Raw genomic sequence first — 144,179 nt, forward strand, 5'->3', positions numbered from 1 at the left:
TGATGTGGGAGATCTACAATGCCGATTTGTGGGTGCAGGAAGCAGAGTTTAAGTCAAGGAGGATACAAACTGGAGCCATACCCTTCAGCTCTACACCTCCACCATACACTAAAGAAGATGGAGCCAACACAAAATGCCGATGGATTGTCCAGGCAGGAGGAGCCCTGAGTCAGGTCCGCCATGTTTACGTGTACTTAACAAGCGACCTGTTGAGGTCACTAGTCCGTACACAAATTGAGGGGGGAAGGGGTTGGAGCAGCGTGTCCCTCCCCTGCCTGTGGTCATGGTGTAATAGTCTGTCCCTCCTTGACTGTCCTGTATGTACTACGTCTGGTGGGATATCGTTTGTTCTTCTCAGCATGGGACTCATCCAATCCAAAACTTGGTAGACGGAATAGAGCCAGTACGTCTAGAATCCTTTCAGGTATCAAATGTCCAGGGGGAGGTGTGCGCTTCTGCCCACCAAAGGGGCTGATCCCAGGAGAAGAGAACAATGAGACCCATGTTACTTAGTTGTTGGATCTCGGCTGGAGAAGGACTAGGATCTATAGCAGAGTCTAGATCCTAGTGCCTGTGTATGGACACTTACAGATTGGAGGTCAGAGGCCACATGGGATTGTGTTTTGTTGTTCACCCTATTGGACTCAAGAAACTCCTATAAGGACCATTGCCATATTTTCCCTGGCGTCGGAATATCGGGAGGCGCCCCCGGATCTGTTGTTTTGTTGTGGACTCCTTGCAAACTTTAAGGATTTATATTCATGTTTGGTGCTTTATCTTTGTGGTTCCAATAAAGCCCTTTAGATTGTTCCTCGGCCTAGCGTCCCTCACTGCTCTGCTGCATACCCCGTCACACACCCGAGCATGGTAGTGCCCGCTCATCACTAATTACCAGTACTGAGCACCCGAGCATGGTAGTGCTCGCTCATCACTAGTTACCAGTACAGAGCACCTGAGCATGGTAGTGCCCGCTAATCACTAGTTACCAGTACTGAGCACCTGAGCATGGTAGTGCTCGCTCATCACTAGTTACCAGTACTGAGCACCCGAGCATGGTAGTGCCCGCTCATCACTAGTTACCAGTACAGAGCACCCGAGCATGGTAGTGTCCGCTCATCACAAACTGTGACTAAACCTTTTAAAGTATGTCATTCAGCTCATGGATGAAGTAGGCATGATTCAACCACCCCACAGGTGGATTATGGGGTTCTTTTAACTTTTCATTCTTTAATTTTTTTTAATTTTTTTTTTTTTTTTACAGACATATAATTTTTGCACCAAGCAGCCATAACAAATACGCTGGAGAATCGTTCCCTGGTATTTACGACGCCTTATTCGACATAGAAAACAAAGAAGATCAGAGAGCGGCCTGGGAAGAAGTGAAAAGGCAAATAGCCATTGCCACATTTATAGTAGAATCGGCCGCAAAGACCCTGAAGGAAGTATAGCCCCCACTATTACAGAGACATGGACAATTTACTCACAACTGGCTTGACAAAAAAAAGTACACGTTAGTCAGTAGCCAGTTCCTTGATCCAAGCTTTTGGAAAAGTTTGAAAAAACCACATTAGATATTAAAATTTGCTGCCTGTTCTGAACCCTATTCTCTGCTATAGGTGGCAGTATTACGGTGTATGGCCCCAATTCATCATGACTGGCAGTTTGGATATCAATCTTGAGGAGCAATGTGGTTTGCAAAAATGGGCAAGGCTGGTGAGAAAAGTGCAAAAAGCTGCAAAACTTTTGGTAACTCCCAGTTACACAAAAATTGTGCAACTTTTTGAATTTTTACACAAGAAAACTAAAGACTGGAGACACTGCGCCTGTCGGTCAGGACAATGTCTGATTTACCAGGAAAAATGGGTACTACTGATTGTTCTGTACTTTTATATAAACCATTTATTTGTACCAAGTGAATGACTCCGCAGGGGCCGGCCATCAACACAGGACAAAGCTCCTCCCAGGAAGAACAAGAGGAAAAACAATTCTAGGGAAAAAAAAAAAGATTTAACAGAATCTTTCTTATGATAATTCTTGAAAATATATATTTTTCATTTTATAAGACGCGCTGGATTATAAGACGCACCCCAAATTTAGAGAAAAAGAAAGGTAAAAACAAAATATGGTGTCTGTTTTATAATCCAGTGGTGTCTTAGGCTACTTTCACACTTCAGTCTTTTTCCATCAGTCACAATCCCTCGCTTTCAGAAAATACGGTATCCTGCAAAATATTTTGCAGGATTTAGTTTTTTCCCCATAGACTTGTATTAACGACAGATTGATCCGATGCAACGCAAGGCCATCAGTTGCAGTCGGGGAATGACTGACTGTCAGGCGGAAGGAACGGACATTGTAACGTTTTTTTGGAGCGTCAAAAAAACACGCTCCGCAGGATTCCATCGCAATCCGTCAAGAGGTATAATGGATGTCTATGGTGCAGGATTCCGCCGTAATCCGTCACACAACGAAATCCACTGCTGGATTCTGTCATGCTCTACTGAGCATGCCCAGCATATCTGTTTTTGGGACAGCCTAATGGGAGTGCCAAATGGATCATGACGGATCTGTCAGAAAACGAACGCACAACGGACGTAATGGATGCGACGGATCAGCTTTTTCACAGGATTCTAGTGAACGGAATCCTGTGAAATAACACATCCGTTGCGTCCGTTGACAGCTAAAAAACGATGGATCCGTCGTTTAGTCGCAACGATAGACCAGGCTGATTTGAAACGACTAAAGAGTGAAAGTAGCCTACCTGGCAGGAGTTTTGGAGTTAGTGGGGTCACAGGAGGCAGGGACGGTACTGGAGGTGGTGATGAGGGGGGCCCAGATACTTAATGCGGACCGCAGGTGCTGCACTGTGCTGGGGCTGCGGGCGGTGAGGCACAGGCCATTGTGAAGAGTTCAGCAGTGCTGGCTTTAAAGAAATGTTGGGCGGAGTTGGCGCGTGCGCAGATTGAGTTATCAGCTCAATGACAAGCCGAAATCTTATCTGCACAAACGTGTCACCTCCGAGCGCCATTTTCCTCAAGTGTGCTGCTGCTGGGACATCGATGAGATCTTAAGCCGAGAGCTCCATCTGCGCATGCGCGGACTCTGGGCACCATTACTTGAGGCCCGCACCGCCGACATCTTCAGAATGGCCTGTGCCTCACAGCCCACCAAACAGAGCAGAGCTGCCCGCCACACAAAGCAGCGCCCCTGCCTCCTGTGACCCCTCTTCACCACCCCTTGGTAAGCTACATTTGCACCCCTCATTTTCTTCCCAAATTTTTGAGAGGAAAAGTGCGTCTTATAATCCGAAAAATATGGTAATTTGAGAATCATTATGGCTCTGTGACTAGAATTATTGATAGAAAATGGAGGTGCCCTTTCAATGTATTTATTCTGTTTATTGCTCACACATTGCTTTTAAAATGAAGCTTTTATACAGGTCATATTTCATATTATACTAAAGTCTATATTATAATTATCAACAATGATTCCCGATCTACCCTAGCAGCCTTCTGTACACACACTTTCCTATCATTAAGTAGGACCCCCCCCCCCAGTATAAGCGGTGAATAGGACCGCCCACCGGACTCCTAACCCCTGAATAAGCAGTGAATAGGACCGCCCACCAGACTCCTAACCCCGGCATGAGCAGTGAATTGGATCGCCCACTGGATTCCTAACCCCGGGATAAGCAGTGAATAGGACCGCCCACTGGACTCCTAACCCCGGGATGAGCAGTGATTTCCTACATAAGTTATACTGATCTTTTTTTCACAAGACTATAGAAGGGAATTCATCACTTTTTTTTACAACAATAAATATGCACATGTGAGTAGAAATTTTGTGTCTCATTTTTAAGCCTCCACTTTGCCTTTAAAAAAAAAAATGAAAAAAATGTGTGTGGCCTAATGAGGGGTGTGGGCAACATTGCCCCATCAGATTCACTGTAATTTACCCCAGAAACCAGTGCAAATTGGAGCAGAAAACTACTCTGATTATGACACATGCACCTACTTCATTAAGAAAAATAAGGATAAAAAGTGAAAAAAACGTCCGCGCTGCTGTGCCAATAAAGAGTTAATTCCAAATAAGAGCAATGCAGGGTGGTTTATTCTACGCGTTTCGGAGAGAACACTTCGCCTTCATCAGGAAATCCACCAAAATGGTGGATTGTTGGATTTCCTGATGGAGAAGGGTCATCTCCGAAACACGTAGGTGGATTTCCTAATGGAGAGGGCTCATTTCCGAAACGCGTAGAATAAACCACCCTACATTGCTCTTATTTGGAATTTACTTTATTGGCACAGCAGCGCGGACGTTTTTCCACTTTCTATACTTTTTTTTTTCTTGCTTCCGCCTTTGGCACGTGGAGTCTGCAGCTGCCGATACATGCTTTAAAGGGAACCTGTCAGCAGAAATTTCGCCCAAAACCTAAAAGATTCCCCCTCTGCAGCTCCTGGGCTGCAATCTAGAAAGGTCCCTGTTATTATTGTGCCCCATGTGAGACCAAAATAAAGGCTTTATAAAGTGGTACCTTTTTGTATTCAGATACTGTAAATGTGACACGGGGGCGGGCTCTCTGGCGTCCGTTATTCTGCCTCCTGGTCCTGTATGCCGCCCCCATCGCTCCTTTCCATAGCTGATGCACCGCCCACTGCTCCAGCCATCCCCGTGCATGCCCAGTGCCAGTCTCACGGGACTGAGCAGTGTGACCGCTGGTGACGTGTGCGCAGACAAGTAATTATGGGCGGGGCTGTGATTGTTATCAGCAAGTACCCGCCCATAATCTCGTGAGCGCGCAAACCTCTCCAGCGGTCACACTGCTCAGGGTAGTGCTAGACTGTATGGGCTGCTTCCAGGGATGACGTCCCTTTTGTCACGTGATGGGGCGTGTTCAAAATACTATCACGTGACAAAAGGGACGTCATCCCTGGAAGCATCCTTTGCATAAGTTTTTCCATGTGGCCCGTTCGTTTTTTTCCGGTTGCGGCATGTTACTGAGCATGCGCAGTGGAAGAAACCGCATGCGGCGGCCGGATGCGGTTTGTGCCGCATCGCGCCGCATCCGGCGTCCATAGGCATGCATTGAAAAATGCGCCGCAGCGGCCGGATGCGGCGCAATGCGTTTTTTTTTGCCGGAGCAAAAAACGTGCCAGGGAACGTTCCATCCGGCCGCCGCATCGGCTAAATCTGCCGCATGTGGCAAAAACCGGACGGAACGCAAGCCCAAGCGGCACAATGCGGCACCAATGGAAGTCAATGCTGGAAAAAACGAAACCAGCGGCAAAAAAAAAACGGTTTTGTTTTTTCAGCAGAGCGCCGGATTGTGCCGCATTGCTACAGCCGGATGTGTGAAAGTAGCCTTAACAGATCGTGGTAATCATCACTGTAGGAAGAGTCGGCCGCGCATCAACAGGATTTTTTTTTTCTTTTACTTACAGTGCCTACAAGTAGTCTTCAACCCCCTGCAGATTTAGCAGGTTTGATAAGATGCAAATAAGTTAGAGCCTGCAAACTTCAAACAAGAGCAGGATTTATTAACAGATGCATAAATCTTACAAACCAACAAGTTATGTTGCTCAGTTAAATTTTAAGAAATTTTCAACATTAAAGTGTGGGTCAATTATTATTCAACCCCTAGGTTTAATATTTTGTGGAATAACCCTTGTTTGCAATTACAGCTAATAATCGTCTTTTATAAGACCTGATCAGGCCGGCACAGGTCTCTGGAGTTATCTTGGCCCACTCCTCCATGCAGATCTTCTCCAAGTTATCTAGGTTCTTTGGGTGTCTCATGTGGACTTTAATCTTGAGCTCCTTCCACAAGTTTTCAATTGGGTTAAGGTCAGGAGACTGACTAGGCCACTGCAACACCTTGATTTTTTCCCTCTTGAACCAGGCCTTGGTTTTCTTGGCTGTGTGCTTTGGGTCGTTGTCTTGTTGGAAGATGAAATGATGACCCATCTTAAGATCCTTGATGGAGGAGCGGAGGTTCTTGGCCAAAATCTCCAGGTAGGCCGTGCTATCCATCTTCCCATGGATGCGGACCAGATGGCCAGGCCCCTTGGCTGAAAAACAGCCCCACAGCATGATGCTGCCACCACCATGCTTGACTGTAGGGATGGTATTCTTGGGGTCGTATGCAGTGCCATCCAGTCTCCAAACGTCACGTGTGTGGTTGGCACCAAAGATCTCGATCTTGGTCTCATCAGACCAGAGAACCTTGAACCAGTCTGTCTCAGAGTCCTCCAAGTGATCATGAGCAAACTGTAGACGAGCCTTGACATGACGCTTTGAAAGTAAAGGTACCTTACGGGCTCATCTGGAACGGAGACCATTGCGGTGAAGTACGTTTACTTATGGTATTGACTGAAACCAATGTCCCCACTGCCATGAGATCTTCCCGGAGCTCCTTCCTTGTTGTCCTTGGGTTAGCCTTGACTCTTCGGACAAGCCTGGCCTCGGCACGGGTGGAAACTTTCAAAGGCTGTCCAGGCCGTGGAAGGCTAACAGTAGTTCCATAATCCTTCCACTTCCGGATGATGCTCCCAACAGTGGAGACAGGTAGGCCCAACTCCTTGGAAAGGGTTTTGTACCCCTTGCCAGCCTTGTGACCCTCCACGATCTTGTCTCTGATGGCCTTGGAATGCTCCTTTGTCTTTCCCATGTTGACCAAGTATGAGTGCTGTTCACAAGTTTGGGGAGGGTCTTAATTAGTCAGAAAAGGCTGGAAAAAGAGATAATTAATCCAAACATGTGAAGCTCATTGTTCTTTGTGCCTGAAATACTTCTTAATACTTTAGCGGAACCAAACAGAATTCTTGTGGTTTGAGAGGTTGAATAATAAATGACCCTCTGAATAAACTTTTCACAATTTAAAAAAAAAATAAAAAAAGAAATAACATTCTTTTTTGCTGCAGTGCATTTCACACTTCCAGGCTGATCTACAGTCCAAATGTCACAATGCCAAGTTAATTCCGAATGTGTAAACCTGCTAAATCTGCAGGGGGTTGAATACTACTTGTAGGCACTGTACATATATTTTGGGCTAAAAATAAAGTTTGCAATGAAGTTTCATTAAAAAAAAATGTAACAGAGCGCACCGAAGAGTTCAGAGAAAGAGAAAACTGTTACAAACTCCCTATAAGAACGAGCTCCCTGACTGATTCCTGCACATTGCTGGAATGAGAATCTAAAATCCCTGGAAAAAGGGAAATGGGGCAACATTTTGTTAATGAAAATCAATTGCAAAAATTATTTTAGCCCAACCTACATGCATTCAGGTGTTTAAAAAAAATGTCCGAAAATTCCCAGGTGTTTGGGTTTCATTGCCGTTCAGATACTTGAGCAAAGTCACTAGTCTGTGAGACCCTGGCAGGTGAGCAGGAAGGTCAGAGACTACCGAAATGGACCCTTCTACCTTCCATACCTGTGGAAATATGACAAAAAAGAGAATTTTGTTACTTACCGAGTAAGAACCGGAACAACCGGAGACTCTGTCCACGACAACAGCCGGTGATAATACACGGAACAAGAAAATTGCCAACAGGCAACAGGGAGGGAGCTGGGTCTCCCAATACGGAACTATAAGTAAAAGAATTTACGGTAAGTAACAAAATTCTCTTTTTCTTTATCGTTCCTTTGGGAGACCCAGACCATGGGACGTTCCAAAGCTGTCCCTGGGTGGGAATAAACAGAAAAAACTAAGTAGGCGGAGCCTAACTTCACAAGTGGGCGACAGCCGCCTGAAGGATGCGTCTGCCCAAGCTCGCATCTGCCGAAGCATGAGCATGCACTTGGTAGTGCTTCGAAAAGGTATGCAGGCTAGTCCAAGTGGCAGCCTGACAGACTTGTTGAGCCGTAGCCTGGTGCCTAAAAGCCCAAGAGGCTCCGACAGCTCTGGTCGAGTGTGCTTTGATCCCCGGCGGGGGAGGCACCTGAGTACTCTGGTAGGCATCCGAAATGGTCGATCTAAACCAACGGGCCAAGGTCGGCTTAGAAGCAGAGAGACCCTTGCGCCGCCCTGTGGTTAGCACAAAAAGAGAGGTGCACTGCCTAAGCGCAGCGGTGGGAGACACAGATCCGGAGAGCACGCACCAGATCTAGAGTATGCAGCGCTTTCTCAAAGCGATGAACAGGGGCCAGACAGAAGGAAGGCAAGGAAATATCCTGGTTAAGGTGGAAGGGAGAGACCACCTTAGGAAGAAAGTCCGGGGTCGGACGGAGAACTACCTTGTCTTGGTGAAAAACCAAAAAAGGTGACTCCGAGGTGAGCGCAGCCAAATCAGAGACTCTCCTGAGAGAAGTTATGGCAACTAGAAAGGCCACCTTTTGAGAAAGACAATACAAAGAAACCTCCCTAAGGGGCTCGAAAGGGGGTTTCTGCAATACCGTGAGGACCAAGTTAAGGTCCCAGGGATCCAAGGGCCGCCGATAAGGCGGAATGAAGTGAGACGCACCTTGCATGAAGGTGCGGACCTGAGCCAGCCGGGCGAGACGCCGCTGGAACAGCACTGATAGAGCTGAGACTTGTCCCTTGAGAGAGTTGAGGGACAGTCCTAGCTGCAGACCGGACTGTAAAAAAGACAGAAGGGTCGGCAACGAGAATGGCCAAGGAGAATGGCCGGAAGAGCGACACCAGGACAGGAAAATTTTCCAAGTCCTGTGATAGATCTTGACGGAGGAAGACTTACGGGCCCGAGTCATAGTGGAGATGACTTCAGTAGGAATACCAGAAGCCGTCAAAATCCAGGACTCAAGAGCCACGCCGTTAATTTGAGTGCCGCAGAATTCGGGCGGAAAAACGGACCTTGCGAGAGCAGGTCTGGACGGTCCGGAAGATGCCACGGCATCTCCACGGACAGTTGGAGCAGGTCCGGATACCAAGCTCGCCTGGGCCAGTCCGGTGCAATGAGGATGACTCGACGGCCCTCCAATCTGATCTTGCGCAGGACTCTGGGCAAGAGAGCTAGAGGGGGAAACACGTAGGACAGACGAAACTGGGACCAGTCTTGAACCAGAGCGTCCGCGGCGAAGGCCTGAGGATCGTGAGAGCGAGCCACGTAAACCGGAACCTTGTTGTTGTGACGGGATGCCATTAGGTCCACGTCCGGAGTGCCCCACTTGCGGCAGATTGACTGAAACACTGCCGGGTGCAGGGACCACTCGCCACCGTCCACGGATTGACGGCTGAGATAATCTGCCTCCCAGTTTTCTACGCCAGGGATGTGGACTGCGGATATGGTGGACTTGGAGTCCTCCGCCCATTGAAGAATGCGTTGGACCTCCAACATTGCCAGGCGGCTGCATGTCCCGCCTTGGTGATTGATGTAGGCAACCGCTGTCGCGTTGTCTGACTGGACTCGAATGTGCCTGCCCGCCAACAGGTGGTGAAAGGCTAGGAGAGCTAGAAGCACAGCTCTGGTTTCCAGCACATTGATTGAAAGGGCTGACTCGGACGGAGTCCAAGTGCCCTGGGCTCTGTGGTGGAGATGTACCGCTCCCCAGCCGGATAGGCTGGCATCCGTGGTGAGAATCACCCAGGACGGAGTCAGGAAGGAGCGTCCCTGGGACAGGGAGAGGGGTCGAAGCCACCACTGAAGAGAGCTCCTGGTCCGTGGCGACAGAGCTACTAACCTCTGCAAGGAGGAAGGCCGCTTGTCCCAACAGCAGAGAATGTCCAGCTGCAGAGGACGCAGATGGAACTGGGCAAAGGGAACAGCCTCCATTGACGCCACCATTTGACCCAGCACCTGCATCAGGCGCCTGAGGGAATAACGGCGGGGCCTCAGGAGAGAGCGCACCGCTAGCCGGAGAGACTGCTGTTTGATTAAGGGCAACTTCACAAGTGCCGGCAAAGTCTCGAACTGCATCCCTAGGTACGTGAGACTCTGGGTCGGAGTCAGAGTGGATTTGGGAAGATTGACAATCCACCCGAATTGGGCTAGGGTGGCGAGAGTGAGCGAAACACTCCGCTGACAGTCTGCGCTGGATGTACCCTTGACCAGAAGGTCGTCCAGATAAGGAAGCACTGCTAACCCCTGGAGGTGCAGGACCGCAATCACTGCCGCCATGACCTTGGTGAATACCCGAGGGGCCGTGGCTAACCCGAAGGGGAGAGCCATGAATTGGAAATGATCCTCTCCTATTGCAAAACGTAACCAACGCTGATGTGACACTGCGATTGGCACATGTAGATAGGCATCTCTGATGTCGATGGACGCCAGGAACTCCCCTTGGGTCATAGAGGCAATGACTGATCGCAGAGACTCCATGCGAAAATGCCGCACACGGACATGCTTGTTGAGAAGCTTGAGATCCAGGATGGGCTGGAAGGTACCGTCCTTTTTTTGGAACTAGGAAGAGATTTGAGTAAAAACCTCTGAACCGTTCCTGAGCGGGAACTGGGACAATCACTCCGTTTGCTTGCAAGGACGCCACGGCCTGCGAGAAGGCGGCGGCCTTGGAGCAGGGGGGAGTTGAGAGAAAAAATCTGTTTGGAGGGCTGGAAGAGAATTTTATCCTGTAGCCGTGAGATATGATGTCTCTCACCCACTGATCGGAGACTTGCTTTAACCAAGCGTCGCCAAAGTGGGAGAGCCTGCCACCGACTAAGGACGTGGCTGGAACGGGCCGAGAGTCATGAGGAAGCTGCCTTAGTGGCAGAACCTCCTGCGGTCTTCTGCGGACGCGCTTTTGGGCGCCAGTTGGATTTCTGATCCTTGGCTGAGTTAGCGGACGAGGCGAAAGGCTTAGAGGATGACCAGTTGGTGGAACGAAAGGAACGAAACCTCGATTGATTCCGACCCTGGGCGGGTTTCCTGGTTTTGGTTTGTGGCATGGAAGTACTCTTCCCGCCAGTAGATTCTTTAATGATTTCATCCAGCTGTTCACCAAACAGCCGTGAACCAGCAAAAGGGAGCCCAGCAAGAAACTTCTTGGAAGAAGCATCTGCCTTCCACTCTCGAAGCCACAAAATCCTGCGGATAACAAGAGAATTAGCTGAAGCCACCGCAGTGCGGTGAGCAGCCTCTAGCATGGCAGACATGGCATAGGATGAAAAAGCTGAAGCCTGAGCAGTTAAGGTAACCATCTCAGGCATAGATTCCTAGGTGAGGGAATGCATCTCCTCTAGAGAAGCAGAGATGGCTTTGAGAGCCCACACTGCTGCAAAAGTCGGGGAAAACGCGGCCCCCGCAGCTTCATACACAGATTTGGCCAGAAGGTCAATCTGACGGTCAGTGGAATCCTTAAGTGAGGTGCCGTCAGCCACCGACACAACGGTTCGGGCTGATAGCCTAGAGACTGGAGGGTCTACCTTTGGGGAGTGAGACCACTCCTTGACCACCTCAGGTGGAAATGGAAACCGGTCATCAGAACCACGCTTTGGAAAGCGTTTGTCAGGACAGGCCCTGGGCTTGGTCACAGCGGTCTGAAAACTGGAGTGGTTAAAAGAACACACTCTTCACTCTCTTAGGCGAGGTAAACTGATGTTTTTCTGCCAAAGAGAGTTGCTCCTCTGACACTGGCGGATTGAGATCCAGCACAGAATTAATAGAAGCAATCAAATCACTAAGATCTGAGTCACCCTCAGAGAAATCGATGGGATACATAGCCTCCGAGCCCCCAGTGAGGGCATCCTCCTCATCTTGAGAGTCAGCTCTTGAGACAGAGCCGTGGGATGGGGAGGGGGAGGAAACCCTGCGCCTTCTCTTAGAAGGACGGGGTCTGGGATCAGATGATGAATCCTCCGTGAGCTCCGATGGACGGAGGTCAGAGGATAGGAGTCCTCTGTCAAGAGTATTAGAGGCACCCTGTGAGGGGGGCTGATGCATATTCATCAAAGTCCTGGACAAAAGCCCCATGGACTCAGCAAATGACTGGGATATGGACCTAGAAAAGGACTCTACCCAGGCCGGGGGTTCAATCACAGGTGCAGCAGCAGCAGCCTGAGAGACCACTGGGGGAGACTCCAGGCTGTGGCACCGCCAAGTTAGAGCAGACATCACAATGTGGATAGGTGCTCGGCTCAAGCAGCAGGAGCTTATATGCAGTGTGTCACAAACCACCGGGGGGGTCACTCAGAAATCCCCCGCGCTGGCTACCAGTACGTCACAATCGGGGGGTAACAAGTGGGGTCACCCCTCCTTTATACCTCCCGACCGACAGACAGAGCACGTGACGCGCTCTCTAGCGCCCCTCTTATAGTCAGGCCAATTATGGAATTGCCCGACAATAAGCAAGGAGGCCGCTATACTACTTATGCCGATTATTGAAGGGTCCCCGGTGAGAGTAGGGTATATATTCCCCCGACCTCCGCGGGCGGAATATATAATATCTTCCCGAATCTCACTGGCCTCCCCACAATAATCCTTGGCACAACTCGCTGCCACCAACCGATTTACGGTAACTATTAGCCGAACACACAGACGTGGGATTCAAGATCGAGATAACAGAACAGCCCAAGATTAATTATATAATTTAATCAGCCTAAAGCACACTAGAAACTACAATATATACAATAGGGAATCTACAGAATATACATATGTCAGAGTACAGTTACAATCAAAGCATGGGTTACAAACAGGCATACACAGTTCCAGCAGTTACCTTGTTGCGTCTGGCCACAGGGGGGCGCTGTAGACCAGGTTTCCAGGAACTCCCTCACAGGTCTTTCCCAACCAGGCCCCCGAGCAGAAGAACACTGGAAAATGGCCGAAGTAGGGTTATCAACCTGGGCAATCCAGGTCCCCTCCTACCTTAGTGACCTCACAGGGAAGCACTGCTCCACCCCTGGCTTGAGTTATGGACAATATCCCAACATGGAATATGGGCCATAACTTTGCCTGGGAGCGTCGTAGGCGGACGCCAACGCTCTCATTGTGACAGTTATGAATTTAGCCACAGAACGAGGGGACTCATGACCTGTCTGCCAGTTCCCCATTGGCTGATATCACGCCTGGGGCATTTCCCAATGTCCTGCTCCCATAAAAAGGGGGTGCCGGCATCGTCCACATGCGGAGACACCATTTTTATGGTTGCCATATTTATCGGAAATATGGCTTGCGAGATATGAACCATTTTTTACTGGAGTCGTTCTGTCTGGCTATTTCCATAGCCTTGCTAATGAGATACAACTCTTGTTACAGGGTGACGGCAGGGAGTCATCCTGTGTCCATTGTTCCCACACCACCTCATTTCCATATCACAGGACATGGCCATGAAGGTGTAAGTGGAACACTGAGAACAAGAAGGGAGGGGGGCACTGCCAGGGAGTGATGAGGGATTATGACTGGAGTCATAATTCATCTTCATATCCCGGGATTTGCCTCACACAGTGCATGCAGAATAAAGCTTTGGAGCCTTGCTCCTTGTGTGAGACATGCTGCTGGAGTGGGGGCTTTGCAGAGAATGAACCGCAGGGAGAATATACAGAGGTCCACAACCGGAGACCGGCTGTGGCTTACCAGATCGCTGAGCGCGATGTTGTGTGCCCTCCAGATCCCGAAGCCCGGTCCCCCAGTCGCAGCACCTCAGCAGAGATGCAGAATGCAGGATGTCCCAGAGCAGAGTGAACTCTGCCTGAGAAGAGGGCGTTCCTATAAAAGAGCGGGAACTGGAGGGCTATAGAGACCTGCAGGGAAGGAGGGACGCCCCAGCAGTGGGGAGTGTCCCTCCCCTGTGTAGAACGGCCGCCGGGAGGAGCCGAACCTGTCCCTCTGCATGAGTGACATGCGAGGGCAGGAAAATGAAACTAGGCCTCCGGCGAAGCCGGGGCCTAAATTTAAGCGGCGAGGCCGACAAGCAGGCACCATCGGCGCAGTTCTCAGGCAAAAGCTAGAGAACCCGCCGGAAAAGTTAAAACAATCACATACAGCATACTCTCCCCATACAATAAAGAACCGGGACCCCCAACAAACGTCTCAGGTACTTAGCTGCTGAGACGCAGGGCCATGTTCCTGGGGATGAGTGCTCCGGTCCAACAGAATCCTCAAGGGGCTGTGGATGGAGACCGGACTCCTGCCAGGCATGGAGACCTTGCTGGCTCCCACTTCAAGCCAGAGCCCAGAAGGGATGGTGAAGGAGCGCGGCATGTAAGGCTGCAGCCTTGTAAATCAACCTTAACAACACCGCCGACACAGTGGGGTGAGAAGGGACATGCCGGGAGTCCAGACATGGACCCGCTTTTCTTCAAACTCTTTCCAAAAGTCAAACAAATCAGATGAGAATGCATGTGTGGATGTATGCAAAGCAATAAACTGGCTGGGTCTGCTCACCAGGGGGTGTATAAGCTCAGAGGGAGGAGCTAGACTTTTAAGTGTAGTACTTTGTGTGTCCTCCGGAGGCAGAAGCTAAACACCCATGGTCTGGGTCTCCCAAAGGAACGATAAAGAAAACAATCTTGTCCAATTGACCCCACACAACTACTTAAAGGTGCTCTTGCACCATTTGCCTTAGTCTATTGTTGGATGCACAATGAGTTAACTGAGAACATATCAGTCAGCCTTCGATGATTGTATTATAGTGATTTGTAACCCTTAAGTTTTTTTTCTCTGTGCTCCTCTCAGCTGACTTATGACCACATCAAAGTTGTGCATGTTGTTAAAGGACATTCTTACCAGAAAAAGAGGGTATTGTCAGTGCGCAAAGAAAGTGACAGTGGTGAGTCAGGAGAGCTTACTGAGCATGTCAGCATAGCAGAATAGCCCAGCAGCTGAACAGCTCCTCCATAATGACTGTTCTTGTCAGGGTAGGGACAGCAGCTGAAGCAGCAACCGCGGCTCCCTAATGTCTCGTTTGAGAATACCAATGTTGGAAGAGAAATATCCCCCCGAATGGTTCGGCCAGAGGCGATACAGCCAGTACCAGGATTAACCATTGAATTGGCTGGAGGACAAAGGAGAAATATCCAAAAAGCAAGTGTAGAAATGGACTTTGGCTTTGGGGGTCAAGCAATGTGTGGTTGGGGTGATGAGCGGCCTTCCTACAGATATTCTCCTAGGCAATGATGTGGGAGATATACAATGCCGATTTGTGGGTGCAGGAAGCAGAGTTTGTCAAGGAGGATACAAACTGGAGCCAACACCCAAAATGCAGATGCATTGTCCAGGCAGGAGGAGCCCTGAATCAGGTCCGGCATGTTTACGTGTACTTGACAAGCGACCTGTTGAGGTCACTAGTCCGTACACAAATTGAGGGGGGAACAGCGTGTCCCTCCCCCGCCTGTGCTCATGGTGTAATAGTCTGTCTCTCCTTTGTACTGCTTCTGCTGGGAGATTGTTTGTTCTTCTCAGCATGGGACTTCTCCAATCCACATAGTCTTGAGTCCTTTCATGTATCAAATGTCCAGGGGAAGGTGGGCCCTTCTGCCCACCTAAGGGGCTGATCCCAGGAGAGGACAACCCATGTTAGTCAGTAGTTGGCTCTCGGCTGGAGAAGGACTAGGATCTATAGCTGACGCTGGATCCTAGTGCCGGTGTATGGACTGTTACAGGCTGGAGACCAGTGGCCACGTGGGATTGTGTTTTGTTGTTCACTCATATAAGGACCATTGCCATATTTTCCCTGGCGTCGGAATACCGGATTTGTTGTGGACTCCTTGCAGACTTTAAGGATTTATATTTATGTTTGGCGCTTTATCTTTGTGGTTCCAATAAAGCCCTTTGGATTGTTCCTCGGCCTGGCGTCCCTTACTGCTCTGCCGCATACCCAGTCACACAAGATAAGACGCACTTTTATCCACCAAAATTAGGGGAGGGTGGAATGCAGCTTTCGGTGAGTCACCCAGGCAGTGGAGTGTGATCACAGGAATCTGGTGGAGGCATGAGTGGTGCGATGCTGCAGGACGGGTGTACTGTTGGCGCAAGATTGGCACCATTGATACCCCCCAGTGATGGACTTCAGGAAAATGGTGCCAAATTGAGATCTTAGCTCTGAGAGGTCTCAATGTCCCCCGGTGCGATTTTCCTGAAATCCATCGCATCAGTCAATGGGAGATCAGTGGCATCTGTCTCCCTCCGCTGCGACATCATCTCCTCCCAGCATCGCCGCTAGTGGTTTCCTGTGACCCCCCCGCGCCACCCCCTCCTCGGGAAACTACATTCGGCTTAAAGACTACAAGACGCCTCCCATTTTGACATTAAAATTCTTTTTCCCTATTTTCCTTTTCTAAATTTGGGATGCATTTTATATTCTGAGAAATACAGTACATGCCAAGAGAGGAGTTAACTCTTAACATCCCAGTCAGCCATCTCTAACCCATTATAAGGCAGGCAGCTACTTACCTCCCTCCCACTCAGCTGTTCACAGGGCTCCTTTCACTCCTGTAGAATCAGAATCCCCACCCTCCAGAGCAGTTCTCCTAATCAGGGCTCTCACTTTCCTGAGCAGCCTGCTTTATTTTCAAATGTACTAATCACTATATTTACATATACAGAGGATAACAGTGCAGACAGTACAAAGGACAAACTCCTGACCAGAACTGTCAAAAAGGAGATCACGCCCTCAGTCAAGCAACCAGGAAGTAAAGAGTCTGCAGAGCGGTGAGCTGCTCAAGGGACAACTTGAGAATACCCCTTTAAGGAAAACCGTAAAACTTATGGGTGGTTCATAAATGATTTGATTGGAACCAGCACTAGTATATTTCCATGGACATGTCAGTTATTACAGCATCCCATTAATGTAAAATTGTACACGAGTAGACACGGCGCACAGACAAGATGTAAATAATGGAATAAAAAAAAATATATAAATCCACATTATTTATTACCAGCAGCCAAGAAGTTCTGCAGGAGCAGTACATGGAATTGGTTCTTAATAAAATGTCATTCCTACACGGACAATCCGAAACATGGAACGGAGCAGTCAGATCAATAATTTACAGGCAATAAAGAAAAAATTAATACACATTTCTTTCTCCAGTCAGTGCGGTGTCCACATCCAAACTTAGCTCTGCCTTTGTAAAATGTACAGCCATAGATCAAAACCGGGGCTACGTAGATATGGCGCAGACTCCTGCACGTAAAGACCTGGGACATGGCGGCTTAGTGACCGGCTACGTGACACCATCGGAAGATAAGCAGTCAATGTTCCTGACATGTCTGATTTATACTATAATAGTATATCAGGGGTCCCCGACTCCAGTCCTCAAGGACCACCAACAGTGCATGTTTTCAGGGTATCCTTAGTATTGCACAGATGATGATTCCAACGCCCATGAAATATGCTAAGGAAATCCTGAAAACATGCACTGTTGGTGGCCCTTGAGGACTGGAGTTGGAGACCCCTGTAGTACATGTTAGGCTATGTGCCCACGGGACATTGAACCTGCGGATATATCCGCAGGTTTCCCGGAATCTGTAGCTATCCATATCTGCGGGATTGCAGCGAAATAGCTGCGGTAAACCTGCGGACATTCATGCGACTTATGCCGGCGTCACACGGGACGATCTATCGTGCGGTCGCACCCGCCCCCGTCGTTTGTGCGGCACGGGCAATTAGTTTTAAGTCGTTAATCCCCGTCACACGCACTTACCTCCCGGACGACCTCACTGTGGGCGGCGAACATCCTTTTCCTGAAGGGGGAGGGACGTTCGGCGTCACAGCGACGTCACACAGCCGCCGGCCAATAGAAACGGAGGGGCGGAGATGAGCGGAACGTAACATCCCGCCCACCTCCTTCCTTCCGCATTGCCGGTGGACGCAGGTAAGCAGTTCGTCATTCCCGGGGTGTCACACGAAGCGATGTGTGCTGCCTCAGGAACGATGAACAACCGGCGCGCAGAAGGAGGAACGACATGTCAACGATAAGGTGAGTATTTTTGCTCGTTCGGAGGTGTCACACGCTACGATATGTCATACGATGCCGGATGTGCGTCACTAACGACGTGACCCTGCCGACATATCGTACCGTGTGACGCCGGCATTACCTGCGGAACTCCCGCCCCGTATCTCCATAGTGGAGCGCCGGGAATTCCGCAGGAATAATTGACATGAAGTTATGTGTGGCTGCGGGAAATCCGCAGCATGGACACAGCACTCCCCATGTCCCATAGGATAACATGGGGAGTGTCTGTACTTGCTAAAACCTGCGGATTTATCTAGAAAATCCAGATAAATCCGCAGGTTTTCCGCTGCAAAATCCGCTGGTACAGAGTCCCATGGGCACATAGCCTTATGCTTCCTGGAAGTGTCTAAACCGGGCATTACTTCATGTAATCAACACACAGGGCCCGATTCTTCATTGACTGTTTTCTTAACATCTCTTTTTCCCCTTCTCGACTGTTTTATGCCCAAATTCTTTAAAATGTGGTTCATGAATATTATGCAAAATAAAAAAAATGCCCTTTAGGCCCTGTGCGCACTAGAAAATGGAAAGATTACCGCACCTGCGGTAAAAAACCGCAGCAAAACGCTCTTGAAAACCGCATGCGGTTGCGATTTTTGACCATTATCTATAGCAAAAACCTCAGGGACCTGCGGAAAAGAAGTGACATGCACATTCTTTTTGCTGCAGAAAACATGCTACGAAACCTGTTGGTGAAAAAAACCGCACTGTGCGCATAGCATTTTTTTTTTTTTTACTAGAGGTTTTGCTGGGGAAAGACTGCAGAAAGGTTATGAACATTTTCTGCAGCAAAACCGCAGCGTGCGCACAGGGCCTTAAACCTTTTTTGCAATTTTGGTTTCCTGTTCAACTCAAATGTTGCCAAATTTGCAGACATAAAAGAAAAGCAAAAAAACAAAAAAAAAAAACAATCAAGGAGGGGACGGCAGTAAATTTGCATTAAAATTTTGCTACTTTTTAAAAGCTTGCAATTGGAAGAAAAAGTCTCTAAAACAAAAAAAAAGGACTAAAAAAGGTGCAAATGAAAAACACCAAAAATGAGGCAAAGGCACGAATGGGCAAGTCATTAAAGCATATGGTCAAAATGGTGAATTTATAAGTGATCGCGGCAGGGAGCTCATGAAATCATTTGGAAATACAAAGACTCATCACCTGAATATGATGAGCCCCAGAAGTAAATGCTCGAGCCCATAATTTCCTTCCAGCATCGGTTACTTCTGCTCTTTATAGATGGAAGTGGTTTTATAGAGCTTGTAAATACAAACACTTTTGCAATTTACGGCTTGTTAACTTGTTTACAGCTCGTTGCCTAGGAGACCGACCGCGCTTGTAAACATTCCACAGCTGTTGTCGGGGATTCAAAAGTAATAGTGAAACAAGTGCTTACAAGATCAATAGAAAAGAGCTTGTAAGCGCTGTGCACGGTGTTCTGCTGGCTGGTAGCGGTCGGTCTCCGAGGCAGCGGGTTGTACACAAAATTTGAACAAATAGTAAATTGCGAAATTGCTTTGTTTTTACCGGCGTTATCCGATAATGGTCATCTGTGAAGATGGGAAAAATTTCATCCAGAACCTCATCACCGCGCGGAAATTGACAGTTTGGAGATTTCCATTGAGATAAACCTTGCTGATATTGATAATTCCAGAAATCGGTGTGACCACATGTGCGATGCGCTAGAATCGGCATCATCAACGGAAACATTAGAGGGGGTGTCCAGGATATGAAACGGGTCTGTGTATCGTGGGGTTTTTTGCAGCGTGACTGCAATACCTCACTCATCCACAGAGTGGCGCCTTCTCTAGAACCAAATGTAATATATATATATTATATATATATATATATATATATATATACACACATATATACACACATATACATATACACACACACATACATTATATATATATATATATATATATATATATATATATATATATATATATATATATATATATATATATATATATATATATATATAATGTATGTGTGTGTGTATATGTATATGTGTGTATATATATGTGTGTATATATATATATGAAAAATTGACTCTTATTGGACGCGCGTTACATTTTCTCCAGCGTCCACCCCCCGTGTGTCGTATTTTTGGTCGTGGTCACATAGGAATAGAAAGCCTCCTTCAATGAATGTGTGTTGGGCTGACCCAGCTGATATAAATGGCGTATGTGAAACGCGTCTTTACTTTTGGAACCGATCCCTTTAAAATAAGTAAAGCTACAGGGGCAGGTTTTTCCCGTCCGGTCGGGGTCACTCCTGTTCCTCCGGGCTGTTCTGCTTTGGAGGGACGGGCTGAGGTAGATCTAGCCGGGCCCACGTCATCGGCTCGGCCTTTCTCATGAACACCTCCACTTTGGTTGCCGTTAGGTTCACGTAACTTTTCTGCACGTCGATAACCTGGAAATAGACAACAGACTCATCAGACACGGGAGAAAACAAACTGGAGCTAAATATATAGGTTTACAGCTGGGCAGGGAAAAAAATCTTTGTCCCACTGCAAACAAGGCAGAGGGGAGAGGCTCCTGCTGCAGCCACACAAAATAGAGAGAAGGACACGACTGACCTCCTGAGAGACAGATTTATTTTTACATTTCTCAGTTATACAGTGTGTCCACCCATATCCTGTCCACTGCCATTAACTTGAGAACAGCAGCAACTATAGTTATAGAAGTGGTGTCTAGGTATAGTAAAGTAGCCATGTGCTGCGCAATGAAACCACCTATAGCGCCACCTGGTGGAAAACAACGGACTTAGCATTTTTATCTCGAAAACGGAACGAGATATAGAAAAAAGTGAATTACCAAGTTGTAGGGCATCATCAATTCAATACGAATCGACACCTTGCATACAGAAATGCTATGATTAGAACGTGTAACACTCACAAGGCTGCGGACGTGAAGCGATACCTCATGGAGACCTTCCTACAAGTCATTAGGTATGGTGGCTGCGTGGAGTGGCCTCCGCTCACCTGACCTGACCCCATTGGACTTCTTTCTGTGAGGTCACATCAAACAGCAGGTGTATGCGACCCCTCCCCCAACATTGCAGGACCTACGACCACGTATCACAGATGCTTGTGCAAACGTGTCCCCTACCATATTGCACAACGTGCAGCAAGATACAGTATGCTGTGCAGAGGCCAGATGTGCATTGCAGCTGACGGGGGCCACTAATAAGCGCCATATGCGTGACCAGCATTCAATGTTTTGTGGGGGGGGGGGGGGGGTCATGGGGTTCATATCATAACATTTCTGTATGCAAGGTGTTGATTCGTATTGAATTGATGATGCCCTACAATATTTTAATTCACTTTTTTTCTCTCTATCTCGTTCCGTTTTCAAGATAACAATGGTAACTCTGTTGTTTTCCACCAAGTGGCGCTATAGGTGGTTTCATTGCATAGCGCATGGCTACTTTACTATACCTAGACACCACTTCTATGCCTATAGCTGCCGCCGTTCTCAAGTTAATGGCGGTTGACACATTGTATAGCTTTATAGCTGGGCAGGGAAAAATCTTTGTCCCACTGCAAACAAGGCAAAGGGGAGAGGCTCCTGCTGCAGCCAGCTATCCTACAACTACACAAAGAAGGGAATTTTGTTACTTACCGTAAATTCCTTTTCTTCTAGCTCTTATTGGGAGACCCAGACGATTGGGGTATAGCTACTGGCCTCCGGAGGCCACACAAAGCACTACACTAAAAAGTGCAAGGCCCCTCCCCTTCTGGCTATACCCCCCCGTGGTATCACGGGTTCTCCAGTTTTAGTGCCAAAGCAAGAAGGAGGAAGCCAATAACTGGTTTAAACAAATTAACTCCGAATAACGTCGGAGAACTGAAAAAACCGTTCAACATGAACAACATGTGTACCCGCAAACAACAAAAAAATCCCGAAGGACAACAGGGCGGGTGCTGGGTCTCCCAATAAGAGCTAGAAGAAAAGGAATTTACGGTAAGTAACAAAATTCCCTTCTTCTTCAGCGCTCTATTGGGAGACCCAGACGATTGGGACGTCCAAAAGCTGTCCCTGGGTGGGTAAAGAGATACCTCATGTTAGAGCTGCAAAACAGCCCTCCCCTATGGGGATGTCACTGCCGCCTGCAGGACTCTTCTACCTAAGCTGGCATCCGCCGAAGCATAGGTATGCACCTGATAATGTTTGGTGAAAGTGTGCAGACTCGACCAGGTAGCTGCCTGGCACACCTGTTGAGCCGAAGCCTGGTGTCGCAAAGCCCAGGACGCACCCACAGCTCTGGTTGAGTGGGCTTTCAGCCCTGAAGGAACCGGAAGCCCAGCAGAACGGTAGGCTTCCAGAATTGGTTCTTTGATCCATCGAGCCAGGGTGGCTTTAGAAGCCTGCGACCCCTTGCGCTGGCCAGCGACAAGGACAAAAAGTGCATCTGAACGGCGGATAGGCGCCGTGCGAGAAATATAGATTCTGAGTGCTCTCACCAGATCTAGCAAACGTAAGTCTTTCTCATACCGGTGAACCGGCTGAGGACAAAAGGAAGGCAAGGATATATCCTGATTAAGATGAAACGAGGATACGACCTTAGGGAGAAACTCCGGAATGGGGCGCAGCACTACCTTGTCCTGGTGGAACACCAGGAAGGGAGCCTTGGATGACAGAGCTGCCAGCTCAGACACACGCCGAAGCGATGTGATCGCTACGAGAAACGCCACTTTCTGTGACAGGCGAGAAAAGGAAACGTCCTTTAGAGGCTCGAAGGGCGGCTTTTGCAGAGCAACTAGTACTCTGTTCAGATCCCATGGATCTAACGGCCGCTTGTACGGGGGCACAATATGACAGACCCCCTGTAGGAACGTGCGCACCTTAGGAAGACGTGCTAGACGCTTCTGAAAAAACACAGATAGTGCCGAGACTTGCCCTTTAAGGGAGCTGAGCGACAAGCCCTTTTCCAACCCCGATTGCAGGAAGGAAAGAAAGGTGGGCAATGCAAATGGCCAAGGGGATACTCTCTGTGCAGAGCACCAAGATAAGAAAATCTTCCACGTTCTGTGGTAGATCTTAGCAGACGTTGACTTCCTAGCTTGTCTCATTGTGGCTACGACTCCTTGAGATAATCCTGCGGAGGCTAGGATCCAGGACTCAATGGCCACACAGTCAGGTTCAGGGCCGCAGAATTCTGATGGAAAAACGGCCCTTGGGACAGTAAGTCTGGTCGGTCTGGCAGTGACCACGGTCGACCGACCGTGAGATGCCACAGATCCGGATACCACGATCTCCTCGGCCAGTCTGGGGCGACGAGTATGACGCGGCTGCAATCGGGTCTGATCTTGCGTAACACTCTGGGCAAGAGTGCCAGAGGTGGGAAGACGTATGGGAGCCGGAACTGCGACCAATCTTGAACTAATGCGTCTGCCGCCAGAGCTCTTTGATCGCGCGACCTCGCCATGAATGCCGGGACCTTGTTGTTGTGCCGGGACGCCATTAGGTCGACGTCCGGCACTCCCCATCGGCGACAGATTTCCTGAAACACGTCCGGGTGAAGGGACCACTCCCCTGCGTCCATGCCCTGGCGACTGAGGAAGTCTGCTTCCCAATTTTCTACGCCTGGGATGTGAACCGCGGATATGGTGGATGCTGTGTCCTCCACCCACATTAGAATGCGCCGGACTTCTTGGAATGCTTGCCGACTGCGCGTCCCTCCTTGGTGGTTGATGTATGCCACCGCTGTGGAGTTGTCCGACTGGATTCGGATCTGCTTTCCTTCCAGCCACTGTTGGAAGGCCAGTAGGGCAAGATACACTGCCCTGATTTCCAGAACATTGATCTGAAGGGTGGACTCCTGCGGAGTCCACGTCCCCTGGGCCCTGTGGTGGAGAAACACTGCTCCCCACCCTGACAGACTCGCATCTGTCGTGACCACTGCCCAGGATGGGGGCAGGAAGGATCTTCCCTGAGACAATGAGGTGGGAAGGAGCCACCATTGTAGAGAGTCCTTGGCCGTCTGGGAAAGAGAGACTTTCCTGTCCAGGGACGTTGACTTCCCGTCCCATTGGCGGAGAATGTCCCATTGAAGTGGGCGCAGATGAAACTGCGCAAAGGGAACTGCTTCCATGGCTGCCACCATCTTCCCGAGGAAGTGCATGAGGCGCCGTAAGGGGTGCGACTGGCCTTGAAGGAGGGATTGCACCCCTGTCTGTAGGGACCGCTGCTTGTTCAGCGGAAGCTTCACTCTCGCTGCTCGAGTATGAAACTCCATGCCAAGATACGTTAGCGACTGTGACGGTGACAGATTCGACTTTGGAAAGTTGATGATCCATCCGAACGTCTGTAGAGTCTCCAGCGTAGCATGTAGACTGAGTTGGCATGCCTCTTGAGAGGGTGCCTTGACAAGTAGATCGTCTAGGTAAGGGATCACCGAGTGTCCCTGAGAGTGCAAGACTGCTACCACCGCCGCCATGACCTTGGTGAAGACCCGGGGGGCTGTCGCCAGACCGAATGGCAGAGCTACGAACTGAAGATGATCGTTTCCTATCACAAAACGTAGAAAACGTTGATGTTCTGTAGCAATTGGCACGTGGAGATAAGCATCTTTGATGTCTATTGAGGCAAGGAAGTCTCCTTGAGACATTGAGGCAACGACAGAGCGGAGGGTTTCCATCCGGAACCGTCTGGCGTGCACATGTTTGTTGAGCAGCTTTAGATCCAGAACAGGACGGAACGAGCCGTCCTTTTTTGGAACCACAAAGAGATTGGAGTAAAACCCTCGCCCTTGTTCCTGAGGCGGTACAGGAACCACTACTCCTTCCGCTCTTAGGGAGTCCACCGCCTGCAGCAGGGCATCTGCTCGGTCTGGATGTGGGGAGGTTCTGAAGAACCGAGCTGGAGGACGAGAACTGAACTCGATTCTGTACCCGCGAGACAAAATGTTTGTCACCCACCGGTCTTTGACCTGTGACATCCAAATGTCGGAAAAGCGGGAGAGCCTGCCCCCAACCGGAGATGCGGAGGGGGGGGGCTGGAAGTCATGAGGTAGCCGCTTTGGAAGCGGTTCCTCCATTTGCTTTCTTGGGGCGTGCGTGAGCCCGCCAGGCATCTGAGACTCTTTGCGTCCTCTGAGTCCCTTTGGACGAGGAGAATTGTGTCTTGCCCGAACCTCGAAAGGACTGAAACCTCTGCTGCTCTTTTTTCTGCTGAGGTTTGCTTGATCTGGGCTGGGGTAAGGAAGAGTCTTTACCCTTGGACTGTTTAATGATGTCAGCCAATGGCTCGCCAAACAGTCTATCTCTAGATAAAGGCAAGCTGGTTAAACATTTTTTGGAACCAGCATCTGCTTTCCAGTCCTTTAACCACAAGGCTCTGCGCAAAACTACCGAATTGGCGGACGCCATTGAGGTGCGGCTGGTAGATTCTAGGACCGCATTGATAGCGTAAGACGCAAACGCAGACATCTGCGAGGTAAGGAACGCCACTTGCGGCGCCGCTGGATGTATGATAGCATCCACTTTTGCTAAACCAGCTGAAATAGCTTGGAGTGCCCATACGGCTGCGAATGCTGGAGCAAACGACGCGCCGATAGCTTCATAGACAGATTTTAACCAAAGGTCCATCTGTCTGTCATTGGCATCCTTAAGTGAAGCGCCATCCTCCACTGCAACTATGGATCTAGCTGCAAGTTTGGAAATCGGGGGGTCTACTTTTGGACACTGGGTCCAGCGCTTGACCACATCAGGGGGGAAAGGAAAACGTGTATCCTTAGAACGTTTAGAGAAACGCCTTTCTGGATGAGCGTCGTGTTTCTGGATTGACTCTCTGAAGTCAGAGTGATCCAAGAAAGCACTCAATTTACGCTTGGGATAGAGGAAACGAAACATCTCTTGCTCTGCAGCTGCCTCCTCTGCAGAAGGAGCTGGGGGAGAAATATCCAACAGTCTATTGATGGCTGAGATAAGATCGTTTACCATGGCGTCCCCATCCGGGGTATCCAGATTGAGAGGGGTTCCAGGATAAGACTCCTGATCACTCTCTTCAGACGCATCACAGGGCGACTGATTGCGCTGAGACCCTGAGCAGTGTGATGACGTTGAGGGTCTTTCCCAGCGAGCTCGCTTAGGGTGGCTGGGGCTATCATCTGAGTCATAATACTCAGCCTGAGAAGCCGGGGACCCCCTTGTAGTCTGGATTAATTCCAACTGAGGGGGATTAGAGGACAGAGACCTCGCCGTGTCCATAGACTGAGCCCCAGTCATGGATTGCAAAGTTTCAAGGATTTTTGCCATAGTCACAGACATTCCATCAGCAAAAACTGCAAAGTCTGTCCCTGACACCGGGGCAGGACTTACAAGCGTCTCAGCCTGGGTCACTACCCCTCCGGACTCCGGCTGGCGAAGCAGCACCGGATCTGAGCATTGCACACAATGGGGGTCTTTGGAACCTGCTGGTAGAGCAGCCCCACATGCAGCACACGCAGTGTACACAGCCCTAGCCTTGGCAGCCTTGCGTTTTGTGGATGACATGTTGCTGCCTCCTCAGAGCGATCTGGGGTATCCAGCCAGGAAGCAACCTCACAGTGCAAGAAATAAATAAATATATATATCTGGTGACACAGTACACCAATACACACTGAGGCACTAGAGGGGCCAGCTGAAATGCCGCTTACCGCCCGCTTAAGAGCGGGTGTGTGGTCTCCAAAAGCCCCCTAGTCCAGGTCTCCCAGAGCCCTGCGTCCTTCCTCTAGCCAGACTGCATGTAATGGCTGCCGGCGTCCTGGGAGAGGAGGGGGGGCGGGCCCTGGGCGTTCCTGGCTAAGAGCGGGAAGCCTGCTTCCCTCTGTGCCTAGTGAGAGGGCTGGAGCATGTAAATCAGGCTCCAGCCCTCGTCGCTGCTGCGAAACAGCGTCTCTCCCCTACCCTGATTGACAGGGTGGAGGCGGGAACGAAGCGGAGCTAGGCCGCAAAAGCCGGGGACTGGATTTATAAACGCCGCCGCCGTAAAAGCGCGGTCGGCGTGTCCCCGGCGCACCACAAGTCACAGCAGCGCCGCCCGGTCCAGTGGGGGTCGGCGCTGCGTTCCCACAACACAAAGTCCCCCAGTAAACTGTAGGAACACTAACTCCAACGTTACGGTCCCCGGCGCACTACAACACCCAGCCAGCCCGGAGTGTGTCTGTGCCTGCCGGGGACACAGAGTACCTGTATGATGCAGGGCCTTGTCCCTGATTGTACTCCTGCTCCATATCCATCAGGTGCTATGGGTCTGTGGATGGAGCCCGGCGTCAGAGCTTAGAGGCCGGCAGGATCCCACTTCCACAGAGCCCTACAAGGGGATGTGGAAGGAAAACAGCATGTGGGGCTCCAGCCCCTGTACCAGCAATAGGTACCTCAACCTTACAACACCATCCACGGGTGAGAAGGGAGCATGCTGGGGGCCCTATATGGGCCCTCTTTTCTTCCATCCGAAATAGTCAGCAGCTACTGCTGACTAAAATCTGTGGAGCTATGCGTGGATGTCTGACCTCCTTCGCACAAAGCTTGAAAACTGGAGAACCCGTGATACCACGGGGGGGTATAGCCAGAAGGGGAGGGGCCTTGCACTTTTTAGTGTAGTGCTTTGTGTGGCCTCCGGAGGCCAGTAGCTATACCCCAATCGTCTGGGTCTCCCAATAGAGCGCTGAAGAAATAGATTTATTTTTACATTTCTTATATACGAGATTAGAACGGATGAGAGAAAATGTGGGGATTAGGGACAGTCACAACATTTCCTAGAATGGTCTCCGTTTTGTTCCCCTACTAAAAGGTGAGCAGTGCCCACATATCTGCCAATCCGGTCAGACCTGTCCGTCCACATACACCTGAAGCACTGAGGGTATCACCGGCAGGGACATCTCATTATTGGGGTTTCTGCCCCCGGAGTTGGTGGTATGGGGGTTCCCCATTTACTACATTTTAATCATTAGACGCCACTCACCCCCCACAACTGCAGGTTCTGCTGAAATTCCTTCTCGCCATCAAAGATTATCCGGATATTAACCTACGGTGAAAAACCAATGACAGATGAGGTGTATACACTGCGTGTAAAATGCATCATTTATTAACTCCTTAATGACTGGGTTTTTTTTGTGTTGTTTAAGGAGCCTTATTCCTGCAGCGCCGTACCTTTATACCACTGGGTAATAAGCCTAATACGTATGCGAGCTGTTGTCCTGAAGGAGCCCATATAGTAGCTCAGGTAAGCTGAGTGCCTGCTCTACCACCGGTGTTGGATTTGGAAGGCTGGCCAGCGCCCTAACTTACGCATCATGACATGAGTCCAATTGACGCCGATCAGATCCCGCATACCCGCCAGAATGTGTTCACGGTGGCAGCTTTCATAAGACTAGGATGTGCACAATCATCAGCCAACTATGGAGGGATGTGGGAATGCAATGTACTCAGCTCGTTGGGGGGGAGACCTCTAGGGGGGGGGGGGGGTCTCTCAGGGTCTTGGAGGAGGATTCCAGATTAGAACTGCGCAGATGTATGTATGAGGAAAAATGGCCACACAGAGACGTATCTCTATGGTTATACAGATTATCTTATTATTTTGGACAATGGATTCATATCCTGGACCTTCACACGCTCACTGACCTGTCCTCTGTCAACTCCCGATGTGAAAGTGCACGGCTCCTACACCACCTGTAACTTCTACATGATGAGAGATACCTGTCCAATCATGTAACCAGGTAACCCAGTGATATAACAGATAAGCGGACCACTGTGCAATCAGGCCCCGGCCCAGTGAAAGGATCCCAGATATGGGATTAAACTGCAGATCAATATTGTTCCAAACCGCTGCCGGGAGGAAATGAACTTTATTCCTCCCAGCAGCACTCGGCTTCCTGTCATAAGAGCACGGCTGTCGTGGGTTCAGTCTCCACTCTGTGTATAGAGAGTGACAGCTGTAACCAACAAGCCCCCGACGTGAACTTATAGCCGGGTCTAATACGGAGTCTACTGTCAGTCAGTGCAGGTGGTACATTATAGCTGCAGCTCACAATACACTGAGGGGTGATTGAACCTGCGCCGCCCCTGTGACAGGAAACCAAATGCTTCCGGGAGGAATAAGATTCATTTCCTCCTGGCAGCAGTGCTCCAAGTGCCGGCACCGGGCAGGTTTGGAACAATATTAAAGGGAACCTGTCAGCAGATTTGGGGCCTAGATTTGCCGGCTAGTGTGTATGACATAGGACATGTCATGCACCCAGGCTTCAGAAGAAGGAGGACAAAAAAGGCTGAAAGAGGAGGCTCCGGCACCGGAGAACGGAGACGCCCATGTGACCCAATTCCACCGCACCACCCCCTTAGGTGAGAATTATAAAGTGATTTTTACATTCTGCCTGGGCTCTTATATACAGCATTCTAACATGCTGTATATAAGAGTCCGGTGGTGGTGGCCGCAGCTTATAGTCACCAAATCTGGACTGTTTTTTTTCTTTTTTCTATATGACAGGTCCCTTTAAGACGCCTTTCATTAAATCCCCTTGAAAACGCGACTATTTGTCCTTTTTTTCTCCATCGTTACCTTTCAAGCGCAATTTTTTTTCTTTTATTTTATGGTTGATAAATTGGAGGAAGGTTTTTTTTTTTAATTCCATTTTGGTGTCCTTATTTTTCTAAATTTCATATTAAATAGAATAAAAATATATTAAATTTATTAAATAAAATGAAAGGATAGAATAATATTCTGCGGTTTTGATTTTTTTCTCTCGTTTCTGAGTTCACTATTTTTATTTTTTTTTTATAATTTTTAATAGTTTGGACGGTTACACACGCAAGACACCAAATAGGTTACATTTTTTATTATTATTTTTTTTTTTTTTAGACCTCAATATTTGCATTTTGGGAAAACCGGGGCAGACTTAAAATGTTTTACCATCTTTTATTAGGAGGTTTGTATTGTAGTGGTGCAATCTCCTATGAAGCCCGGCCTCCTTGGCTCCACACTTACCACCGTGCTGTTGGCCTCCACGTGGCTCAGGTCTGGAATGGAGTTCTTGGCATAGATGGAGATGGTGACGCCGCTGCCGGTCTGGTGCCAGTCGTGTCTGCAGGGAACAACTTTCTTACCCTGCAATATATAATAATAATAATAAAATAATAAAAATAATAATAAAATAATAAAAATAATAATAAAATAAAAATAATAATAAAATAAAAATAATAATAAAATAAAAATAATAAAATAATAATAAAAATAATAATACAAATAATAATAAAAATAATAATAATATTTATTCACTTATATAGCGCTATTAATTCCATAGGGCTTTACATACAATGGCAACACTGTCCCCATTGGGGCTCACAATCTAAATTCCCTATCAGTATGTTTTTTGGAGTGTGGGAGAAAACCAGAGACCCCGGAGGAAACCCACGCAAACACGGGGAGAACATACAAACTCCTTGCAGATGTTGTCGTGACTGGGACTAAAACCCAGGACCCCAGCACTGCAAGGCTGCAGTGCTAACCACTGAGCCACCACAAGACTGGAGTGCTAACCACCGAGCCACCGTGCTGCCCATATATAACCATACGGATCACACAATGTGCTTTACGACGCAGATATTGACTCATCAACATTGAAATTGTAACACCAAAGAGGAAAAGACGCGGAATTATAGGAATCACAGGATGGAGATGTTATTGATAAGTGAATATGTTGGCGCTATATAAATAAAATGTATTATTATTTGCAAATTATGAAGAACTGGTTGGCGGCCGCCGAGGCTGGAAGTGCCGGGACTTCTGCATGTGGCTCATACTCCAGATGTTATGAAAATGTCTCCATTTCTTCATCATTTGCAGATCAGCGAGGTCTCCGTCCTGTGATTTCTAAAACTTTACAAATTTCCCTTCTTTACACTTACGTCGTCTTTCTTCATCCACAAATGTGTTCCTTTAAAACATCCCTCCTGGGACAAAAATGTATTGAAATCGGAGGTTTTCCTCTTACAGCAGCTCCAATATTTCATCCTAAAAATATAGCAAAAAAGGTTAATAGGTAAAGAAATGGGGACAGAACACAGAGACCGGCTTGTGTGTGATCCAAATTAAAGGAGACCCATCACTTGACTGTCGCTGCCTGAACCAAGGGCGGCATACATCCGAGTCCGGCTGCGATATTGAAGCCGTGTAAAGTGATCAGTGATAGAGAAATATATTATAAAAAGCCGGCCAAGGACTAGTCAGCCCACCACCACGCGGAGATGCCGCCCCACCGCCGTGCAGAGCTGCCGCCGCCCCACCGCCGTGCAGAGCTGCCGCCGCCCCACCGCCGTGCAGAGCTGCCGCCGCCCCACCGCCGTGCAGAGCTGCCGCCGCCCCACCGCCGTGCAGAGCTGCCGCCCCACCACCACCGTGCGGAGCTGCCGCCCCACCACCGTGCGGAGCTGCCGCCCAATCTACACCCTACCTACTGTCTCCTCCCCTAAATCCTTTAGATTGTAAGCCCGCAAGGGCAGGGCCCTCCTCCCTCTGTACTAGTCTGTCTACTGTAACTTGTATATGTATTCTGTATGTAACCCCTTCTCATGTACAGCACCATGGAATCAATAGTGCTCTATAAATATTATTATTATTATTATTATTATTATTAATAAAAAAGAAGGGAATTTTGTTACTTACCGTAAATTCCTTTTCTTCTAGCTCTTATTGGGAGACCCAGACGATTGGGGTATAGCTACTGCCCTCTGGAGGCCACACAAAGCACTACATTAAAAGTGCAAGGCCCCTCCCCCTCTGGCTATACCCCCCCCGTGGTATCACGGGTTCTCCAGTTTTAGTGCCAAAGCAAGAAGGAGGAAGCCAATAACTGGTTTAAACAAATTAACTCCGAATAACATCGGAGAACTGAAAAACCGTTCAACATGAACAACATGTGTACCCGCAAACAACAAAAAAACATCCCGAAGGACAACAGGGCGGGTGCTGGGTCTCCCAATAAGAGCTAGAAGAAAAGGAATTTACGGTAAGTAACAAAATTCCCTTCTTCTTCAGCGCTCTATTGGGAGACCCAGACGATTGGGACGTCCAAAAGCTGTCCCTGGGTGGGTAAAGAAATACCTCATGTTAGAGCTGCAAAACAGCCCTCCCCTACGGGGGTGTCACTGCCGCCTGCAGGACTCTTCTACCTAAGCTGGCATCCGCCGAAGCATAGGTATGCACCTGATAATGCTTGGTGAAAGTGTGCAGACTGGACCAGGTAGCTGCCTGGCACACCTGTTGAGCCGAAGCCTGGTGACGTAATGCCCAGGACGCACCCACGGCTCTGGTTGAGTGGGCTTTTAGCCCTGAAGGAACCGGAAGCCCCGCAGAACGGTAGGCCTCTAGAATTGGTTCTTTGATCCATCGAGCCAGGGTGGCTTTAGAAGCCTGCAACCCCTTGCGCGGACCAGCGACAAGGACAAAAAGTGCATCGGCACGGCGCATGGGCGCCGTGCGGGAAATGTAGATTCTGAGTGCTCTCACCAGATCTAGCAAACGTAAGTCCTTTTCATACCGGTGAACCGGATGAGGACAAAAAGAAGGCAAGGATATATCCTGATTAAGATGAAAAGAGGATACGACCTTAGGGAGAAACTCCGGAATAGGGCGCAGCACTACCTTGTCCTGGTGGAACACCAGGAAGGGAGCCTTGGATGACAGAGCTGCCAGCTCAGACACTCGCCGAAGCGATGTGATCGCAACAAGAAACGCCACTTTCTGTGACAGCCGAGAAAAGGAAACTTCCTTCAGAGGCTCGAAGGGCGGCTTCTGAAGAGCAACTAGTACCCTGTTCAGATCCCATGGATCTAACGGCCGCTTGTACGGGGGCACAATATGACAGACCCCCTGCAGGAACGTGCGCACCTTAGAAAGACGTGCTAGACGCTTCTGAAAAAACACGGATAGTGCCGAAACTTGCCCTTTAAGGGAGCTGAGCGACAAGCCCTTTTCTAACCCCGATTGCAGGAAGGAAAGAAACTTGGGCAATGCAAATGGCCAGGGAGACACTCCCTGAGCAGAGCACCAGGATAAGAAAATCTTCCATGTTCTGTGGTAGATCTTAGCCAAATTCGACTTTCTAGCTTGTCTCATTGTGGCAACGACTCCTTGAGATAATCCTGCAGATGCTAGGATCCAGGACTCAATGGCCACACAGTCAGGTTCAGGGCCGCAGAATTCTGATGGAAAAACGGCCCTTGGGACAGTAAGTCTGGTCGGTCTGGCAGTGACCACGGTCGACCGATCGTGAGATGCCACAGATCCGGATACCACGACCTCCTCGGCCAGTCTGGAGCGACGAGTATGATGCGGCTGCACTCGGATCTGATCTTACGTAGCACTCTGGGCAAGAGCGCCAGAGGCGGAAACACGTATGGGAGCTGAAACTGCGACCAATCTTGAACCAAGGCATCTGCCGCCAGAGCTCTTTGATCGCGCGACCTCGCCATGAATGCCGGGACCTTGTTGTTGTGCCGGGATGCCATTAGGTCGACGTCCGGCACTCCCCAGCGGCGACAGATTTCCTGAAACACGTCCGGGTGAAGGGACCATTCCCCTGCGTCCATGCCCTGGCGACTGAGGAAGTCTGCTTCCCAGTTTTCTACGCCTGGGATGTGAACCGCGGATATGGTGGATGCTCTGTCCTCCACCCACATTAGAATGCGCCTGACTTCTTGGAAGGCTTGCCGACTGCGCGTCCCTCCTTGGTGGTTGATGTATGCCACCGCTGTGGAGTTGTCCGATTGGATTCGGATCTGCTTTCCTTCCAGCCACTGTTGGAAGGCCAGTAGAGCAAGATACACTGCTCTGATCTCCAGAACATTGATCTGAAGGGTGGACTCCTGCGGAGTCCACGTCCCCTGAGCCCTGTGGTGGAGAAATACTGCTCCCCACCCTGACAGACTCGCATCTGTCGTGACTACTGCCCAGGATGGGGGCAGGAAGGATCTTCCTTGAGACAATGAGGTGGGAAGGAGCCACCATTGTAGGGAGTCCTTGGCCGTCTGGGAAAGCGAGACTTTCCTGTCCAGGGACGTTGACTTCCCGTCCCATTGGCGGAGAATGTCCCATTGAAGTGGGCGCAGATGAAACTGCGCAAAGGGAACTGCTTCCATGGCTGCCACCATCTTCCCTAGGAAATGCATGAGGCGCCGCAAGGGATGCAACTGGCCCTGCAGAAGAGATTGCACCCCTGTCTGTAGTGACCGCTGCTTGTTCAGCGGAAGCTTCACTATCGCTGCTAGAGTATGAAACTCCATGCCAAGATACGTTATTGATTGAGTCGGTGATAGGATCGACTTTGGAAAGTTGATGATCCATCCGAAAGACTGTAGGGTCTCCAGCGTAGCATTCAGGCTGTGCTGACATGCCTCTTGAGAGGGCGCTTTGACCAATAAATCGTCTAGGTAAGGGATCACCGAGTGTCCCTGAGAGTGCAAGACTGCTACCACCGCCGCCATGACCTTGGTGAAGACCCGTGGGGCTGTCGCCAGACCAAATGGCAGAGCTACGAACTGAAAATGGTCGTCTCCTATCACAAAACGTAGAAAACGTTGATGTTCTGTAGCAATTGGCACGTGGAGATAAGCATCTTTGATGTCTATTGAGGCAAGGAAGTCTCCTCTGGACATTGAGGCAATGACAGAACGCAGGGTTTCCATCCGGAACTTCCTGGCGTGCACATGTTTGTTGAGCCGTTTTAGGTCCAGAACAGGACGGAACGAGCCGTCCTTTTTTGGAACCACAAACAGATTGGAGTAAAACCCTAGCCCTTGTTCCTGAGGAGGGACTGGGATCACCACTCCTTCCGCTCTTAGGGAGTCCACCGCCTGCAGCAGAGCATCTGCTCGGTCTGGATGTGGGGAGGTTCTGAAGAACCGAGCTGGAGGACGAGAATTGAACTCGATTCTGTACCCGCGAGACAAAATGTCCGTCACCCACCGGTCTTTGACCTGTGACATCCAAATGCCGGAAAAGCGGGAGAGCCTGCCCCCGACCGGCGATGCGGAGGGAGGGGGCTGGAAGTCATGAGGTAGCCGCTTTGGAAGCGGTACCTCCATTTGCTTTCTTGGGGCGCGTGTGAGCCCGCCACGAATCTGAGTTTCTTTGCGTCCTCTGAGTCCCTTTGGACGAGGTAAATGGTGTCTTGCCCGAACCTCGAAAGGACTGAAACCTCTGCTGCCACTTTTTCTGCTGAGGTTTGGTTGTTCTGGGTTGTGGTAAAGAGGAGTCTTTACCCTTGGACTGCTTAATGATATCAGCCAATGGCTCGCCAAACAGTCTATCTCTAGATAAAGGCAAACTGGTTAAACATTTTTTGGAACCAGCATCTGCTTTCCAGTCCTTTAACCACAAGGCTCTGCGCAAAACTACCGAATTGGCGGACGCCATTGAGGTGCGACTGGTAGATTCTAGGACCGCATTGATAGCGTAAGACGCAAACGCCGACATCTGCGTGGTAAGGTGCGCCACTTGCGGCACTGCTGGATGTATGATAGCATCCACTTTTGCTAAGCCAGCTGAAATAGCCTGGAGTGCCCATACGGCTGCGAATGCCGGAGCAAACGACGCGCCGATAGCTTCATAGACAGATTTTAACCAAAGGTCCATCTGTCTGTCATTGGCATCTTTAAGTGAAGCGCCATCCTCCACTGCAACTATGGACCTAGCTGCGAGTTTGGAAATCGGGGGGTCTACCTTTGGACACTGTGTCCAGCGCTTGACCACCTCAGGGGGGAAAGGGAAACGCGTATCTTTAGATCGTTTAGAGAAACGCCTTTCTGGGTGAGCGTCGTGCTTCTGGATTGATTCTCTGAAGTCAGCGTGATCCAACAAAGCACTCAATTTACGCTTGGGATAAAGGAAACGAAACTTCTCCTGCTCCGCAGCCGCCTCTTCTGCTGAAGGGGCTGGGGGAGAAATATCCAACAGCCTATTGATGGCTGAGATAAGGTCGTTTACCATGGCATCCCCATCAGGGGTATCCAGGTTGAGAGGGGTTCCAGGAATGGATTCCTGATCACTCTCATCAGACACATCACAGAGAGACTGACTGCGCTGAGACCCTGAGCAGTGTGATGACGTCGAGGGTCTTTCCCAGCGAGCTCGTTTAGGGTGGCTGGGGCTATCATCTGAGTCATAATCCTCGGCCTGTGAAGCCGGGGACCCCCCTGTGGGCTGGATTAATTCCAAGTGAGGGGGACCTGAGGACAGAGGCCTCGCCGTGCCCAAAGACTGAGCCCCATGCATAGATTGCAAGGTTTCAAGGATTTTTGCCATAGACACAGACATATTATCCGCAAAAACTGCAAAGTCTGTCCCTGTCACCGGGGCAGAACTTACAAGCGTCTCAGCCTGGGTCACTACCTCTCCTGACTCCGGCTGGCGAAGCAGCACCGGGTCGGAGCATTGCACACAATGGGGGTCATCGGAGCCTGCTGGTAGATTAGCCCCACATGCAGCACACGCAGTATACACAGCCCTAGCCTTGGCAGCCTTGCGTTTTGAGTATGGCATGTTGTTGCTTCCACAGAGGGATCTGGGAGATGCAGCCAGAAGCGACCTCACAGTGCAAGAAATACAATATCTCTATATCCTACACAGTACACCAATACACCGTGAGGCACTAGAGGGACCAGCACAGAAAAATCGCTTACCGCCCGCTTAAAAAGCGGGTGTGTGGTCGCCAGATAGCCCCTAGTCCAGGTCTCCCAGAGCCTTGCGTCCTTCCTCCAGCCAGACTGCATGTAATGGCTGCCGGCGTCTGAGAGAGAAGGGGGGCGGGCCCTGGGCGTTCCTGGCTAAGAGCGGGAAGCCTGCTTCCCTCTGTGCCTAGTGTGAGGGCTGGAGCATGTAAATCAGGCTCCAGCCCTCGTCGCTGCTAGCGAACAGCGTCTCTCCCCTACCCTGAATGACAGGGTGGGGGCGGGAACGAATCGGAGCTGCCGGCGTCCTAGGCCCAAAAAGCCGGGGACTCAATTTATAACCGCCGCCGCCGTAAAAGCGCGGACGGCGGATCCCCGGCGCACCACAAGTCACAGCAGCGCCGCCCGGTCCAGAGGGGGTCGGCGCTGCGTTCCCATACACAAAAAATCCCCCAGTAATCTGTAGGGACACTAACTCCAACGTTGCGGTCCCCGGCGCACTACAACACCCAGCCAGCCCGGAGTGTGTCTGTGCCTGCCGGGGACACAGAGTACCTGTATGATGCAGGGCCTGTCCCTGATCGTACTCCTGCTCCGTCTCCATCAGGTTCTAATGGGTCTGTGGATGGAGCCCGGCGTCAGAGCTGAGAGGCCGGCAGGATCCCACTTCCACAGAGCCCTACAAGGGGATGTGGAAGGAAAACAGCATGTCAGGCTCCAGCCCTGTACCAGCAATAGGTACCTCAACCTTACAACACCATCCAGGGGTGAGAAGGGAGCATGCTGGGGACACTATATGTGTCCTCTTTTCTTCCATCCGAAATAGTCAGCAGCTACTGCTGACTAAAATCTGTGGAGCTATGCATGGAATGTCTGACCTCCTTCGCACACAAAGCTAAAACTGGAGAACCCGTGATACCACGGGGGGGGTATAGCCAGAGGGGGAGGGGCCTTGCACTTTTAATGTAGTGCTTTGTGTGGCCTCCAGAGGGCAGTAGCTATACCCCAATCGTCTGGGTCTCCCAATAGAGCGCTGAAGAAAAGTAACTTCCCTCCGCATGGCATCTCTAGATGGACAGGTCTCCCTATGTGTCTGGAGGAGCCTCCAGTGAATGGAGTCCGCCAATTCAGAGACGTATAGTCCTTAATATAATTGAAGAAGTAAGAGAGTTTTAAAGTGCAAAAAAGGTACAAAAGTTTATTAAAAGACACAAGGTGGACATCCATGTTAAATAAAACCATATTAAAATACCTCTCCCCTGATGAAGAATTTTTACTAAAAAAATTGAAACGTACGTTGGGCAACCTTCCTGAGGTCTTTCCAGGGACCTGGAAATGCACCACTGTTTATGGTAGATATGTTGTTGTAACCCTTGCATGTGCTACTGACTTTGTATAATGGGATCCTGTGACGCTATATATTTAGCTTGAATATACTCCAATATGGGGTTCTCTACATGTTGAGATTTCAATCACCTTGTTAATGCTGATTAAATATGTATTATCATGGATCACCATTGATCTATATGGGTGGGGGGGGGCCTGATCCTGGCATTTTAATATGGTTTTATTTAACATGGATGTCCACCTTGTGTCTTTTAATAAACTTTTGTACCTTTTTGCACTTTAAATACTCTCTGCCTTCTTCAATTATATTATGTTTTTGAGTTTGTGCCATATGTGGGGCTGCCGTCTTTACGCAGCCGCTGCGCTCACTGGTTATTTTGCACAAATCCGGAACATGGTGAACTGCGCAGCTACCGGGAATAAAGGGACAAAGATTGTCCCAAGCGGAAAATGCCTCTAATAGGATTTTTTTTATTTAGTCAATTGATAGCCATATCTCAGAGGTAATCCCCAGCCCTCCCGCTGAAGAGCCTGGCGCACCCACAAATCCTATAGATATTGTCTGAGCACCAGGAATAATTCGGACCCCCCCCACTGTTTTTACCGGCTCACTGCCGTCGTTCGTCACCAGACAACCCCTTACTGGTCAGGAAAATGTTCACATCAGCAAACCCAAATATTTTACTAACATACACACCTGGTACACGGGGGAAATGTCACTGACATTTAAGGTCTTGTGCCCACAGCGCTTTTTTTTCATGCTTTTTAATCAATAAAAAGCAAGGAAAAAGCATCCCAGCAAAGTCTATGAGAATCGTGACTCACTGTGCACACGTCGCTTCTTTTTTCTCCCTATCTCAATAGATAAGGAGCGCAAAAAAAGAGCGCAAAAAAAAGCGCAAAAAAAGAGCGCAAAAAAAGAGCGCAAAAAAAGAGCGCAAAAAAAGAGCGCAAAAAAAGAGCGCAAAAAAAGAGCGCAAAAAAAGAGCGCAAAAAAAGCACAAAGCATGAAAAAAAAAGCACAAAAAGAGCATGAAAAAAAGCACAAAAAGAGCATGAAAAAAAGCACAAAAAGATCATGAAAAAAAGCATGAAAGAAGCACAAAGAGCATGAAAAAAGCACAAAAAGAGCATGAAAAAAATCACAAAGCATGAAAAAAGCACAAAAAGCATGAAAAAAGCACAAAAAGCATGAAAAAAGCACAAAAAGCATGAAAATAGAAAAAGAGCACAAAAAAGCATGAAAAAAGCACAAAAAGAGCATGAAAAAAAGCACAAAAAGAGCATGAAAAAAGCACAAAGCATGAAAAAAGCACAAAGAGCATGAAAAAAAGCACAAAAAAGCATGAAAAAAAGCACAAAAAGCATGAAAAAAGCACAAAAAGCATGAAAAAAGCACAAAAAGCATGAAAAGAAGGGAATTTTGTTACTTACCGTAAATTCCTTTTCTTCTAGCTCTTATTGGGAGACCCAGACGATTGGGGTATAGCTACTGCCTCCGGAGGCCACACAAAGCACTACACTAAAAAGTGCAAGGCCCCTCCCCTTCTGGCTATACCCCCCCGTGGTGTCACGGGTTCTCCAGTTTTAGTGCCAAAGCAAGAAGGAGGAAAGCCAATAACTGGTTTAAACAAATTAACTCCGAGTAACATCGGAGAACTGAAAAACCGTTCAACATGAACAACATGTGTACCCGCAAACAACAAAAAAATCCCGAAGGACAACAGGGCGGGTGCTGGGTCTCCCAATAAGAGCTAGAAGAAAAGGAATTTACGGTAAGTAACAAAATTCCCTTCTTCTTCAGCGCTCTATTGGGAGACCCAGACGATTGGGACGTCCAAAAGCTGTCCCTGGGTGGGTAAATAAATACCTCATGTTAGAGCTGCAAAACAGCCCTCCCCTACGGGGAAATCACTGCCGCCTGCAGGACTCTTCTACCTAAGCTGGCATCCGCCGAAGCATAGGTATGCACCTGAGAATGTTTGGTGAAAGTGTGCAGACTCAACCAGGTAGCTGCCTGGCACACCTGTTGAGCCGAAGCCTGGTGTCGTAGTGCCCAGGACGCACCCACGGCTCTGGTTGAATGGGCTTTCAGCCCTGAAATAACCGGAAGCCCTGCAGAACGGTATGCTTCCAGAATTGGTTCTTTGATCCATCGAGCCAGGGTGGCTTTAGAAGCCTGCAACCTCTTGCGCGTACCAGCGACAAGGGCATCGGAACGGCGTATGGGCGCCGTGCGGGAAATGTAGATTCTGAGTGCTCTCACCAGATCTAGCAAACGTAAATCATTCTCATACCGGTGAACCGGATGAGTGCAAAAGGACGGTAAGGAGATATCCTGATTAAGATGAAACGAGGATACGACCTTAGGGAGAAACTCCGGAATGGGGCGCAGCACTACCTTGTCCTGGTGAAACACCAGGAAGGGAGCCTTGGATGACAGAGCTGCCAGCTCAGACACTCGCCGAAGCGATGTGATCGCAACGAGAAACGCCACCTTCTGTGACAGGCGAGAAAAGGAAACTTCCTTCAGAGGCTCGAAAAACGGCTTCTGGAGAGCAACTAGAACCCTGTTCAGATCCCATGGATCTAACGGCCGCTTGTACGGGGGTACGATATGACAAACCCCCTGCGGGAACGTGCGCACCTTAGAAAGACGTGCTAGACGCTTCTGAAAAAACACGGATAGTGCTGAGACTTGCCCTTTGAGGGAGTCGAGCGACAAGCCCTTTTCTAACTCCTATTGTAGGAAGGAAAGAAAAGTAGGCAATGCAAATGGCCAGGGAGACACTCCCTGAGTAGAGCACCAGATTAAGAAAATCTTCCACGTTCTGTGGTAGATCTTAGCAGACGTGGGCTTCCTAGCCTGTCTCATGGTGGCAACGACCCCTTGGGATAATCCTGAAGACGCTAGGATCCAGGACACAAAGGCCACACAGTCAGGTTCAGGGCCGCAGAATTCCGATGGAGAAAACGGCCCTTGGGACAGTAAGTCTGGTCGGTCTGGTAGTGACCACGGTCGGCCGACCGTGAGATGCCACAGATCCGGGTACCACGATCTCCTCGGCCAGTCTGGTGCGACGAGTATGACGCGGCTGCAATCGGATCTGATTTTTGCGCAGTACTCTGGGCAAGAGTGCCAGAGGTGGAAACACATATGTGAGCCGGAACTGCGACCAATCTTGCACTAAGGCGTCTGCCGCCAGAGCTCTGTGATCGCGCGATCGTGCCATAAATGCCGGGACCTTGTTGGTGTGCCGAGACGCCATTAGGTCGACGTCCGGCACCCCCCAGCGGCAACAGATTTCCTGAAACACGTCCGGGTGAAGGGACCATTCCCCCGCGTCCATACCCTGGCGACTGAGGAAGTCTGCTTCCCAGTTTTCTGCGCCCGGGATGTGAACTGCGGATATGGTGGATGCTGCGTCCTCCACCCACATGAGGATTCGCCGGACTTCCTGGAAGGCTTGCTGACTGCGCGTCCCTTCTTGGTGGTTGATGTATGCCACCGCTGTGGAGATGTCCGACTGGGTTCGGATCTGCTCTCCTTCTAGCCACTTCTGGAAAGCTAATAGGGTAAGATACCCTGCCCCGATGTCCAGAACATCGATCTGAAGGGTGGACTCCTGCTGAGTCCACGTCCCCTGAGCCATGTGGCGGAGACAAACTGCTCCCCACCCTGACAGACTCGTATCTGTCGTGACCACTGCCCAGGATGGGGGCTATGACAATGAGGTGGGAATAAGCCACTATTGCAGAGAGTCCTCGGCCGTCAGGGAAAGGGAGACTTCCCTGTCCAGGGAGGTTGACTGCCCGTCCCATTGGCGGAGAATGTCCCATTGCCGTTGGCGCAGATGAAACTGCGCAAAGAGAACAGCCTCGATGGCTACCACCATCTTCCTTAGGAAGTGCATGAGGCGCCTTAAGGGGTGCGACTGGCCTTGAAGGAGAGACTGCACCTCTGTCTGCAGTGAACGCTGCTTGTTCAGCGGAAGCTTCACTATTGCTGATAGAGTATGAAACTCCATGCCGAGATACGTTAGTGATTGAGTCGGAGACAGATGTGACCTTGCCAAATTGATGATCCACCCGAAAGTCTGGAGAGTCTCCAGCGTAACATTCAGGCTGCGTTGGCATGCCTCGAGGGAGGGTGCTTTGACGAGTAGATCGTCCAAGTACGGGATCACCGGGTGTCCCTGAGAGTGCAAGACTGCTACCACTGCTGCCATGACCTTGGTGAACACCCGTGGGGCTGTCGCCAGACTGAATGGCAGAGCTACGGACTGAAGATGTTAGTCTCCTATCACAAAACGTAGAAAACGTTGGTGCTCCGTAGCAATTGGCACGTGGAGATAGGCACCTTTGATGTCTGTTGAGGCAAGGAAGTCTCCTCGAGACATTGAGGCAATGACGGATCGGAGGGATCCCATCCGGAACCGCCTGGCGTTCGCATGCTCGTTGAGCAGTTTCAGGACCAGAACAGGACGGAAGGAACCGTCCTTTTTTGGAGCCACAAAGAGATTGGAGTACAAACCCTCGCCCTCGTTCCTGAGGGGGGACCGGGATCACCACTCCTTGTGCTCTTAGAGCGTCCACCGCCTGCAGCAGGGCATCTGCTCGGTGGGGGGTGGGGCCGTTCTGAAGAATGGAGTCGGAGGACGAGAACAGAACACTGTCCTGTGCACGTGCGCACAATGTCCGTCACCCACCGGTCCGTGACCTGTGGCAGCTAAATGTCGCCAAAGGCGGAGGAGTCTGCCATCAACCGCGGATGCGGAGAGAGAGAGAGAGAGCTGAGAGTCCTGAGGAGACCGCCTTGGTAGCGGTTCCTCCGACTGCCTTCCTTGGGCGTGATTGAGCCCGGCCGGAATCTGAGCCCGTCTGAGGTTTTGTAGCCCTTTTGCACGAGGACAATTGGGACCTGCCGGAGCTTGGGAAGGACCGAAACCTCGACTGTACTTTTAGGACAGTATTAACAGGGTAAGTCGCAGTGCAGACATTGCGGGGTTACGGACGCCTCTGCGGTACAGATGTCCCTGTGCTCAAGGCCAGCTGCGCAAGAACAGCTGAAAAGGTTAGGTTGCCTATACGGCTGTGGATGCCGGAGCAACCGACACGCCGATAGCTTCCTAGACAGATTTCAACCAGAGTCCATCTGTCTGTGAATGGCATCTTTAAGTGAAGCCCCATCTCCAGTGCAACTATGGCTCTAGATCCTTTGGACCCTGGGTCCAGCGCTGACCACGTCAGGGGAAAAGGGATAACGTGTATCCTAAAAACGTTTGGAGAAGACGCTTATCTGGTAAGCGTGGTGTTCCTGGACTGCTTCTCTGAAGTCAGCGTGGCCAGAAAAATACTCAATATCTGTGTGAGATACTGAAAAGGAACTTCTCCTGTTCGTCTCCTATCTCCACTGGGGGAGCTGAGGGAGAAAGATCCAACCTTCCATTGATGGACGCTATAGGATCATTCCGTATGGCGTTACCACCCGGTGTATCCGGATTGAGAGCGATGTCAGTATCAAAGCCCTGAAGAGCTGCCTTTTGGTCAAGTAGATTGCCCATGGCCTGTCTGGACTGCAAGTCTCTATATTATGACTACTCCGTCCCTGTCCATGGACAGGGTTGACAGGTGGTTTCTTTGGCCACAACTAGTAGAGACCCCGGCAGACGAAGTGCTAGAGACCCCGGCAGACGACGTGCTACAGGGGAGCATGCACACAATGGGACGGTGTCATGAACAGCATCCCATGTAGTAAAAACAGCACTGAAAATCTGTGTTGCTTTTTTGCCGCTGCCGACTAGCTATCTAGAAGTATATAGCCAAGATTGGTGACCGTACAGTGCAATGTATAGCATACAGGCATAAAGTACAAATGACCACTGCAGCACAAGCAATACAAGCAGCATAGAAGCCTGTGCCCTGGCACCCCTGCTCTTCTGCTGCTGTATACTAGTCATCTAGGGGAATATAGCCCAGAAGAGTGACCCTACAGTGCAATGTATAGCATACAAGCACAAGTACAAATGAACACTGCAGCACATGCAATACAAGCAGCATAGAAGCCTGTGCCCCAGCACCCCAGCTCTCCTGCTGCTGTAGACTAGTCATCTAGGGGAATATGGCCCAGAAGAGTGACCAGACAGTGCAATGTATAGCATACAAGCACAAGTACAAACGCACCCTGCAGCCCATGCAATACAAGCAGCATAGAAAAAAACCTGTGCCCCAGCACCCTTGGTTTTCTGCTGCTGTAGTCTAGCCATTCCAGGAGAATATAGCTAAGACTAGCGACTGTACAGTGCAATGTATAGCATATAAGCATAAACACAAATGAACACCTCAGTCGTGCAATACAAGCAGCCTAGAAAGCCTGTGCCTTAGCACACCTGCTTTCCTGCTGCTGATGTGTCGCTCCCCCTGCGGGCATATAGCGACCTATGCAGTTAAAAACAACACATGTACACACTGCAGTTATATTGTGGTCGGCACTATGTGTGCCGCTTACCGCCCGCCTATAAGCGGGTGTATGATCGCCACCGTCCTGCCTTGGTGCCGAAAGTCCGAGCTCGGACTGCAGTAATGGCTGCCGGCTTCTTCCCCAGCTCATGTGAGGAGGGGCGGGCCGTGGGCGTGCCCCCAAGGCAGAGCGGGAATCCGGCGTCCGACAGAGTGCAGTGAGAGGGCTGGAGCATGTAAAAAGGCTCCAGCCCTCGGCGCTGCTGATTGCTCAGCGCCTGTCCCCTTCCCTGAGTGACAGGGAGGGGGCGGGAACGAAGCGGCACTAGGCCGCAGAAGCCGGGGACTGGATTTATAAGCGCCGCCGCCGTAAAAGCGCGGTCGGCGCCCAGTCCCCGGCGAACTACAAGTCCCAGCCGCGCCGCCGCTCCCGGAGCGTCCGGCGCGGTAGTTCCCAAAACACAAAGTCACTCAGCAAAGCTGCAGTGACTGTAACCCATTACTGTCCCCGGCGCACTAGCACACCCAGCAAGTCTGGAGTGTGCTGTGCCTGTGTGTACGGGGACACAGAGTACCTGTAATGGTGCAGGGCCATGTCCCTGAACGGTACTCCAGCTCCGTATCCAGCAGGTTCAAATGGGTCTGTGGATGGAGCCCGGCGTCAGAGCTTTGAGGCCGGCAGGATCCCACTTCCACAGAGCCCCTCAGGGGGATGTGGAAGGAAAGCAGCATGTGGGCTCCAGCCTCCGTACCAGCAATAGGTACCTCAACCTTACAACACCATCAACGGGTGAGAAGGGAGCATGCTGGGGGCCCTATATGGGCCCTCTTTTCTTCCATCCGAAATAGTCAGCAGCTACTGCTGACTAAAATCTGTGGAGCTATGCATGGATGTCTGACCTCCTTCGCACAAAGCTTGAAAACTGGAGAACCCGTGACACCACGGGGGGGTATAGCCAGAAGGGGAGGGGCCTTGCACTTTTTAGTGTAGTGCTTTGTGTGGCCTCCGGAGGCAGTAGCTATACCCCAATCGTCTGGGTCTCCCAATAGAGCGCTGAAGAAAAGCAGCTCTTTTCCTTTTTTCGAGCCAAGACATGCTTTTTTGGTGCTGAAATACACAGTACGTGTGCAAATTTTTCTTTAACCCTTTGGAGATGGCCATTACCCCCCTCCCCCATCCTCGACCTATTTTTCAGCCATATAAGAGCTTGTTTTTTTGCAGGGTGAGTTGTAGCTTTTAATGACACCAAATAACGTGCTGAATAATGGAGGAATTACGAGTGGGCGGGAGTTGACGGAAAATAAAAATAAAAAACAAAACTCAGTTTTTCTTTGTTTTTTTTTTTTTTACTTTTTTGTTCTACAAAAAATTAAAAAATGGCAAAAGCCAGCAAGTGGAGGACAAGTTTAGTGTATTTACTGATAGCAGGTAGAGTCCATTTTACACAATGATAAAAGGGGCATTTCTCTTATTTCAGCCTCACAAGATCGTTGCCTCAGAGTAACCCTCGACTCTGCTCTATCCTTCAAGCCACACATCCAAGCCCTCTTCACCTCATGCAGACTACAACTCAAAAATATCTCCCGGATCCGTGCTTTCCTTAACCAAGAATCAGCAAAAACATTAGTGCATGCCCTCATCATCTCCCGCCTCGACTACTGCAACCTCCTGCTCTCTGGCCTCCTTTCCAACACTCTTGCACCCCTCCAATCTATCCTAAACTCTGCGACCCGCTTAATCCACCTCTCCCCTCGCTACTCCCCAGCCTCGCCACTCTGCCAATCCCTTCACTGGCTTCCCATCGCCTAACGACTTCAGTCAAAACATTAACCATGACATACAAAGCCATCCACAACCTGTCTGCTCCCTGCATCTGTGACCTAGTCTCCCAATACCTACCTGCACGCAACCTCAGATCCTCACAAGATCTCCTTCTCTGCTCCCCTCTCATCTCCTCTTCCCACAATCACGTACAAGATTTCTCCCGTGCATCCCCCATACTCTGGAACGCTCTACCTCAGCACATCAGACTCTCCCCTACCGTGGAAAGCTTCAAGAGGAACCTCAAGACCCATCTCTTCCAAAAAGCCTACAACCTACAATAGCCCTCAGTCCAGTACACCACTGCGCAACCAGCTCTGTCCTCACCTACTGTACCATCACCCATTCCCTGTAGACTGTGAACCCTCGCGGGCAGGGTCCTCTCTCCTCCTTTATCCTCACCCATTCCCTGTAGACTGAGCCCTCACGGGCAGGGTCCTCTCTCCTCCTTTATCCTCACCCATCCCCTGTAGACTGTGAGCCCTCGTGGGCAGGGTCCTCTCTACTCCTGTATCCTCACCTATCCCCTGTATACTGTGATCCCTCGTGGGCAGGGTCCTATCTCGTCCTGTACCCTCACCCATCCCCTGTAGACAGTGAGCCCTCGCGGGCAGGGTCCTCTCTCCCTCTTTATCCTCACCCATCCCCTGTAGACTGTGAGCCCTCGTGGGTAGGGTCCTCTCTCCTCCTGTATCATCACCCATCCCCTGTAGACTGTGAGCCCTCGTGGGTAGGGTCCTCTCTCCTCCTGTATCCTCACCCATTCCCTGTAGACTGTGAGCCCTCGTGGGCAGGGTCTTCTCTCCTCCTGTATCCTCACCCATTCCCTGTAGACTGTGAGCCCTCGTGGGCAGGGTCCTCTCTCCTCCTGTACCAGTCTGTTTTGTACGGTTAATGATTGTTGTACTAGTTTTTATGTGCACCCTTTTCACATGTAAAGCGCCATGGAATAAATGGCGCTATAATAATAATAATAATAATAAAAATAATAATAATTTCCTATATACCCTTCATGGAAGATGGGCACCCCGGTGTGGTACTGGCAGACGTCTTCATTACTCTGAGCTCCTGCAAAGGTCTGTGGAGAAAGACAATGAGAGAGATACATGAGGTCTATGGCAGATGCGTGCAACCAGGAATCTATATAACTGCGTCATCAATCTGTCAAGGAAGCTGGAAAAAAACGAGAAAGAGGGGAAAATAAAAAGATAAACCATCAACCTTCCTTCTCAGCCGGGTAAACAGTATGTGCTGCCGAGAACAACGGGAGATTAAAGGGGTGGTTCACCCATTTTTTTTATTTTCTGTATGAGCTCTACTTACCTTTCTAGGCGTCTTCTCCATTGGCTTCTGTTTCCAGTTCTGGCACTGAGCGGCGCTATCCTGCACGCTCAGTGCCGGTCACATGACCCCCTGGAGCTGTGGCCGCCGGCATCCTCTGACGTCCCGGCATTTCCGGGCTCTCAAACAAGACGGGTACGTCACAGGATGCCGGCGCCACTCAGATTGAGTGACAGGGCTGTGGGCGGTGACTACCGCACGTCACAGCTCAGCATCGAGGGGAGGATCCGGAGGACGTTTGTGTGGAGCCGCGTCCGGCAGATGGTGAGACACGGGGCGCCAGTGTGCAGTACAGGGGGGGGTCTTCAGCTGAATCCCCCCCTGCACGTAAGTATGTGCTCACACTGTCCACCCGCCCGCTCTGCTGCGATGTCAGGAGAGCGGCCGGTGTCGGGCAGTGTGATCATCTGCTCCTCCCAGCAGCAAGACACTGACAGGCATGTCACCGCTGTGCTCTGCCATCTGTCCTGCTGCATGGGACCAACTGTCTGCACTCTGTCACCTGCACCACAAGTCACAGAGTGGAGACAGAGCACCTCTGCCCCCCCCCTGTTCTTTCCCCACTCTCTTCTCTCCCCCCACTCTTCTCCCCCTCCCCTCTTCCCCCCCCCCCCTGTTCTTTCCCCACTCTCTTCTCTCCCCCCACTCTTCTCCCCCTCCCCTCTTCCCCCCCCCCTGTTCTTTCCCCACTCTCTTCTCTCCCCCCACTCTTCTCCCCCTCCCCTCTTCCCCCTCTTCTCTGCCCCCCTCTTCTCCCTCTCTCCTCTCCCCTCTTTTCCCTCGCTCTCTTCCCCCCTCGCTCCCTTTTCCTCCCCTGCGCTCTCTTTTCCTCCCCCCCGCGCTCTCTTTTCCTCCCCCCGCGCTCTTTTCCTCCCCCCGCTCTCTTTTCCTCCCCCCGCACTCTCTTTTCCTCCCCCCCTCGCTCTCTTTTCCTCCCCCCCTCGCTCTCTTTTCCTCCCCCCCTCGCTCTCTTTTCCTCCCCCCCTCGCTCTCTTTTCCTCCCCCCCTCGCTCTCTTTTCCTCCCCCTCGCTTTCTTTTCCTCCCCCCCTCGCTCTCTTTTCCTCCCCCCTCGCTTTCTTTTCCTCCCCCCCCTTTTCCTCCCCCCTCGCTCTCTTTTCCTCCCCCCTCGCTCTCTTTTCCTCCCCCTCGCTCTCTTTTCCTCCCCCTCGCTCTCTTCTCCCCCCCGCTCGCTCTCTTTCCCCCCCGCTCGCTCTCTTTTCCTCCCCCCCGCTCGCTTTCTTTTCCTCCCCCCCCCTCGCTCTCTCCTGGCATGGTCAGTACAGAAATCTCTCCATCGTGGAGGGGTGAGAGGGAGTAATAAACATGGAGTCCCTACTGTGTCTGTGTATTTATTTCTAATAAAGTATTTTTCTCTGTGTGGTCTTTTTTTTTTAAACCCTTTATTGGAGATTCTTAATGGCCAGGTCAACCTTGGCCTGACATTAAGAATCTCGGGCTTTATACCAGCGGGTAAAACATAGCTGGTATTAACCCCTTATTACCCAGCGTGCCACCTGCCACCAGGGCCACTGGAAGAATTGGATACAGCGCCAGAAGATGGCGCTTCTATGAAAGCGCCATTTTCTGGGGCGGCTGTGGACTGCAATTCGCAGCGGGGGGCCCAGAAAGTTTGGGCACCCTTCACTGCGGATTCCAATCCCCAGCTGCCTAGTTGTACCTGGCTGGACTCAAAAATTCGGCGAAGCCCATGTCATTTTTTTTTTAATTATTTCATGAAATTCATGAAATAAAAAAAAAAAAAAGGGCTTCTCTATATTTTTGGTTCCCAGCCGGGTACAACTAGGCAGCTGGGGGTTGGGGGCAGCCCGTAGCTGCCTGCCGTACCTGGCTAGCATACAAAAATATGGCGAAGCCCACGTCATTTTCTTAAAAACGTTTTCAGGGAAAAATCTTTATAAAAAAAAAATGCTTCCCTGCATTTCTATTGCCAGTGAAAGTAACACCAAGCAGCGGGGGCTAGCAGCCAGTAGCTGCTTTGGTTACCCTTAGCAACAGAAAATGCAGCGGGAGCCCACAAACAATGTGATTTTTTTGTTTTTTTATTTTTAATGAATTTTTTTTTTTAAAAATCGGCATGGGCTTCGCCCATCGAGCACCAGAGCATTTTACTGCTCAATTCATCCCAAGTAATCAGATGACTCCAGTGTCGGACGATTACTTGTTCTGTGTCCCCCTGCATCCATCGCAGCGTGTACGGGCTCTGAGGTCAGCGGAGTGGAGACAGTGACATGCTCTGCTCTGACACATAGTGTGCTGCATGTCACTATCTTTCTCCACTCTGGCACTTGTAGTGCAGGTGACCGGATGCTACATGTCACTAACTGTCTCCACTATGGGACTTGTTGTGCAGGTGAGAGTGTATACGTACTATGCAGCAGAAATCACAGAGTGGGGCAGTTAGTGACATGTATCATCCGGTCACCTGCACAAAAAGTCCCAGAGTGGATACAGTGACATGCAGCACACTATGTGTCAGAGCAGAGCATGTCACCAACTTGCTCTGCTCTGTCACCTGCGGTGCTGCATGTCACGTTTTTGCCGCGATTTGGTGCCTTTTTTGCTGCGTTTTTGCTCACTGCGTTTTTAATCAGTGCACAATGCCATTAAAGATTGTTGATGAAAAAAATAAAAAAGGTCTGATGTCATTTCCTTATTCAAAATGTTCATTGTATGCAGGAGAGCAGACAGCAGCTGCAGAACTACAAGGCTCAGCATCCTCCATCCAGGACTGTATGCAGTTTTTTACCCAAAAAGAAAAAAAAAATGACGTGGGCTTCGCCATATTTTTGTATGCTAGCCGGGTACAGCAGGCAGGTACGGGCTTGCCCCCAACCCCCAGCTGCCTAGTTGTACCCGGCTGGGAACCAAAAGAAGGGAATTTTGTTTACTTACCGTAAATTCCTTTTCTTCTAGCTCCTATTGGGAGACCCAGACAATTATATAGAGAAGCCCTTTTTTTTTTTTTTATTTCATGAAATAATTTAAAAAAAAAAAATGACGTGAGCTTCGCCTAATTTTGGTGTCCAGCCGGGTACAACTAGGGAGCTGGGGATTGGAATCCACAGTGAAGGGTGCCCAAGCTTTCTGGGCACCCCCACTGCGAATTGCAGTCCGCAGCCACCCCAGAAAATGGCGCTTTCATAGAAGCGCCATCTTCTGGCGCTGTATCCAACTCTTCCAGCTGCCCTGATGCCGGGTGGCTAGCCGGGTAATAATGGAGTTAGGGCTAGCTGTATATTATCAGCTAGCCCTAAGCCCGAAATTCATGGTGTCACGCCAATATTAGACATGGCCACCATGAATTTCTAGTAATGATAAAAAAAAAAAAAAAACACAACACACAGAAAAATATTTTTATTAGAAATAAAACACAACACAATTAGTGACTCCATCTTTATTGAAATAAACCCCCCTCCGCAGTAATCCTGGGTTAGGGTCCCGCGACGTCCAATCCGGATCCAAAATCATCTGATCGGTTTGCTGGAAGGCAAAGAGATCAGATGATGTGTCAGGATCAAGTGCCTGAATCCCATCACACATCAGCTGATTGTATAAAAGCCGATTATACAATCAGCTGAAGCATCAGTGCAAAAAAAAAAAATAAAAAAAAATAAATACTCACGTCTGTGCTGATTACCGGCAGCTCCTGCAGCGGAGTCTGATCCTGGCCCATCACTGCAGGAGCTGCCGGTAATCAGCTGATGAAGTCCCCTGACGGCAGGATCAGCTGATAGCCGGCCGGGCGCGAAAAAGCCGGCGAGACTACGATCAGCTGATGCGTCAGGTGACTGCATCAGGTGATCCACGGCCAGGTCCTGCAAGCTTCGTGCGTGCCCCGGGGAGACTGCACACTGCCAGAGCGGCGGGTACCGAGACAGGGGCTGGAAGCAGGCATGGCACCGGGACCCTGCAGACAGGTGAGTATGACATACACACACACATACACACTCACACACTGTATATATGCACACACACACTGTATATACGCGCACACACACTGTATATACGCGCACACACACTGTATATACGCGCACACACACTTTCTTCCCCTGGCTGTGTAGAGCTGCTGCTGTCTCTGTGTAATTGATCTCAGTGCATCCACTGGGAAGAGGCAGGGAGGAGGGTTTGGGTGGGAGCAGAGTGGGTGTATTAGACACAATGGGTGTGTTAGATAAGCCAGACACCGCCCTAGAGCCACAAAGAATTCTGGGACTTGTAGGAACTGAACACAGGAAGTCAGAGGAGAGATTAACCCCATCAGAGCTGGAGCCAGCAATGACCGTGTGCTGCTAGTGTACAATGAAAGGTAATTTTGCTGAAAAAACATAATAGATGTGTTGAGGGGCACATATTAGCAAGATTTATCAGAAAAAAAAAAATCAGTTTTGGTAACTGGACAACTTCTTTAAACACTCTGAAGGTCAGTCTGCCGGGTCGCCACATATCGTGCGCTGTAAGTGCGCCCTACGGTTTTCTTCACATGCCCTGTTATTTATTCTACATAGAACAAAAGAATGAAACAGAAAAGTTTTCTTTCTGTGAGATCACGTGTCCGTTCCCTTGAGATCATTGGGGTCTGTCGGCTTTCCTTGTTTTTTTTAAAACTGGGTTGATGAGGGAAAATGGTTGTTCTAAAAACAAACGGAAACCAGACAGATCCCATGTAAATCGATGGGCCACTCTGCTTCTATTTGGCACATGAATCTAATTAATTTGTCAATACACTGGGCAGTCTCCTCCCAGTCTGTGATTCCCCAAATGGAAACCACACAAATTCCATATTAAATCGATGGGACACTCTTCATCCATTTGGCACATGAATCTAATAAAATTGTCAGCACCATGAGCAGTCTCCTCCCCGTCTGTGATTCCCCATCCCTTCCACCTCCCTACTCGGTTTGGAGAAGAGGTGTGAAGCAGAGGAGGATGGTCACTGAAACACACATTGGCTTGTCATTCAAAGACTGAAGGCAGGCAGCGGGGCTGGGGAATCACAGACGGGGAGGAGACCCAGTGCACAGACCGGCTTCTGTGCATCGAGATCTAATTAGCAGAAAACTACACACGGCGATTAAAGGAGAGCAACTAGGCACCAATGTAAAATCGGTATTACTGCAGCAGCACAGCCTTGTCTTTGCTTAATGACAACCCCTTAATTTTTTTTCTTCACGTGGCACATACACCGTTACAACAAAAGACCTAGGTCCATCTAGTGCAACCTTCCACTACTTTTACGGCTGTATATCACTCCTGGATTTCACTAAAACTAGGGAAAAAAACCTCTTCAGTTTTCATGGGTGGTAAAGAGGACTTGTTGTTTCTCAAGACCGAACCTTTATATTCCTCTCAAGGCATACGGGCCCTCATTTCTCTTTTTAGAGGATTTTACACAGAACATGTTTCCACCAAATATTACCTGATTCCAGAGATATGTCACTTAGTTTACTGAGTGCATCATTTGTGATACAATCCCTGTTTTCTCTGCTGTAGATCCAGCAGAGCTCAGGATGCGGAGCTGTGTATAACCCCGACCACACCACCGATTGCCAGCTGTGTACAAGGTATATTGAAAGAAAGCTGCTAATCTGTGCTGGGGGTGTGGTTGGACTAGGATGCACAAGTCACCTAGTCCTGTAGTGATAATCTCCTGCTGATAAAACACTGATTTTATTAAAAGAGCAAAACGCAGCCCAGTAAGTGACATCACAGGAATCAGGGTTTCTGCCCCTACATTATGCTGCTCTCAAATTACATAGGAAAAACCTGGGGACAGATTCTCTTTAAAAGACTTGCCCCATCTTATGAAGCAGGCGTGCCTTCCTCTAAGTAATTCTTTTCATCTTTACTCATAACTAAGATCCTCCAGCTTAAGCTTTGACGAGTGGGAATTTCTGACCGAGCCGTTAACCCCTAAAGGACCAGGCGATTTTTTTTTTGCGCTTTTGTTTTTCTTTCCTTTATTCGAAGAGCAATAACTTTACAATTAAGAATTACATTTTCTGTCCATATAGTCATATGAGGACTATTTTGCAGGGTGAGTTGTACTTTTAAGTGATGCCATCCATTGTATATTATGTGACGGTAATCAGGAAAAAAAAAAAAAAGCCAAGTGTGGCAAAATAGCAAAAGAAAACAAGTAAAATTCTGTACATTTTTTTTATTTTATTTTTTATTTAAAAAGTTTATTTTACCATAAAACCGACCTGGTAGCACGATTCTCCAGGTCTGTATGATTTTGTAGATACCGAACATGTATATTTTTTGTTTTATTTAAGTGGTGGGCAAAAAAAAAAATTCTTACATTTTGGAGAAAGAAGAAAAAAAAAAAAGAAAATCCTGCTTGTGTCGCGGCTTTCTGAGAAAAGTTTACAATTTTTGGAATATGTAGCTGTGCGATAGGTTATTTTTGGTGCCCTCAGCTGAAGATTTTTTTCATATTATTTTGGGTTATATATGATGCTTTGATCGTCTCTTACATTTTTTTCTGTTGTTGCGGCGGCCGAAAAAACTGCAATTCTGGCATTTTGATTTTTTTTTTTCTGTTACGCTGTTTAATTGATCCCCAATTCCCTTATTTTGTACATTGATAGGTTGGACTTTTACAAAAGCAGCAGCACCAAATGTGTATTTTTTTATTTTTTAATATGGTAAAAAAAAAGGGAATTTTGTTTACTTACCGTAAATTCCTTTTCTTCAGCGCTCTATTGGGAGACCCAGACGATTGGGGTATAGCTACTGCCCTCTGGAGGCCACACAAAGCACTACATTAAAAGTGCAAGGCCCCTCCCCCTCTGGCTATACCCCCCCCCGTGGTATCACGGGTTCTCCAGTTTTAGCTTTGTGTGCGAAGGAGGTCAGACATTCCATGCATAGCTCCACAGATTTTAGTCAGCAGTAGCTGCTGACTATTTCGGATGGAAGAAAAGAGGACACATATAGTGTCCCCAGCATGCTCCCTTCTCACCCCTGGATGGTGTTGTAAGGTTGAGGTACCTATTGCTGGTACAGGGCTGGAGCCTGACATGCTGTTTTCCTTCCACATCCCCTGGTAGGGCTCTGTGGAAGTGGGATCCTGCCGGCCTCTCAGCTCTGACGCCGGGCTCCATCCACAGACCCATTAGAACCTGATGGAGACGGAGCAGGAGTACGATCAGGGACAGGCCCTGCATCATACAGGTACTCTGTGTCCCCGGCAGGCACAGACACACTCCGGGCTGGCTGGGTGTTGTAGTGCGCCGGGGACCGCAACGTTGGAGTTAGTGTCCCTACAGATTACTGGGGGATTGTTTGTGTATGGGAACGCAGCGCCGACCCCCTCTGGACCGGGCGGCGCTGCTGTGACTTGTGGTGCGCCGGGGATCCGCCGTCCGCGCTTTTACGGCGGCGGCGGTTATAAATTGAGTCCCCGGCTTTTTGGGCCTAGGACGCCGGCAGCTCCGATTTGTTCCCGCCCCCACCCTGTCATTCAGGGTAGGGGAGAGACGCTGTTCGCTAGCAGCGACGAGGGCTGGAGCCTGATTTACATGCTCCAGCCCTCACACTAGGCACAGAGGGAAGCAGGCTTCCCGCTCTTAGCCAGGAACGCCCAGGGCCCGCCCCCCTTCTCTCTCAGGACGCCGGCAGCCATTACATGCAGTCTGGCTGGAGGAAGGACGCAAGGCTCTGGGAGACCTGGACTAGGGGCTATCTGGCGACCACACACCCGCTTTTTAAGCGGGCGGTAAGCGATTTTTCTGTGCTGGTCCCTCTAGTGCCTCACGGTGTATCGGTGTACTGTGTAGGATATAGAGATATTGTATTTCTTGCACTGTGAGGTCGCTTCTGGCTGCATCTCCCAGATCACTCTGTGGAAGCAACAACATGCCATCCTCAAAACGCAAGGCTGCCAAGGCTAGGGCTGTGTATACTGCGGGTGCTGCATGTGGGGCTAATCTACCAGCAGGCTCCGATGACCCCCATTGTGTGCAATGCTCCGACCCGGTGCTGCTTCGCCAGCCGGAGTCAGGAGGGAGAGTGACCCAGGCTGAGACGCCTGTAAGTCCTGCCCCGGTGACAGGGACAGACTTTGCAGTTTTTGCTGATAATATGTCTGTCTCTATGGCAAAAATCCTTGAAACCTTGCAATCTATGCATGGGGCTCAGTCTTTGGGCACGGCGAGGCCTCTGTCCTCAGGTCCCCCTCACTTGGAATTAATCCAGCCCACAGGGGGGTCCCCGGCTTCACAGGCCGAGGATTATGACTCAGATGATAGCCCCAGCCACCCTAAGCGAGCTCGCTGGGAAAGACCCTCGACGTCATCACACTGCTCAGGGTCTCAGCGCAATCAGTCTCCCTGTGATGTGTCTGATGAGAGTGATCAGGAATCCATTCCTGGAACCCATCTCAACCTGGATACCCCTGATGGGGATGCCATGGTAAACGACCTTATCTCAGCCATCAATAGGCTGTTGGATATTTCTCCCCCAGCCCCTTCAGCAGAAGAGGCGGCTGCGGAGCAGGAGAAGTTTCGTTTCCTTTATCCCAAGCGTAAATTGAGTGCTTTGTTGGATCACGCTGACTTCAGAGAATCAATCCAGAAGCACGACGCTCACCCAGAAAGGCGTTTCTCTAAACGATCTAAAGATACGCGTTTCCCTTTCCCCCCTGAGGTGGTCAAGCGCTGGACACAGTGTCCAAAGGTAGACCCCCCGATTTCCAAACTCGCAGCTAGGTCCATAGTTGCAGTGGAGGATGGCGCTTCACTTAAAGATGCCAATGACAGACAGATGGACCTTTGGTTAAAATCTGTCTATGAAGCTATCGGCGCGTCGTTTGCTCCGGCATTCGCAGCCGTATGGGCACTCCAGGCTATTTCAGCTGGCTTAGCAAAAGTGGATGCTATCATACATCCAGCAGTGCCGCAAGTGGCGCACCTTACCACGCAGATGTCGGCGTTTGCGTCTTACGCTATCAATGCGGTCCTAGAATCTACCAGTCGCACCTCAATGGCGTCCGCCAATTCGGTAGTTTTGCGCAGAGCCTTGTGGTTAAAGGACTGGAAAGCAGATGCTGGTTCCAAAAAATGTTTAACCAGTTTGCCTTTATCTAGAGATAGACTGTTTGGCGAGCCATTGGCTGATATCATTAAGCAGTCTAAGGGTAAAGACTCCTCTTTACCACAACCCAGAACAACCAAACCTCAGCAGAAAAAGTGGCAGCAGAGGTTTCAGTCCTTTCGAGGTTCGGGCAAGACACCATTTACCTCGTCCAAAGGGACTCAGAGGACGCAAAGAAACTCAGATTCGTGGCAGGCTCACACGCGCCCCAAGAAAGCAAATGGAGGTACCGCTTCCAAAGCGGCTACCTCATGACTTCCAGCCCCCTCCCTCCGCATCGCCGGTCGGGGGCAGGCTCTCCCGCTTTTCCGGCATTTGGATGTCACAGGTCAAAGACCGGTGGGTGACGGACATTTTGTCTCGCGGGTACAGAATCGAGTTCAATTCTCGTCCTCCAGCTCGGTTCTTCAGAACCTCCCCACATCCAGACCGAGCAGATGCTCTGCTGCAGGCGGTGGGCTCCCTAAGAGCGGAAGGAGTGGTGATCCCAGTCCCTCCTCAGGAACAAGGGCAAGGGTTTTACTCCAATCTCTTTGTGGTTCCAAAAAAGGACGGCTCGTTCCGTCCTGTTCTGGACCTAAAACGGCTCAACAAACATGTGCACGCCAGGAAGTTCCGGATGGAAACCCTGCGTTCTGTCATTGCCTCAATTTCCAGAGGAGACTTCCTTGCCTCAATAGACATCAAAGATGCTTATCTCCACGTGCCAATTGCTACAGAACATCAACGTTTTCTACGTTTTGTGATAGGAGACGACCATTTTCAGTTCGTAGCTCTGCCATTTGGTCTGGCAACAGCCCCACGGGTCTTCACCAAGGTCATGGCGGCGGTGGTAGCAGTCTTGCACTCTCAGGGACACTCGGTGATCCCTTACCTAGACGATTTATTGGTCAAAGCTCCCTCTCAAGAGGCATGTCAGCACAGCCTGAATACTACGCTGGAGACCCTACAGTCTTTCGGATGGATCATCAACTTTCCAAAGTCGATCCTATCACCGACTCAATCACTAACGTATCTTGGCATGGAGTTTCATACTCTAGCAGCGATAGTGAAGCTTCCGCTGAACAAGCAGCGGTCACTACAGACAGGGGTGCACTCTCTTCTGCAGGGCCAGTTGCATCCCTTGCGGCGCCTCATGCATTTCCTAGGGAAGATGGTGGCAGCCATGGAAGCAGTTCCCTTTGCGCAGTTTCATCTGCGCCCACTTCAATGGGACATTCTCCGCCAATGGGACGGGAAGTCAACGTCCCTGGACAGGAAAGTCTCGCTTTCCCAGATGGCCAAGGACTCCCTACAATGGTGGCTCCTTCCCACCTCATTGTCTCAGGGAAGATCCTTCCTGCCCCCATCCTGGGCAGTAGTCACGACAGATGCGAGTCTGTCAGGGTGGGGAGCAGTATTTCTCCACCACAGGGCTCAGGGGACGTGGACTCCGCAGGAGTCCACCCTTCAGATCAATGTTCTGGAGATCAGAGCAGTGTATCTTGCTCTACTGGCCTTCCAACAGTGGCTGGAAGGAAAGCAGATCCGAATCCAATCGGACAACTCCACAGCGGTGGCATACATCAACCACCAAGGAGGGACGCGCAGTCGGCAAGCCTTCCAAGAAGTCCGGCGCATTCTAATGTGGGTGGAGGACAGAGCATCCACCATATCCGCGGTTCACATCCCAGGCGTAGAAAACTGGGAAGCAGACTTCCTCAGTCGCCAGGGCATGGACGCAGGGGAATGGTCCCTTCACCCGGACGTGTTTCAGGAAATCTGTCGCCGCTGGGGAGTGCCGGACGTCGACCTAATGGCATCCCGGCACAACAACAAGGTCCCGGCATTCATGGCGAGGTCGCGCGATCAAAGAGCTCTGGCGGCAGACGCCTTGGTTCAAGATTGGTCGCAGTTTCAGCTCCCATACGTGTTTCCGCCTCTGGCGCTCTTGCCCAGAGTGCTACGCAAGATCAGATCCGAGTGCAGCCGCATCATACTCGTCGCTCCAGACTGGCCGAGGAGGTCGTGGTATCCGGATCTGTGGCATCTCACGATCGGTCGACCGTGGTCACTACCAGACCGACCAGACTTACTGTCCCAAGGGCCGTTTTTCCATCAGAATTCTGCGGCCCTGAACCTGACTGTGTGGCCATTGAGTCCTGGATCCTAGCATCTGCAGGATTATCTCAAGGAGTCGTTGCCACAATGAGACAAGCTAGAAAGTCGAATTCGGCTAAGATCTACCACAGGACGTGGAAGATTTTCTTATCCTGGTGCTCTGCTCAGGGAGTGTCTCCCTGGCCATTTGCATTGCCCAAGTTTCTTTCCTTCCTGCAATCGGGGTTAGAAAAGGGCTTGTCGCTCAGCTCCCTTAAAGGGCAAGTTTCGGCACTATCCGTGTTTTTTCAGAAGCGTCTAGCACGTCTTTCTAAGGTGCGCACGTTCCTGCAGGGGGTCTGTCATATTGTGCCCCCGTACAAGCGGCCGTTAGATCCATGGGATCTGAACAGGGTACTAGTTGCTCTCCAGAAGCCGCCCTTCGAGCCTCTGAAGGAAGTTTCCTTTTCTCGGCTGTCACAGAAAGTGGCGTTTCTTGTTGCGATCACATCGCTTCGGCGAGTGTCTGAGCTGGCAGCTCTGTCATCCAAGGCTCCCTTCCTGGTGTTCCACCAGGACAAGGTAGTGCTGCGCTCTATTCCGGAGTTTCTCCCTAAGGTCGTATCCTCTTTTCATCTTAATCAGGATATATCCTTGCCTTCGTTTTGTCCTCATCCGGTTCACCGGTATGAAAAGGACTTACGTTTGCTAGATCTGGTGAGAGCACTCAGAATCTACATTTCCCGCACGGCGCCCATGCGCCGTGCCGATGCACTTTTTGTCCTTGTCGCTGGTCCGCGCAAGGGGTTGCAGGCTTCTAAAGCCACCCTGGCTCGATGGATCAAAGAACCAATTCTAGAGGCCTACCGTTCTGCGGGGCTTCCGGTTCCTTCAGGGCTAAAAGCCCACTCAACCAGAGCCGTGGGTGCGTCCTGGGCATTACGTCACCAGGCTTCGGCTCAACAGGTGTGCCAGGCAGCTACCTGGTCCAGTCTGCACACTTTCACCAAGCATTATCAGGTGCATACCTATGCTTCGGCGGATGCCAGCTTAGGTGGAAGAGTCCTGCAGGCGGCAGTGACACCCCCGTAGGGGAGGGCTGTTTTGCAGCTCTAACATGAGGTATTTCTTTACCCACCCAGGGACAGCTTTTGGACGTCCCAATCGTCTGGGTCTCCCAATAGAGCGCTGAAGAAGGGAATTTTGTTACTTACCGTAAATTCCTTTTCTTCTAGCTCTTATTGGGAGACCCAGCACCCGCCCTGTTGTCCTTCGGGATGTTTTTTTGTTGTTTGCGGGTACACATGTTGTTCATGTTGAACGGTTTTTCAGTTCTCCGATGTTATTCGGAGTTAATTTGTTTAAACCAGTTATTGGCTTCCTCCTTCTTGCTTTGGCACTAAAACTGGAGAACCCGTGATACCACGGGGGGGGTATAGCCAGAGGGGGAGGGGCCTTGCACTTTTAATGTAGTGCTTTGTGTGGCCTCCAGAGGGCAGTAGCTATACCCCAATCGTCTGGGTCTCCCAATAAGAGCTAGAAGAAAAGGAATTTACGGTAAGTAACAAAATTCCCTTCTTTCTTCTAGCTCCTATTGGGAGACCCAGACAATTGGGTGTATAGCTTCTGCCTCCGGAGGCCACACAAAGTATTACACTTTTAAAAAAGTGTAACCCCTCCCCTCTGCCTATACACCCCCCCGTGCATCACGGGCTCCTCAGTTTTGGTGCAAAAGCAGGAAGGAGAAAACTTATAAATTGGTCTAGGGTAAATTCAATCCGAAGGATGTTCGGAGAACTGAAGACCATGAACCATAAGAACAATTCAACATGAACAACATGTGTACACAAAAGAACAACCAGCCCGAAGGGAACAGGGGCGGGTGCTGGGTCTCCCAATAGGAGCTAGAAGAAAAGGAATTTACGGTAAGTAAACAAAGAAGGGAATTTTGTTTACTTACCGTAAATTCCTTTTCTTCTAGCTCCAATTGGGAGACCCAGACAATTGGGTGTATAGCTACTGCCTCCGGAGGACACACAAAGTATTACACTTAAAAGTGTAAAGCCCCTCCCCTCTGCTATACACCCTCCCGTGCATCACGGGCTCCTCAGTTTTGGTGCAAAAGCAGGAAGGAGGAAACTTATAAATTGGTCTAAGGTAAATTCAATCCGAAGGATGTTCGGAGAACTGAAACCATAACCAAGAACAATTCAATCTGAACAACATGTGTACACAAAGAAATAACAGCCCGAAGGGCACAGGGGCGGGTGCTGGGTCTCCCAATTGGAGCTAGAAGAAAAGGAATTTACGGTAAGTAAACAAAATTCCCTTCTTCTTTGTCGCTCCATTGGGAGACCCAGACAATTGGGATGTCCAAAAGCAGTCCCTGGGTGGGTAAAAGAATACCTCGATAAAAGAGCCGTAAAACGGCTCCTTCCTACAGGTGGACCACCGCCGCCTGAAAGACCCGACTCCCTCAGCTGGCATCTGCCGAAGCGTAGGTATGCACTAGATAGTGCTTCGTGAAAGTGTGCAGACTCGACCAGGTAGTCGCCTGACACACCTGCCGAGCCGTAGCCTGGTGCAGCAATGCCCAGGACGCACCCATGGCTCTGGCGGAATGGGCCTCCAGCCTGAAGGGACCGGAAGCCCAGCAGAACGGTAGGCTTCAAGAATTGGTTCCTTGATCCACTGAGCCAAGTTGACTTGAAGGCCTGCGACCCTTTACGCTGGCCAGCGACAAGGACAAAGAGCGCATCCGAGCGGCGCAGGGGCGCCGTACGAGAAATGTAGAGTCTGAGTGCTCTCACCAGACCTAACAAGAGCAAATCCTTTTCACATCGGTGAACTGGATGAGGACACAACGAGGGTAAGGAGATGTCCTGATTGAGATGAAAAGGGAATACCACCTTATGGAGGAATTCCGGAACCGGACGCGGAACCACCTTGTCATGGTGAAACACCAGGAAAGGAGCTTTGCATGATAACGCTGCCAACTCAGACACTCTCCGAAGTGAGGTGACTGCTACTAGAAAAACCACTTTCTGCGAAAGACATGTGAGCGAAATATCCCTCACGACAAACCCTTTTCCAATCCGGATTGAAGAAGGACAGAAAAGTGGGCAAGGCAAATGGCCAGGGAGAAAAACCCCTGAGCAGAGCACCACGACAGGAATATTTTCCACGTCCTGTGGTTGATCTTGGCGGCGTTGTTTTCCTAGCCTGTCTCATAGTGGCAATGACCTCTTGAGATAATCCTGAAGACGCTAGGATCCAGGACTCAATGGCCACACAGTCAGGTTGAGGGCCGCAGAATTCAGATAGAAAAAACGGCCCTTGAGACAGCAAATCTTGTCGGTCTGGCAGTGCCCACGGTTGGCCGACCGTGAGATGCCACAGATCCGGGTACCACGACCTCCTCGGCCAGTCTGGAGCGACGAGGAGGCGCGGCGGCAGTCGGCCCTTATCTTGCGTAACACTCTGGGCAACAGTGCCAGAGGAGGAAACACATAAGGAAGCCGAAACTGCGACCAATCCTGAACTAAGGCGTCTGCCGCCAGAGCTCTGTGATCTTGAGATCGAGCCATGAATGTTGGGACCTTGTCGTTGTGCCGTGACGCCATTAGGTCGACGTCCGGCATCCCCCAGCGGCAACAGATCTCCTGAAACACGTCCGGGTGAAGGGACCATTCCCCTGCGTCCATGCCCTGGCGACTGAGAAAATCTGCTTCCCAGTCTTCTACGCCCGGGATGTGAACTGCGGATATGGTGGATGCTGTGGTTTCCACCCACTGCAGAATCCGCCGGACTTCCTGGAAGGCTTGCCGACTGCGTGTCCCACCTTGGTGGTTGAGGTAAGCCACCGCTGTGGAGTTGTCCGACTGAATTCGGATCTGCTTGCCTTCCAGCCACTGCTGGAACGCTTTTAGGGCAAGATACACTGCCCTGATCTCCAGAACATTGATCTGAAGTGAGGACTCTTGCTGAGTCCACGTACCCTGAGCCCTGTGGTGGAGAAACACTGCTCCCCACCCTGACAGACTCGCGTCCGTCGTGACCACCGCCCAGGATGGGGGTAGGAAGGATTTTCCCTTCGATAATGAGGTGGGAAGAAGCCACCCCCGAAGGGAAGCTTTGGTTGCCTGAGAGAGGGAGACGTCCCTGTCTAGGGACGTCGACATCCTGTCCCACTTGCGTAGGGTGTCCCATTGAAGGGGACGCAGGTGAAACTGCGCGAAAGGGCTGCTTCCATTGCTGCCACCATCTTCCCCAGGAAGTGCATGAGGCGCCTCAAGGGGTGCGACCGACCTTGAAGGAGAGATTGCACCCCTGTCAGTAGTGAACGCTGTTTGTTCAGCGGAAGCTTCACTATCGCTGGAAGAGTATGAAACTCCATGCCAAGATATGTCAGCGATTGGACCGGTGTCAGATTTGACTTTGGAAAATTGATGATCCACCCGAAACTCTGGAGAATCTCCAGAGTAACGTTGAGGCTGTGTTGGCATGCCTCTTGAGAGGGTGCCTTGACCAGCAGATCGTCTAAGTAAGGTATCACTGAGTGACCCTGAGAGTGGAGGACCGCAACTACTGCAGCCATGACCTTGGTGAAAACTCTTGGGGCTGTCGCCAGGCCGAACGGCAGTGCCGCGAACTGAAGGTGTTCGTCTTTTATGGCGAAGCGCAAGAAGCGCTGATGCTCTGGAGCAAATGGTACGTGGCGATAAGCATCCTTGATATCTATCGATGCTAGGAAATCTCCTTGGGACATTGAGGCGATGACGGAGCGGAGGGAGTCCATCCGGAACCGCCTGGTCCTTACGTGTTTGTTGAGCAGTTTTAGGTCCAAAACAGGACGGAAGGACCAGTCCTTCTTTGGAACCACAAACAGGTTGGAGTAGAAACCGTGACCCTGTTGCTGAAGAGGAACCGGGACCACCACTCCTTCTGCTTTCAGAATGCCCACCGCCTGCAGAAGAGCCTCGGCTCGCTCGGGAGGCGGAGATGTTCTGAAGAATCGAGTCGGAGGACGAGAGCTGAACTCTATCCTGTAACCGTGAGACAAAATGTCTCTCACCCAACGGTCTTTTACTTGTGGCAGCCAGGTGTCGCAAAAACGGGAGAGCCTGCCACCGACCGAGGATGCGGTGTGAGGAGGCCGTAAGTCATGAGGAAGCCGCCTTAGTAGCGGCACCTCCGGCGGTCTTTTTAGGGCGTGATTTAGACCGCCATGCGTCGGAGTTCCTCTGATCCTTCTGAGGCCTTTTGGACGAGGAGAATTGGGACCTGCCCTTACCCCGAAAGGACCGAAACCTCGACTGTCTCCTCCTCTGTTGGGGTGTTTTTGGTTTGGCCTGGGGAAAGGATGTTTCCTTTCCCTTGGATTGTTTGATGATTTCATCCAACCTCTCACCAAACAAGCGGTCGCCAGAAAATGGCAAACCAGTTAAGCACTTTTTGGAAGCCGAATCTGCCTTCCATTCCCGTAGCCACAAGGCCCTGCGTATTGCCACCGAATTGTCGGCTGCAACCGCCGTACGGCTCGCAGAGTCCAGGACAGCATTAATAGCGTAGGACGCAAATGCCGATGTTTGAGAGGTTATGGACGCCACCTGCGGCGCAGACGTACGTGTGAGTGCGTCAATTTGCGCCTGACCAGCTGAGATAGCTTGGAGTGCCCATACGGCTGCGAATGCCGGAGCAAAGGACGCGCCTATAGCTTCATAGATGGATCTCAATAGGAGTTCTATCTGTCTGTCCGTGGCATTTTTAAGCGTGGACCCGTCAGCCACTGTTATAAGACGTTTAGAGCCACGTCCGGACAGAGTCCTGGATTGCGACCTCCGCCCCATCCTCTAGAGGGTCCTCAGCCCTTGAAGAAGTCGGGGAAGATTCCAAGCAAGGCTGCTTAGCCGGACTGGGACTGCGGATCGTGCCGGAGTACCCCACGTCATAACTAGAGGCCACCCGAGGAACACGCTTCGTCGCAGACCGACAGAGGCCTGGGGCGATCTCGCAGTGCCCGGGGCCTGTTTAAGGGACCGGTCTGGACTGCAAACTCCTAGTCTCTTAGCCGACCACTTGTCCATAGCCTGAGACATGGATAGGGAAAATGACCCAGAGAGTTTCTTAGCAAGCTGTAACTCTGTCCCTGCCGCTTGGACCGGGAACGCCGGCGAAGCTGTTATCTGTGCAGTGCCTGTAATATAGGCGCACAAGAGGTTAAAATAAGCCAGTGTTTTGGCACCCTTACTCTTTAAGAGCAGACAACAGCCTGTCGTCCGCAGAGTAATCAGTGAGGGTATACAGCCAAAAACAATAATGCTGCCGAACAGTGAAATCATATAGATAGACACATATATATATATATATATATATACATATATATACACTGCGGCACCCAGGGGGTGACAACACCCTAGGAAGACCACCTTTGAAAAACTGCCCAGTGCTCAGTGAGGGGGAAGGAGGATAGCAACGTATGCTCCAGCCCTCCCTACGTTATGATGCAGGTGTCTGCAGGAATCCGGTGGTCTATAGGGATCAGTGTGGGGGGGCGGAGGACAGCGAGGTGTGCTCCAGCCCTCACTGTCGGCAACCCACCGACCCTCCCGCCCCCCTCTCCCTGACTGGCAGGCTCAGGGGCGGGAGTGTTAACCCACTAGGCCGCAAAAGCCGGGGATTCAAGTAAAACCGCGGCCGGCAAACATGCATGGTCGGCGCGGTAGTCACAAAGAATGCCCACCGCAATCGCAGCTGCGTCTGAGGCCAAGGTGCTTCAGGCACCGTGCCAACGGGGACACAGAGTACCTGTAGCTGCAGGGTGTCCCTGACGATACTCAGTCTCCGGCAGGGGCTGCGGATGTGGCTTGTAGCCCTCAGATTCTCTGACCCGGATCTCCCTCAGCTGCAGCCAGAAGTTGAAAAAACATGGCTGACGGCGTTCTCTGAGGAGGAGGGAGGCATGGGCGTGTTCACACAAAAGTGCGGGAATCTGGTGCCTCAGCGTGGGTAGTGAGGGGGGCGGAGGACAGCTCAATGTACTGCAGCCCTCACTGTCGGCGTCACACCGACCGTCCCGCCCTTTTTCCTGACTGGCATGTCTGAGGGCGGGAGAATCCCATACTAGGCCGCAAAAAGCCGGGGATTAAAGTTGAAATCGCGGCCGACCGGCAAGTGCACGGTCGGCGCGGTAGTCCCGGACCCACACGCACGCCGCAGTCGCTGCAGCGTCTGTGCCCAAGGTGCTTTATGCGCCGTCCCAACGGGGACACAGAGCACCTGGAATATGCGTTACCAGGCAGAAGCCGGAGACTAGAGAGTAAGCGCAGCCGGCCACAAGCGCGGTCCCGGCGCACTAACACGCCCAGCAGTGCTGCAGCGTGTACGACACAAGCGCGCCATGCGCCGTCCCCAAGGGGATACAGAGTACCTCGCAGTAGCAGGGCCATGTCCCTGACGATACTCAGCTCCTGTCCAGCAGATTCCCAGGGGCTGCGGAGGGAGCACGGTCCCAGTGTCTAGAGACCGATTATGGATCCCACTTCACCCAGAGCCCTGCAGGGATGGGGAAGGAAAAACAGCATGTGGGCTCCAGCCTCCGTACCCGCAATGGGTACCTCAACCTTAACAACACCCGACCAGAGTGGGGTGAGAAGGGAGCATGCTGGGGGCCCTATATGGGCCCACTTTTCTTCCATCCGAAATAGTCAGCAGCTGCTGCTGACTAAGTTGTGGAGCTATGCTTGCATGTGTGCCTCCTTCGCACAAAGCTTAAAAACTGAGGAGCCCGTGATGCACGGGAGGGTGTATAGCAGAGGGGAGGGGCTTTACACTTTTAAGTGTAATACTTTGTGTGTCCTCCGGAGGCAGTAGCTATACACCCAATTGTCTGGGTCTCCCAATGGAGCGACAAAGAAATTCCCTTTTTCTTTGTCGCTCCATTGGGAGACCCAGACAATTGGGACGTCCAAGAGCAGTCCCTGGGTGGGTAAAAGAATACCTCAATAAAAGGAGCCGAAAACGGCCCCCTCTTACAGGTGGGCAACCGCCGCCTGAAGGACTCGCCTACCTAGACTGGCGTCTGCCGAAGCATAAGTATGCACTTGATAGTGCTTCGTGAAAGTGTACAGACTAGACCAGGTAGCTGCCTGACACACCTGCTGAGCCGTCGCCCGGTGCCGCAAAGCCCAGGACGCACCTACGGCTCTGGTAGAATGGGCTTTCAACCCTGAAGGAAGAGGAAGCCCAGAAAAAAACGGTAGGCTTCGAGAATCGGTTCCTTGATCCACCGAGCCAAGGTTGACTTGGAGGCCTGAGAGCCCTTACGCTGGCCAGCGACAAGGACAAAGAGCGCATCTGAACGGCGCAGGGGCGCCGTGCGACACATGTAGAGCCGGAGTGCTCTCACTAGATCCAAAGAGTGCAAATCCTTTTCACACTGGTGAATTGGATTAGGGCAAAAGGAAGGCAAGGAGATATCCTGATTTAGATGAAAGGGGGATACCACCTTAGGGAGAAAATCCGGAACAGGACGCAGAACCACCTTATCCTGGTGAAACACCAGGAAGGGGGCTTTGCATGACAGCGCTGCAAGCTCAGACACTCTCCGAAGTGATGTGACCGCCACCAGGAAGGCCATCTTCTGAGAAAGACGGGAAAGAGAAACATCCCGCAGAGGCTCAAAAGGCGGCTTTTGAAGAGCGGTCAGAACCCTGTTAAGATCCCAAGGATCCAACGGACGTTTGTAAGGTGGGACCATGTGGCAAACCCCCTGCAGGAACGTACGGACCTGCGGAAGCCTGGCTAGACGCTTTTGAAAAAACACGGAGAGCGCCGACACTTGGCCCTTGAGAGAGCCGAGGGACAAACCCTTGTCCATTCCAGATTGTAGGAATGAAAGGAATGTGGGTAAGGCAAACGGCCATGGAGGAAAACCGTTATCAGCGCACCAGGATAGGAAGATTTGCCAAGACCTGTAATAGATCTTGGCGGACGTTGGCTTCCTGGCTTGTCTCATGGTGGCAATGACATCCTGAGATAACCCTGAAGACGCTAGGAGCCAGGACTCAATGGCCACAGTCAGGTTGAGGGCCACAGAATTCAGATGGAAAAACGGCCCTTGTGACAGCAAGTCTGGACGGTCTGGAAGCGCCCACGGTCGACCCACTGTGAGATGCCACAGATCCGGATACCACGACCGCCTCGGCCAGTCTGGAGCGACGAGAATGGCGCGACGGCAGTCGGACCGGATCTTGCGTAGTACTCTGGGCAGCATTGCCAGAGGGGGAAACACATATGGCAGTCGAAACTGCGACCAATCCTGGACCAGAGCGTCCGCTGCCAGAGCTCTGTGATCCTGAGACCGTGCCATGAAGGCCGGGACCTTGTTGTTGTGTCTCGATGCCATGAGATCGACGTCCGGCGTTCCCCAGCGGCGACAGATCTCTCGAAACACGTCTGGGTGAAGAGACCATTCCCCCGCGTCCATGCCCTGACGACTGAGAAAATCTGCTTCCCAGTTTTCCACGCCCGGGATGTGAACTGCGGAGATGGTGGAGCCTGTGACTTCCACCCACTGCAGAATCCGCTCGACTTCCTGGAAGGCTTGACGACTGCGAGTGCCGCCTTGGTGGTTGATGTAGGCGACGGCAGTGGCGTTGTCCGACTGGATTCGGATCTGCCTGCCCTCCAGCCACCGATGGAAAGCCAATAGGGCTAGATATACTGCCCTTATCTCCAGAACATTGATCTGAAGGGACGATTCTATTGGAGTCCAGGTTCCTTGAGCCCTGTGGTGGAGAAAAACCGCTCCCCAACCTGACAGGCTCGCGTCCGTGGTGACCACGGCCCAGGTTGGGGGGGGAGGAAGGATTTTCCCCGAGACAGAGATGTGGGTAGGAGCCACCACTGAAGTGATGTTTTGGTTGCAAGTGAAAGAGAGATGTTCTTGTCGAGGGAAGCCGAACTCTTGTCCCATTTGCGAAGAATGTCCCATTGGAGTGGCCGTAGATGGAATTGCGCGAACGGCACTGCCTCCATAGCTGCAACCATCTTCCCCAGGAAGTGCATGAGGCGCCTTAAGGGGTGTGACTGACTCCGAAGAAGTGACTGCACCCCCGCCTGCAGAGAAAGCGGTTTGTCCCGCGGTAGCTTGACCAATGCTGGAAGGGTATGAAACTCCATCCCGAGGTAAGTCAGTGATTGGGTCGGCGTCAACTTGGATTTCGGGAAATTGATGATCCACCCGAACTGCTGGAGAGTCGCCAGAGTGACGGTAAGACTTCGTTGACACGCCACCCGAGAAGGGGCCCTGACTAGGATATCGTCCAAGTATGGGATTACCGAGTGGCCCTGAGAGTGCAGGACCGCCACGACGGATGCCATGACTTTGGTGAAGACCCGTGGGGCTGTCGCCAGGCCGAAGGGCAATGCGACGAACTGGAGGTGTTCGTCCCCGATGGCGAAACGCAGGAAACGTTGGTGTTCGGGTGCGATTGGCACATGGAGATAAGCATCCTTGATGTTGATCGATGCTAGGAAGTCTCCTTGTGACATCGAGGCAATGACCGAGCGGAGAGATTCCATCCGAAACAGTCTGGTTCTCACATGTCTGTTGAGCAGCTTGAGGTCCAGAACGGGACGGAAAGACCCGTCCTTTTTTGGCACCACGAACAAGTTGGAGTAAAATCCGCGACCACGTTCCTGAAGGGGAACGGGAATCACAACTCCTTCCATCTTTAGAGCGTCCACCGCCTGAAACAGTGTGTCTGCCTGTGCGGGGGGTGGGGAGGTTCTGAAAAAACGAGCCGTAGGTCGAGAGCTGAACTCTATCCTGTAACCATGAGACAGAATGTCTCTCACCCATCGGTCTTGAACTTGTGGCCACCAGGCGTCGCCAAAGCGGGAGAGCCTGCCACCGACCGAGGATGTGGCTAGATGAGGCCGAGAGTCATAAGGAGGCCGTCTTGGAGGCAGTGCCTCCTGCGGCCTTTTGGGGGAGTGACTTGGACCGCCACCCATAGGAGTTCTTCTGGCCTTTCTCCGGCCGGTTGGACGAAGAGGATTGGGGCTTGGCGGAGGGACGAAAGGACCGAAACCTCGATTGGATTTTTCTCTGCTGAGGTCTCTTAGGTTTGGACTGGGGTAAGGAGGAGTCCTTTCCCGAGGATTCCTTAATAATCTCATCCAACCGTTCGCCAAACAAACGTTCCCCAGAAAAAGGCAAACCAGTTAAGAACCTTTTGGAAGCAGAGTCTGCTTTCCATTCGCGCAGCCACATGGCCCTGCGGACTGCCACGGAGTTAGCGGATGCTACAGCCGTATGGCTAGCAGAGTCCAGGACGGCGTTCATGGCGTAGGACGAAAATGCTGATGCCTGAGAGGTCAAGGAAGACACATGCGGAGCAGAATTCCGTGTGACAGCATTAATCTCAGTCAGACATGCCGAGATTGTTTGGAGAGCCCACACAGCCGCAAAGGCCGGGGCAAAAGACGCTCCCGTGGCCTCATAAATAGACTTCACCAAGAGCTCTGTCTGTCAGTGGCATCCTTCAGGGATGAGCCATCGGCAACAGACACAACGGACCTAGCAGCCAATCTAGAGACTGGCGGATCCACCTTGGGTGAGTGCGCCCATACCTTAACGACCTCAGGTGAAAAGGGATAACGCGTGTCAGAGTGCCTTTTAGCAAAACGCTTGTCCGGGACCGCCCTGGGCTTCTGGACAGCGTCCCTGAAGTTAGAGTGATCAAAGAACGTATTGCGCGTACGTTTGGGGAATCGAAATTGGTGTTTCTCCTGCTGAGAAGCCGACTCCTCTACCGGTGGAGGCGGGGGAGAGAGATCCAACACCTGGTTGATGGACGAAATAAGATCATTTACTAAGGCGTCCCCCCTCAGGGGTATCAAGGTTGAGGGCGAAGTCAGGGTCAGAGCCCTGAGCTCCCACGTCCGCCTCGTCATCCTGAGAGTCCTCCAGCTGAGATCCAGAGCAGCGTGAGGAGGCCGGGGAAGAGTCCCAGCGAGACCGCTTAGCCGGTCTGGGACTGCGATCCGGGCAGGAGTCCTCCGCCTGGGACCTAGGGGCTATCCTGGGAGCGCGCTGCGGCGCGGACCGAGAAGGGCCTGGAGGAGACAAACTAACAGGGGCCGGGGCCTGTGAAGAGCCCGGTCTGGACTGCAAAGCCTCAAGGAGCTTAGATGACCATTTGTCCATAGACTGTGCAATGGATTGAGAAAGTGACAGAGTTTCTCAGCGAAAGAGGCCAATGACTGTGACTCTGTCCCTGCAGCCTGCTCAGGGGGAGCAGGGGGATCTACATGAGCCGAGGGGCCCACAAGTGCCCTAGGCTCCGGCTGAGCAAGCGTGGCAGGAGTCGAGCATTGATCACAGTGAGGGTAGGTGGATCCCGCAGGCAACATAGCCCCACAAGAGGTACAGGCTGCGAAAAAAACCTGTGTCTTAAGGGCTTTGCTCCTTGTGGACGACATGCTGCAAGCAATAAGTGTCCCTTAGGAGAGCGACCACTGAGGGTATATGAGAAAGGGTTAAACAGCCGTTCCGAATATATATAATATATGTAGATATATATATATATATCACGGCACCCTAGGGGAACCAGCACCGGGTGACCGGTGTGGCTTACCAACCGCTGGTGTCCTCCAGATTCCCTGACGTGGGTCCCCCAGAGCTGTAGAGATGTGCAGCTGCAGCATACACCGGCAGAATGCCAAACATGGCTGCCGGAGCTCTCAAGGGGGGCGTGGAGCCATGGGCGTCGCCGGCAAAAGGCGGGAATCTGGAGGCCCTATAGTGGTCCATGAGAGGGGAGGGGAGGCATGCCAAGATGCTCCAGCCCTCTGTCGGAAATACCGCCCTTCCCCCTGACGAGCAGGCCCGGGGGCGGGATTTTTCGCGACTAGGCCGCGATGAAGCCGGGGACTAAATTTAAGGCCGTGCCCGACAAGCAGGCACGGCCGGCGCGGAAGTCCGATGAAAAAACAACGGACGGCGCTACTGGGGAGAGAGGCGACCTCTCTCCCCGTACCGTCCCCCCATGGGGACACAGAGTACCTTGAAGGTGTAGGGCCCGGTCCCTGGGGATGAAAACGCTCCGGTCCAGCAGGTTCCACCAGGGGCTGCGGATGGAGCACGGTCTCAGCATGTGAATGACCGATGAAGCTCCCACTTCTCCCAGAGCCGCATAAGGGATGGTGAAGGAGACGGCATGTGGCTCCAGCCTTTGTACCCGCAATGGGTACCTCAACCTTAACAACACCGCCGACATAGTGGGGTGAGAATTGAGCATGCCGGGGACCCCATAGGGGACCTCTTTTCTTCTGTCATACTATGTATGATAAATCTTTTTATTTTTTTATTTTTTTTTCTATGAGTGGATGTGTGCCTCCTTCCACACAAAGCATAAAACTGAGGAGCCCGTGATCCACGGGAGGGTGTATAGGCAGAGGGGAGGGGTTAAACTTTTTTAAAAGTGTAATACTTTGTGTGGCCTCCGGAGGCAGAAGCTATACACCCAATTGTCTGGGTCTCCCAATGGAGCGACAAAGAAAAAGAATTTTGTTTACTTACCGTAAATTCTTTTTCTTATAGTTTCGTATTGGGAGACCCAGACCATGGGTGTATAGCTTCTGCCTCCGGAGGACACACAAAGTACTACACTCAAAAGTGTAGCTCCTCCCTCTGAGCATATACACCCCCTGGATAACCAAATATAGCCAGTTTAGTGTAAAAGCTGAAGGAGAGTAGCCACCCACAAGTAGAGATAGAGCAAGAACCGGAACAACCGGAGCCTCTGTCTACAACAACAGCCGGTGATAACACGCGGAACAAGAAACTGCCAACAGGCAACAGGGAGGGAGCTGGGTCTCCCATTACGGAACTATAAGAAAAAGAATTTACGGTAAGTAAACAAAATTCTCTTTTTCTTCATCGTTCCTTATGGGAGACCAAGACCATGGGACGTCTCAAAGCAGTCCATGTGTGGGAATAAACGGGCGACAGCCGCCTGAAGGGTGCGTCTGCCCAAGCTCGCATCTGCCGAAGCATGAGCATGCACTTGGTAGTGCTTCGAAAAGGCATGCAGACTAGTCCAAGTGGCAGTCTGACAGACCTGCTAAGCCGTAGCCTGGTGCCTGAAACCGAAGAGGCACCGACAGCTCTGGTCGAGTGTGCCTTGATCCCTGGCGGGGGAGGCACTCGAGTACACTGGTAGGCATCGGAAATGGCCGACCCAATCTAACGAGCTAGGGTCGGCTTAGAAGCAGAGAGGCCCTTACGCCGACCTGTGGTCAGCACCAAAAGAGAGGTGCACCGCCTAAGAACAGCGGTGCGAAACACATAGATCCGGAGCGCCCGCACCAGATCCAGAGTATGCAACGCTTTTTCAAAGCGATGAACAGGAGCCGGACAAAAGGAAGGCAGGGAATGTCCTGGTTAAGGTGGAAAGGAGAAACCACCTTAGGGAGAAAGTCCGGAGTCGGACGGAGAACCACCTTGTCTTGATGAAAAACCAAAAAAGGTGACTCCGAAGAGAGCGCAGCCAAATCAGAGACTCCCCTGAGGGAAGCTATGGCCACTAGAAAGACCACTGTCTGTGCAAGACGAGACAAAGAAACCTCCGTAAGAGGCTCAAAGGGGGGTTTCTGGAAAACAGTGAGGACCAGATTAAGGTCCCAGGGATCCAAAGGCCGCCGGTAAGGCGGAATGATGTGGGATGCGCCCTGCATGAAGGAGCGCACCTGAGCCAGCCGGGCGATACGCCGCTGGAACAACACTGACAGAGCCGAGACCTGTCCCTTGAGGGATAGTCCTAGCTGTAGACCGGACTGTAGAAAGGACGGGAGGGTCGGCAAGGAAAAAGGCCAAGAAGCATGGCCGGAAGGGCGACACCAGGACAGGAAAATTCTCCAGGTCCTGTGATAGATCTTGGCCAAGGAATACTTCCGAGCCCGAGTCATAGTGGAGATGACTTCAGGAGGGATACCAGAAGTTGTCAAGATCCAGGACTCAAGAACCACGCCGTCAATCTGAGAGCCGCAGAATTCTGGCGGAAAAACGGACCTTGTGAGAGAAGGTCTGGACGGTCCGGGAGATGCCACAGCGCCTCTACGGACAGATGGAGCAGGTCTGGGTACCAAGCTCACCTGGGCCAGTCAGGAGCAATGAGAATGACCCGACGGCCCTCCATTCTGATCTTGCGCAGGACTCTGGGCAAGAACTAGAGGGGGAAACACGTAAGACAGACGAAACTGGGACCAATCTTGAACCAGCGCGTCCGCTGCAAAGGCCTGAGGATCGTGGGAGCGAAGATCCACTTCCGGAGTGCCCCACTTGCGGCAGAGTGACCGAAACACTGCCGAATGCAGAGTCCGCTTGCCGCTGTCCACGGTATGACGGCTGAGATAATCTGCCTCCCAGCTTTCCACGCCTGGGCTGTGGACTGCGGATATGGTGGACTTGGAGTCCTCCATCCACTGAAGGATGCGTTGAACCTCCAACATTGCCAGGCGGTGAGTGTCCCGCCCTGGTGGTTGATGTAGGCAACCGCTGTGGCGTTGTCTGACTGGACTCGAATGTGCTTGCCCGTCAACTTGGTGAAAGGCCAAGAGAGCTAGAAGCACAGCTCTGATTTCCAGCACATTGATTGAGAGGGCTGATTCGGACGGAGTCCAAGTGCCCTGTGCTCTGTGGTGGAGATATACTGCTCCCCAGCCGGATAGACTGGCATCCGTGGTGAGGATCACCCAGGACGAGGCCAGGAAGGAGCGTCCCTGAAGAGAGAGGGGCCGAAGCCACCACTGAAGGGAGCCCCTGGTCTGTGGCGACAGAGCCACTAACCTGTGCAAGGAAACCGCTTCCATTGACGCCACCATCTGACCCAGCACCTGCATTAGGTGCCTGATGGAATGACGGCGGGGCCTCAGCAAAGAGCGCACCGCTAGTGAAGGGACTGCTGTTTGACTAAGGGCAGCTTCACAAGTGCCGGCAGAGTCTTGAATTGCATCCCTAGGTACGTGAGCTTTTGGGTCGGAGTCAGAGTGGACTTGGGAAAAAGACAAGCCACCCGAATTGGACTAGAGTGGCGAGAGTGAGCGAAGCACTCCGCTGACGGTCTGCACTGGATGAAGCCTTGACTAGAAGGCTGTCCAGGAAAAAGGGATGCCAACCCTTGGAGGTGCAGAACCGCAACCACAGCTGCCATGACCCTGATGAATACTCGAGGGGCCGTGGCTAACCCGAAGGGAAGAGCCACGAATCGGAAATGTTCCTCTCTGATTGCAAAACGTAGCCAACGCTGGTGTGAAACTGCAATTGGCACATGCAGATCGACATCTCTGACGTCGAGGATGCAAGGAATCTCCTTGGGTCATTGAGACAATGACTGATTGCAGAGACTCCATGCGAAAATGCCGCACCTGAACATGCTTGTTGAGAAGCCTGAGATCCTGGATGGGCCGGAAGGAACCGTCCCTTTAGGGGACTAGGAAGAGATTTGAGTAGAAACCTCTGAACCGTTCCCAGGCGGGAACCGGTACAATTACTCCGTTGGCCTGCAAGGATGCCACGGCCTGAGAGAAGGCGGCGGCCCTGAAGCAGGGGGGAGTTGACAGAAAAAATCTGTTTGGCGGGCTAGATAGAATTCTATCCTGTAGCCGTGGGAGATGATATCCCGCACCCACTGATCGGAGACGTGTTGAAACCACATGTCGCCAAGCGGGAGAGCCTGCCACCGACCAAGGACGTTGCTGGCATGGCCAGATAGTCAAGAGGAGGCTGCCTTAGTGGCAACAGCTCCTGCGGTCTTCTGGGGACGCGGCTTCGTGCGCCAGTTGGGTTTTTGGTCCTTGGCCGAGTTAGTGGACGAGGCCGAGGGCTTAGAGAACGACCAGTTGGAGGAACGAAAGGAACGAAACCTCGACTGGTTCCTGCCCTGGACAGGTTCCTGGATTTGGTTTGTGGCATGGAAGTACTCTTCCCGCCAGTAGCTTCCTGAATAATTTCATCCAGTTGTTCACCAAACAGCCTGGGCCCAGCAAATGGGAGCCCAGCAAGGTACTTCTTTGAAGAAGCGTCTGCCTTCCACTCTCGAAGCCACAAGATCCTGTGGATAGCGAGAGAATTGGCCGAAGCCACCGCAGTGCGGAGCCTCCAGCATGGCAGACATGGCATAGGATGAAAAGGCTGAAGCCTGGAAGTTAAGGCAACCATCTCGGGCATAGAGTCCCTGGTGAGGGAATGCATCTCCTCTAGAGAAGCAGAGATGGCCTTGAAAGCCCACACTGCTGCAAAAGAGAGGGAGAGCGAGGCCCCTGCCGCCTCATACGGTCAGTGGGATCCTTAAGAGAGTTGCCATCAGCCACTGATACAACTTTCCGGGCTGAGAGTCTAGACACCGGAGGGTCTACCTTTGGTGAATGAGCCCACTCCTTGACCACCTCTGGTGGAAACGGAAAACGGTCATCAGAACCACGCTTGGGGAAGCGTTTGTCAGGACAGGCTCTGGACTTGGTCACAGTGGCCTGAAAACTGGAGTGGTTAAGGAACACACTCCTTGTTCTCTTAGGCAAGGTATACTGATGCTTTTCTGCCAGAGAGGGTTGCTCCTCTGATACTGGCGGATTGAGGTCCAGTACAAATATAATGGACGCAATCAAATCATTAGCATCTGCGTCACTTTCGGACAGATCAATGGGGTACATGGAGTAGCGTCCAAGCCCCCAGTAAAGGCATCCTCCTTGTCCTGCGAGTCAGCTCGTGAATCAGAGCCACGGGACGAGGAAGGAGGGGGGACCCTGCGTCTCCATTTTAGGAGGACGGGGTCTGAGCCAGATGAAGAATCCTCTGTGAGCTTTGCTGAGCGAGCCGTAGTAGCAGAAGCGCCCTGAGAAGGGGGCTGATGCATGCTCAGCAGAGTCCGGGACAGCTGTCCCCTGGAGAGAGGGATTCTACCCAAGCCGGGGGTTCAGCCACCGGAGCCGGAGCAGCCGGAGGGACCACTGGGGATGAGCCTCCAGGCTGAGGCACCACCATGTTAGAGCAGGCATCACAATGTGGTTATGTGCTCAGTACAGGCAGTACGAGCCTACAGCAGTGCATATTAAGTACAGCCTTGCAGCCTTGCTCTGATGTGAGACATGCTGCTGAAGTGGGGGCTCTGGCCAGAATGACCCCCAGCAGAGTATATAAACAGTGTATATAAGCAGGTCCACAACCGGAGGTTGTGGCTTGCCAGACCGTTTGACATTGGGACATCTCTGTGCCCTCCAGATCCCACAGCCCGGACCCCCAAGGTGATGGCCAGCGCCGATCGCTGTCACAATGTGGTTTATGCAGACATGCATAAGAACGCTGATAAAATGGCGCCGGAGCGAGGAGAGGGGGAGGGGCCTACTCTAAGAGCGGGATCCGGAGGGCCAAGGAGATATACAGGGGAGGGAATATTACCTCAGAGAGGAGTGTCCCTCCCCTGTGCCGAACAGCCGCTGGGCGGAGCCGCACTGTCCCTCTGCATGACTGACATGCAGGGGCAGTGAAAACGAAACTAGGCCTCAGGCGAAGCCGGGGCCTAAATTTAACGATGCGGCCGGCGAGCAGGCACCATCGGCGCGGTTCTCAGGTGAAAACCATTGAACCGGCCGGAAATGTCACAATAGATACACAGCACACTTTCCCCAACAATAAAGTACAAGGGACCCCCGATAATAACGTCTCATGATACTTAGCTTGTGAGACGCAGGGCCATGTCCCTTAGGGATGAGTGCTCCGTCCGGCAGGATCCTGAAAGGGCTGCGGATGGAGACCGGTCTCCTGCAAGGCAGTGAGAACCGTGCTGGCTCCCACTTCAAGCCAGAGCCTCAGGGATGGTGAAGGAGCGCGGCATGTAAGGCTCCAGCCCTGAAATCAACCTTAACAGCACTGCCGACACAGTGGGGTGAGAAGGGACATGCCGGGAGTCCAGGCTTGGACACGCTTTTCTTCAAACTCTTTCCAAAAATCAAAATCAGATGAGAATGCATGTGTGGATGTGTGCCTCCTGAACACAAAGCATTGAACTGGCTATATTTGGTTATCCAGGGGGTGTATATGCTCGGATGGAGGGGCTACACTTTTGAGTGTAGTACTTTGTGTGTCCTCCGGAGGCAGAAGCTATACACCCATGGTCTGGGTCTCCCATAGGAACGCTGAAGAAAGGGGGTGATTTCAACTTAAATATTTCTTAATTTTCTTTTTATATACTTTTTACTGTACTTAAAAAGTTCCCTCAGAGGATGTGAACCTGCAATAGTCTGATCACTTGTGCTATATACAGCATTGCATCGGCATTGCTGTATATAGCAGAAATCACAGTCTCCTATGAACGCTGGCCATGGGCTGTTTTCACAGGACCATAATGAAAAATGGGTCTGAGGCTGACCCAAAAACAAAAGGGTCATCAGCTGATCCCCCCCGGCTGCCAGGACAATGCATTGGCGGCCTGTGATCGTGTCTCGGGAGTGCTGAAGAGGGAGGGTGTAAGAAGAGCGCAACCCCCCTCCCCCGGGAATTGAGCGGTAAATGCTGCTGTCAAAGATTAACGGTGACATTTAGCAGGTTACCATCCTCAGGCAGAGCGCCATTCCACCCATGGCTAAATCGAGGCAGATGACAGCTGAACGTTTAAGCCGTCATCTGCAGGGAATGATGTGGGCTCGGCGTGTGAACCAGCATCAAAGGCACTTATGACAAATCTGGCACGTCATGGATCAAAGGGATTAAAGGAGTAATCCACCAAGAAAGGTTTTTGCAAACACTGCCACCAACAAAATCGTCACTGCTCACCTACTATCACAAGGATCTACCGGAGGTCCAAGTACCGGAGCTTCCGGTCTTTGGCAGCAGCAGTCACGTGCCGGTGGCATGTAAACCATCAGCTGGCAGCAGCGGTCACGTGTCTTACTACTGGCGTCTCTGGTCCCATCGCTCAGGACAGTAACAAGGCACGTGACTGCTGCAGCCAACAATCACACAATAGCGGATTATGACGGGAACTGCGGCAGGGGCAGTGCCATATCGAGAGAAGTGAGCAGGCGAATCATTTTATTTTACAGGGTAAGGCTGCTTTCACACCTCCGGTTTTTCCTGTGCGGCACAATCCGGCGCTTTGCAGAAAAACCGCAACCGTTTTTTTTTGCCGCCGGTTGCGGTTTTTTTTGCATAGACTTACATTAGTGCCGCATTGTGCCTCATGGCCTTGCGTTCCGTCCGGTTTTTGCTGCATGCGGCAGATTTAGCCGATGCGGCGGCCGGATGGAACGTTGCCTGGCATGTTTTTTTGTCCGGCGAAAAAACTCTGCATCGCGCAGCATCCGGCCGATGCCGCGCGATTTCCAATGCATGCCTATGGACGCCGTATGCGGTTTTTTCCACTGCGCATGCTCAGTAGCCTGCCGCAAGTGGCAAGAACCAGAGGGGCCGCATGTAAAAAACTTATGCAAAGGATGCGGTATTGTCGCCGCATCCGTTGCATAGGTTTTAGAGCTGGATTGGCCGGCTCTGCTAAAACCGGAGGTGTGAAAGCAGCCTAAAGGCCGCTTTACACACTGCGCTATCAGTACCGATAACGCCAGCGTGCGTACCATCGGGCTGTGACCGGCGAACCACCTCCTTTCTAAGGGGGCGGTTTGTTAGCGTCACTGAACCGCTGCCCAATAGAAGCGGAGGGGCGGAGATGAGCGGGACATAACATCCCGCCCACCTCCTTCCTTCCGCATTGTGGCCGGGAGGCAGGTAAGGAGAGCTTCCTCGTTCCTGCGGCGTCACACGGAGCGATGTGTGCTGCCGCAGGAACGAGGAGCAACTTCGTTACTGCTGCAGTAACGATATTTGAGAATGGACCCCCATGTCACCGATGAGCGATTTTGTGACGATGCAAAAGAAGGGAATTTTGTTACTTACCGTAAATTCCTTTTCTTCTAGCTCTTATTGGGAGACCCAGACGATTGGGTGTATAGCACTGCCTCCGGAGGCCACACAAAGCAATTACACTAAAAAGTGTAAGGCCCCTCCCCTTCTGGCTATACACCCCCAGTGGGATCACTGGCTCACCAGTTTTAGTGCAAAAGCAAGAAGGAGGAAAGCCAATAACTGGTTTAAACAAATTCACTCCGAGTAACATCGGAGAACTGAAAACCGTTCAACATGAACAACATGTGTACCCGCAAACAAACCAAAAATCCCGAAGGACAACAGGGCGGGTGCTGGGTCTCCCAATAAGAGCTAGAAGAAAAGGAATTTACGGTAAGTAACAAAATTCCCTTCTTCTTCGGCGCTCTATTGGGAGACCCAGACGATTGGGACGTCCAAAAGCTGTCCCTGGGTGGGTAAAGAAATACCTCATGTTAGAGCTGCAAGACAGCCCTCCCCTACGGGGAGGCAACTGCCGCCTGCAGGACTCTTCTACCTAGGCTGGCGTCCGCCGAAGCATAGGTATGCACCTGATAATGTTTGGTGAAAGTGTGCAGACTCGACCAGGTAGCTGCCTGGCACACCTGTTGAGCCGTAGCCTGGTGTCGCAATGCCCAGGACGCACCCACGGCTCTGGTAGAATAGGCCTTTAGCCCTGATGGAACCTGAAGCCCCGCAGAACGGTAGGCTTCAAGAATTGGTTCTTTGATCCATCGAGCCAGGGTGGCCTTAGAAGCCTGCGACCCTTTGCGCTTACCAGCGACAAGGACAAAGAGTGCATCCGAACGGCGCAGGGGCGCTGTGCGGGAAATGTAGATTCTGAGTGCTCTCACCAGATCTAACAAATGTAAATCCTTCTCATACCGATGAACTGCATGAGGACAAAACGAAGGCAAAAAGATATCCTGATTAAGATGAAAAGAGGATACCACCTTCGGGAGAAACTCCTGAATGGGGCGCAGCACTACCTTGTCCTGGTGGAAGACCAGGAAGGGAGCCTTGGAAGACAACGCTGCTAGCTCAGACACTCTCCGAAGAGATGTGATCGCTACCAGAAAAGCCACTTTCTGTGATAGTCTAGAAAGTGAAACCTCCTTCAGAGGCTCGAAGGGCGGCTTCTGGAGGGCAACTAGTACCCTGTTCAGATCCCATGGATCTAACGGCCGCTTGTACGGGGGAACTATATGGCAAACCCCCTGTAGGAACGTGCGCACCTTAGAAAGTCGTGCTAGACGCTTCTGAAAAAAGACGGATAGCGCCGAGACTTGCCCTTTAAGGGAGCCGAGCGACAAACCTTTTTCTAACCCAGATTGGAGGAAAGAAAGAAGGGTAGGTAATGCAAATGGCCAGGGAGACACTCTCTGAGCAGAGCACCAGGATAAGAATATCCTCCACGTTCTGTGGTAGATCTTAGCAGACGTGGGCTTCCTAGCCTGTCTCATGGTGGCAACGACCCCTTGGGATAAGCCTGAAGACGCTAGGATCCAGGACTCAATGGCCACGCAGTCAGGTTGAGGGCTGCAGAATTCCGATGGAAAAACGGCCCTTGGGACAGTAAGTCTGGTCGGTCTGGTAGTGCCCACGGTTGGCCGACCGTGAGATGCCACAGATCCGGATACCACGCCCTCCTCGGCCAGTCTGGAGCGACGAGTATGACGCGGCTGCAGTCGGATCTGATCTTGCGTAGCACTCTGGGCAAGAGTGCCAGAGGTGGAAACACATAAGGGAGCCGGAACTGCGACCAATCTTGCACTAGGGCGTCTGCTGCTAGAGCTCTTTGATCGCGAGACCGTGCCATGAATGTTGGGACCTTGTTGTTGTGCCGGGACGCCATTAGGTCGACGTAAGGCCTTCCCCATCGGCGACAGATTTCCTGAAACACGTCCGGGTGAAGGGACCATTCCCCTGCGTCCATGCCCTGGCGACTGAGGAAGTCTGCTTCCCAGTTTTCTACGCCGGGGATGTGAACTGCGGATATGGTGGAGGCCGTGGCTTCCACCCACATCATAATGCGCCGGACTTCCTGGAAGGCTTGCCGACTGCGAGTCCCTCCTTGGTGATTGATGTATGCCACCGCTGTGGAGTTGTCCGATTGAATTCGGATCTGCTTCCCTTCCAGCCACTGCTGGAAGGCTAGTAGGGCAAGAAACACTGCTCTGATTTCCAGAACATTGATCTGAAGGCTGGACTCCTGCTGAGTCCACGTACCCTGAGCCCTGTGGTGGAGAAACACTGCTCCCCACCCTGACAGACTCGCGTCTGTCGTGACCACCGCCCAGGACGGTGGTAGGAAGGATCTTCCCTGTGATAATGAGGTGGAAAGGAGCCACCACTGCAGAGAGTCCTTGGCCGTCTGGGAAAGGGAGACTTTCCTGTCCAGGGATGTCGACTTCCCGTCCCATTGGCGGAGAATGTCCCATTGAAGTGGACGCAGATGAAACTGCGCAAACGGAACCGCCTCTATTGCCGCCACCATCTTCCCGAGGAAGTGCATGAGGCGTCTTAAGGAGTGCGACTGACCTTGAAGGAGAGCCTGCACCCCTGTCTGTAGTGACCGCTGCTTGCTCAGCGGAAGCTTCACTATCGCTGAGAGAGTATGAAACTCCATGCCAAGATACGTTAGTGATTGGGTCGGTGACAGATTTGACTTTGGGAAGTTGATGATCCACCCGAACGCCTGGAGAGTCTCCAGTGCAAAATTCAGGCTGAGTTGGCATGCCTCCTGAGAGGGTGCCTTGACCAGTAGATCGTCCAAGTAAGGGATCACAGAGTGTCCGTGAGAGTGCAAGACTGCTACCACTGCTGCCATGATCTTGGTGAACACCCGGGGGGCTGTCGCCAGACCAAATGGCAGAGCCACGAACTGAAGATGTTCGTCTCCTATCACGAAGCGCAGAAAGCGTTGGTGCTCCGTAGCAATCGGCACGTGGAGATAAGCATCTTTGATGTCTATTGATGCTAGGAAATCTCCTTGGGACATTGAGGCAATGACTGAGCGGAGGGATTCCATCCGGAACCGCCTGGCGTTCACATGCTTGTTGAGCAGTTTTAGGTCCAGAACAGGACGGAAGGAGCCGTCCTTTTTTGGAACCACAAAGAGATTGGAGTAAAATCCTCGCCCCCGTTCCAGAGGGGGGACAGGGATCACGACTCCTTCTGCTCTTAGAGAGTCCACCGCCTGCAGCAGGGCATCTGCTCGGTTGGGGTGTGGGGAGGTTCTGAAGAACCGAAGTGGAGGCCGAGAACTGAACTCGATTCTGTACCCGCGAGACAAAATGTCTGTTACCCACCGGTCTTTGACCTGTGACAGCCAAATGTCGCAAAAGCGGGAGAGCCTGCCACCGACCGAGGATGCGGAGGGAGGAGGCCGAAAGTCATGAGGTAGCCGCCTTGGAAGCGGTTCCTCCATTTGCTTTCCTGGGGCGTGAGTGAGCCCGCCAGGAATCTGAGCTCCCTTGTCCTTTCTGAGTCCCTTTGGACGAGGAGAATTGGGGCTTGCCCGAGCCTCGAAAGGACCGAAACCTCGACTGCCACTTTTTCTGTTGAGGTTTACTTGCTCTGGGCTGTGGCAAGGAAGAGTCCTTACCCTTGGACTGTTTTATGATTTCAGCCAATGGCTCACCAAACAGTCTGTCTCTAGATAATGGCAAGCTGGTTAAGCATTTTTTGGAACCAGCATCTGCTTTCCAGTCCTTTAACCATAAGGCTCTGCGCAAAACCACAGAATTGGCGGCCGCCATAGAGGTACGGCTCGTAGATTCTAGGACAGCATTGATAGCATAGGTCGCAAACGCAGACATTTGCGAAGTTAGGGACGCCACCTATGGCACTGCTGGATGCATGATAGCATCCACCTGTGCTAAACCAGCTGAAATAGCTTGTAGTGCCCACACGGCCGCGAATGCTGGAGCAAACGACGCGCCGATAGCTTCATAGACAGATTTCAACCAAAGGTCCATCTGTCTGTCGTTGGCATCTTTAAGTGAAGCGCCATCCTCTACTGCGACTATGGATCTAGTCGCAAGCTTGGAAATTGGGGGATCCACCTTTGGGCACTGGGTCCAGCGTTTGGCCACTTCAGCGGGAAAAGGATAACGGGTATCCTTAGAACGCTTAGAGAAACGCTTGTCTGGATGAGCGTCGTGCTTCTGGATTGATTCTCTGAAGTCAAAGTGGTCCAAAAAAGCACTTAATTTACGCTTGGGATACAGGAAATGGAACTTCTCCTGCTGTGCAGCTGCCTCCTCTGCTGAAGGAGCTGGGGGAGAAATATCCAACAGTCTATTAATTGCCGATATAAGGTCATTAACCATGGCGTCACCATCAGGGGCATCCAGATTGAGAGGGGCCTCAGGATTAGAATCCTGATCACCGTCCTCAGTCTCATCACAGAGAGATTCTTCTCGCTGAGACCCTGAGCAGTGTGATGACGTCGAGGGTCTTTCCCAGCGAGCTCGCTTAGGCTGCCTGGGACTGTCATCTGAGTCAGAGACTTCAGCTTGTGATGCTTGAGACCCCCTTGAAGTACGGATTAGTTCCAACTGAGGGGGACTAGAGAGCATAGCCACAGCAGTGTCCATGGTCTGAGGAACTGGCCTGGCCTGCAAGGTCTCCAGGATTTTTGTCATAGCCTCAGACATTTTATCAGCAAACACTGCAAAGTCTGTCCCCATCACCGGGGCAGGGTTCACAGGCGTCTCTGCCTGGGCTACCACCACAATAGGCTCTGGCTGACGAAGTGCCACTGGGACTGAACATTGCACACAATGTGAATCATTGGAGCCTGCTGGTAGATTAGCCCCACATGCAGTACAAACAGTGTACACAGCCCGTGCCTTGGCAGCCTTGCGTTTTGCGGATGACATGTTGCTGCCTCCTCAGAGCAGTACAGGGTGTCCAGCCAAGAAGCGACCTTACAGTGCAACTATATATATATATGGTACCAAGAAAAAAGTACACTAATATATCACTGAGGCACTAGTGGGGCCAGCACTACTGTGCAGCTTACCGCCCGCTTAGGAGCGGTGTGTGGTCGCCAGAAATCCCTCTAGTCTGGGTCTCCCAGAGCCTGCTGCCTTTCCCCAGCCAGATCGCATGTGTAATGGCTGCCGGCGTCCTTGTGGAGAGGGGGGGCGGGCCCTGGGCGTACACCGACGAAGAGCGGGAAGTCTGCTTCCCCTTGTGCCTAGTGAGAGGGCTGGAGCATGTAAATAAAGCTCCAGCCCTCGGCGCTGCCATTGAGCAGCGTCTCTCCCCTACCCTGATTGACAGGGTGGGGGCGGGAACGAAGCGGCGCTAGGCCGCAGAAGCCGGGGGCTAAAGTTAGAAGCGCCGCCGCCGTAAAAGCGCGGTCGGCGCAAAGCCCCCGGCGCACCACAAGTCGCAGCTGCGCCGCCGCTCCAGGAGCGGTCGGCGCAGTAGTTCCCAACACACAACGTCACTCAGCAAAGCTGCAGTGACCTAACCCCCAGCGTACAGCGCCACTGTCCCCGGCGCACTACAACGCTCAGCAAGCCCTGAGAGTGTCCGTGCCTGCCGGGGACACAGAGTACCTGAAAGTTGCAGGGCCTTGTCCCTGAACGGCACTCCCGCTCCCAATCCAGCAGGTTCTATGGGTCTGTGGATGGAGCCCGGCCCCAGGGCTTGGGGGCCGGCAAGATCCCACTTCCACAGAGCCCTCCAGGGGATGTGGAAGGAAAACAGCATGTGGGCTCCAGCCTCTGTACCAGCAATAGGTACCTCAACCTTACAAGCACCAACCGCGGGTGAGAAGGGAGCATGCTGGGGGCCCTATATGGGCCCTCTTTTCTTCCATCCGATAGAGCCAGCAGCTACTGCTGACTACAAACAGTGGAGCTATGCGTGGATGTCTGACCTCCTTCGCACAAAGCAGAAAACTGGTGAGCCAGTGATCCCACTGGGGGTGTATAGCCAGAAGGGGAGGGGCCTTACACTTTTTAGTGTAATTGCTTTGTGTGGCCTCCGGAGGCAGTGCTATACACCCAATCGTCTGGGTCTCCCAATAGAGCGCCGAAGAAATCGCTCATAGGTGTCACACGCAACGGCATCGCTACAGCGGCCGGATGTGCGTCACAAAATCCGTGACCCCAACGAGATCACTTGAGCGATGTCGTAGCGTGTAAAGCGGCCTTTAGTCGACATTTTTTTCCAGTTGAATGACCCCCAAGGAATACTGCACTTTGTCATCAATAAGCATTGAGACCCAGAGACTTCTGACCAGTGGGTAAAGCAACGTCCGCTCTTACCTTTGTGCAGCCGCCATTTTTACAGGAGGTTCCAATTTTGATTTCTCCCGAGTCCTCCTCTACAGAACAAAGGGGGAAAAAAAATTGTGAAGTTATATGTAACGGGGGACAAATGGGCAAAAAGTACTAAACAGCAGGTACAATGTCCGCCGTACCCAGGAAAGACACTGGGGTCATGTAACGCATTCTTCCTATGAGTCTCCATCTTTGGGGAATTTTTTTTTATTATTGAAATGTATGTAATTCAGACTAGAAATATTATATATATATTTTTCCTACGGGGCATCATCAAAAATGCTCCACAGTTTGCCTTCTGTAGTCTCAGTTTTGCATTCTAGTGTTGGCTGCAGAATTAGTTAACTAAGAAAATGTCAGTGAGCTCCCTATTATCATCTTACAAAAAAATTAAAATAATGAGAGTGTTAAGGCCAACATGAAGGGAGGGGGAAGAGGTGAGCTGCGACATCAGCTATTGTGAATGATGAATCCTGGGTTATCTACTGTATATAGAGGTGTTATCAGTCATGGTACGGGAGGAGGTGGTGAGCTGTGACATCACCTATTGTGGATAGTGGCTCCAGTGTTATCTACTGTATATAAAAGGTGTTATTATTCATTGTACAGGAGGAGGTGAGCTGTGACATCACCTATTGTGAATGGTGGATCCTGTGTTATCTACAGTATATAGGTGTCATCAGTCATTGTACAGAAGGAGGTGAGCTGTGACATCACCTATTGTGAATGGTGGATCCAGTGTTATCTACAGTATATAGCGGTGTTACCTTACTAAACTCTTCCACAGAACTGATAGAGGAGAAATAAATGGCTAGGATCAGCTTGCTGTATGTTCACGGCCACTGCTGCCCTTTTGTGGCTTCTGTGGGAAATGTGCGGTGAAGCCGAGTTACGTGACTTAGTGAGAGGAGCGGGTGTGCTGTGCGGATCTGTCAGTGCTGGAAGCTGCCGAGCGCTTGGAAAGAATTTAGTTTTCCGACTCTCTGCTCGGATCCTGTTGCTTTTTATAGACGAGTCATTATCAAGGGCAGTGACTGACATTGGCAGTTCCCAGAGACGACAGCGTATTGGTAGGGCGAGACTATTCACAGCTATTATGCTCTAATGTCACAGCTGAGCATATAATATACAGCGGGTGAAATAAATATTCAACACGTCAGCAATTTTTTAAAATTTAGTGATGTGTAATATTAAGAGATGAAGGGAAAAAAGTATTGAAAACACATAATGATATGTATTTAATACTTCGTACACAAGCCTTTGTTGATGATGAAGCGTCCAGTAGTCTCCTATATGGAGACACTAGTCGCCTGCATTGCTCAGGTGGATTTTGGCCCATTCCTCCGCACACACTCTTCACATCCTGCAGGTCCCGGCTCCTTCTATGAACTCTGAGCTTTAGTTCCTTCCATACATTTTCTACTGGATCCAGGTCTGGTGATCGGCTTGGCCATTCTGGCAGATTTATTTTCTTTCCTTGGCCGTGTGTTTGGGATCATTGTCTTTCTGAAATCTCCATCCTCGTTTCATCTTCATCATCCTGGTAGATGGCAGCAGATTTTTAGCAGTAATATCTTAGTACATTTGCCCATTCATCCTTCCTTCAATTACATGACGTTTGCCAGTGCCGTATACTGAAAGAAGGGAATTTTGTTTACTTACCGTAAATTCCTTTTCTTCTAGCTCCAATTGGGAGACCCAGACAATTGGGTGTATAGCTACTGCCTCCGGAGGCCACACAAAGTATTACACTTAAAAGTGTAAGGCCCCTCCCCTTCTGGCTATACACCCTCCCGTGGGATCACGGGCTCCTCAGTTTTAGTGCAAAAGCAAGAAGGAGGAAAGCCAATAACAGTTTTAAAGACAAATTCATCCGAAGAAACATCGGAGAACTGAAACTATTCAACATGAACAACATGTGTACCCGAAAAAAACAAAAATCCCTAAGAAAACAGGGCGGGTGCTGGGTCTCCCAATTGGAGCTAGAAGAAAAGGAATTTACGGTAAGTAAACAAAATTCCCTTCTTCTTTGTCGCTCCATTGGGAGACCCAGACAATTGGGACGTCCAAAAGCAGTCCCTGGGTGGGAAAAAGAATACCTCGTGATAGGGCTGTCAAACAGCCCTGTCCTACAGGTGGGCAACCGCCGCCTGAAGGACTTGTCTACCTAGGCTGGCGTCCGCCGAAGCGTAGGTATGCACCTGATAATGCTTGGTAAAGGTGTGCAGACTCGACCAGGTAGCTGCCTGGCACACCTGCTGAGCCATAGCCTGGTGCCGTAATGCCCAGGACGCACCCACGGCTCTGGTAGAATGGGCCTTCAGCCCTGAAGGAACCGGAAGCCCCGCAGAACGGTAGGCTTCAAGAATTGGTTCCTTGATCCACCGAGCCAGGGTGGATTTGGAAGCTTGCGACCCTTTACGCTGACCAGCGACAAGGACAAAGAGTGCATCCGAGCGGCGTAAGGACGCCGTGCGGGAAATGTAGATTCTGAGTGCTCTGACCAGATCCAACGAATGCAAACCTTTCTCAAATTGATGAACTGGATGAGGACACAAGGAAGGCAATGTGACATCCTGATTGAGATGAAAGGGGGATACCACCTTAGGGAGAAACTCAGGAATCGGGCGTAGAACCACCTTGTCCTGGTGAAACACCAGAAAGGGAGATTTGCATGAGAGCGCCGCTAGCTCGGACACTCTCCGAAGAGACGTGACCGCTACTAGAAAGGCTACTTTCTGTGAAAGACGAGAAAGGGAAATATCCTTCATAGGCTCGAAAGGCGGCTTCTGGAGGGCAATTAGAACCTTGTTCAGATCCCAGGGCTCTAACGGCCGCTTGTAAGGAGGGACGATATGACAAACTCCTTGCAGGAACGTGCGTACCTGAGTAAGTCGTGCTAGGCGTTTCTGAAAAAATACAGATAGCGCTGAGACTTGTCCTTTAAGGGAACTGAGCGACAAACCTTTTTCCAACCCGGATTGCAGGAAGGAAAGAAAAGTAGGCAATGCAAAAGGCCAGGGAGAAACACCCTGAGCAGCGCACCAAGATAAGAATATCTTCCACGTCCTGTGGTAGATCTTGGCGGAGGATAGTTTTCTAGCCTGTCTCATGGTGGTAATAACCTCTCGAGATAATCCTGAAGACGCTAGGATCCAGGACTCAATGGCCACACAGTCAGGTTCAGGGCCGCAGAATTCAGGTGGAAAAACGGCCCTTGAGATAGCAAGTCTGGTCGTTCTGGTAGTGCCCATGGTTGGCCTACCGTGAGGTGCCACAGATCTGGGTACCACGATCTCCTCGGCCAGTCTGGAGCGACGAGGATGGCGCGACGGCAGTCGGCCCTGATCTTGCGCAGCACTCTGGGCAACAATGCCAGAGGCGGGAACACATAAGGTAGCCGGAATTGCGACCAATCTTGAACTAAGGCGTCTGCCGCCAGCGCTCGGTGATCGTGAGACCGTGCCATGAAAGCCGGGACCTTGTTGTTGTGCCGTGACGCCATCAGGTCGACGTCCGGCATCCCCCAGCGGCGACAGATCTCCTGAAACACGTCCGGGTGAAGGGACCATTCCCCTGCGTCCATACCCTGGCGACTGAGGAAGTCTGCTTCCCAGTTTTCCACGCCTGGGATGTGAACTGCGGATATGGTGGAAGCCGTGTCTTCCACCCACGTCAGAATCCGTCGGACTTCCTGGAAGGCTTGCCGACTGCGCGTTCCGCCTTGGTGGTTGATGTACGCCACCGCTGTGGAGTTGTCCGACTGAATTCGGATCTGCTTGCCTGCCAGCCACTGCTGGAAGGCTTGTAGGGCAAGATACACTGCTCTGATTTCTAGAACATTGATCTGAAGGGTGGACTCTTCATGAGTCCACGTCCCTTGAGCCCTGTGGTGGAGAAAAACTGCTCCCCACCCTGATAGACTCGCGTCTGTCGTGACTACCTCCCAAGATGGGGGTAGAAAGGACTTTCCTTTCGACAAAACGGTGGGAAGAAGCCACCACCGAAGAGATTCCTTGGCCGCCTGAGAAAGGGAGACGTCTCTGTCGAGGGACGTCGACTTCCCGTCCCATTGGCGGAGAATGTCCCATTGTAGTGGACGGAGATGAAACTGCGCGAAAGGGACTGCTTCCATTGCTGCTACCATCTTCCCTAGGAAGTGCATGAGGCGTCTCAAGGGGTGAGACTGGCCTTGAAGGAGAGATCGCACCCCTGTCTGTAGTGAACGCTGTTTGTCCAGCGGAAGCTTCACTATCGCTGAGAGAGTATGGAACTCCATGCCAAGGTATGTTAGCGATTGGGTCGGAGTCAGATTTGACTTTGAAAAGTTGATGATCCACCCGAAACTCTGGAGAGTCTCCAGCGCAACGTTCAGGCTGTGCTGGCATGCCTCTTGAGAGGGTGCCTTGACCAGTAGATCGTCCAAATACGGGATCACAGAGTGACCTTGAGAGTGCAGGACTGCAACTACTGCTGCCATGACCTTGGTGAAGACACGTGGGGCTGTCGCCAGCCCGAAAGGCAGAGCTACGAACTGAAGGTGTTCGTCTCCTATAACAAAGCGTAGAAAACGCTGGTGCTCTGGGGCAATCGGCACGTGGAGATAAGCATCCTTGATGTCTATAGATGCTAGGAAATCTCCTTGGGACATTGAGGCGATGACGGAGCGAAGGGATTCCATTCGGAACCGCCTGGTTTTTACGTGCTTGTTGAGCAGTTTTAGATCCAGAACGGGACGGAATGACCCGTCCTTTTTTGGCACCACAAACAAGTTGGAGTAAAAACCGTGACCTTGTTCCTGAAGAGGAACGGGGTTCACCACTCCTTCCGCTTTTAGAGTGGACACCGCTAGCCGCAGAGCATCGGCTCGGTCGGGAGGTGGAGAGGTTCTGAAGAAGCGAGTTGGAGGACGAGAGCTGAACTCTATCCTGTACCCGTGAGACAGAATGTCTCTCACCCAACGGTCTGTGACCTGTGGCAGCCAAATGTCGCCAAAGCGGGAGAGCCTGCCACCGACCGAGGATGCGGAGAGAGGAGGCCGAAAGTCATGAGGAAGCCGCCTTGGTGGCGGGTCTTCCGGCTGTCTTTTTTGGGCGTGACTGAGTCCGCCAAGAATCTGAGCTCCTCTGATCCTTTTGAGTCCTTTTGGACGAGGAGAATTGGGACCTGCCTGAGCCTCGAAAGGACCGAAACCCCGACTGTCCCCTCCTCTGTTGGGGTTTATTTTGTCTGGGCTGAGGTAAAGATGAATCTTTACCCTTGGAGTGTTTAATGATTTCATCTAAGCGCTCCCCAAACAGTCGGTCACGAGAAAATGGTAAACTGGTTAAACACTTTTTGGAAGCAGAATCTGCCTTCCATTCTCTTAACCACAAGGCTCTGTGTAAAACCACGGAGTTGGCTGACGCCACTGCTGTACGGCCCGTAGAGTCTAGGATAGCATTAATCGCGTAAGACGCAAATGCAGACATTTGAGAGGTTAAGGGTGCCACCTGCGGAGCAGATGTACGTGTGACCGTGTCAATCTGTGTAAGACCAGCTGAAATAGCTTGGAGTGCCCATACGGCTGCGAATGCTGGAGCAAACGACGCGCCGATAGCTTCATAGATGGATTTCAACCAGAGCTCCATCTGTCTGTCAGTGGCATCTTTAAGTGCCGCCCCATCTTCCACTGCAACTAAGGATCTAGCTGCAAGCCTGGAGATTGGAGGATCCACCTTGGGACACTGGGTCCAGCCCTTGACCACGTCCGGGGGAAAAGGATAACGTGTATCCTTAAGCCGTTTGGAAAAACGCTTATCCGGATAAGCGTGGTGTTTCTGGATTGCCTCTCTAAAGTTAGAGTGGTCCAGAAATACACTTAATTTACGCTTGGGATACCTGAAATGGAATTTCTCCTGCTGTGAAGCTGTCTCCTCCACAGGAAGAGCAGGTGGAGAAATGTCCAGCATTTTATTGATGGACGCTATAAAGATCATTCACTATGGCGTCACCATCAGGAGTATCCAAATTGAAAGCGGTCTCAGGATCAGAATCCTGATCAGCTATCTCCGCCTCATCATACAGAGAGTCCTGCTGGGACCCTGACCAGTGTGATGAAGTCGAGGGCCGCTCATAGCGAGCTCGTTTAGGCTGTCTGGGACTGTCGTCCGTGTCAGAGCCATCACCCTGGGATGCCAGAGACACCCCCGGATCCCGGAACTGTTCCAACTGAGGGGGACCAGGGAGCAATGAGTTAACAGAGTCCATGGCCTGAGTTACTGGTCTAGACTGCAATGTTTCAAGAATTTTAGTCATAGTCACAGACAATCTGTCAGCAAAGACTGCAAACTCCGTCCCTGTCACCTGGACAGGATTCACAGGAGGTTCTGCCTGGGTCACCTCCAGCAGAGGCCCCGGCCGAGCAAGTGCCACAGGGGCCGAGCACTGCACACAGTGGGGGTCAGTGGAACCTGCCGGTAGAACAGCCCCACAAGCGGTACAAGCAGCATAGAAAGCCTGTGCCTTGGCACCCTTGCTTTTTGCGGTCGACATGCTGTTGTGTCCTCAGAGAAATCTAGGAGGGTATATAGCAGAGAAGCCCCAGCGACCGTACAGTGCAATGTAAAGCTGCCAGCATAAAATACAATATACACTTCAGCACCAGTGGGGGTCAGCCCTTGAGGGCAGCTTACCGCCCGCTGAAAAGCGGGTGTGTGGGCACCAGAATCCCGTGTCTGGGTCTCCCAGTCTCCTCTCTTCAGCTCAGACTGCAGATCAGGAATGGCTGCCGGCGTCCTGTGAAGAGGGGTGGACCGTGGGCGTGCCTCAAACAAAGTGCGGGAAACTGGCGTCCCACTGTGCCCAGTGTGAGGGCTGGAGTAAGCAAAGCAGACTCCAGCCCTCTGCGCTGACGTTCTGTACAGCGTCCCGCCCTTCCCCTGACTGGCAGGCCTGGGGGCGGGAACGAAATGAAACTAGGCCGCAGAAGCCGGGGACTCGAGTAATAAGCGCGGCCGTGATATATGCACGGCCAGCGCGGAAGTCCCCGGAGCACCACAAATCCCAGCCGCGCCGCAGCGAAAAAACTGACAGCAGCGGCCGCGCGGCAGTTTCACATACGTATCCCCTCTCAGCAAAGCTGCAGAGGAATGGCACCAGCGCTCAGCGCTGTTGTCCCCGGCGCACTAACACACCCAGCAACGCTGCGGCGTGCGCGCGATATGTACGGGGACACAGAGTACCTTGACGTAGCAGGGCCTGTCCCTGACGATACTCAGCTCCATACCAGCAGGTTCTCAGCAGCTGTGGATGGAGCACGGTCTCTGTGCCTGGAGACCGGTAAAATCCCACTTCACCCAGAGACCTAAGGGGGATGGGGAAGGATGCAGCATGTGGGCTCCAGCCTCCGTACCCGCAATGGGTACCTCAACCTTAACAAACACCGCCGACACAAAGTGGGGTGAGAAGGGAGCATGCTGGGGGCCCTAGTATGGGCCCACTTTTCTTCCATCCGACATAGTCAGCAGCTGCTGCTGACTAAACAGTGGAGCTATGCGTGTATGTGTGCCTCCTTCGCACAAAGCATGAAAACTGAGGAGCCCGTGATCCCACGGGAGGGTGCATAGCCAGAAGGGGAGGGGCCTTACACTTTTAAGTGTAATACTTTGTGTGGCCTCCGGAGGCAGTAGCTATACACCCAATTGTCTGGGTCTCCCAATGGAGCGACAAAGAAAGTAGGATTTTTGTGTACTCACCGTAAAATCTCTTTCTCTGAGTCTTAATTGGGGGACACAGGACCATGGGGGTTATGCTGCTGTCACTAGGAGGCTGACACTAAGTAAGCATAAAAAAGTTAGCTCCTCCCTAGCAGCATACACCCCGAGCCGGAGGCGGGCTCAGATCAGTTGGTGCACAAGCAGTAGGAGGAGTACCAGAATCACCATACATAAAAACATGTTGTAACTAAAACAATGCAGCCGTGCAAACAAGAGGTCTATGAACATAAGACCGCTGAAAAGAAGGGAATTTTGTTACTTACCGTAAATTCCTTTTCTTCTAGCTCCAATTGGGAGACCCAGACGATTGGGTGTATAGCTACTGCCTCCGGAGGCCACACAAAGCATTACACTAAAAAGTGTAAGGCCCCTCCCCTTCTGGCTATACACCCCCCGTGGGATCACGGGCTGCTCAGTTTTAGTGCTAAAGCAAGAAGGAGGAAAGCCAATAACTGGTTTAAACAAATTCAATCCGAAGTAACATCGGAGAACTGAAACCGTTCAACATGAACAACATGTGTACCCGAAAAAAACAAAAATCCCGAAGGAAACAGGGCGGGTGCTGGGTCTCCCAATTGGAGCTAGAAGAAAAGGAATTTACGGTAAGTAACAAAATTCCCTTCTTCTTCGGCGCTCCATTGGGAGACTCAGACGATTGGGACGTCCAAAAGCAGTCCCTGGGTGGGTAAATTAATACCTCAAGTTTGGACTGTAAAAAACAGCCCTTCCCTACATGGAGGCAACCGCCGCCTGCAGGACTCTTCTACTTAGGCTGGCATCCGCCTAAGCGTAGGCATGCACCTGATAACGCTTGGTGAAGGTGTGCAGACTCGCCCAGGTAGCCGCCTGGCACACCTGCTGAGCCGTAGCCTGGTGCCGTAATGCCCAGGACGCACCCACGGCTCTGGTAGAATGGGCCTTCAGCCCTGATGGAACCGGAAGCCCAGCAGAACGGTAGGCTTCAAGGATTGGTTCCTTGATCCATCGAGCCAGGGTGGATTTGGCGGCCTGCGACCCCTTGCGCTGACCAGTGACAAGGACAAAGAGTGCATCCGATCGGCGCAGGGGCGCCGTGCGGGAAATGTAGATTCTGAGTGCTCTTCACCAGAGCCAACTATGCAAATCCATTTCATATCGATGAAATGGATAAGGACAAAAGGAAGGTAAGGAGATATCCTGATTGTGATGAAAAGGGGATACCACCTTAGGGAGAAACTCCGGAATCGGGCGCAGCACTACCTTGTCTTGGTGAAACACCAGGAAGGGAGCTTTGGATGACCGCGCTGCTAGCTCGGACACTCTCCGAAGAGACGTGACCGCTACCAGAAAGGCCACTTTCTGTGAAAGTCGAGAAAGTGAAACATCCCTCAGAGGCTCGAAGGGCGGCTTCTGGAGAGCAATTAGTACCCTGTTCAGATCCCATGGGTCTAACGGCCTCAGTACGGAGGGACAATGTGACAAACCCCCTGCAGGAACGTGCGTACCTGAGGAAGTCGTGCTAGGCGCTTCTGAAAGAATACAGACAGCGCTGGAACTTGTCCTTTAAGGGAGCCGAGCAACAAACCTGTTTCCCAACCAGATTGCAGGAAGGAAAGAAAAGTAGGCAATGCAAATGGCCAGGGAGACACTCCCTGAGCAGAGCCCTAAGGTAAGAATATCTTCCACGTCCAGTGGTAGATCTTGGCAGACGTCGGCTTCCTAGCCCGTCACATGGTGGCAATGACGTCATGAGATAATCCTGAAGACGCTAGGATCCAGGACTCAATGGCCACCCAGTCAGGTTCAGGGCCGTAGGATTCAGATGGAAAACGGCCCTTGGGACAGTAAGTTTGGCCGGTCTGGTAGTGCCCACGGCTGGCCGACCGTGAGATGCCACAGATCCGGGTACCACGACCTCCTCTGCCAGTCTGGGGCGACGAGGATGGCGCGGCGGCAATCGGAGCTGATCTTGCGTAGCACTCTGGGCAACAGTGCCAGAGGGGGAAACACATAGGGTAGCTGGAACTGCGACCCATCCTGAACTAAGGCGCCTGCCGCCAGAGCTCGTTGATCGTAAGACCACACCATGAAACTCGTGACCTTGGTGTTGTGCCTAGACGCCATTAGGTCGACGTCCGGCCTCCCCCGAAGGCCCCAGATTTCCTGAAACACGTCCGGGTGCAGGGACCATTCCCCTGCGTCCATACCCTGGCGACTGCGGAAGTCTGCTTCCCAGTTTTCTACGCCCGGGATGTGAACTGCGGATATGGTGGATGCTCTGTCTTCCACCCACATCAGAGTCCGCCGGACTTCTTGGGAGGCTTGCCGACTACGTATTCTGCCTTGGTGGTTGATGTATGCTACCGCTGTGGAGTTGTCCGACTGAACTCGGATTTGTTTGCATTCCAGCCACTGCTGGAAGGCTTGCAGGGAAAGATACACTGCTTAGATCTCCAGAACATTGATCTCAAGGGTGGACTCCTGCTGAGTCCACGTACCCTGAGCCCTGTGGTGGAGAAAGACTATTCTCCACCCTGACAGACTCACGTCTGTCGTGACCACCGTCCAGGATGGGGGTAGGAAGGACCTTCCTTTTGACAATGAGGTGGGAAGAAGTCGCCACTGAAGAGAGTCCTTGACCGTCTGAGAAAGGGAGACGTTCCTGTCTAGGGACGTCGACTTCCCATCGCTTTGGCGGAGAATGTCCCATTGAAGTGGACGCAGATGAAACTGCGCGAAAGGGACTGCCTCCATTGCTGCTACCATCTTCGCTAGGAAGTGCATGAGGCGTCTTAAGGGGTGTGACTGGCCTTGAAGGAGAGACTGCACCCCCGTCTGTAGTGAACGCTGTTTGTCCAGCGGAAGCTTCACTATCGCTGAGAGAGTATAAAAACTCTATGCCAAGATATGTCAGTGATTGGGTCGGTGTCAGATTTAACTATGAAAAGTTGATGATCCACCCGAAACTCTGGAGAGTCTCCAGCGCAACGTTCAGGCTGCGTTGGCATGCCTCTTGAGAGGGTGCCTTGACAAGTAGATCGTCCAAGTAAGGGATCACAGAGTGACCCTGAGAGTGCAGGACTGCTACCACTGCTGCCATGACCTTGGTGAAAACCCGTGGGGCTGTCGCCAGACCTAAGGGCAGGTCTACGAACTGAAGATGCTCGTCTTCTATAACGAATCGCAGCAAACGCTGGTGCTCTGGAGCAATCGGCACGTGGAGATAAGCATCCTGATGTCTCTTGATGCTAGGAAATCTCCTTGAGACCTTGAGGCAATGACGGAGCGGAGGGATTCCATCCGGAACCGCCTGGTTTACACTGCTTTTTTGAGCAGTTTTAGGTCTAGAACGGAACGGAAGAGCCGTCCTTTTTTGGCACCACAACCAGATTGGAGTAAAAACCGTGACCTTGTTCCTGAAGAGGAACAGGGATTATCACTCCTTCTGCCTGCAGAAGAGCATCGGCTCGGTCGAGAGGTGGGGAAGTTCTGAAGAATCGAGCCGGAGGACGAGAACAAAACTCTATCCTGTACACGTGAGACAAAATGTCTCACCCACCGGTCTTTGACCTGTGGCAGCTAAATGCCGCCAAGCGGGAGAGTCTGCCACCGACCGCGGATGCGGAGAGAGAGAGAGGGCTGAAAGTCATGAGGAAACCGCCTTGGTAGCGGTTCCTCCGGCTGCCTTCTTTGGGCGTGATTGAGCCCGCCAGGAGTCTGAGCCCCTCTGAGCCGTTTGAGTCCTTTTGGACTAGGAAAATTGGGACCAGCCCGAGCCTGGAAAGGACCGAAACGTCGACTGTCCTTCCTGGGTTTTGTTTGATCTGGGCTGGTGTAAGGAAGAATCCTTACCCTTGGCCTGTTCAATGATTTCATCCAATCGCTCAGCCAACAGTCTGTCACCAGATAATGGCAAACTGGTTAAGCCCTTTTTGGAAGCAGGAGCTGCCTTCCATTCCCTTAACCCCAAGGGTCTGCGCAAAACCACGGAGTTGGCGTACGCCACCGGCGTACGGCTCGTAGAGTCCAGGACAGCATGAATAGCGTAAGTCGCAATGCATGCGAGGTTAAGGACGCCACCTGCGGCACAGATGTACGTGTGACAGTGTCTATCTGCGCAAGACCAGCTGAAATAGCTTGGAGTGCCCATACGGCTGCGAATGCCGGAGCAAACGACACGCCGATAGCTTCACAGACAGATTTCAACCAGAGGTCCATCTGTCTGTCAATGGCATCTTTAAGTGAAGTCCCATCTTCCACTGCAACTATGGAGGATGGCGCGGCGGAGAAAAGCTTGTCTGGATAAGCGTAGTGTTTCTGGACTGCTCCTCTGAGTCAGAGAGGCCCAAAAAGTACTGAATTTACGCTTGGGATACCTGAAATGGAATTTCTCCTGCTGAAGCTGCCTCCTCCACTGGAGGGGCTGAGGGAGAAATATCCACCAGTGTATTGATGGGCGCTATGAGATCATTCACCATGGCGTCCCATTAGGAGCATCCAGAATGAAAGCGGTCTCAGGATCAGAAACCTGATCAGCTACCTCATCATACAGAGAATCCTCTCGCTGAGACCCTGACCAGTGTGTGAAGTCGAGGGTCTCTCCCAGCGAGCTCGCTTAGGCTGTCTGGGACTGTCGTCCGTGTCAGAGCCTTCAGTCTGGGATGTATGGGACCCCCTTGGAGCACGGATTAGTTCAACTGAGGGAGACCGGGGAGCCTTGATTCAACAATGCCCATGGTCTGAGTCACCGCCCTGGACTGCAAAGTTGCTAGAATTTTGTTCATAGTCCAAGACATTTTATCAGCAAAAAAACTGCAAACTCTGTCCTCTGGACAGTTTCACAGGTGGCCCTCTCTGGGCCACCACTAGCAGAGACTCTACCCATTAGGGGTTAGTGGAACCTGCCGGTAAAACAGCCTCACGTGCGGTACAGACAGCATAGAAAGCCTGTGCCTTGGCCCCCTTGCTCTATGCTGACGACATGCTGTTGTCTCCTCAGAGCTATCTAGGGGTATATCGCCAAGAAGCGACCGTACAGCCACAAGTCTCAGCCGCGCCGCAGCCTCCAGCGCGGCAGTTTCCCACAGATAAACTCACTCAGCTAAGCTGCAGTGAGTATAGTCCAAGCGCGCAGCGCTGTTGTCCTCGGCGCACTAACACGCCCAGCAATGCTGGCGTGTGTCTGTGTATGGTCTTGCAAATATAAGTACAAGGATAAAGTACACAAAAAAACACTGTGGCACTAGTGGGGTCAGCACCAAGGTGCTGCTTACCGCCCGCATAAGCGGGTAAGTGGTCGCCAGAATCCCTTTGCTGGGTCTCCCAGAGCCTGTGTCCGTTCTCCAGCTTAGATTGCCTGCAGGAATGGCTGCCGGCGTCCTGTGAAGAGGGGCGGGCCGTGGGCGTGCCCCAGACAAGAGCGGGAAACTGGCGTCCCCCTGTGCCCAGTGAGAGGGCTGGAGTATGTAAATAAGACTCCAGCCCTCGGCGCTGATCATTGTACAGCGTCTCGCCCCTTCCCTGACTGGCAGGGTTGGGGGCGGGAACGAAACGTAACTAGGCCGCAAAAGCCGGGGACTAGATTTATAAGCGCTGCCGTCGTAAAAGCACGGCAGCGCGAAAGTCCCCGGCGCACCACAAGTCTCAGCCGCGCCGCAGCTCCAGCAGTGGCTGGCGCGGTAGTTCCCGACACATAAACTCACTCAGCTAAGCTGCAGTGAGTAAAGCCCAAGCGCGCAGCGCTACTGTCCCCGGCGCACTAACACACCCAGCAACGCTGGAGTGTGTCTGTGCATAGACTGTACGGGGACACAGAGTACCTTAACGTTGCAGGGCCTGTCCCTGACGATACTCCGCTCCATTCCAGCAGGATCTCCGGGTCTGTGGATGGAGCCCGGCCTCAGAGCCTGGAGGCCGGTAAGATCCCACTTCACCAGAGCCCTCAGGGGGATGGGGAAGGAAAGCAGCATGTGGGCTCCAGCCTCCGTACCCGCAATGGGTACCTCAACCTTAACAAACACCGCCGACAAGAGTGGGGTGAGAAGGGAGCATGCTGGGGGCCCTAGTATGGGCCCTCTTTTCTTCCATCCGACATAGTCAGCAGCTGCTGCTGACTAAAACAGTGGAGCTATGCGTGGATGTCTGACCTCCTTCGCACAAAGCTTGAAAACTGAGCAGCCCGTGATCCCACGGGGGGGTGTATAGCCAGAAGGGGAGGGGCCTTACACTTTTTAGTGTAATGCTTTGTGTGGCCTCCGGAGGCAGTAGCTATACACCCAATCGTCTGGGTCTCCCAATGGAGCGCCGAAGAAATAGCAGGCAAATGCAATTGAACAACCAAAAAACCAAGCAGGGTGGGTGCTGTGTCCCCCAATGAAGACTCAGAGAAAGAGATTTTACAGTGAGTACACAAAAATCCTACTTTCTCTATCGTTTCATTGGGGGACACAGGACCATGGGGCGTCCAAAAGCAGTCCCTGGGTGGGAATACCGAAAAACCCGCAGATAGGAAGAAAACAACAACCTACCTCGGCGGGCTTGCACTATAATTGAATGCTGCCACCCTATTACAGGTGTGCAACTGCTGCCTGCAAGACCATTCTCCCAAAACTAGCATCTGCCGATGCTTGGGTGTGAACCTGGTAGAACCTAGTAAAGGTGTGCAGGCTAGACCAGGTGGCGGCCTTGCAGACCTGGTCGGCCGACGCCTGATGCCTAATCGCCCAAGAGGCTCCCACTGCACGGGTAGAGTGCGCTCTTACCCCCCCGTGGCGGAGACTTGTCCCGAATCCGATAGGCCTCTGATATGGCGGAACGGATCCATCTGGCAATTGTGGCCTTGGATGCCGATTCACCCCTCTTGGGACCAGAAGGGAGGACAAACAGACCATCTGACTTACGGAACGGCGCGGTTCTGGAGACATAAATTCTAAGTGCACGCACTAGGTCCAGGGTGTGCAAGGACCTCTCCAAGCTGTGAGAGGGGCCAGGACAGAAGGACGGAAGAACGATTTCTTCGTTAAGATGGAACGGGGAGACCACCTTTGGGAGAAAAGCGGGATCTGGCCGGAGAACCGCTTTGTCCTGGTGAAAAATCAAAAAGGGGGAACGACAAGAGAGAGCTGCCAGCTCTGACGTCCTGCGAATAGAAGTGATGGCAACGAGAAACACCACCTTCCAAGACAGGTGAGAAAGGGAAGATTCTCGCAAGGGCTCGAATGGGGGGCCCTGAAGTGACCCTAGGACTAGATTAAGGTCCCACGGCTCTAGAGGCCGACGGTACGGCGGTGCCAGGTGGGCCACTCCCTGGATGAAGGTCTTGACCTGTGAACGAGCGGCCAGTGGCTTCTGAAACAGGATTGATAACGCCGATATCTGGCCCTTTAGTGTTGCGAGCGAGAGACCCGCATCTAGGCCTGACTGCAAGAATGCCAATAGGGAAGGAAGGGAGAAGGCGAGTGGAGAAGAAATATTATGTTCTTCACACCATCTGAAGAAAACTTTCCACGTGCGGTAGTAAATTTTTGATGAAGATGGCTTCCTGGCCCTAATCATTGTCTGAATCACTCTTGAGGAAAAAACAGCCTTAGCTAGAACCCAGGATTCAATGGCCAGGCCGTCAAATTTAGGACCTGTGAGTTCTGATGGAAAAGAGGTCCCTGCTGCAGGAGATCTGGACGGTCTGGAAGGCGCCACGGAGCGTCTGCGAGGAGCTGAGTTAATTCCGCGAACCATGCTCGCCTGGGCCAGTCCGGAGCCACTAGGATGACTGGAATTCCTTCCGCCTTGATCTTCTTGAGGACCCTCGGAATTAGAGGGAGCGGAGGGAAGATGTACGGGAGACTGAACTGGCTCCATGACAGGGTGAGGGCGTCGACTCCTAAAGCCAAGCGGTCGCGGCACCGCGCTACAAACTGCGGAACCTGACGGTTGAACCGGGAGGCCATTAGGTCCACGTCCGGAACTCCCCATCTGTCGCAGATCTGGTTGAAGACTTCCCGGTTGAGGGACCATTCTCCGGAGGCGAGGCCTTCCCTGCTGAGGAAGTCCGCCGCCCAATTGTCCACGCCTGGGATGTGTACCGCTGAGATCAGGGAGTGATGACATTCGGCCCAGTGCAAAATCTTCTTGACTTCTCGCATTGCCCCGACACTTCTTGTGCCGCCTTGGTGGTTGATGTACGCCACCGCCGTCGCATTGTCCGACTGGATCCTGACCGGGCAACCCTGTACTAGGTGCCGAAACTGCTGCAAGGCTAGTCGGATGGCTCTTATCTCCAAAATGTTGATCTGGAGACAACTCTCCCTCGGTGACCATCGGCCCTGCGCTGTGTGATGCCGAAACACTGCTCCCCAGCCCTGGAGACTGGCGTCGGTGGTTACTATCTTCCAGTGGAGCGGGAGGAAAGACCTTCCTGATGCGAGGTTGCGTTGATTGAGCCACCAACGGAGGGAATGGCGGGTCTCCGGCGAAAGATGAAACCTGCGGTCCAGAGAAAAGGGAGATCTGTCCCACTTCTTCAGCAAGGCCAGCTGGAGGGGCTGGAGGAGATGGAACTGTGCAAAGGGTACCGCTTCCATCGCCGCCACCATACGACCGAGGACCCGCATGCCGAACCTGATGGAGACTTGGCGCTGACGCCGGAGCGCGCGGAGGCCTCGTTGTAGGGAGGACATCTTCTCCTGTGTGAGGAAAACTCGCCCTTGTATGGTATCGAATACCATGCCTAAAAAGGTGATCCGACGGGCCGGGGTCAGAGAGGACTTCTTCCGATTTATCAGCCACCCTAACCGTGAAAGGGTGTCGATCGTGACCTGAACCCCAAGACGACAGTCCTCGAAGGAGGAGCCCTTTATCAACATATCGTCCAAGTACGGGATGACCATGACACCCCTGGAATGCAGGACGGACATGGCAGTAGCCATGATCTTCGTAAAGACCCTGGGTGCGGATGCGAGGCCGAAGGGGAGAGCCGTGAACTGGAAGTGATCTTCCGCTATCGCAAAGCGGAGGAACTGTTGGTGAGAGGTGGCTATCGGGACGTGAAGATAGGAGACTTGAATATCCAGCGATGCCAGGAATTCGCCTACCTCCATGGACGCGATGACGGACCGGAGTGAATCCATTCGAAACGGCCGAGGCCTCACCGACCTGTTTAGAAGCTTTAGGTCGAGGACGGGACGGACAGAGGCGTCCTTTTTGGGGACCACGAAAAGGTTGGAATAGAACCCCTTGAAACGCTCTGCGGGAGGGACTGGCACCACGACTCCGGCTCGGAGGAGGGAGTCTATGGAGTGAAAGAACGCGCGAGCCCGCGCGGGAGACTCGGGAGGGCGAGATAGGAAAAAACGTCTCGGTGGCTTTGCTTCGAATTCTATTTTGTAGCCTGATGTGATGATCTCTCTGACCCAGGTATCGGCGGTCAGGGGGATCCACACATGCTGGAAACGAGACAGACGCCCTCCCACAAGTCTGGCGCTGTTGCGCGCCGACCGCGAGTCACTTGGAGGAACGTCGGCGGTAACCAGAAGAGGATCTCGTGGGCTGGCGGGAGCGTGAACGCCAGGCGGGATTGGTCTTGAATGACGGGGTCTTCCTGTCTCTCGGAGGAGAGCGGCTTTTCCGCGGCTGGGGATTGGAGTTGAAGCTGCGAAAGGGCCGGAAACGAGCGGTGGGGCGCCGATTCTGGAAGCGCTTAGGGCGCAATTGGGGGAGAGATGTACTCTTTCCTCCCGTTGCATCGGAGATCAGCTGGTCCAGCCTATCTCCGAAGAGACGCTGCCCTAGGAAGGGCAGGGAAGTTAGTGACTTCTTAGAGGCCGCATCCGCGTTCCAGGACCGGAGCCAGAGGGCTCGACGGATGGCCACATTGTTGCTGGCGGCCTGGGTCGCGCAACTTGCAGACGCCAGGGCTGCATTGAGCAAGTACTCACCCGCGAGGGAAATCTGCGAGGCGATGGGAACCAGGTCCGGATTGGCAGGAATGGCGCGGAGACCGCAACGTAGCGTGTCCGCCCAGGACATCAGGGCCTTCTCAACCCAAACCGAGGCAAAGGCCGGAGAGAGGGATGTGCCCGCTGCCTCGAAGGCGGAACGGGCCAACCTGTCAATAGTACGGTCCGTAGGGTCCTTGAGAGACGTACCGTTAGTGAGTGGAAGGACTGTGTGAGAAGACAGGCGGGAGATTGGGGGGGTCGACCACAGGGGAGCCTGCCCAATCCTTTCGAAGACCCTCAGGAAAGGGATAATGCAAATCGATGGACTTACCGCTGGTAAATACCCTGTCCGGCTGTTGCCTGTGGCTGCGCAGTAACTCAGCGAATTCTGGATGTCCGCTGAATGTGTTCTGGGCCCGCTTCACCCGCTTAAACGAGACCTGGGTGCTCTGGGAGGAGACGGGGTCCACCTGTACCTTCAAGGTCTGGTTTACTGCTTCTATCAGGCTATTCACCATGCGCCGAATATCAGCCGCCTGCTCTGAGTCCTGCAGGGGTGCCGCATCAGAATCATCATCGGAGCAGTCAGAAGCCTCCCTGGAGGACTGACGGTCTGGACCTGGGGATGAAGGTGAAACCTGGGAAGAGTCTGAGGACGAGACCTGGCGGGTCCGTTTTTGAGCAGCAGAGGAGGATCCTGCAACGGGGCTCACCTGCTCCGGAGGCGATGGCGCCGGGTCTGCGGGAGTCTGGGCGAGCAACGGCAGCAGGCGCAGAGCTTGCGCGATGGTCCGAGAAGCCTCAGAGAGGGAATCTACGGACTGGGACGCTAGCCAGTCGGGGGGGGGGGGGCGGGACGCAGGGCCCTGCAGCATATGGCGCTGTGGCGTCTGCGGTATCAGAAGCATCGGCCGCGGAGTCCTGCGGAGGCTGTGCGTCTGTAGAACAGACGGAGTATAGTGGGGCGTCCTGACCCTGGGAAAACTTGGACTTGCAGGAGGAGCATGCAAAAAATAGTGCAAAGGGGGCCTGCTTGGATTGGGTGGGCTTAGCCTTAGGCATGGTGAAAAACAGGTACTCTCCCTGGTGGCTGCTAGGAAGGAGACAGGAGAGGGTTAACTCGTCCCTAAACTCAGAGAATGCTGCCTAGTGAGGGCTACTCCTTAGGAGCAGAGCTTACCCAGGTCCTGCGTGCTGCCCACCAGTCCAGAAGAGGAGTCCAGGAGTGAGCTGGCCAGAAGAGTCAGAACGCCGGCGCGCTGCAGCCTCAGGGGACCAGAGGCAGGCTAAAATGGCGAGGGGACGCTGGAGGAGGCTGGGGGAGGAGCAGGATTCCGGCGCGAAAACCCGGAGGATTCACAGCCCCCACCATCAGCCAGGAGGCAGAGCAGTGGGAGGATACAGAGGGAGACGACCGGCGGCCAATAGCGCTGCAGCGGGGGCGTGGCTAGGACGCAGGAGCGACTAGGCCGAGACCGGGGGCTAAATTTATGGAGAGGGCCGGGGGAAAGTGCAGGAAAGGTCGGTCCTACCTGCAATCGGCGGCGCCGGCCCAGCGATGGATGCGGTGCAGGCAGGGCTCCCTGGCCCTGCCTGTGAACAGCGCTGCTCGTCCAGGAAGGCTCCGGGGGAGAGCGTGCTGAGGCAGGGTAGTGGACATCATGATGGGGGTAGATCAGCCCCCTATCAGGAAAGAAGGGAATTTTGTTTACTTACCGTAAATTCCTTTTCTTCTAGCTCCTATTGGGAGACCCAGACAATTGGGTGTATAGCTTCTGCCTCCGGAGGCCACACAAAGTATTACACTTTAAAAAGTGTAACCCCTCCCCTCTGCTATACACCCTCCCGTGCATCACGGGCTCCTCAGTTTTGGTGCAACAGCAGGAAGGAGGAAACTTATAAATTGGCCTAAGGTAAATTCAATCCGAAGGATGTTCGGAGAACTGAAACCATGGACCAAAAGAACAATTCAACATGAACAACATGTGTACACAAAAGAACAACAGCCCGAAGGGAACAGGGGCGGGTGCTGGGTCTCCCAATAGGAGCTAGAAGAAAAGGAATTTACGGTAAGTAAACAAAATTCCCTTCTTCTTTGTCGCTCCATTGGGAGACCCAGACAATTGGGATGTCCAAAAGCAATCCCTGGGTGGGTAAAAGAATACCTCGATAAAAAGAGCCGAAAACCGGCCCCCTCTTACAGGTGGGCAACTGCCGCCTGAAGGACTCGCCTACCTAGGCTGGCATCTGCCGAATCATCGGCCTGCACCTGATAGTGTTTCGTGAAAGTGTGCAGACTCGACCAGGTAGCCGCCTGACACACCTGCCGAGCCGTAGTCTGGTGTCGCAATGCTCAGGACACCGACGGCTCTGGTAGAATGGGCCTTCAGCCCTGCAGGAATCGGAAGCCCAAAAGAACGGTATGCTTCAAGAATCGGTTCCTTGATTCACCGAGCCAAGGTTGACTTGAAAACCTGAAATCCCTTACTCTGGTCCGCGATAAGGACAAGAGCGCATCAGACCGGCGCAGGGGCGCCGTGCGAGAAATGTAGAGCCGGAGTGCTCTCACCAGATCTAATAAATGCAAATCCTTTTCACATTGGTGAACTGGATGCGGACCCAAAGAGGGTAAGACGAAACGGGGATACCTTAGGGAGAAAGGCCGTGACCGGACGTAGAACCACCCTATCCTGGTGAAACACCAGGAAGGTGGCTTTGCATGACAGCTCTGCCAGCTGAGATACTCTTCTGAGTGATGTGACTGCCACTAGGAAGGCCACCCTTTGCGAAAGAAAGTGGGCAAGGCAAACGGCCAGGGAGTAAAACCCTGATCAGAGCACCAGGATAAGAAGATCCTCCAAGTCCTGTGAGAGATCTTGGCGGACGTTGGTTTCCTGGCCTGTCTCATGGTGGCAATGACATCTGGAGATATCCCTGATGACGCTAGGAGCCACCACACAGTGAGGATTAGAGCCGTAGAATTCCGAAGGAAATATGGCCCTTGAGGCAGCAAGTCAGGTCGGTCAGGGAGTGCCCACGGTTGACCCACCGTGAGGTGCCACAGATCCGGGTACCACGATCACCTCGGCCAGTCTGGAGCAACGAGGATGGCGCGGCGACAGTCTGACCTGATCTTGCGTAACACTCTGGGCAGTAGTGCCAGAGGAGGAAATACATAAGGCAGTCGAAACTGCGACCAGTCGTGAACTAGCGCGTCTGCCGCCAGAGCTCTGTGATCCTTGGACCGAGCCATGAATGCAGGGACTTTGTTGTAGTGCTGAGACGCCCTTAGATCGACGTCCGGCGTTCCCTTTAGGGCTAAATCCACTGCCCTTATCCCCAGAACATTTAACCGAGGGGAGGACTCTGTCGGAGTCCAGGTTCCCTGAGCCGAGTGGTGGAGGAAGACCGCTCCCCACCCTGACAGACTCGCGTCCGTCGTGACCCCAGCCCCGGCTGGGGGCCGGAAGGATTTTTCCTTCGCCCAGGAAGTGGAAAGAAGAAACCACTGAAGAGAGGTTTTGCTGCAAGGGAAAGAGCGACGTTCTTGTCTAGGGACGTCGACGTCCTGTCCCATTTGCGGTGTCCGAAAGAATCGGACGCAGACGAAACTGCACAAGGGAACAGCCTCCCTTGCTGTCACCATCTTCCTGGGACAGTGCATGAGGCGCCTCAAGGGGTGACTGGGCCCGAAGGAGAGATTGCACCCCTGTCTGTAGTGAAAGCTGACTATGCAGCAGAAGCTTCACTATCGCTGAGAGAGTATAAAACTCCATCCCGAGATAAGTCAGTGATTGGGTCGGTGTCAGCTTTGACCCTGGAATTTTGATGATCTACCCGAACCCCTGGAGAGTCTCCAGAGCAATGGTTAGGTTGTGTTGACATGCCACCCAGGCGGGTGTCTTGACTAGAGGATCGTGTAGGTAAGTGATCACCGAGTGGCCCTGTAGGACCGCCACCACTGCTGCCATGACCTTGGTGAAGACCCGTGGGGCTGTCGCCAGGCCGAATGGCAGTGCCACGAACTGAAGGTGTTCATCCCTGAAGACGAAACGCAGAAAGCGTTGAAGCTCGGGTGCGATCGGCACATGGAGATAAGCATCCTTGATGTCAATTGATGGTAGGAAGTCTCCTTGTGACATCGAGGCTTCAGAGTGTTCACCGCCTGAAAAAGTGCATCGGCTCACTCGGGGGGCGGAGATGTTCTGAAGAAACGAGTCGGAGGACGAGAGCAGAGCTGTATCCTGTAACCGTGAGACAGAATGTCTCACACCCATCGGTCTTGGACTGCGGCAAGGACGAGACTGTCTAGTAACTTCATCCAATTGCTCGCCAAACAAACGGTCGCCATAAAATGGCAAACCGGTTAAGAACTTCTTGGAAGCAGAGCCTGCCTTCCATTCACGTAGCCACATGGCCCTGCAAACTGCCACTGAATTGGTGGATGCTACCGCTGTACGGCTCGCAGAGTCCAGGAACGGCGTTCATGGCGTAGAACGAAAAAACCTACGCCTGAGAAGTGAAGGACACAACCTGCGTGGCAGAGTTATGTGCAACCGCAATAATCTCAGCCGGAGAAGCTGAGATAGCTTGGAGTGCCCTCACGGCTGCGAAGGCTGGAGCAAAAGATGCGACTATGGCTTCATAGATGGATTTCATCATAAGCGTTATTTGCCTGTCAGTGGCATTCGTGAGAGATGGACATCTGCCCCTAATACTACGGATCTAGCCGCCAGCCTAGAGACTGGAGAATCCACCCTGTGACACTGAGGCCAACCGTTACCGTCAAGTTCTGCGCTACTGGACGGCCCCTCTGGAGTTAGAGTGATCGAAACACGCACTCCTGATGAAGTCGGGGAAGGTTCCCAGCGGGCCCGCTTAGCTTATCATAGGCCGCGGTCCGTGACGGAGTTCTCACCGTGGGATCTGGGTGTTACCCCAGGATGTTGTACCGACTCAGAGGGACCCGGGAGCGATGAACTCACAGCTCCCTGGCCCTGTGGTATCGGTCTGGACTGCAAGGCTTCCAGTATCTTAGCAGACCCCCTGTCCATAGACAGAGTCCTGTGATGTGAAAGCTATTCAGAGATTTGCTGATTTCATCATGCAAACTCTGTCGCTGTCATCTGTGCAGTGCCCGTAATATAGCCACACAAGAGGTACCGGTTGTAAAATAAGCAAGTGCCTTGGCACCCTTACTCTTTAAGAGCAGACAACAGCATGTCGTCCGCAGAGTAATCAGTGAGGGTATACAGCCAAAAACAAATAATGCTGCCGAACAGTGAGATCATATACCATATAAATAAACATATATTTATATATATATATATATATATATATATATATATATATATATATATATATATACACACTGCGGCACCAAGGGGGGGACAGCACCTGAAAAACTGGTGCCCCCCAGTGCTCAGTGAGGGGGAAGGAGGATACCAACGTATGCTCCAGCCCTCCCTGCCGACGTCCAGTCGGCCGTCCCGTCTATATGGCACTAGGCCGTAAGAGCCAGGGACTAAATTTAAAAACGCGGCCGGCAGACATGGCGCGGTCGGCGCGGTAGTCCCAGTCTCACAAACCAGTCAGCAACCGCTGCGGCGTTTGTAACACAGATGCTGCATGCACTGTCCTTCAGGGGACACAGAGTACGTTATGATGCAGGGCTCTGTCCCTGTAGTCACAGAAGTGCGGGAATCTGGTGGCCTATAGTGATCAGTGAGGGGGGGGCGGAGGACAGCGAGGTGTGCTCCAGCCCTCACTGTCGGCAACATACCGACCATCCCGCCCTTCTCCCTGACTGGCAGGCTCAGGGGCGGGAGTTTGACACACTAGGCCGCAAAAGCCGGGAACTAAAGTAAAAACCGCGGCCGGCAAACAGGCACGGTCGGCGCGGTAGTCCCGGACAAAAGATCCACACCGCAGTCGCAGCTGCGTCTGAGGCCAAGGTGCTTCATGCACCGTCCCAACGGGGACACAGAGTACCTGTAGATGCAGGGCCATGTCCCTGACGATACTCCGTCTCCTGTCCGGCAGATTCCCCCAGGGGCTGCGGATGTGGCTTGTGGCCACCAGATTCTCTGCCCCGGGTCTCCCTCAGCTGCAGCCAGAAGTTGCTAAAAACATGGCTGACGGCGTTCTCTGCGGAGGAGGGAGGCGTGGGCGTAGTCACAAAAAGTGCGGGAATCTGGTGCCCCAGCGTGGGTAGTGAGGGGGGCGGAGGACAGCTCAGTGTACACCAGCCCTCACTGTCGGCGTCATACCGACCGTCCCGCCCTTTTCCCTGACTGGCAGGCCTGGGGGCGGGAGAATCCCATACTAGGCCGCAAAAGCCGGGGACTAAAGTTAAAATCGCAGCCGGCCGGCAGTGCACGGTCGGCGCGGTAGTCCCGGATCCATACGCACGCCGCAGTCGCTGCAGCGTCTGGGCCCAAGGTGCTTTATGCGCCGTCCCAACGGGGACACAGAGCACCTTGCCCTAGAAAGTGCGGGAATCTTCCAGTGCAGCGTCCCTCCCTTCCCCTGACTGGCAGGCCCGGGGGTGGGAATATGCGGTACTAGGCCGCAGAAGCCGGGGACTAGCGTTATAAGCGCGGCCGGCAAACAAGCGCGGTCAGCGCGGTAGTCCCGGCGCACTAACACGCCCAGCAGTGCTGCAGCGTGTATGACACAAGCGCTCCATGCGCCATCCCCAAGGGGACACAGAGTACCTCACAGTAGCAGGGCCATGTCCCTGACGATACCCAGCTCCTGTCCAGCAGATTCCCCAGGGGCTGCGGAGGGAGCACGGTCCCAGTGTCTGGAGACCGATTATGGATCCCACTTCACCCAGAGCCCTGCAGGGATGGGGAAGGAAAACAGCATGTTGGCTCCTGCCTATGTACCCGCAATGGGTACCTCAACCTTAACAGCACCGCCGACCAGAGTGGGGTGAGAAGGGAGCATGCTGGGGGCCCTATATCCATCCGATATAGTCAGCAGCTGCTGCTGACTAAATTGTGGAGCTATGCGTGCATGTGTGCCTCCTTCGCACAAAGCATAAAAACTGAGGAGCCCGTGATGCACGGGAGGGTGTATAGCAGAGGGGAGGGGTTACACTTTTTAAAGTGTAATACTTTGTGTGGCCTCCGGAGGCAGAAGCTATACACCCAATTGTCTGGGTCTCCCAATGGAGCGACAAAGAAAGGCAGCGTGACAGGGCCCCATCTATCACACACGCTGCGGAGGTTCCATCCCTGCTGTACTCCCCTGTATGCCCTTTGGGGTGATACCGCAGGGCGAATCAGGGGTGCCCACAAAACAACCTGCCCACACGCGCACCCCCGGGAGTGGTACCACGGGGATGGGCGGGGGAGAGGGCCCGAAGTCTCAAGCCCCCTGCGACCCTGGGGAGTGGTACCCACAGGGCTGCGGAGGATGAGTGAAGCGAATACCTGCAGAGAAAAAGACGACAGGTATGAGAGTGATGAGCGGCGCCGAAATAAAAGAAAAAAGCGCAAAAAAGCATACATGGCTGAGGGGGGCCGAGACGGCCCACATCAGCCTCCTACGACACTAAGCTAAAAACTGATCTGAGCCCGCCTCCGGCTCGGGGTGTATACTGCTAGGGAGGAGCTAACTTTTTTATGTTTACTTAGTGTCAGCCTCCTAGTGACAGCAGCATAACCCCCATGGTCCTGTGTCCCCCAATGAAACGATAGAGAAAACAGCTCCGCACCATGATGTTCCCACCTTCTCACTGTTGTTTGTGGTTTGGGGGATGATTTGCCTTTTGGCCTCCAAACATGGTGTGTATTATGGCCTCCAAGGAGTTCAGTTCTCCAGTATTTCACAGCCTTGTCTAAATTTTGTTGAGCAAACTATAAAATGTGCTTGAACCTGATCTGCATTCAGCAATGGAGTCTTGCGTGGTGAGCGTGCATATAGGATTGTGCATACAGGCCATGGAGGGGGAGTGCATTGCTTATTTTCTTTGAAACAATTGCATCTCCTGATTCCAGGTCTGTGGCTCACTGAAACCTTCAGTAGTTTAGATATTCTTCTGCAATCCCATCAGTAAGTTTTCCAACAATGAGGGTGTGAAGATCTTGAGACAGCTCATTGGTTTTACGCATCATGAGATGTTTCTTGTGTGGCACCTTGGAAATGAGACATTTTAATAGTTGAACCAGCTGACATTTTTCACTATGTGTCAGGATTGCGTTCTAATAGTGATGAGTGAACAGTTTGGTGCTTGTAATGAGCATTTTCATGCTTGAGTGCTCCGTACTTGTTTATAGAGTATAATGGAAGTCTATGGGGAATTTGAGAATTTTTCTGGAATACTTAAGGGTAGCGCCCAGGAATATGGGGTACTCGGTCCCGGGCAGTAACAACTGGATATGTTACTCTGGTGGCCGTTGCCTGGTCCCGTGCCCCTTTTGATAATGGGGGTATTTACAGGGGAGATAAGAGTTTTTGTCACGTGACGCCACCTGCGGGTTGCGGCTGAAGATGGGGAACCGTTGATGCTGAATGTGGGTACTCCCAGGGCTGATTGTGGTGGCAGCTGTGATGGTAGGCCCTCCGCAGGTAGGGCTGTGCCTGGGAAATGTAACGGGGCAATAACGGAGACCGCACCAGGGTGTCTTTAACAGTCTCTACTCACTTGGACCCAAGGGTTTGCTGGTTCCGGTCCCAGGAGTATCAGTGCCAGTGTAGTGACCCAGGTTGCTCTGTCCCCGACACTCTCAGTTGATTGGGTCCCCGTAGCGTGGAGCCTTTGGGGCCTGACTGTCCCTTTTGGGGTACAGTCTCCTTCTTCGTACAGTGGGCAGTGTGGACCCTGCTGTGAGGTAAGTGTCCGAACCCCGATCCTAGTTTACTGCTGATGCCCCTGGATTATTTGGTTCGGTGAAGTCCATGAAGGTGTCCTCACCAAGCAGGTATTTGCCAAAGAGTCTAAAACTTGCACTAGACCAAGGGCCCTGTGCCCTGTGCGTGCTCCGGTCCCAGCGGTACCTCCGGTCCCCGACCTGGCTCCTGTGCCCCTGGGGTCACCGTTACACGGATCCAGCTCAGGCACGTCCGCACACCTCTCCTGTGTGCTCCCGACCTCCAACTGCCTCTAACTGACCCCTCCCACCAGGCTGGCTATACCCAGGGACTCGTTCGCTTGGCGACCATCCCCTTAAATGGTTAACCCTCAATGCCCAGTGTGGAGAGGAGAACTAGGATTTTGGTCGTGTTTTGGTGGAATCGGCACTGGTACTCCAGGTCCGAGAGGATGCAGTTCCCTGTAGTGCCCTGAGAGTCTCAGGGGCGCTACATAAGCACCGAACAGTTCGCTCATCACTACTTTCAATTGCTGTCTTGACTTTCCATGGCTTTTTGCATGTGTACTTTCTCATTATTACCTATAACATTTTATGGACCGCTATGGTTTCATTTTTCAGCATGTGTGGATTTTTTTTGCAATTTCACAGCACGTGGAATTTTTCCCCAAATATCTCCCGTCAGGTTCCCTTTAATTGTGAGAATTACCTGCTGCCGTCCGGTCGACTTCTGTGGAGAGTTTCAGCTTGTCCAGCGCTTGCTTCAAAGACTCCGATATCTTCAGCTGTAGCTTTGTCAGGGGCTCGTCCGCACTAAAACAGGAGCAGGGTTGTGTGAGGGTACACGGGGTATTACATTCCGGTATTACGACCGGGTCTGCTGATGAGGGGGCCGCGGGGGGTCCCTTACCATGTCTGCATTCTTGCACTACGTCCAGTCTGACCCCTCAGTACCCCACACAAGACAAGACATTTAGAATAGGTTTCTTTTGCGCTTTATGACCCCACCTCCATCCCCCGCACTCACCTGGGCCTCTTTATACATTCTATAGGCTTCGGTGCTTGGATGATGTGTTCGATGAATTTTGGCCTTAGTTCAGACGACTCTTTCTTTTCCGAAGTCTCCACCTTGGGCTTCACCGGTTCTGGGGGCTTCTCGTTACTGTGTAAACCCTTCGTGCAGCCCTGCGGGAAAAGGAAGAATAGTGAGGATCACAGTGATCCGATACACCATGCTGGGAAGGAGCGCCCCATTATACAGGGGGTGGGAGCGACTCTAGGGGAACCCGAGATTGTGTCTTCTATCACATACCGCAATACTGAGGAAATCGGAGAAGTCTGTCGTCCGCCTCTTACAGCACGACCAGCCCTGCGCACAACAAAGGGGAGACAAGTTATAGGGCACACCACTGTTATCTGTGCCATCACATAAGCATCGCTCGTACCTTCAGAGCGTCGTGAAAGACTGGGACCCCCGGATGGTAGGTGCACGACCCTGCAACACAAGCACAAAGCACACATCTCCATTATTATAAAAGCCAGGAACCAAATACAAAGTATAGTGACCAAATACCGTATTTTTCGGACCATAAGACGCACTGTTTTCCCCCCAAATGTTGGGGGAAAGTAGGGGGTGCGTCTTATAGTCTGAATATAGGGCTGCAGCCGGGAATGAGGGCGCTGCGGTGGAGCAGGTCATCGGCGGCACGAGCAGGCTGTAGCAGCCTGCTGTGACCACGTGGGACCGCTCATCACATATGCATGCCCATCATCTCTCGGTGCTGACAGGTGGGCAGGGTGATGGGCGGGGGGGTGCGCGCATAGTAAACAGCCGGCCGTGATCACCCCTGGCAAATACAGCCTGGAGTGATCATGTGCAGCTGTATTCACTGCCCCTTGTGCATCATCATCATCAGCGCGGGGGGCAGTGAATCGGTATACTCACCCGTCACCGTTCCCCTGCAGCACCGCGATCTCCTCCAGTCTGCCGGTCAGCTGATCTGTGTAGAGAGCGGTGAGCACAGAGATGACGTCATCGCTGTGTGCGCCGCTAGTCACGCAGGTCAGCTGATCAGCAGACAGGAGGACGAGCGGTGCTGCAGGGAAGTGACCGGTGACGGCTCCACACAGATCAGTGGCGCTGCTGCCGCCACAGACAGGGGGAGGAGTGATGATGCATGGAGTGAGGAAAGGTGAGTATAAACATTTTTTTTTTTTTTTGTGTGATACAGGATACAGGCCATATAGCAGGATAGGGCCATATAGCAGGATGGATGGGGGTATATAGCAGGATGGATGGGGGTATATAGCAGGATGGATGGGGGTATATAGCAGGATGGATGGGGGTATATCGCAGGATGGATGGGGGTATATCGCAGGATGGATGGGGGTATATCGCAGGATGGATGGGGGTATATAGCAGGATGGATGGGGGTATATAGCAGGATGGATGGGGGTATATCGCAGGATGGATGGGGGTATATCGCAGGATGGATAGGGGTATATAGCAGGATGGATAGGGGTATATAGCAGGATAAGGGCATATATGAGGATGGCAGTATATATCAGGATGGGGGCATATAGCAGGATGGCAGTATATATCAGGATAAGGGCATATACCAGGATGGGGTACATATACAAGGCAGGAGGATCATTACTAGGCTGGGGTACCTTAGCAGAGAATTTGGGGACATTACCCCCATAACAGTGTCAACAGCAGATCCTCGCCACAGTGTGTCATGACCAAATTTTTTGCTTAAAATTTTATTTTCCCATTTTCCTTATCTAAAACCAGGGTGTGTCTTATAGTGTTATGTAATTAAATAATGATGATACAAAATGTGATGAAACCTCGCGAGGTGCCCGGGAAAATGATCGATGGGGACCCCACGGAAAGGGGCTCCGCATGTAGAGCACACACCACAGTAATATGGAAAGTTCTTGTGAGTGCAGACCCCATTGGACAACCGAGACCATGAAAACCCAAAACTAACTGCAACAATATAAATCCCTGTCGGGCCAGAACTACGGACCGTGTATCAGTCTGCAGTGCAGGGGGTGTAGCTGCCAGCGTGGTCTACACCGGGTACAATAGTGTCCACCGCTCGGCTGACAGCAGCACTACATGTATCAGTCTGCAGTGCAGGGGGTGTAGCTGCCAGCGTGGTCTACACCGGGTACAATAGTGTCCACCGCTCGGCTGCCAGCAGCACTGCATGTATCAGTCTGCAGTGCAGGGGGTGTAGCTGCCAGCGTGGGCTACACCGGGTACAATAGTGTCCACCGCTCGGCTGCCAGTAGCGCTACATGTATCAGTCTGCAGTGCAGGGGGTGTAGCTGCCAGCGTGGGCTACACCGGGTACAATAGTGTCCACCGCTCGGCTGCCAGCAGCACTGCATGTATCAGTCTGCAGTGCAGGGGATGTAGCTGCCAGCGTGGTCTACACCGGGTACAATAGTGTCCACCGCTCGGCTGCCAGCAGCGCTACATGTATCAGTCTGCAGTGCAGGGGGTGTAGCTGCCAGCGTGGTCTACACCGGGTACAATAGTGTCCACCGCTCGGCTGCCAGCAGCGCTACATGTATCAGTCTGCAGTGCAGGGGGTGTAGCTGCCAGCGTGGTCTACACGGGGTACAATAGTGTCCACCGCTCGGCTGCCAGCAGCGCTACATGTATCAGTCTGCAGTGCAGGGGGTGTAGCTGCCAGCGTGGTCTACACGGGGTACAATAGTGTCCACCGCTCGGCTGCCAGCAGCGCTACATGTATCAGTCTGCAGTGCAGGGGGTGTAGCTGCCAGCGTGGTCTACACGGGGTACAATAGTGTCCACTGCTCGGCTGCCAGCAGCACTGCATGTATCACTCTGCAGTGCAGGGGGTGTAGCTGCCAGCGTGGTCTACACCGGGTACAATAGTGTCCACCGCTCGGCTGACAGCAGCACTACATGTATCAGTCTGCAGTGCAGGGGGTGTAGCTGCCAGCGTGGTCTACACGGGGTACAATAGTGTCCACCGCTCGGCTGCCAGCAGCGCTACATGTATCAGTCTGCAGTGCAGGGGGTGTAGCTGCCAGCGTGGTCTACACCGGGTACAATAGTGTCCACTGCTCGGCTGCCAGCAGCACTGCATGTATCACTCTGCAGTGCAGGGGGTGTAGCTGCCAGCGTGGTCTACACGGGGTACAATAGTGTCCACCGCTCGGCTGCCAGCAGCGCTACATGTGTCAGCGGAGGAGACGAGCTTCTGGGTAGAAATAAGAGCAAATAGTGAGAAATTGAAACACGGCCATACAAAACCCATCTTTACTGATTGGAATTGTGAAACCGACGGTCAATGGAAACCGAAGCCCTCACCCGACACACGGAGCGAGTCCAAACTAGTCAAAAACGGAGAACGCAGAGGAGCCAAAATGCCTGCCACAATGTACCTGCCGGCAAGGGCCAGGGACCCCCACCCCTCACGTGCCAGAGTCGCCACCCCATGCATGCCTGTGACGACCCACCGGCAGGAAAAGTCCTGCACATGCCTGCGTGCAACGGACTGACCTCCACACGTGCCAGGGACCCCCACCCCCCGTCCTAAGCACTAATATTGGGACTGACAGAAGCGGTGGTCGCTCATGAGAAAGGAGCGTGCAGCATCCAGCCACATCTGCCAGCACCACGACCGAGAGTCGCACTGGGGACACCTTCATTTAAAGGGATCGTCCGGCTTCCATTATTAAGGGGCGCAAACGAAAACAAACTGCGCCCATACGCGTCCTCCGGGAGTTCTGCACTGACTTCAATCTGTGTTGATCAGCTGCAGCGGTCACAGCACATCGACCACACTGCAAACAATCACTGAGCTCAGCGTCTGTACATTGACAGAACCACAGGTTCAGTGCTGATAATCACAGCGCTGCAGACAATCACTGAGCTCAGCGTCTGTACATTGACAGAAACACCAGGTTCAGTGCTAATGGTCACAGCGCTGCAGACAATCACTGAGCTCAGCGTCTGTACATTGACAGAAACACCAGGTTCAGTGCTGATGGTCACAGCGCTGCAGACAATCACTGAGCTCAGCTTCTGTACATTGACAGAAACACCAGGTTCAGTGCTAATGGTCACAGCACTGCAGACAATCACTGAGCTCAGCGTCTGTACATTGACAGAAACACCAGGTTCAGTGCTGATGGTCACAGCGCTGCAGACAATCACTGAGCTCAGCTTCTGTACATTGACAGAAACACCAGGTTCAGTGCTAATGGTCACAGCACTGCAGACAATCACTGAGCTAGGTAGGTTCAGTGTTTGTCTGCAGCGCTGTGACCATCAACAACCACTGAGCCTAGTGGTTCTGTCAATATACAGACGCTGAGCTCAGTGATTGTCTGCAGCACTGTAACCATCAACAACCACTAAGCTCAGCGGCTGTACACTGACAGAACCCCCAGGCTCAGTGCTGATGGTCACAGCGCTGCAGACAATCACTGAGCTCAGTGGCTGTACGCTAACAGATCCATCAAGCTCAGTGGTTGTTGATGGTCGCAGCGCTGCCAACAATCACTGAACTCAGTGGCTGTACAGTAACCAGGTTCAGTGTTTGTTGAAGGTCACAGCACTGCAGACAATCACTGAGCTCAGAAGAATGTAGTTTATGGGAGGCTTTGCCGAGCTCAGTGATTGTCTGCAGTGTTGTGACCATCAGAGCAGGTCTTGAGGCGGAGATCAATCAGCTGTACAGGCGCCGGGTTAGAGTACCTATGGACGGCCACTATGCGGTCTGCTGATTGGTGGAGGTGCTGGCCCCCCTGGATCAGGTACTGGGGACTGGTAGGGAGGCTCTTAGTCCAGGACAATCACCTCCATGTGATACAGGATGCTCAGACCCTTGTAAACGGGGGACCCTCTGCTCGGACCCCCAGTGACTGGTGAGAGGAACTTATTATGGAGCACCCCTTTAAGGCTGGGTTTCCATGGCAACCATAGTCACGATATGCTGACATCACGGCTCCCTGCTGTATCGCCCATCTCTGGACGCCCCCTCTATACAGTCAGGGTGATGGGGCCCCTGTGAATCAGCCCGGGAGACCCGCTCACCGTCCGTGTTGCTCTCGGCGTCGTAGCGTTGTCCGCAGCCCCGGTTATAGCACAGCATGGACATGACGAGGAGCAGGAGGACGGACGCTCACAGCCGGGACACAGCGGCACGCTCCCGCTTCCGGAAACCGCCGGCAACACTCGGGAACTTTCGCGAACATTCCGCGCATGCGCTCGCCCTAGAGGAGGGAGTCACTATGGACAGCGCGAATCTACTGCGCATGCTGGAATCGCAGCCTCTGCTGCCGAGTGTTGTACGCATGCGCGGGGTCCAGCTCGCTTCTGTGCACACTTTGCCGCTTTCAGAGCCGGTCACCTGCGTTTATTGTCACAGATAGAAAATAGGGGCAAGAATATCCCAGAAATCTGCACGTTTAAAGTTTTTGCACACTTTTTTTTATCACTTTACGCTAAGTTTTGGTTAATTGGTTCCTGCTTTTTTTCTAACATTTTAAAACATTTTTTATGTTTTTGGATGGGAAAATTACCCACAGATATATATAAAAAAAACAAAAAACTCCGAAATATGTTTGTTATCGCCGTGTTGGTCCCCCGTTGCCATGGTATTGTGCCGCCCCTGCAGCGGTCCGAACCACTCGGATCCGGGGGGTGATTATTCATGGCTCGAGGGTCTCCGGACCCGGGGGCTAGGGGGCCACACTCGAATGAAGTAGGGGGTATTTACAGGGGAGATATATGTGGCGCCCTGGACAAGCCAGGTCGTCACAGGTACTATACCAACACACCCTACACCCCGGTCAGGCACACCTAAGTCAAACACAAATCCTTGTTGCCTTCCTCCAGGGGCTGATGTCCACACCAGGGGGTGGGCCAGGCGGTTGGTCCCGCCCACCGAGGAGTTCACAGTCCTGGAGGCGGGAAAAGGAGTCAGATCAGTTTTGGAGAGTGAAGTGGTAGCAGAGGAGACTGACCGTGTCCGGGTGTGTTCCCCGGACATACAGCAAGGTTGGCAGACGGTGGTGACCGTCTGCAGGAGAGGCTGATTGGAGTGACCCGTAAGGACCGGGGACGGGCGGTGGCCCGCCGGTACCGGATCGGGGAGTGAAGAGAAGCCAGCACCATTCGGCAGGGCCTACGGACCCTGACCAGGCTAGGAGTCGCCGTAAAACCGGTCAAATCCGTTAGCGAAGGGAACCTCCGGGGTTTCCCAGCAGCCAAGACCCGATTGAAGGCAACAGCTCACACCATAGAGGGAAACACAGTCACCGCCAAGGCTACAGTTCCCAGGGCCAGAGCCTGCGGGCAAAAGGGGCTCCCTCAGCATCCATCCAAGCTGGGGAGCGGGTTACCGGTGGGAAGCCATTGGAACTGTAAACACAACACAGGTGCAGGGAAAGGCAGTCACCATCAACCTACCGGGAGCAGAAACAACCGCAGCCATCTGTGGGACCCGTCCATCCAGCCGTTTGTTTAACCAGAGACTCCGTGTAAATTACTGGCTGAGTGAGTACCACCGTGCCGTGCGGCACAGCGCTGCCCCCGCGACCCTGCACCTCACCAGGCCCCGTAACCCGCCTGCCATCCCTAAAACCTTCACCGGGGCCCCGGGACAACCAAGCCCCCTGCCCACGGAGGGGAGAACCAACATCCAAGCTGCTCCCTGTCATCGCTCCTGGGATCCCCGTCCAGAGCAGCGGTGGTGTCACAACTTCACCACAACCGTGGGTGGCGTCACGGACAATATCCCCCAAACCGCACACCAATCCCCCTTTTCACTCACGGGCGAGGAACGCCGCTCGAGACCCCGGGATCCGGCCTACCGCTCGAGCCACCACCGAGCAGCAGCAGCAGCAGCCGGACCCGAGCAGTGGGTGAGCGCATCGTCCCCTCCTCCGCCCGCGACAACTTGGCGTCAAGAACAGGATCTTACCGCTCTGCCGTCTGGTAGAGGTGCGCCTTGTGACCGCCGGAGGTGTCCAGCTGGAAAATTTGAGAAGCCGCCATTTTGGGCGCGAAAAGTCCTTGCTCGAGCGTCTTCCCGAGCAGTGGAGGCGCGAAAACCGAAACCCAGCCCCTGTAAAGGAGGAGCCGGAAAAAAGACTAAGGGAGACGGATGGCGTCTGGCCGCATGTAGCCCGCGGCTATAAAAGCAGGGACACCAGGACCCTGCGGTCATCTTTTTGTTCCTGGAAGAGGCCGCCGCAGCAATGTACCAGCCATCCCGCAGCATCGTAGCCCCCGCGCCTGGAACCGCGGCGTGGGTGGAGGTCCGAACCGCTCAGCTGCAACAACGGCTGCAGATCAGAGTGCAACTCCTCCTGGAGGACTGGGAGGCCAACATGGCGGAGGTGGTGGCGGCCATACGGAGACGCGAGGTGGAGGGAGTCTTGGAAGAGAGGGTAAGTGCCCCACGCCCCTGTGCCCCTAGTGGGTCGGTCATCGCGGCCGAGGGGCCCGGTCTACACCCGCTCGCCCTGCTACCTCCCCCGCCACTCGTGTTGGCTGCTGCTGCCCCGCCACTAGGCCCGCTACCACCACCGGTAGCGGTACCCCGCCAATCCGCCCAGGCGGACCGATCTGCAGACGGGGCCCGTGACCGCCCGGAGCCGCTCCCGTGGAAGGTGCCGAAGTCCGAGACCGTCGGAAGAGAGACGCCGGAGGCACCTGTGGAGACTTCCTCCGAACCGGTGCCGATCGACCGCTCCGTGCAGGAGGTCCAGCGGGAGACGACCTCTGTGCCCAACCCCCCCGCCTCGGCTGAGGCCGTGCCGGGTTGCCGCTGCAGGGCAGCACCCCAGGCTGTGACACCGCGGGACCTTTCCCCCAGAATGTCAGTCCTGGGCAGCGTGAAGGAGGTCTCGCTGGGCCCAACCCGTGCGCTGGGGCCCGCAGTAGCCCCTTACTGGGACAGAGGACAGACCCCGCTGGGCCAGGAGATTGCGGAGACGGAGCGAAGGAAGGCGGAGCTGGTAGCCCGTACGATCCGGGAGAAGGAAAGCCTCCGCCAAGCCACCTTCCGTGTCCGGGGCCCGCTCTATGAAGGGCAAGTGAGGAGATTTGACGTCCGTCGGGGCTATGGTTTTATATATGAGCCGGGCTTGGAGGCCGAAGTCTTTGTGGCCCGACGGGACGTCAATGCCCATCTGCCGGAAGGCCACCCGGGCCGCAACCTGATGCCGGGGGACTTGGTCCAATACACCAGGCACTGCGGGGAGAGGGGTTGGTTTGCGCTGGATGCAAAGCTGAGGGGCAGTCAAGAGGCCCGAGTATCCACCCAGCCCCCTCCCCTGGCCGACACCGTGGATCAGGAGTAAGTCAGCGGTCCACCGTTGTTAAAAGTTGTCCCCGTTGGGACCACCTGTAACAGTTTGAACGTTTTTGACTGATAAGTAAAGAAATCAACCGAAGAAGTTTACCTGATTGAACCGTGATTGAACCGGCCATTGCCGGCAACTGTTGTCCCCGTAGGGACTGTCTGCAACCGTTGTGTAAGGGACTACTTACGGACAATCCCGAGAACTTGCAGGGCAACCACAAACTTAGTGGCATGTAAATAAATATGTTAGTTGGCTTGACACCGTTACCGCCTCCGGAAAGGCTGATTTGGGAGGATGGGCCTGGAGGAAAGGGATGGCCCAGGCCCGCCACTACCGTAACCGGTGGCAATCCTCCGGAGGTTCAGGGTCCCCTTGGACGCGGGTCCCCTGAAAGAGACAGAACCCGCTCGGGCAACTTGGTGCTGGACTGGGGTCAAGGGGTGCTGCCTGTTTCTTAGGGGCAGCATCAGGGCCAGGTTGTTTGGGTGGGAGAAGAGCGGAAGCCGTACCGTTAAAATGTTGATGATGTTTTATATGTGATTTTACCGTTTTACTCTTTTTCAGTTGTGAAAATAAAACTGGTGATGGACGGGCAGCCCGCGGACGGTCTGCATTTTACTAAGGGGGAATGTGGCGCCCTGGACAAGCCAGGTCGTCACAGGGTACTATACCAACACACCCTACACCCCGGCTAGGCACACCTAAGTCAAACACAAATCCTTGTTGCCTTCCTCCATGGGCTGATGTCCACACCAGGGGGTGGGCCAGGCGGTTGGTCCCGCCCACCAAGGAGTTCACAGTCCTGGAGGCGGGAAAAGGAGTCAGATCAGTTTTGGAGAGTGAAGTAGTAGCAAAGGAGACTGACCGTGTCCGGGTGTGTGGCCCGGACATACAGCAAGGTTGGCAGACGGTGGTGACCGTCTGCAGGAGAGGCTGATTGGAGTGACCCGTAAGGACCAGGGACAGGCGGTGGCCCGCCGGTACCGGATCGGGGAGTGAAGAGAAGCCAGCACCATTCGGCAGGGCCTACGGACCCCGACCAGGCTAGGAGTCGCCGTAAAACCGGTCAAATCCGTTAGCGAAGGGAACCTCCGGGGTTTCCCAGCAGCCAAGACCCGATTGAAGGCAACAGCTCACACCATAGAGGGAAACACAGTCACCGCCAAGGCTACAGTTCCCAGGGCCAGAGCCTGCGGGCAAAAGGGGCTCCCTCAGCATCCATCCAAGCTGGGGAGCGGGTTACCGGTGGGAAGCCATTGGAACCGTAAACACAACACAGGTGCAGGGAAAGGCAGTCATCATCAACCTACCGGGAGGAGAGCAACCGCAGCCGCCTGTGTGACCCGTCCATCCAGCCGTTTGTTTGACCAGAGACTCTGTGTGAATTACTGGCTGAGTGAGTACCACCGTGCCGTGCGGCACAGCGCTGCCCCTGCGACCCTGCACCTCACCAGGCCCCGTAACCCGCCTGTCATCCCTAAAACCTTCACCGGGGCCCCGGGACAACCAACCCTCCTACCCATGGAGGGGAGAACCAACATCCAAGCTGTTCCCTGTCATCGCTCCCAGGATCCCCGTCCAGAGCAGTGGTGGTGTCACAACCTCACCACAACCGTGGGTGGCGTCACGGACAATATCCCCCAAACCACACACCAATCCCCCTTTCACTCACGGGCGAGGAACGCCGCTCGAGACCCCGGGATCCGGCCCACCGCTCGAGCCACCACCAAGCAGCAGCAGCCGGACCCGAGCAGTTGGTGAGCGCAGCGTCCCCTCCTCCGCCCGCGACATATAGTTCATGACGCCACCCGTGGTGTACGGTAATTTGGGGAGTACCGCCGCTGCCGTTGGGAGTACCCGGGGTGATGGAGTGGGGGCAGCTAAGGTGTCGTCGCCCTCCACGGGTAGGGGAAGGCCCCGGGACTCGGTGGGATTCAGGGGTCACTCAAGTACTCAGTCAATAAGCAGACGCTGACAACCGGGTAAACCAAAGTTCTGGATACCGCTGCCGCTGAGGGGAGCTCGTCCGGGTCCTGTCCCCTATAGTGCTGCCTGGTGATCCGTGACCTGCCTCCTGGCACTTAGATTGACTTCAATTTGATGGCCTGGTAGCATGGAACTAGCTGGGCCCCGCTCCCTACTGTAGCTAAGTGTTGGAGCTTGCTCTCAAAGCTCACGCTTGGGATTTTCTGTACCGTTTTGTTGTAAAAGTCCTATCCCCCTCGTTGCGCTAATGCCCCGATTCTGGAGCGGGTGGGAACAGATCATAAAGGCTCCGTTCTCCTCAGGTGAATTGTTGGGTTGCCTGAAGCTTCTCCCTAAACTAGGGTCCATGTATCCTGCCGTACCTTCGGTCCCAGACCACTGACAGTGCCAGGCTGCTAACCGTCCTCCTCGACAGGTGCAGGTACCCAGCCCCCATCCCCTGCGACTGGGGGTCCGACTCCTCTAGGTCTAGACCACCGCACGCACGCGTTTTTTTAATTATTTATTTATTTTTTTTTACTGCACGATATAGACACGCCCACCGACGGCTGTGATTGGTTGCAGTGAGACAGCTGTCACTTAGCTTGGGAGCGTGTCTGACTGCAACCAATCATAGGTGCCGGTGGGCCGGGAAAGCAGGGAATACGTGATGGATTAATGAGTGGCCAGCATTTTCAAAAGAGGAGAAGCCGACACAGTGTGAATGCCGTGCAGCGCCGCGCCGGTGATCGGTGAATATGAGAGAGGGGGTGGGAGGGGGAGACCGACATGGACAAAGAGAGAGATAGAGACAGAGAGAGACCGACCGACAGAGAGACCAACAGACCGACCGACAGAGAGAGAGACCGACTGACAGAGAGAGAGACCGACCGACAGAGAGCGAGACCGACCGACAGAGAGAGAAAGACGAAAGACCTGCGTTATGTCAACAAAACATGCGGATCGCAACACAAGCGCACTGCTTCACATTTTGGCAGCGTTTTTCTACAATTCATTGATTTCAATGGGTGTAGAACGCTGCCAAAACGCTCAAAATAATTGGCATGCTGCTTTTCTAAACGCAGAGATTTTGTCAAATTTTTGACAATCAAAACGCTGCATTTCAAAAAGCATCGTGCGCACGGATTTTGCACGAGTCTCATAGACTTTGCTGGGGAAGCAGAACGCATGCTTTTTGACAATCTGACGCTGCGGCTTAAAACGCTGCAGAAACGCAAAAAAAAAACCGCAACGTGCGTATGAGCACACACACATACACACATACACTCAGCTTTATATATTAGTTAAAAAAATGTTTGCTTTTTATGGACTTTAATCTTTTTAGTGCAAAAAGTTGCCCATTAGCCAAAGTGGCACAGAAATTGCATCAAAATATCTGGCGAAGATGAAATCACCGGAGAGAGTGGAGTGGATTCATGTCAGATTTTTCCCATTTGGGAAAATACATTTGTAAACCCTAAACATTTCCCACAGTGATGAACTAAAGAAAAAAACAAACAAATACAATGAATATGGAGTCTAAAAAAATAAAAACAAAAAACAAGAAGTAAGGCTGCTTTTACACATCCGGTTTTTGCTGAGCGGCACAATACGGCGCTTTGCAGAAAAAACGCAACCGTTTTCTTTTGCCGCCGGTTGCGTTTTTTTCCGCATAGACTTGCATTAGCGCTGTATTGTGCCGCATGGCCTTGCGTTGCATCCAGTTTTTGCCGGATGCGGCATATTTAGCCCATGCAGCGGCCGGATGGAACGTTGCCTGGCACGTTTTTTTGTGCAGCGAAAAAAAAAACGCATCGCGCCGGATGCGGCGCGATTTACAATGCAAGCCTATGGCTGCCGGAGGCGGTTTTTTACACTTCGCATGCTCAGTATCAAGCCGCATCCGTCAAAAAACGGACGGGCCGCATGGAAAAACTTATGCAACGGATCTGTTTTTTTCGCCGCATCCGTTGCATATGTTTTTGAGCCGGATTGAGCCGCACTGCAAACACCGTATGTGTGAAAGCAGCCTAAGTGCAAAACACTAAAGGGTGCTTTACACGTTGCGACATCGCTAGCGATAGCACCCGCCCCCGTCGTTCGTGCGATATCTGGTGCTTGCTGTCGTAGTGGACATTATCGCTACGGCAGCGTCACACGCACATACCTGGTCGGCGACGTCGCTGTGACCGCCGAACAATCCCTCCTTCAAGGGGGAGGTGCGTTCCGCGTCACCGCGACGTCACTAAGCGGCTGCCCAATAGAAGCAAAGGGGCGGAGATGAGTGGGACATAACATCCCGCCCACCTCCTTCCTTCCGCATTGCCGGTGGACGCAGGTAAGGTGATGTTTGTCGTTCCTGCGGTGTCACACGTAGCGATGTGTGGTGCTGCAGGAACGACAAACAACATCGTACCGGCAGCAGCGATATTATGAAAAGGAGCGACGTGTCAACGAGCAACGATTTTTCACGTTTTTGCACTCGTTGATCGTCGCTCATTGGTGTCACACGGTGCGATGTCGATAACAGCGCCGGATGTGCGTCACTAACGACGTGACCCCGACAATATATCGGTAGCGATGTCGCAACGTGTAAAGCCCGCCTAAGGGTTCGTGCCCTCGATCAGTGTTTACAGCATGCTTCAGTTAACGTCCATAACGCTGCATTGTAAGTAGAAGCAGAGTGGATGAGATTTCTAGAAATCCCGTGCCCACTGTGCTTGTGCGGCCCGCAGCAAACACTGACCTGCGGTGCGTGTTCCCAGACCGCAGCATGTCAATTGTTTCCTGAAAATTCGCATGCTTCCTCCGTAGGGAGAACACAGCGAAGAGGAGACTCGTGGACCTGCAGGTCAGGACCCTCTACGTCCAAGATGCAGGAGGTCCTGATCGTGGACACATACACTAACAAGTAGACAAAAAAAAGTTGCAAATGCAATATTGCACCATGTGGATGAATGAGCTCTTTATACAGGGACCTACAAGTTTTTGAAGATGATTGGTGATCCAGAGAGGCGGTGATCACCTGCGCAGGAGAAAATGTCCGGTCTGTCCCCGAGGTGTGTGCACTGGACAGCTGACCAGTAACTAACATGGGAGAAGAGAGGAAAGATTCTATTCACGGAGGAGGAGGGGAGGATAAACGCTAAATAATCCCCCAATGGAGCAAGTTTGCTATATATTACTAATTTTAAGGGGTTGTCCTGCAAACAAAGTTCATTTTAATCAATAGATCTTGGAATAATAATAATCTCCACAATTGGATGTGTTTAAAATAAATGTTCCTACGCTGAGATAATCTTATATATATGTCTCTGCTGTGTACTGTGTAATGGCCGTGTCTGACCATACAGGGACAAGGTCTGATCATACCACATCTCCTGTAGTGGATGGTGAGCTATGAAGCCTGAAAGTCAAAAGTTCAAAACATTGTTACCCTTTTGCTTGTCACTGTATCATAAATTTAGCTACAGTTACATAGTTACATAGGTTGAAAAAAGACCTAAGTCCATCTAGTTCAACCTTCCTCTCTACATTTTATTCCTAAAGTGGGCTTTACACACAGCGACATCGCTAGCAATGAAAGCACCCGCCCCCGTCGGTTGTGCATCACGGGCAAATCGCTGCCTGTGCCGCACAACATCGCTTACACCCGTCACACGGGCTTACCTGCCTAGCGACGTCACTGTGGCCGGCAAACCGCCTCCTTTCTAAGGGGGCGGTTCGTTCGGTGTCACAGCGGCGTCACTAAGCAGCCGCCCAATAAAAGCGGAGGGGCGGAGATGAGCGGGACGTAACATCCCGCCCACCTCCTTCCTTCCACATTGCGGGCGGCCACAGGTACGGTGTTGTTCCTCGTTCCCGAGGTGTCACCCCTAGCGATGTGTGCTGCCGCAGAAACGACGAACAACATCGTACCTGCAGCTGCAACGATAATCGGGATAGGAACGACTGGACAACTATCAACGATTTGGTAAGTAATTTTGATTGTTAACAGGTCGTTCCTGCGTTTCACACGTAACGAAGTCGCTAACGAGGCCGGATGTGCGTCACGAATTCCGTGACCCCAACGACATCTCGTTAGCGATGTCGTTGCGTGTAAAGACTGCTTAAGTCATTTATAACCAACAATGTTGTGTGTACCCTGATATAAAAGCTGTAATCTGCCATTACTACCTCTTGTGGTTGGCATTCCACAGTCTGACTGCTCTAACTGTAGGCTACATACGTACGCTGCTTCTTTGTCGTGTTCACAAACTGCAGCCAAAACTGCAGCCAAAACTGCAGCCAAAACTGCACCTTGTCAGAGAGAGCCTGGAAATGTCACAAAAAATGTAGGTGCTTTTTTGTTGCGTTTTTGCTGCTTTTTTGGTGCGTTTTTGGCTGCAGTTTTGTCAACAATTGTTTCATGTATTTTTCAGTTCAAACAAGCCCATAATGCTTGTCTTGATCCGGCAAAATTTGCTTGTCCGGCGGCCGGATGGAACGTTGAGGGGAACGTTTTTGTACCCGGCAAAAATACGGATCTGGTGGGGTGTTTTATAATGATAGCCTATGGACGCCGGATCATATGCCGGAAGCCGGCGCCGGTTTCGTTTTTGGGCATGCCCAGACTGTGTGTAAATAGTCTCTCTGTTGGTCGGTCTCTCTCTCTGTCGGTCAGTCTCTCTCTCCCTCCCTCCTTTATACTCATCAATCACGGGCGCGGCGCTGCACAGTTGTCACACTGCTCTGGCGGCTTCTCCTCTTTTGAAAATGCCGGCTGCTCATTATTCCATCACATTTTCCCTGCTTCCCCCGCCCACCGGCGCCTATGATTGGTTCCAGTGAGACACGCCCCCCCCCCACGAGTGACAGGTGTCTCACTGCACCCAATCACAGCAGCCGGTGGGCGTGTCACTATGGCGCATAGAAATAAATAAATAATTAAAAAAAACGCCGTGCAGTCCCCCCAATTTCAATGCCAGCCAGATACAGCCATACGACTGAAGGCTGGTATTCTCAGGATGGTGAGCCCCACGTTATGGGGAGCCCCCCAGCCTAACAATATCAGTCAGCAGCCGCCCAGAATGGCCGCATCCATTAGATGCGGCTGTTCTGGGACAGTACCCGGCTCTTCCCGATTTGCCCTGGCCTTTGCGTTGGCAAATCGGGGTAATAAGGAGTTATTGGCAGCCCATAGCTACCAATAACTCCTAGATTAATCATGTCAGGCGTCTCCCCGAGAAACCTTCCATGATTAATCTGTAAGTTACAGTAAATAAACACACACTTGAAAAAATCCTTTATTGGAAATAAAAAACACTAACATATACCCTGGTTAACCACTTTAATCAGTCCCAAAAGGCCCTCCATGTCTGGCGTAATCCAGGATGCTCCAGCGTCGCTTCCAGCTCTGCTGCATGGAGGTGACCGGAGCTGCAGCAGACACCGCCGCTCCTGTCAGCTCCACGCAGCTAATGAATACAGCCGAGCGATCAGCTGATGATGTCACTGAGGTTACCCGCGGCCACCGCTGAATCGGTGGCCGCGAGTAACCTTGAGTGACAGCTCATCTGATCGCGCGGCTCACCTCATTTGGTGGCTCTGGCAGCTGAAAACATTGATTTTCCCCTCTTGCTGCTGCCGCCGCTGATAGTCACGTCCTCCACATCATCTCCCCTGTGCATGCACGCTGGGGACAGCGGTACTTCGGGGAACACGTGGTGGACGGGACTGTCAGCGGCGGCGGCAGCGAGAGGGGTCCATCATCTCCCCTGTACGTGCATGCTGGGGACAGCGGTACTTCGGGGAACACGTGGAGGACGGGACTGTCAGCGTCGGCGGCAGCGAGAGGGGTCCATCATCTCCCCTGTGCATGCACGCTGGGGACAGCGGTACTTCGGGGAACACGTGGAGGACGGGACTGTCAGCGGCGGCGGCAGCGAAAGGGGTCCATCATCTCCCCTGTGCGTGCATGCTGGGGACAGCGGTACTTCGGGGAACACATGGAGGACGGGACTATCAGCGGCAGCGAGAGGGGGATGGACATTGGCAGCTGAAAACATTGATTTTTCCCCTCTCGCTGCCGCCGCCGTTGATAGTCCCTTCCTCCACGTGTTCCCCGAAGTACCGTGTCCCCCAGCGTGCACGCACAGGGGAGATGATGGACCCCTCTCGCTGCTGCCGCCGCTGATAGTCCCGTCCTCCACGTGTTCCCCGAAGTACCGTGTCCCCAGCGTGCACGCACAGGGGAGATGATGGACCCCTCTCGCTGCTGCCGCCGCTGATAGTCCCGTCCTCCACGTGTTCCCCGAAGTACCGTGTCCCCAGCGTGCACGCACAGGGGAGATGATGGGCCCCTCTCACTGCTGCCGCCGCTGATAGTCCCGTCCTCCACATCATCTCCCCTGTGCGTGCATGCTGGGGACAGTGGTACTTCGGGGAACACATGGAGGACGGGACTATCAGTGGAAATTTTGGAAATATACTTACCAATTCAATCAGCTTCCTTACATTAATCTGCATACGTTGATACCAGGTCATGTCTTCTGCTGCACTCCAAAGTACTGCTCCTACACTATTTAGCATGGAACAATGGGGTTTCCACTTGCCTGTTACCTCACTTCCTGACAAATCTCCTGCGTTTTTGATACCAAAAACGCAGGTAAAAGGCATGTAAAATGCACCACTTTTGATTAGCATGCATTTTTCCTGCGTTTTTGATGCCCTCATTGATTTTAATGGGTGACAAATGTTGACAAAAACGCAGGAAGAATGAACATGCTGCATTTTATTTGTCTCAAACTTTTGACAAAAAAAAACGCTGACAAATAAACTGCAACGTGCGCATGACAAATCTGACTTCTCATAGACTTTGCTGGGAAGTGTAATGTCAGAAAGTTCTGCTGACAAAACTGCAGCCAAAAAAGAAGCAAAAAAAGCAGCGTGCGCATGTAGCCTTACGCCTGCTTTACACGCTACAATAATGTGTCGGCGGGGTCACGTCGTAAGTGACGCACATCCGGCATCGTAAGGTACATTGTAGTGTGTGACAGGTACGTGCGATTGTGATTGAACGTTAAAACGTTCATCGCATACACGTCGTTGAATCCTGAAGAATTGCACGTCGGGTTGTTCAATGTTCCCGAGGCAGCGCACATCGCACTGTGTGACATCCCGGGAACGATGAACACAGCTTACCTGCGTCCTGCGGCTCCTGGCCGGCAATGCGGAAGGAAAGAGGTGGGCGGGATGTTTACGTCCCGCTCAGCTCCGCCCCTCCGCTTCTATTGGCCGGCTACCGCGTGACGTCGATGTGACGGCGAACGTCCCTCCCACTCCAGGAAGTGGACGTTCGCCGCCCACATCGAGGTCGTATGGACGGGTAAGTACGTGTGACGGGGGTTACTCATTTGTGCGGCACATTCAACAAATTGAACGTGCCACACATACAATGGGGGCGGTTACGATCACATACGATATTGTACGCGAAATCGTAACATGTAAAGCAGGCTTAAAGAACCCTTTCCTATTTAGGTTTCGGAATCGCTTTTCTTCCACTCGCAGTGAGTGCCCCCTGGTCCTTAGTATTGTCCTTGGAAGAAATAAGTCATGTGCCAGTCCTTTATATTGACCACACATGTATTTATACATATAAATGAGATCTCCTCTGAGATGTCTTTTTTCTAAGCTAAACATATCCAACTTTTTCAACCTGTCATCATACGGGCGGCCTCCATTCCTTGTAATAGTCTAGTTGCCCGCCTTTGCACTGACTCTAACTTCTGAATGTCCTTTTTAAAATGTGGAGCCCAAAACTGGATCCCGTATTCCAGATGTGGCCTTACAAGTGATTTATAGAGGGGTAACAATACGTTGGGATCACGGGATCTAATCTCTCTTTTTATACACCCTAAAATCTTGTTTGCTTTAGCAGCTGCTGCCTGACATTGAGTGCTGCTGCTCAGCTTATTTGTAATGAGAATACCCAAGTCCTTCTCCTGTTCTGTGGTCCCGAGTTTACTTCCATTTAATGTATACGCAGCTATAGGATTACTCCGTCCTAGGTGCATTACTTTACATTTATCAACATTAAATCTCATTTGCCAAGTATCTGCCCATTCTGACATCTTATCCAGATCTTTTTGTAATATTGTACTATCCAGGTCAGTTTTTAATATCCTATAAGGAGAAAAGAAACGGGTTTTGTGCCGCGCTAAAAACCACAGATCTAGTAGATTAAAAAGACCTCCTTTTTATTTTTATGAGACTTGTAAAAATAAAAAGGAAGTCTTTTTTAATCTACTAGATCTGTGGTTTTTAGCACGGCATAAAACCCATTTCTTTTCTCCTTATATTTTAGAACGTTTTTCGGGGCCGCTGCTAACCACTAGACACTCACAAGCTTGTGAAAGGGGTTGTGACTTGCACAACCTCACCAGGTGAGTGTATTCTCTCATATATTTTCACCCCCATACCGGGTAAGACCCTATTTGCACTTTTTTTTTCCCTACTACAGATTTTAATATCCTACATAGTTTGGTGTCATCAGCAAAGACTGAAGGCCCTGTCACACACAGAGATAAATCTGCGGCAGATCTGTGGTTGCAGTGAAATTGTGGACAATCAGTGCCAGGTTTATGGCTGTGTACAAATGGAACAATATGTCCATGATTTCACTGCAACCACAGATCTGCCAAAGATTTATCTCTCTGTGTGACGGGGCCTTGACACTTTACTATCAATCCCATCCACAAGGTCATTAGTTCATAGTTTTCTTAAAGGGAACCTGTCAGGTGCAATATGCAGTGAGAACCACGAGCAGTTCTGGGTGTATATTGCTAATCCCTGCCTAACCGTCCCTGTATACAGTAGCATAGATAAAGAGATCTTTAGAAAAAGTATTTCTAAAATTCTTTATGATATGCTAATGAGTGCAGGGACTAGTCACAAGGGTGTTATTTCCCCCGACTAGTCTGCCCTCTTAGCATGTTAGTACGCCCACAGAGATGTGCTAACATGTTATTCAATCGTCAGTGTCATCATCGGTGACGCGCATACCTGTGTCCGTTATCACCACCTCAGATGCCGCGTTTAGGGTCAGTGCGCATGATCAGAAGTCCCCAGTAGAGATGAGCGATGTTCGAATCGAACGGTTCGCCAATTTCAAATTCAAGTGATTTTGGGCTATGTTCGAGTCGTTCGACGAACTCGAACGATTTGCTTCACATTCGGCCGTTCGAGTTACCGTTCGATAACGGTTTGATCACCAAAAGTGTGGCTATGTGCGATCCTGCGTCCCCAGCACAATCCCTCTCTCTTTTCTACTCACCGATCACGGGCGCGGTGCTGCACGGCTGTCACAAAGCTCCGGCGGCTTTTCCTCTTTTGAAAATGGCTGCCGCTCATTATTCAATCTGGTATTCCCTGCTTTCCCCGCCAACCGGCACCCATGATTGGTTGCAGTCAGACACGCCCCCACGATGAGTGACAGCTGTCTCACTGCAACCAATCACAGCCGCCAGCGGGCGGGTCTATATCGTGCAGTACAATAAATAAATAATTAAAAAAAAAAACGCAGGTCAAGGGTCCTGCGCCATCGCAGGTTCCCCCCAATTTTGATACCAGCCAAGATAAAACCACACGGCTGGAGGCTGGTATTGTCAGGAAGGGGAGCGCCACGTTATGGGGAGCCCACCACCCTAACAATATCAGCCAGCAGCCACCCGGAATTGCCGCATCCATTAGATGCGACAGTCCCGGGACTCTACCCGGCTCATCCCGAATTGCCCTGGTGCGGTGGCAATCGGGGTAATAAGGTTAGGTTAATCATGACAGGCGTCTCCCCGAGATACCTTCCATGATTAACCTGTAAGTGAAAGTAAAAAAAAACACATACACCCGAAAAAATACTTTATTTGGAAAAAAAGACAAAAAAAAACTCTTTCACTACTTTATTAAAATCCCCAAATACCCCTCCAGGTCCGGCGTAATCCATGAGGTCCCGCGACACATCCAGCTCTGCTACATGAAGCTGACAGGGAGCACCGTAGAACACGAGTGCTCTGTGTGAGCTCCACGCAGCAACTGAAGTGAGCCGTACTGTCACCGGAGATTTCACCCAGGTAGTGCCTGCGTGTGTGCGAGGATGAGGATGATGAGTGCGGTAGTGCTTGTGTGTGCGAGAATGAAGATGATGGAAGCGGTAGTGGATGTGTGTGCGAGGATAAGTATGATGAGTGCGGTAGTGCTTGTTTGTGCGAGGATGATGAGTGCGGTAGTGCTTGTGTGTGCGAGGATGAGGATGATGAGTGCGGTAGTGCTTGTGTGTGCGAGGATGAGGATGATGAGTGCGGTAGTGCATGTGTGTGCGAGGATGATGAGTGCGGTAGTGCTTGTGTGTGCGGCGATGCGTTAGTGCTTGTGTGTGCGAGGATGAGGATGATGGGGGCGGAAGTGCTTGCGTGTGCAAGGATGATGATGAGTGCGGTAGTGCTTGTGTGTGCGAGGATGAAGATGATGGAAGCGATAGTGGATGTGTGTGCAAGGATAAGTATGATGAGTGCGGTAGTGCTTGTTTGTGCGAGGATGATGATGATGAGTGCGGTAGTGCATGTGTGTGCGAGGATGAGGATGATGAGTGCGGTAGTGCTTGTGTGTGCGACGATGCGTTAGTGCTTGTGTGTGCGAGGATGAGGATGATGGGGGCGGAAGTGCTTGCGTGTGCAAGGATGATGATGAGTGCCGTAGTGCTTGTGTGTGCGAGGATGATGATGATGAGTGCGGTAGTGCTTGTGTGTGCGAGGATGATGATGATGAGTGCGGTAGTGCTTGTGTGTGCGAGGATGAGGATGATGAGTGCGGTAGTGCATGTGTGTGCGAGGATGAGGATGATGAGTGCGGTAGTGCTTGTGTGTGTGACGATGATGAGTGCGTTAGTGCTTGTGTGTGCGAGGATGAGGATGATGACTGCGGTAGTGCTTGTGTGTGTGAGGATGAGCATGATGAGTGAACTAGTGCTTTTGTCTGCGAGTAGGAGGATGATGGGGGCGGTAGTGCCTGCGTCTCTCTCTCTCTTCTCTCTCTCTCTCTTCACTCTCTCTCTCTTCTCTCCCTCACTCTTCTCTCTCTTTCTCTCTTCTCTCTCTCTCTCCTCTCTCTCCCTTCTCTCTTTCTCTCTTCTCTCTCTTCTTTCTCTCTCTCCTCTATCTTCTCTCCCTCTCTCTTCTCTCTCTCTTCTCTCTCTTCTCTCTCTCTCCTCTCTCTCCTCTCTCTCTCCTCTCTCTCCTCTCTCCCTTCTCTCTTTTCTCTCTCTCTCTCCTCTCTCTTCTCTCTCTGTCTTCTCTCTTCTCTCTCTCATCTCTCTTCTCTTTCTCTCTCTCTCCTCTCTCTCCCTTCTCTCTTTCTCTCTTCTCTCTCTTCTTTCTCTCTCTCCTCTCTCTATCTTCTCTCCCTCTCTCTTCTCTCTCTCTTCTCTCTCCTCTCTCTCCTCTCTCTCTCCTCTCTCTCCTCTCTCTCTCCTCTCTCTCCTCTCTCCCTTCTCTCTTTTCTCTCTCTCTCTTCTCTCTCTTCTCTCTCTCTGTCTTCTCTCTTCTCTCTCTCATCTCTCTCTTCTCTCTCTCCTCTCTCTCTCTCTCTCCTCTCTCTCCTCTCTCTCTCCTCTCTCTCCTCACTCCCTTCTCTCTTTTCTCTCTCTCTTCTCTCTCTTTTCTCTCCTCTCTCTCTCTGTCTTCTCTCTTCTCTCTCTCATCTCTCTCTCTTCTCTCTCTCCTCTCTCTCTCTCACTCATCTCACTCTCTCACTCACTCACTCACTCATCTCACTCATCTCTCTCTCATCTTTCTGACTGAATAATCTACTTCTGGATTCTCTATTGCAATACAGAGGTCAAGATTACCAAATCTTCCTATGCTTTACATTTCAGGCAGTGGCTCAATGGGTAAAGCTATTGCCTAAGGAGAATTAGTTCACGAGTTCAAGTCCCGGCCGTCCCGGTAAAGAATTTAATTTATTTATAATTTTAAATTATAATTATTATTTATTTATAATTATAATTTAATTTAATTATGCACTGAGGGGAGGAGCTGGACATCAGCTGTGAGCCGCGGGACACACCTCTAAAATCGGAATGAGGCTGCATTGCTCTCTCCTCTTTCTCTTCTCTCTCTTCTCTCTGCTCTCTCTTCTCTCTCCTCTCTCCCTCTCCTCTCTCTCTCTCCTCTCTCTTCTCGCTCTCTCTTCTCAAATTCAAATTCAAATATGCTTTATTGGCAGGACCAAAATACAATTAGTGTTGCCAAAGCAAGAGAAATACAGTAAGTGTGGTGGGAGGGGATCAGGGTTATGGGGAGTTGGGGGCACAATTTGGGCTCTGAAAGTCCATTTAGGGGTCTTAGGTTCCCCTCAGCTTATGACATGTGGTGACATATTGGGCGGCGATCTCCAACATTGATTCCTCTTCCCCCAGTAGGATGCGGAGTTTCATCTCCTCGTCCATGGATGGAAAGTCCGGGGTATGAGTGGTAAGTTTCTGGAAGTGGGAAGCCCTCACTGCTGAGTATTTGTTACAGTGCAGCAGGAAATGCGCCTCGTCCTCCAGAGCCCCCTGCAGGCAGTGCTGGCACAGTCTGTTCTCCCGTGGCTTGTATGTCTGTCGGTGCCGCCCTGTGTCCACCTCTAGGCTGTGGGCACTCAGTCTGTACAGGCTCAGGGTCTGCCTGTCTTTGGGGTGGCGTAACTTTTCCAGATATAGGGCCAGAGTGTAGTCCCTCCGCAGTGACCGGTAGATGGTGAGTTTCTAGGAGTTCTCTAAGTCACTCTTCCAATCCTCTATGTCCTCCTTCTCTCTTCTCTCTCTTCTCTCTCTCCTCTCTTCTGTCTTTCTCTCTCCCCTCTCTCTCCTCTCTCTCTGTCTTCTCTCTCTCTCCTCCCTTCTCTCTCTCCTCTCTCTCTCTCTCTCCTCCCTATCTCCTCCCTCTGTCCTCTATCTCTCTCTCCTATCTCTCTCTCTTCTCTCTCTTTTCTCTCTCTGTTTTCTCTCTCTTTTCTCTCTCTCTTTCTCTCTCCTCTCTCTCTTCTCTCTTCTCTCTCTCCTCTCTCTATCTCCTCCCTCTCTCCTCTCTCTCTCTTTTCTCTCTCTTTTCTCACTCTCTCTCCTCCCTCTCTCTCTCCTCTCTATCTCTCTTCTCTCTCTCTTCTCTCTCTCTCTGAGAACTGGCGATGATCAGTTGATGCGATCACCTGACGGAATCAGCTGACACTATAAGTCGAGCAGTGAGGTCGGCTTTTTACCGTCCGATCGGCTAAACTATCAGCTGATGCTGTCGGACAGGAGTCTGCACAGAAGTGTGTATTTTTTTTTTTTTGCACTGATGCATCAGCTTATTGTATAAATGGCTTTTATACAATCAGCTGCTGTGTCATGTGATTCAGACCCTTGAACCTGACACATCATCTGATCGCTTTGCCTTCCAGCAAACCGATCAGATGATATTGGATTGAGATTGGATGGCGCGGGACCCTTGACCCAGGATTACTGCGGAGGGGGGGTCTTTATTTTAATAAAGATGGAGTCACTAATTGTATTGTGTTTTATTTCTAATAAAAATATTTTTCTGTGTGTTGTGTTTTTTTTTTATCTTCACTAGAAATTCATGGTGGCCATGAATTTTGGGCTTAAGGCCAGTTCATATACAGCTAGCCCTAACCCCATTATTACCCAGCGAGCCACCCGTCACCAGGGCAGCTGGAGAGTTGGATACAGCGCCAGAAGATGGCGCTTCTATGAAATTGCCATTTTCTGGGGCGTCTGCGGACTGCAATTCTCAGCAGGGGTGCTCAGAAAGCTTGGGCACCCTGCGCTGAAGATTCCAATCCCCAGCTGCCTAGTTGTACCTGGCTGGACACAAAAATTGGGTGAAGCCCACGTCAATTTTTTTTTAAATTATTTCATGAAGTTCGTTAAATAATTTAAAAAAAAAAGGCTTCCCTATATTTTTGGTTCCCAGCCGGGTACAAATAGGCAGCTGGGGGTTGGGGGAAGCCGTAGCTGCCTGCTGTACCTGGCTAGCATACAAAAATATGGCGAAGCCCACGTAATTTTTGGGGGGGCAAAAAACTAGTCGCTAAATTACTGTGAAGAAAAGTGTTTTTTGGGGGTTCCTTTAATGATTAACAGACAGTAGTCTCCTTACTCATAGGCAAATATATAAAGATGTTCGTCCAGAAATCCAAAAAAGTGGCAATACGGTGAGGTCTTTCCTGTTCCCTCCACAGTGGAGTTCAGGGTAGGAATATCCTGTCCTATCCTGTCCTGCCCAGGAAGGACAGGATATTCCTACCCTGAACTCCAGAACACAGAAACACTTAGAGACTCCATGTTTATTACTCCCTCTCACCCCTACACGATCCTGGTCTTCTGTCTTCTTTCTCTTTCAACCCATGCAGCTCTGCTACATCAGACAGCACTCTATGGGAGGAAGACGCTGCTGCTCCCGTGCCGTCTAATCACTCAGTGAGTGAGCAGAGTCTGCGGGTTGTAAGCAATGACGTCACCGCTGCCACCATTGAAATAGTAATATGACAGGCGGGTTACTATAGCAACGGTGATCTCCGATCACCTGATTCCTGGTGCCGCTATTCACCGGCTGTGGCATCCAGTCCTTGCATGTGGGCTGACTCTGTAAAGAGCGCCGACATGCAGGGATGGGGAGCCGACCATGTGCCAGGGCATCTCGCCAGTACACGGAGATGCTCAAACGAGCACCGCGTACCGGAGAGATGCACTGACAGGACCTAACATGACATCTAGCCATGTGACCAGTCTGTAGCCAATGAGATAATAGACACGTGACTGGACACATGCTATGACGACGTCACGGAAGGTCCTATCATCAGTGCTGGTTACCGGGAGGGCGCAGCGATGATCGGAAGGAAAAGCGTCTGGAGACAGAGTGCAGGACGCGTAGCGGGGACCTGTAAGTGTAATAGCAATGTTTATTAACTGTATGTGTACATGTATAATGTGTTTGTATGTGTTTCTTTGCCTGCCATTGTTTTCAATGGGGTTCGAAGGGGTTCGTCGAACGTTCGCCGAACACACCCGCCGTTCGACGAACCGAACTGAACTCGAAAACTAGGGGGGTGGCTCAACACTAGTCCCCAGCACTTCTAGTCATGCGCACTACACCTCACTGAAACCTAGACGCGTAAACTCTGCTTCATACTACGCATGACCAGAAACACCGGAGATTTCTGATCATGCGCACTGACCATAAATCCGGCGTCTGAGGCGGTTACAACGGACACAGGTATGCGGGTCACCGCCGATGATGCTGATAATTGAATAACATGTTAGCACATCTCTGTGGGCGTACTAACATGCTAAGAGGGTGGACTAATCGAGGGAAATAACGCCCTTGCAACTAGTCCCTGCGCTCATTAGCATATCATAAAGGATCTTTAGAAATACATTTTCTAAAGATCCCTTTATCCATGCTAGTGTATACAGGGACGGTTAGGCAGGGATTAGCAATATGCATCCAGAACTGCTCGTGGTTCTCGGTGCATAGGGGACCTGACATCACAGGCGACAATATCCTAGCCTACTGGTCCAGGCATCAGGAAATTGTCTACAACATTCCCCCTTGGAGTAAACAGGAGTACAGGAATGTGGAGAGGAGTTTAACTAGAATGTGGTGGCAAGGAAATGTATTTGTTGATCTAGATCTCACCTTTGTTTCCGGGGTCTGATCAGAGGTAGACAGGTGTGCTATTAGAGTCAGGGTCAATGTAAACAGGTGCATGGATATGTCACTCTCTAGGCAACGCAAAACATCACACAAGGCTTAACAGGGGTCGAAATTACCACTCGCTAGGCTGCAAGACCCCTGTTAAGCCTTGTGTGATGTTTTGCGTCTAGGCTGCAAGACCCAGATTGGTAAATTATTTGAAATATGCGTCACACTGGCTGCATTCATGTCACGATGATTATGGGATAGCAGGAAACCAGGGTTCCAATGCTGATCCTCAAGCTAGAGGGCCCTAAGCTATCACTATTCTCATGGATACTCCTGATGGTGGAGATACATGAGTCTCCTTCCTGGCCCTGCTCCTGACCAGTCCTGATCTGATACCCCTTCCCCAGGGAGGGGCAGGACAGGAGTGAGATGAAACCCACAGAAATAGACAGACAGGGGAAACCAAAACTGTTACTCAGCACAAACACAGAGGTATAAAACAATAAGAGATTAGGAGGAAAACCAGAGCAGGAAAGACAGAACAAGACAACACGGGTAAACGTCACAACTGCCTGTAAAAACATTAAAATTAATACATCTAGTTATCAAATATTTTATAGTAGGACATATATGTTCACAGTTCTGTTTATGTTGGAGGGCATAGTTTATTAATAAAGTTTTTATAAGGAATAAATATTAAAATGCCCATATTGAATATACATAAGTGCTGAGCATGGAAGGATATATATATTCTTCTGGAAGCTTCTAGAAGATTATGTCATGGAACTGTGTTCAGTTAAAACACCCTATATGGACTGGACAGTTGTCATATAACACACGATGGAGGGGGCTCCTGGTCGCTCCTGCATGTCGCCTGCTGCCAGAATGATTAGAGGCTGCAAGACGAACACATGCTGCCGTGCCATTCAGAATCCAAGTAGAGATGGATGAAGATTTTCTATTGATCAGTATGGACTAAATGAACTCTTTTTCCGTAAGCTAATGAAGTATATTATTTTTCCTTTCTGTAACTGAACCCTGGCAACCATTTTTAAATAGATAAAATACATTTATTTTTTACATTTTTGAAGTCCTTTCTTTCATGCGCTTTTACGTATTTGAAGAAAAATATATTTAAGAGTATATTTTTTAACATTTGGAGAGCCAACCATTCATGATTTTTTTTTACATTTTTTTGTGCTTCTTCCTTCACTTTGCATAAGGGGGGACAGACAGAGACATCAGAGATATATGCCTCCGCAAAGTGAGAGGGAATCGACAATTTATAAAAATCACGCAGAACCTAGGAAATACGTATAAGTCAAGTTGCATGAAAGTTTTTTTAAATGAACTTTAAAGACTTTATAAAGCCTCAGAAGTTAACTTTTGACGTATTTTTGAGCAAGAAAGATAAAGTCAGTCCATAAGAAGTATTGTACTTGCTGAACAAGGTGAATCAAGTCTTAGAGGATCATCCATGAGATCATCTGATCATTTCAGGTAAGAAAATGGATTTTATCTCTTCATATGTTAAGCAAAGTAAAATTCAGTTCACTTATTCAGATATTTCTAATGTGGAAGAGATTTGGTTACGCTTTTATGAGGAGTGTGAACTTGAGAATTCACGTATAGAATGTGCAAGGTCTTTTAATAGAGAGAAACAGAAAATCAGAAATGTCTGTCATTTAGTCTATGATTTTCACAAGTTAATCGTAGAAAAATGTAAAAATGGTGGAAATAGACAACCTGAATTGTCAGCAGAGTCAGTGATAGAGAAATCCAAAGACTGCTTAGAACCTGGAATGTCAGTCAGTGATATTGTGAATTCTGACTGTAATGTTGGAAATGAAAAGTCAGATTTAGATTGTAATTCCAATCAGAATCTTGATAATGGCGTCGGACATGTGCTACCTAATCAAGGTGACTTTCAGAATACTGAGAAAGAAGCAGGAAATGACGTAGTGAAGCCAGAAGGGGGAGGAGCCAGAGTGGGACATGTGCAGAAAGTTGCCAGAGAAGGACACGTGCAGAGAGAAAATGGCGACGATCAGTTTAAAACAATAGAACAGACTAAGTTAGGAATTAAACTTAGAAAGAGTCTATTGGACATATGCAAATTAATTCCCGCATATAATCCTAAAATACATGTTTGCAGAAATTCAGAGATATTTGAAAGTTCCGTTGAGAAGTTAAATTTAACCAATAGTGAGACAAATCAGTTATTCCGTATGTGGATACCTCAGCATTTCTTTAGACAATTGGCATTAAAAAAGTCTTCTGACAATGAGACATTTGATTGTTCAAATGATAACGATATCATAAGGCTGAAAAATCTCATCTTCTGTGCAAGGAATGAAGCGAATCCAGATTATGAGATGTTGAAGGAATTACAAATTGAACAGAATGAGAGTATGTTCTCATTTATGTCCGTTTTTGAACGTTTGTATAGGGCGGTCATTCCAAATGTCAGATTGGATGGAATGATACATTTATTCATCAAGAAATTTAATTTCCTTGATAATGCAGCTTGTACGGTGGCATTAAATAAAAAGTCCCTATTTGAATGTACGACATTTATCGATTTTGTTAGAAAAAGTCAATCAAAACAGAAATTAATTAATTCTGAAAAACCAACACGAAAAAGGAAGAGTTTCTGTGAAAAACCAACAGTGTCTCCCAGATCCAGATATTTCTGTGACAGGATATATGAAATTCGCAGGAAAATGCATACGTGTTATAAACCATACAATCTATCCCAATTATTATCATCTAAAAATCTTTTTCCACAGGAAAAACCTTTGTTTCCGTTGTCTCCAGTGAAGGGATTGGTCAAAGGATCAGATATTGATGATCCCAGACAAATGATGAGTAAAAGCTTTGAAAGACAGAAACAGGTGTCTTGTGCAGATCCTATCCCCGGGTTAGAATTTGACAGCCAGCAACAGCTGGGAGACATTCTTTCTCATTTAAGAACAAAACTTGATTTACAAAATAAGTTCACAGATTCCTATAAGTTTAAAATGAATCTAATAAATCGAATCTTTGAAGAAAAATTTAGGTTTGGTCTTCAGCTAAATAAAGTGGATTTCTGGGTAAATTAATTTTATTGTTTGATAAATATGATTATTCATATACAGTGAATCTCTGCATATATATATATATATATATATTAAAAGTAGTGATAGCAAATCAAGGTCATATTTTTACATAGTTACATAGTTACTCAGGTTGAAAAAAAGACCTAGGTCCATCTAGTTCAACCTTCCTCCACCAGTTCTACATTTAGTCACTAAGTCATTTATAACCAACAATGTTTTGTGTACTGAGGAAATCATCCAGCCCTTTTTTAAAAGCTGTTATAGTATCTGCCATTACTACCTCTTGTGGTAGTGTATTCCACAGTCTGACCGCTCTAACTGTAAAGAACCCTTTCCTATTTAGGTGTCGGAATCGCTTTTCTTCCACTCGCAGTGAGTGCCCCCTGGTCCTTAGTACTGTCTTTGGAAGAAATAAGTCATGTGCCAGTCCTTTATATTGACCACACATGTATTTATACATATAAATGAGATCTCCTCTGAGACGTCTTTTTTCTAAGCTAAACATATCTAACTTTTTCAACCTGTCATCATACGGGCGGCCTCCATTCCTTGTAATAGTCTAGTTGCCCGCCTTTGAACTGACTCTAACTTCTGAATGTCCTTTTTAAAATGTGGAGCCCAAAACTGGATCCCGTATTCCAGATGTGGCCTTACAAGTAAAATATAGTTAATGTTATAAATTAATAATTTGATCTCTGTATATGAATAATAATATTTAAAATGTAATAATAAGAGAAAGTAACAGATTCTAAGTGTTTCATTTTTATCATAAATATGATAATAATTTTATTCTTTTATTTCCCTCAGAATTTATCAGTATAGCAGATTGATGAAGTATTAACTTTTTATTTATACATTTGTTCTTGTCCTCAATCAGGTAACATATATCTTATTGTGTAAGGTTAATCGCGAAAGCATGATTAATAATAATTATTATTTTCTCAGGTACCAATTGCCAGAGAACTATTACTTTAACATTTCTTTTATGAATATATATCTTCTTTAGAGTTATTAGAAATGTAATTTGAGCTTTGGAGTGTAGTAAAACTGCTTGCTGTTTTGGAATGGTGTTCTTTGCACGTAACCAGAGCATGTGTAAAGCTAATAATAATAAATGTTTGTTCTATGGTCAAATGTACAGTATGTGACTATCAAAGGTACCTATTTTTTTAGGAGTATATGTAATAAATGTATTCGTATACTTCAAATAGTTTGAGATGCGCATAAAAAAATTGAAAATCAAAAACAGGGATTTGTGTTTGTCAGTTCCTATGTGGATATATGTTAAAGAACCATGACAATCTTGTGTGCATAGATGTGTCTATGAATGATTGATTGTCTGAGCAACTGCCGATGTCAAGTACTTGGATCCAGAAAAAAAAAGGGAATTTTTGTTTTAACTTTGAGGTTATAATATATGTATGTATACTATTAGAATAAATAAGTTATAGTACATAAGTATAAATGAAGGAATTTATACCGAATATATCTTATTCTTTGACATATTTCTTTAATATAGGGATGTTAGGATCTTTTGTGTTAGTCGCTTCTTTTACTGATACATAGATTGGTAATCATTTTTCTTTTCAAATATGGAAGTGATATTTATAATATGGTCTTGAAGATATACAACATAAATTTTAATTTAAT

At 51.4% G+C, this 144,179-nt stretch overlaps 2 protein-coding genes across 2 annotated transcripts in view; one reads left to right on the top strand and one right to left on the bottom strand.

Annotated features, from left to right (window-relative positions):
- Window positions 1-4,028, top strand: part of LOC142292300 (N-acetylated-alpha-linked acidic dipeptidase 2-like) — a 122,568-nt gene extending 118,540 nt beyond the window's left edge. The window contains exon 19 of the mRNA XM_075337571.1: window positions 1,262-4,028. Coding sequence (XP_075193686.1) covers window positions 1,262-1,448 — 187 coding nt within the window. The 3' untranslated portion in view covers window positions 1,449-4,028. The remainder of the gene's footprint in view (window positions 1-1,261) is intronic.
- Window positions 4,029-19,828: 15,800 nt separating this feature from the next.
- CHORDC1 (cysteine and histidine rich domain containing 1) lies at window positions 19,829-118,641 on the bottom strand. The gene is made up of 11 exons (XM_075337572.1): window positions 118,470-118,641; window positions 113,833-113,882; window positions 113,700-113,756; window positions 113,415-113,572; window positions 113,097-113,200; window positions 85,883-85,941; window positions 47,124-47,194; window positions 30,729-30,834; window positions 29,809-29,928; window positions 27,790-27,852; window positions 19,829-20,254 (listed from the first exon to the last, which is right to left on the bottom strand). The coding sequence occupies exons 1-11, from the start codon at window positions 118,531-118,533 to the stop codon at window positions 20,108-20,110; spliced, it is 999 nt and encodes a 332-aa protein (XP_075193687.1). The 5' UTR covers window positions 118,534-118,641; the 3' UTR covers window positions 19,829-20,107.
- Between the last annotated feature and the right edge of the window lie 25,538 nt (window positions 118,642-144,179).

Source organism: Anomaloglossus baeobatrachus, chromosome 2, assembly GCF_048569485.1.
Source record: "Anomaloglossus baeobatrachus isolate aAnoBae1 chromosome 2, aAnoBae1.hap1, whole genome shotgun sequence".
In the NCBI taxonomy this organism is placed as follows: Eukaryota; Metazoa; Chordata; class Amphibia; order Anura; family Aromobatidae; genus Anomaloglossus; species Anomaloglossus baeobatrachus.

Bases quoted from the DNA above. Each gene is read 5' to 3' on its own strand.
- CHORDC1 (XM_075337572.1), bottom strand. From the start codon at position 118,533: ATGTCCATGCTGTGCTATAACCGGGGCTGCGGACAACGCTACGACGCC. The intron at 113,883-118,469 runs GTGAGCGGGTCT...CTTGTGTTGCAG, and splicing joins CGCCGAGAGCAACACGGACG to GGTCGTGCACCTACCATCCG. The intron at 85,942-113,096 runs GTAATTCTCACA...TTTGTTCTGTAG, and splicing joins AGTCGACCGGACGGCAGCAG to AGGAGGACTCGGGAGAAATC.